The sequence below is a fragment of the Xiphias gladius genome, chromosome 22 (assembly GCF_016859285.1).
Source record: "Xiphias gladius isolate SHS-SW01 ecotype Sanya breed wild chromosome 22, ASM1685928v1, whole genome shotgun sequence".
NCBI classification, from domain to species: domain Eukaryota; kingdom Metazoa; phylum Chordata; class Actinopteri; order Istiophoriformes; family Xiphiidae; genus Xiphias; species Xiphias gladius.
The window spans coordinates 10,604,481-10,726,376 of NC_053421.1; the positions used below are offsets into that span (position 1 = coordinate 10,604,481).

The 121,896-nt window shown below is 39.3% G+C and overlaps 6 protein-coding genes across 14 annotated transcripts in view; 3 read left to right on the forward strand and 3 right to left on the reverse strand.

Moving 5' to 3' along the window:
* The window catches only part of LOC120784015 (CUB and sushi domain-containing protein 3-like), a 160,438-nt gene extending 152,360 nt beyond the window's left edge, over positions 1–8,078 (forward strand). For 2 of the 4 annotated variants that reach the window (XM_040117427.1, XM_040117423.1), the window contains 7 exons: positions 2,428–2,607; positions 3,140–3,205; positions 3,444–3,602; positions 4,360–4,472; positions 5,281–5,368; positions 6,914–7,055; positions 7,811–8,078. In XM_040117427.1, coding sequence (XP_039973361.1) covers positions 2,428–2,607; positions 3,140–3,205; positions 3,444–3,602; positions 4,360–4,472; positions 5,281–5,368; positions 6,914–7,055; positions 7,811–7,970 — 908 coding nt within the window. In that variant the 3' untranslated portion in view covers positions 7,971–8,078. Of the gene's footprint in view, positions 1–2,427; positions 2,608–3,139; positions 3,206–3,443; positions 3,603–4,359; positions 4,473–5,280; positions 6,119–6,554; positions 6,744–6,913; positions 7,056–7,810 lie in introns of those variants that run through there. The other 2 variants (XM_040117425.1, XM_040117424.1) reach the window with 2 other exon arrangements.
* A 15,244-nt stretch (positions 8,079–23,322) lies between these two features.
* On the forward strand, positions 23,323–32,702 carry zgc:110410 (uncharacterized protein LOC553618 homolog). 5 transcript variants are annotated; one of them, XM_040117119.1, is made up of 12 exons: positions 23,323–23,498; positions 23,616–23,726; positions 24,558–24,706; positions 25,001–25,169; positions 25,579–25,657; positions 26,128–26,181; positions 26,475–26,565; positions 26,702–26,739; positions 27,381–27,468; positions 30,136–30,225; positions 30,810–30,857; positions 31,442–32,702. In XM_040117119.1, the coding sequence occupies exons 3-12, from the start codon at positions 24,602–24,604 to the stop codon at positions 31,592–31,594; spliced, it is 915 nt and encodes a 304-aa protein (XP_039973053.1). In that variant the 5' UTR covers positions 23,323–23,498; positions 23,616–23,726; positions 24,558–24,601; the 3' UTR covers positions 31,595–32,702. The 5 variants fall into 5 exon arrangements, 4 of the variants coding, with proteins under 4 accessions (XP_039973053.1, XP_039973056.1, XP_039973055.1 ...); XR_005706386.1 differs by having other exon boundaries at positions 23,323–23,726; positions 30,136–30,719; positions 31,442–31,484; XM_040117122.1 differs by having other exon boundaries at positions 23,323–23,726; positions 31,574–32,702.
* Positions 32,675–69,910, reverse strand: LOC120783834 (ankyrin repeat and IBR domain-containing protein 1-like). Its single transcript, XM_040117118.1, has 20 exons — positions 69,721–69,910; positions 67,115–67,399; positions 65,665–65,965; positions 64,272–64,454; positions 63,211–63,328; positions 58,228–58,436; positions 54,635–54,723; positions 54,357–54,501; positions 52,186–52,352; positions 50,667–50,755; positions 49,718–49,848; positions 45,981–46,115; positions 44,391–44,477; positions 43,945–44,011; positions 42,054–42,199; positions 41,357–41,535; positions 41,120–41,171; positions 37,713–37,824; positions 36,883–36,926; positions 32,675–35,987 (listed from the first exon to the last, which is right to left on the reverse strand). The coding sequence occupies exons 2-20, from the start codon at positions 67,300–67,302 to the stop codon at positions 35,073–35,075; spliced, it is 3,357 nt and encodes a 1,118-aa protein (XP_039973052.1). The 5' UTR covers positions 67,303–67,399; positions 69,721–69,910; the 3' UTR covers positions 32,675–35,072.
* Positions 69,911–70,911: 1,001 nt separating this feature from the next.
* LOC120784407 (eomesodermin-like) lies at positions 70,912–75,099 on the reverse strand. Its single transcript, XM_040118200.1, has 6 exons — positions 74,366–75,099; positions 74,032–74,186; positions 73,586–73,707; positions 72,878–73,036; positions 72,495–72,556; positions 70,912–72,235 (listed from the first exon to the last, which is right to left on the reverse strand). The coding sequence occupies exons 1-6, from the start codon at positions 74,878–74,880 to the stop codon at positions 71,449–71,451; spliced, it is 1,800 nt and encodes a 599-aa protein (XP_039974134.1). The 5' UTR covers positions 74,881–75,099; the 3' UTR covers positions 70,912–71,448.
* Positions 75,100–91,835: 16,736 nt separating this feature from the next.
* On the forward strand, positions 91,836–98,860 carry cmc1 (C-x(9)-C motif containing 1). Its single transcript, XM_040118424.1, has 4 exons — positions 91,836–91,965; positions 92,519–92,611; positions 97,697–97,787; positions 98,024–98,860. The coding sequence occupies exons 1-4, from the start codon at positions 91,947–91,949 to the stop codon at positions 98,142–98,144; spliced, it is 324 nt and encodes a 107-aa protein (XP_039974358.1). The 5' UTR covers positions 91,836–91,946; the 3' UTR covers positions 98,145–98,860.
* A 2,471-nt stretch (positions 98,861–101,331) lies between these two features.
* On the reverse strand, positions 101,332–110,590 carry azi2 (5-azacytidine induced 2). Of its 2 annotated transcripts, none has more exons than XM_040117882.1 (7): positions 110,343–110,590; positions 109,536–109,652; positions 109,119–109,218; positions 107,951–108,084; positions 107,455–107,519; positions 104,664–104,788; positions 101,332–102,830 (listed from the first exon to the last, which is right to left on the reverse strand). In XM_040117882.1, exons 1-7 carry the CDS (start codon positions 110,559–110,561, stop codon positions 102,391–102,393), a joined length of 1,200 nt encoding a protein of 399 aa, XP_039973816.1. In that variant the 5' UTR covers positions 110,562–110,590; the 3' UTR covers positions 101,332–102,390. The 2 variants fall into 2 exon arrangements, with proteins under 2 accessions (XP_039973816.1, XP_039973815.1); XM_040117881.1 differs by having other exon boundaries at positions 109,113–109,218.
* Positions 110,591–121,896: the final 11,306 nt, after the last annotated feature.

Genomic DNA, 121,896 nt, shown 5'->3' on the forward strand with positions numbered 1-121,896 from the left:
ATCTCTTTCCAAAGTTCAGGTCAGAACTCTCACTACAGCATTCTGGATCAGCTGGAGAGTCTTTAGATACTTGTTGGGCCACCCTGAAAATAAGGAATTGCAATAATCCAGCCTAGAAGTAACAAAAGCATTGGACTGGTTTTTCTGCATCTTTTTAAGACAGGATGTGACTGATTTTTGAATTGTCATGTAGGTGAAAAAAGGCAGTACTTGAAGTTTGTTTGATGTGGGAGTTAAAGGACATATCCTGATCAAAGATAACTCAGAGATTCATAACGGTGGCGCTGTAGGCCAAGGAAAGTAACTATATCATTAGATAGTGTGCTTTTGAGGTGCTGGGGGCCAAGAACAATAACTTCAGTTTAGTCTGAGTTTAACAGCAGAAAGTTGCTGATCATCCAGGTCTCTGTGTCCTTAAGGCATGCTTGAAGTTTAGCTAGCTTATTGGTTTAATCAGGCTTCATTGACAAGTACAATTGTGTATCATCTCTTTAACAATGGAAGTTTATGGAGTGTTTCCTAATATTATTGTCTAAGGGAAGCATATATAAGGTGAATAGAACTGGTCCAAACACAGAACCCTGTGGAGCTCCGAGTCTAACTTTTGTGTACATGGAGGATTTATCATTAACGTGTACAAACTGAAATTGTTCTGATAAATAGGACTTACACCAGCTTACGCGGTTCCTTTAATGCCAATTAAATAGAACAAGATGAATAAGATGAGTATCCTGCTAAACTTTCACTATGATGCACTATTTTCTAAAGCACTGACAAATTTATGTATTCAGACATGCATATACACATACAATGTTACCAGCTCAAATACCAGCAGAAGTAATATCCAACAAGGGGAATTTCCTGCAGTCTCCTCGTCTTTGACTGGGTTTCATCCTTCCACAACCTATTGCCCGTATTATCATTAAAACGCCATGAAGGACTGATTTGGTGCTGTGTCTCACTTGCAGCTGTATCCCATTTGACAGCTGGCAATGTATTTTCACTCACAAGCTGCAAAATTATTTCACTATTTTCACATTATTGTTGATGCCTCAGAGCATGAAGTTCAACCCCTCAGTGTTTTGGTAGTACAAGGTGATTTGCATAATTTTTTCTTTTATAGAGAGTTTACGGATGTAAAAAATTAAACAAAGTATACTCAACCCACTCATGCGAAAATGAAAATATTTAATATGGTCTATAAGAGGCCAGTGTTTTTGCAAAACAGCATTACAGCCTTTGTCCCTAGTTTCTGATTCATCTAAAGCTTGTAAACTAAGCTTTTCAACACTTTCCTAAATCAGCACGTCACTCGATTCTTGTTTTTGAGATGGAATAATTGAATAAGCTAAGAAGGTCTAAGTCAAGAAAGTCAAAACTGAATCACAGTCATAAAAAAATTTGATCTTGAGACTGTAGCAGGGGAACTAACACTGAGGTGGTTTCGAGTACTTTGGCAGGTGTTTGAATGTCTCTCTGTCTGTTTGTGGACAGAGTTTGTCGCCATAATAGAGTCGCAACCATGCAAGATACAGTCACGAAACTTTACAGGTGTGTAGTTGAGATCAAAATGCAGGCCATGTTCGAAGTGTGGTTTGACCCATGAGTACTGAGTACTATCAGGTTGGAACAACAACATGTTGATGGGTGTCGCAGCTGGTGTGATCCCGTCCTAAGATGGTTTCTAGTTTCAGTCAGCATTCTGCTTCCTTCCAGTGTCCATGGGTGTCTGTTTCCTTGCAATATATATGTACATCCTCATGATTGAAAACTCACTTGCAAGATTTACACTAACATTGACTCCAGCACTGTTTTGCAAGGACACCGATGAGCTTGGTCTAGTTTGGTCCCACCCGAAATTATGATAAGTTCAAGAAATACAAAAACAACCCGATGTTTTTTCCAACTACAGGCTTAGCCAGACCTTTTAGTTGCAGTGGCACAGAATTATAACATGACATTCCTTATGGTTTGCAAACCGAGGCACATGACTAACGATTGACACAGTTATTGTTTTGACTACCTAAGGCCTCTTTATTTTGCAAGCTACTTCAGTCTTCAGTATCAGTATGCTCTCTAATAGCTCCCTTGATTCAATTAAATTGTAAAACATTTGTGCTTCCTTTCTATCCTCCTTTTTTCAGACCCTCTTCCATCTCTCCTTCTCTCTCCAATTGATTGCTTAATTATCTTAATTATCGTCTTAATTATCTTCCTGTCTGTCTGTTCATCTGTCTGTCTGTGTGTGTGTGTGTGTGTGTGTGTGTGTGTGTGTGTGTGTGTGTGTGTGTGTGTGTGTGTGTGTGTGTGTGTGTGTGTGTGTGTGTACACATTGGTCTGGTTGTGTGTATCTGGCTACATTTGTATGTGTGTGGGTGTAGATGTGAGTGTGTGTACTAATGTGTCTGCCCTCTGTTTGCTCTCCAGCTCATTCCTGCAAGCAACCGCGGAGCCCAGCCAACGCTGACGTTGTGGGTCTAGACCTGCCCTCTCATGGTTACACCCTGGTGTACACGTGTCAGCCAGGTTATTTCCTCTCCGGGGGTTCAGAGCACCGTGTCTGCCGCTCTGATGGCAGCTGGACTGGAAAGGTGCCTGTCTGCAGAGGTATGTGGTTGACAGAGGTCTGTGGGGGCAGATGATAGAGAAGATGGCAAAGAGGAGGGGGATGGAGTAAAAGTTAACATGTTCCAGAGAAAGGTTGTTAATGTGCATAAGGTTGGAGGGTAGGTGGGTTTAGAGGAGTGCATACTTGTGTATACACTATACACCTTCCTATGTGACATTGCACTACTCCCCACTGATAGGTCTGATAAACCGCTATTGAAATATAATGAGACACTGTGGTTTCTGGGATGTTTAGTGTAAACCCACGGTATCACTTTCCTATCAACTAATTGGTATGTGTCTGTCAAGATTTTTTTAATTTTTTTTTATTCTTGATTTTTCAGCAATGTGTTGATTTGTAATTGTTTATGTTAAAACTGAGCCACCAGAGATCTTATCAAAGTGAGGAAAACTTTAATGCAGACATCATGTTACATCTTAGCAGTGTTTACTTTGCCAACATCCTCCAGCTGTTAATCCTTGCTGTGTGTCACTACATCTTTGTAACATACATATTTATGTTCTTCTGCAGTTGGCTCCAAATCACATGAGAAAACTGTCAAACCCGTACCAGGGACACCAAGCCCAAAAATAAATGGTGAGCTTTGAATTGCACAAGCTCTTCAGCTGATAATCCCAGAGGTCTGCAGTCCTGCATCTCTCTGATCTTTAGCACTAGCATTAGCTATAGGAACATGTTTTTTGGATAGTACAAATTCTGTATGTCATTGCATGTACTCTGCTCCGAGTTGGAACTGCAGCTATTTACTTGTCCAATATTATATTATTATAATGGCATTATTTAATGAGTTTTCTTTTGTTTTCCTTTCCTGAAGTTCCTGATGACGTCTTTGCCCCTGATTTCGTCTGGAAGGGTTCCTATGATTACAAAGGCCAGAAACAGCCAATGACTTTGACAGTCACAAGCTTTAATGTCACGACAGGAAAAGTCAATGTAACTTTAAGTGACAGTAGCATGGAGTTTCTGCTCTCTGGTGAGTCATCTATAAATCATCTGTCTTCTACTTCCTCCCCGCCGCCTCCCCTCTCCTCCTCTCACTACCTCTGTGTGTCACTTCCATTTATTTTGAGGCTGCCTCATGTCAATCAGTCAATCACCAAATGATCTCATGCTTGAGAGTCAGAATTAACTACTGGCTCCAAAGACAGATGTATTAGTCTGTGAAGACTGACTGACTAACTGCCCACTCTAAAGTCACTCGTCTCCTCCCCTCCTCCCTCAGCTGTTTTTATGCCTCCATGCCGGCGACAGCCGAGGCCGGAGGCATTACGTTTTCGAGTTGTCTGTCCGTCCATCCCTTTCTCGTGAATACAATATCTCGGAGTGGTCTGAGGGAGTTTCTTTAAATTTGGTACAAACGTACACTTGGACTCAAAGATAAACTGACTACATTTTGCTGGTCATGATCAAGGTCACTGTGACCTCACAAAACATGATGTTGGCCATCAAGAATTCATACGGTAATTATGACGAAACGCACTCAATACCTTTTATTAAATTCCTTCAAAGTCTTCGCTTCATTTATTATATGAGGACAGACATGGATGTAAAGTGCAACCTCACTGGTTAGCGGAGGCATACAACTGCAAGGTGGTAATTTTAGTCTTCTCTTTTCTTCTCGTCGATATTCCTTTATTTTCTCCCCTTACTTCTCTCTGTTTCTGTCTCTTAATTGTTTCTCTCTTTATTCGTATTATTAATCTTCTTGCCTCTTGTCCTCTACCTTGTAGGAGTATACAAGCGCCAGGAGGCACGGTTAATGCTCCTGCTTTACCAGATGAGAGCGCTGGCCCACAGCTCCTTGAGCAGGATTACTGATGAGACCTGGGCGATGGACGGATTCGTGAGTATACATAGGAATTTGAAGCAGCTGGCCAGTGATCTTTTAGAAACAACCAAGAGCTGTGACTGTCTTTTAGTATAGAGTTATGTATTTATTTATTGTTCAGTCTGATGGTCAAGTAGAATATTACAGGCAATGGGACTGCAACTATTTGAGAGCCAACAATGAGCCTTCCTTGGACTAAATCAAGCCAATGTTTTCTCATTATTAGTTTTTTTTCTGATCCTACTTACCATGCACACAAATACAAAAATCACAGTACATGAGAAGAAACTGTGACAACAAGCAGAATAATAATTTCCTGGCTTATTCTCTGTTTTTATTTACATATATTTATTCTGGCTGTAGATAAGATGCACCAGACGCTCTGTCTGAACCATTTCAGCATTCCCATATTGATATTACCATTCCCACGTTGACTTGCTGAATAAGCTCAGATACACAACTGATATCTAAGGGAACTGGAACGACTGGGACATTTTTGTTGGTGGAATTGAAGTTCCTCTTCTAAAAAAAACTTCAAGATCCACTTAATAACAACGTGTGACAGGTGACTGCACATCGCTGAGCTATTCATAGCATACTGCACAGCTTCAAAAAACAAAGGGGTTATTTTTGAATGTAGCATGACAGAAAGTGTTGACTGTCGCATTAAATACAGTATATATTTACTGTTTGATGTGGTGTGGAACAGATGCAGCACTCTCTCAGGTGCCAAGAAAAATCACATTATATTCATGCAGTTGAAACAAAACGTACTGTTTCTTGAGTTCTTTATGTTTTTGTTTTGTTTTTTTTTCCCCACCAGGTTTCAGCTGAGCCTGAGGGTGGCAGCTATGTATTCCAAGGCTTTATGCAGGGTAAAGATTATGGACAGTTTGGACTACAGAGACTTGGTATGTGTCATTGCCATTGGTTACTTCTTCTCATCTTCCATTTTAAGATTTCCACAATAGAAGTAAAGAAAGATGATATTTATACAGCCCTCTAAAGTTTGACACTAGAAAGCTGTTTTCCCATTCATCTCCTGAGGGGAAAAAGTTTCTCTCTACTCCCCTAAAATCTGTGTTTACCATGTGTAGATATGAGCATGATTTTGTGACATCTCAACTAGCTTGAAAGTCCGTTCTGGTTCATTGTTCAAACTCACAAATTGTGATATTGATACTTGCAACCTTCAGCACGCATACTTTGAGAATGGTAGGAGAGTAGGAGACATCTTTGGTCCAGCAGTTTAAACTTTGGAATATTTGCATATTCAAAGATTCATAATTTTTCAATGAAGATGACAAAATAGATGTAGTTTTAAAAAATTTTAAAGGGGTAACTGAACTTTTTTTGTGAAATAACCATATCAGAAACTAATTACAAGTTAAAATAATTTTTACGTGTCCTAAAACATGTCTGGAGAACATCTTTCATTTTGCTGTCATGGCAAATCCAGATTGGGTACCAAATTTTGCAAACAGAAAAATATGATCACATTTTGTTGAGACCGATATGGATATATGTACAGTACACACAGTATTTTCTCCTTCAGCGTAAATAAATCATTCACTGTCATTGTAAGATACGTTATTCTCCTTTCACATGGAGAGTCAAGTCAGTTTTATTTATATAGCGTCAAATCATAACAGAAAGTTATCTCAGGGCACTTTTCATATAAAGCAGATCTAGACTGTACTCTATAATATTATTTACAGATACCCAACATTCCCCCACGAGCAAGCAGTCATGAGCAAGAGAACAGAAATGTTATGACTGGTTTTGTTTGAAGCATTGTTTCTTAAAATGCAAACTGAGGGGTATTAGGTTTCTTTCCAGTAACAAGTACTATTACTATGGCAATACTTTGTTTTAATAAGTCTGGGTTCAATGGCAACACTCAATTTGTTACCCACTTTAAAAAGAATTAAAAGAATTTTTCAAACAATAAAGCTACATAATTTTTGCTCCGTATTTTACAAGATAAATACATTTATAGTGTGCGTTGCCGCTCATACCTGCTGTCAACCACCTATTGCCACAGTCATACAGCAGAGTAGATTATCCCCTTACACACCATCGTCCTTCATTTGTTAGCGCTCAACATAACTGCCATCATCTCATGATTGTCTTCGACAAGATTATCACAATCACAGTGATCATTATCAGTATGATCATTGTGGTTGTCGTCTTTATCAACTGGCTGCTGCGTCTCTGACTTGTCATCATTGTGATAATCTTCCTCTTCATTATCACCATCATCATCATCATCATCATCGTGACCATCATTGTTATCATCACCAGCACATGATACGTATATTTCTATTATTCCACCTGGTTTCTCCAGTGTTCGTGTTTATGCCATTTTGTTAATCTGAATATTTTCTGCATACACACATACTGTATATTGACTATTTTCCATATTCTTTTGCTAAATAGAATGTTTTTTGTTCCAGGTTTGAGTGTGAGAGAGAATGTTACACTCACTGACCCCGAAACCAACGGCTCCACCAACAGCAGTTCTGTTGCTGTTGCTATTCTCGTGCCTTTCTTTGCCCTCATCTTTGCAGGCCTCGGTTTTTATCTCTACAAACAACGGTATGCAGTGTATCCTGGTGTCTTCCATACTAGCTCAAAGCCCAAATTTAGTTGCTACTGTGTATATCTATTTGGATCCCACATGAAAAAGAAAGCAGTACGTTTCCATCAGTCTGTGTCCCAGGTTGAGTTTTGAAGTTTTTTACCACAGATCTGATGTTGAAAAAGTTTTAGAAACACAGATTCATGTAGAAGTTTGTATAGTTGCAGCCAAAGGAGATGCACATCAAGATGAGGTAAATACAAGTATTTATGAGTACACCGTGGCCCTCTTCCACAGCCTGCTTTGCTGCACTAAGGTTCCTCACTGGATACAGTAGCTTACATGTGAGAGGCTTCAAAGCATGATGCAATATTAGCCAACATATTACCATCCAAGCCAAATTACAGAGCAGCATATGTCAGGCAATAAATGAGAACTACTTTGATATAATATGTGATGTGCTGTATTTCCACATACAAATGTACTGTACAGTATCAATGTGTGTATGGTGTATAGATGGATGGATTTTGTCTTAATTGATTATCTCTCAGAACAGTACATAGCCTATCATGTGCAAATTTTGCACTCATTATGTTAGTTACCAGTGAGCTTGCTCTGACTGCTCTTTTCAACAACAATTACCATTCAGCCTCATTTACCTACTGCAGCAGTCCACACAAAGATAATGGAAACATGTTTATTGAATTGGGAGGAGGGGAGATAATTGAGATACTGTCTCTGGACTAATATGCAATCTCCGTTTTTTCCTCAGGAAAACAGATAAAGCGCAGTACACAGGATGTTCTGTCCACGAGAACAACAATGGACAGGCTACTTTTGAGAATCCCATGTACAACACACAAACAAAAGCTGCTGAGGGGAAAGTTGTCCGCTTTGACCCCAATCTGAACACCATCTGCACCATGGTTTGATGTCTACTGAGTAAGAGAGAAAGACAGAAGGAGAAAGAGACAGATAGAAACACAGAGAGGCATAATACAACATCTCCTTGTTTGCTTAACATGATTATATACACACACACACACGCACAAACACACATATATATATATATATATATATATTATATATATATACACACACACACATACATATATAGACGTATTTATATTTTCCCTGTTTCTGATGACATACAAGGACACAGAATTTTCAGAAGCATAAAGCACACTTTCAGCAGCACTTACGGTTGCAACTGATCATATACAGAAGGTGAAAGATTAAAGGGAGAAGGAGAGGAGGTTTCCACACCTTTCCAGATCTTCCCATTGTTCGGTGAAGAAAAGTGTTCTTTACACTCTGTGAGTGTTGGCTTCATGAATAAAAAGAGCCTTTGGCATATAGATAAAATAGAGTATTTTATGCTCTGTAGTATAAATATAGAGGGGTTATTTCACAATGTCAAATGAAAAATTTAAACTTCTTTATTTTCCAAGTAAACACCCCAGATCTAGACCTTTTTTTTTCTGTCTTAGTCTCATATTCAACCTGATGAGAATTATTTTCTCTTGTAGAGGTGAGGAGCCTCGCACTTGTGAGTTGTTCAGTGTAATCTTCAGAGTTCGTTTTCCAAGCAGTGTGGGATATTTAAGGAGATGAAGGAATAAAAAAGAAATCGCCACTCTTTGAATAGCATCGGGGCAGTAGTCTGTCAAAGTTTTATGGTCAATTTTACCTCTTAATTGGATGGTACCTCCTACTGACTGTATGAGGTACAATTTTTCAAATACCATTGGGAATGCTAGAGCTTTCACAGGGCAGGTTCTCAGAAAACAATAGAGTACATTTTCTTCACAGGAGATGTCGTTAACCTTAAGGTTTCTTATCTAGTTGTGTGAAGTGGATTTGTGTTTGACAGAAATGTTCTTTAGGTATGAGAGTTTAAATTGCTGACTAATCTGAGAGTCTAGTCGAGGCAAACTGTACCTCTCAGCATACTGGTTATGGGGGACTGTACTCAAGTCCGCCATCTATTTAACCTGTGCTTAAGTTATTGAAGGAGTTGTGAAAACTGGTTTATTTTTAGTTGTTTTTTCCAATTATGATTTTCCAGCTCTGACTCTGTTTGGTTTCCAAATAAACCAAATTCTGAGTGAATTAACCCCAGCTCTGAGCCTGTATATATCAAGAATCTTAAAGTAGGAGTTCCTTGCTTAATTATTTATGGTTTTATTGAATGACAAGGTATATAATACCTTCAGCGCACAGTATGTACAACTGGCCAGATTTCCCAGAAGTTTATTTAAGCCTGGACGTTGGTTAATCAAACTTGAAAGATATGTCAGTTGGCAGTATGAGGTCAGATCCATTTTTTTCTTCTTGTTTTATGTTGATAAAAAATTTGACATACTTACTTTGCCTTACTTTAGAGTATTTCCTAGATCAAACAAATGCAACTTCCACATCATCTCTGGTTTTCATAAACTGAGCAGTGTTTCTTGTTCTATAATTCTTTTGGGAAACTGTGCCTTTGTCAAGAATCCAAACTCCTACTCCGAGACACTTGATGAATACAGACCTTGGCCTATTTTGTTGACGCCCACTGATTCAAAAGGTTATTTCAGTGTCTTACTGAAGCTTCTGCCAACAAATGTACAGTACACATGAAAAATTTGCACACTTACACATGAGCCACCTTCGGTATTGTACTATCATCCAATTCCATCCATGTTTTAAAAATGAAAAATAAATTTGACAGTCATCACATTTGTACATCATTACAGTGCCTTGAATACTGTATGGGCATATGTTTTTAAGGAAGACATAACATTTATTGCATTAGTAAAACAGTACGTCAGTGTAATTTGTCTGCACAGTTTGCAGTGATTTAGCTGACTGACGTCAGCTCTGATGGTTTACCTAAGAAGAGGTTTGTTTGAAAAGCAGCTCATAGTTTCATACCTGTGCATGTTGGCAAAAAGCGTTCCAGTATAGCAATTGCTGCTATAGTAATTTGTACCACTATGTTGATTCCTGTCATTGCTGTTACATTTTGTACATTTATACAGTTTTGATACTTGATGGCATTCTTTGGCAAGATGACTTGTGTTATGGATATGTAATATATTTTGCGAGTTCATATTTCTTATGGATGAGAAAAGAAATGCATCTGCTAAAAACAGTATACGGCAAGTCAGTCTAAAATCAGACTCCAGAGTAGAGTTGAGTGCTTTTAAATGTACCACACAATTGTTATCCCATTCAAGACCCTGTGTATATGAACATGTACATATTACGAAATTTTGTAAAGAGATATATTTTTTATGCAAATAAAGCATTTGTAAGTTATTAAATATGTTGTGTAAAATTCCACATGTAAATGTCATGTAAGATTGAAAAATGTTTTGTATTTTTTCTTTATGAGCAATGTATAAATCCTTAATTTATATATAAAATATAAAATAATTGACTTCGATGTTGCTATGCTCTTTTATTGATAGAGATGTCATTGCTTGGTTTTGCCTCCATTATGAAACTCTAAACTGCTACAGTATTTGCAATGTAAGGAAAGCTGCTGTAGCATACTAAGCAGAGATTTGCGTTGGCTTTTTTAATCATTCGGTCTCTTTCTACTGGCATTGCAGCTTTACAGTTTTTAAAGATTGTTTTGCACTTGATGACCACTGCTTGGTTTAGCCAAAATAAGCTTAGAACAGATATTATCTCTGCTTAAGGGACATTGTTGATGTTGAAAGACTGCCTATAGCAATGCATTACAGCCAATAATCTACACATGGTGTGAGCAGAAATTCAGTCTTAACTTTTTTTTAAAAACTTTAAAAGAAGTGAAATGGTAGTACGATGTGACTTTTCATCATGCACATCATCCATCCACACATGCAAGAGCAGTAAAACTGCTGCATTAGCTGCTCTGAGCTTTCCTTGTCTCCGCTGTTATCTGAATCCCATTTAGCCTGCCCCTCTCTCTCACTATCAGTGCTTACAAATAGATAAAATTTACTCTACAAAAGGAAGAGCTGTTCCACAGAATGAAATGACATTTGAATATACTTTACTTTGCATGTAAGACTAATAACAGGTGCAGTTTATTTTGCAAATATGGACAACTTCTATGATTGACCATTGATGGACCGCACTACAGAAAGTAAGACTTTTTATTTTTTTTTCTTCACTTTTTACATTTATGATGTGAAGATTGAAGCATTTGAGGGAAACGTGACCCTGTTTTTGCACAAAGAGCAGAATTTATCATGACCTATATGCCTGAAAAGAATTTGTTGATTTAAGCTTTTTTATTTTATCTAAAGTTGAATGTTTAAACAAATTAGAACAAAGCAGAGCATCAGTTATTATAGAGAGGGGCAAATCATTGATTTCTTAATATCACTTTGTGACCGACTGGTTTGAAAGAGGTGGATACCTGCCACAGACTTGGCAACGTGAGGAGGAGGCGTTTTGTCAGGACATTATGTAATGAAATAAGATGACGCTAAGTGCCGCAATCAAAGCTGAGATGAGCTGGAAGGGAGTGTGACAGGGATCACACAACACTCAATAAAGAAAGTATGAAGAAGCCCCATTAAAATCAAACAACATGCACTTGACTGGCAGGAAGTGGTTTGATATCAGAGTCAGGTTAAGCATATACTTTAAAATCTAATCCTGGGATTTGTGTATGGATTAGAAATACTTGCCAGAAGGATTTTCCATTGAAGTTTTTCCGAAGCTTCATCAAGCAGATTTTATCCATAGGGTGATGATGTAATATAAGATGGTGTTAGGCCGAGATGTTAAATAGACTGAGGGTGTTTGTTTTGTGTTTTATGGGTGTACGCTCACTGTAATAGTAACACTTTCTAAACACCGACTTGACCCCATGTTTGCTGTTAGAGTAGCATAGCTTCGTTAGAGCTCTGGTTTCTGTGTAGGAGAATCCCTTGAGGAACCTCTCTGGTGTTCAGCGGCAGGCTTCTGCAGCAGTTTGCACCATGTCATCCCTACAAATGCTCAGTTGAGATCTGGTGACTGAGCAGGTTAGTGCAGTAAGCTGATTTCACTGTCCTGTTCATGGAGGCATTTGTGGTCTTGTGGCGTGGGTATTTGCCTGCTGGAGAAAATCAATTCTGAGAGGTGCGTGCATGGGTACAATGAAGGGATGTTCCCGGCTGCCTCTGATGTTTAGATGCCCCGTGGGTTTCCTTCACTTTCATCCAAGGGCTGAATGTGTACCGTGAAATCACACCCCGCAACATCACCAGCCGGCAATATTGACTCATTGTATGATAGATGGAAGTACTTGTGGACTTGTACATAACACTAGCTTTCTCTCTAGCATAAAACAACAGGAACTGTTATTGATCTGAATGAGCATTGTTGCTAGAATCCTCGAATGGGCAGAGTTTTCAATTCCAATGCTGTATTGCATAAGTTGTTGTGTGTACCGAGAGAAGCATAAGTCAATGAAATTGTCGGTTTGCTTCCCCTGTGCGCGCATGAGTTGTGTTTGCTCTCGTGGATCTTTTGGCTCTAATGTGCTGGATTGTCAGTTGACTAACTAGCCTCTCTCTCACTGTGTATTTCAGTCTTTCACTAATGAACCATTATCAACCACTCTGCTCTCATTGGCCAGATGTCCTCAGGGTGGTAGACTGTTCTTGATATAGATGGGAAACCGTTTGAGAAAGGAAAACCCCAAGTTACAGACACACTTATATGCAGGTAAACCTATCTGGATTTTATGTCTTAATTGTATAAGGACTTTAAAAAAAAAAAATGATAAATTTTGCTCAATGTATTCATCTTCACATTATGACTAAAGAAATTAAACCTCAAACCACCTTAAGGTCCAGCAAAATTTTAAGAGCCCAAGTTCCTAAGGATTGTGTACTAAGTAGCAGCAATTTCACATCTCATATCAATAAAATTCATGCAAAGGTTATGTCTTGGAAAATAGACTGGGATTTAATATTCTGTGGAACAGTTTCAGATAGCACGGACTAGAAGAGTTATATAGTTTAATATACTCTTAATCTTAAAGTGGATGAATAATGTAAATTCCTCCATAACCATTTCAGCTAAATAAATTTTGAACCCACAGTTAAATCACGTGCTTTGGGAAATAGCCTACAATGGATGAAGAATGTTACACAGGTCAATGATCACTATCAACACTATCATGAGAGCAACTGAGTGAACAGAAGAGTGTGTGTCTGTGGCAGAGGGGTAGGATTTACTGTCATGGAGGCTGAACAGAGACAAGATATTGCAGATTCCAACAAAATGATTTATTATCAGGCAGTTGTCATCATGACCCATGAGCAGGATCCATAAGCAGGGACAGGGAGACTGGTCAGATTTCAAGGAAGGATGATTTTCAGCCAAATACAGAGAGGTCCTTGGAGAAAACCTGCTCCAGAGTGCACGTGATCTGAGACTGGGGCAACGGTTCACCTTTCAGAACGACAATGCCCTGCACCATACAGCCAAGAAAACCCCACAGAACATCAATAGAGAGACCTGAAGATAGAAGTTCACAGATGCTTCCCATCCAATCTGACAGAGCCTGAGAGGATCTGACAGGAAGAACGGGATAAACTTTGTAGAGACTTCCCCAAGAAGACTCAAAGCTGTACTTGCTGCCAAAGGGGCCTTCACAAAGTACTGAATTAAGGGTCTGAATACTTTTGTAAAGGGGGATTTCTTTTTTTGATTCTTAATAAATTTGCAAAACAATCTAAAACCATGTTTGACTGATGGGCAAAATGTTAAATTTGATCAATTTACAAGTACATCTTCAACACAATAAAGTGTGCAAAAATGGGGGAGATATCTGAATACTTTCTGAAGCCACTGTATGTTCAGTGACAAGAAATCAAAACTGTTAATGGCATTTTTGAAAGCATCCTCACTTCACTTTTTATGCCTAAAACTTTAGCACAGTAATTTATGTGTTGCTACATTTCTTTCTGAACATACAAAAAAGTTTCTCAAAAGAACCTTAGAGGAATACTGTGACATTTTGGGAAATATGCTTATTCTCTTTCTTGCTGAGAGTTAGATGAGTAGATGTCAGTCTCGAATCTGTTTCTTGTTGTCACTCTGAGGTTGCCAGGCAACTAGCAGAGACACCAGCAAGTTACTATAGCTAGCTGAGAAATAGTCAAAGCTTCTTAAAACACAAAAATCCAGGGAGCTTTACAGGTGCCGGTAGGCAAATTATGTTTGGACAGAGCCAGGCTTGCTGTTTCTAATCTTTATGCTAAGCTAAACTAACTGGCTACTGGCTGTAGCTTCAGATTTAGCGTACAGATATGAAAGTGGTATCGATTTTCTAATCTAACTCTCTGCAAGAAAGCAAATAAGCGTATTACTAAAAATGTCAAACTATTCATTTAATTTACTGATTCCAGTAGAATATCCCCTTAGCATCTTTGAACCACTTCTTTCCTGCTCAGTCAGCTCACTGACCTAAGCTAACAAGTTGTCTTTTTGGCTCGTTTCCTCTTTTCATTGTGACTTTTTCACTGTTAGTGTATAAATATTACATAAAACTAGATAATCGCGTATAATTCTTATGAATTAGACTCCCCATAAACGGACACCATTTCACAACCGCTGTACTGTCAGTGCAGATGACATTTTAATAGGTTGCCTACGTCAGTTGACGTCAGCCATGTGCACGTACAAATTGGACAACCACTGTGCGAGTTACTATGAATACACTTTGGAGGGGATTTCTGTTTACATACTGACGATACAAATTAAATGTTAATATAAGAGAGGTTGACAGCTCTAGACTAAATGATTGATCAGGTCATAACACGTGCTAACAATGTGGTTCAAACAACCATAGAACACTGAAAGTGCTGAAGGAAAATATGTAAATGCGACCTGCTTGTAGCTCTTTGTCCACTTTTTGTTAGACATGCAGATCAGAGAATACCTGGAAGGGGAATTAGAAAAGCCAGCCTCGAGCCAGATCCATATGACCTTGATATACTGTAGCAACCTAGTGTGAACACTAAATCTCTTCTTGGCACATGACAGCTTTGATCTAATCGCTCACAGGGTGTCCAACATAATAGCCCCAATGTCTCCAGCAATTCGTCGTGGAAACTTTCTAAATTAGCTTCTAATGCCTTGTGACACACTCCTGAAGGAAGCAGCTTCAGTCTGATGTGAAATAAGCAGCTGCACACAGCCGATTTTTCTTTTTCTTGTTCTTTAAAAAACATGCTTTTGACCAGCCAATCACATCTGTCACATACAGCATTCCTCACCACAGGAAAAACCCTTAAGACATCAAACTGAAGCTGTTAATGTGCTCTGCTGTATGGAGGACGAGCCTTACGAAGGACAAGAGTGCGGTTTTCAAAACACACAGCACATTATTATAATTTCATCAGCTCCTCAAAACCTCAGTCACAGCAGTCGTAAAAAACTCCTACGCTCCCCAAAAATCCCCTTCAGGAAAATCCAGAGAAACGAAACCTCATAACAGAACGCAGGAGCCTGCTTTTGATCACTCCAGTGTGTAAGTGAGTAATTGGGATTCATCACTGAAACAGCACATGTATTATTTTATTCACAGGGTTAGAACAACTGAACAGCATTTCTGCCCTCCCTTTGTTTTCTTGGACTTATATTTTGTTAATACAGAAACAAATACAAACCAAAAACATATCTAATTGGCTTTATGCACCACAGCAAGGAAGTCAGTTAAGGTCACACACCAAGAACTTCTGGAAAATACAATAGTTTTATTTTGCATCAAATGCTACAAGTAGCTTGGCTTTATTGTGATGTGAAGTGCTATGTTTGTACAGTATGTACAGTCTATATATAGAAACCAAGTACAGTATTGGAAGTGCAATCAATAAACCATTCAGATTTATTCAACACACTCTCCTTGTTCTGTCGGCCTTGTCTATCTTATGAATGAGCAGAACAGATGTTTCTCCTTCTGTGAGAATCCGATAATATGCTCTTTAGATTCCACCTGTGTGAAGTACCTGGCAGACGAGGACACACGCTGAGAGAGTTGATGCCTCTACGCACTGATAAGAATATGTATACTGCAACGTGTTGACAGACACATGGAGGGAGAAAAAAGCTGCAGTTATGAGCCATGAATTAATATGTGACATTTCATCTTGTCAGTGAAATGTTTGGGCAATGATATACAACCCGCCCAGTTAAAGACTATATTATAAATCATAGGATGCTGACATTTTGAATTTATCATCATGCATGCTCTGCAGGAAATGGAATTCATTTCAGCATAAAAACTGAAGGGGAGGGGAAAATGTGCCACATATGATGCTATCTAAGCATATGATTAAGCATATTTGTCCTGCTAAGGAATAATCACATGGTCTTCTGCTGGTTTTAATTTGCCACAGTGGTGCCTGCAGCGCCTTCTCAAAGAGGGCAGCTTAAGTTGTCCATTAAACAGCACACAGAGAAAACCCATGGCCGTGCATGCAAGGGATTTGTGTCAGCTAAGTGGCAGGTCTAAGCACAGGTTTATTTATGAATGTATTAAGTTGGTTTGTTTTTTCTTTTTCTTTCTGTAGCTCCTCTCAGTGTTTTGGCGACCTACTGTAAACTTGACTATACCTCAGTCGGAGGAAAGGCATCAGAAATGGTGTGTGAGTAGCTATTAAGGGCTGCAATTTTGGTGTCAAGGATCACTGGATGTGTGTGTTTTTTTGGACACCCTTTCTCGCAGACCAGGTTAAAAGCACAAAAACACCGGGATTCAAGAACACCTCAGCTAGCAATCTTTTTGTAGATAATCATGCGGTAAAACAGAGTCAGACTTCTTTCTAGCTGTTTTCTGTACATAATGGCTGTGTATTATGGTGCTGGTATGCAACATAATGCATAAAGCGGGGAGTGCGGAGGCGGCTACATTCTCCTCAGACGTCAGGGAATGTATGATGGATGACCCAAACTGCCCCTGCAGTTTGCTGCCATTCCTGTTTGGCTCTTAGCTAAATTTTGTTGAACCATCTCCTCGGACCAGAGCAACATTATAAGATCATGTATTATCTCCTTCCAATCTAATTTAAATGAGGGTGCCATGTATTGACTTATGGCAGTCCTTAAAGTCCTACACAGGGACACTGGATTCCTCTTGGCTTATACTTTTGTCTTCTTTAGCTCCAGATTCACTAAAATCACAAAATTATAATACCTCACTGGTTTATAAAGGAAAGAAAGATTTGGTTGGCTGTGACTAAAGCCATTCCTGTTTTTGTCCTTCCCCTGCTCCTTTGTGCCATTGTCCGAGTTTGCATCATTTACTAGTTATTTGCCCAATTGAAGCCGTTTAATGAAAGTCACTTGGAAATGATTTTAAAGTCAGAGTCTGTCAATCAGAATCCAAACAGTTCCTTAATGCTGCTAAATTCGAATGTACTACAGCTTTTAACGGCTGCTTCTAAATGCTTCTATCTACTGGATCAAAACATTGTACATACAGCATACAGAACCTCATTCTTCTAGTGAAATATTCCCAATTGTATTATGGTAGCGTGCTCAAAATAACTGCAAAGCATGTACTGAGAAAGAGCTGCATAATACGTTACGTTTAAAGAAGAAATGACATACCACAAGATAGGAAATATATAGTATAGAGTATATATATATATATATATATATATAAGTATAAAGAAAGAGACAAGTAGGTGCAAAGTTAGCCTTGTATTTTTCAGCAAGTGAGACAGTTGCTGTAAATCTGTACACTTTCTCAACACGCACTTTACATATGCAGACAAGAATGTGTTGATTTGAATATGTGAATTTGGTGGCTGTCCTCATACCATGACTAATATGAGGTGCCATATAGTGTACTGGGAAAATCAGTGTGTGAACACATGTTGTTCTATTCTCTGTATCTCCCTGGACATTGCTAATTGTGCATACAGGGGGGAAAAAAACATAATAGTCCCAGGAGCTGAAATTTAAAATACAGGCCAGTATTTTTCACTCAGACGCTGCAGGTGTCCTGCTTTTGTTCCCTCACAGCTGGCACATAGCTGTTGGTACAAAAGTATATCTAAAAGCTGAAGTTACTCTGTAGCTGCACTAACCTTCATCTTCTGCTCTGCTGCAGACCAGCATTGGTCTCGTCATTAGTTTATTTATCCTTCCTTTCTTCCCTGTCCTGATGCTCACCTCCAATCCAACCAGAGAAAAGCACATCTGCAATAACTGGTTTGTGACAAATGTAGTTTAGTCTGTTGCTTGCTTGTTAAATACCTGAGGCAGCTTAAAGCAGTTTTGAGGTTGCGTGGAAAACATATAATGCTTAATGTAAACAATAATTTTCCTCAGGGATTAAAAAATCATTATGTTAATTCTGAATCTGAAGGACGGCTTTGGTCCTGGTAGTGCTGGGGCTAAGGTAATTGGTCTGTTAGTCCCTACATCTGTCCACCTCTTCAAAAGTCTGTCAGTCTGTCCAATATTTACAAGCACAATCTGGGTGGAGTTTGTTACATTTGATTGACCCTGTCAATACTAGCAAAGAACCCCACACTCTCTTGTGAGTGAAGAAAAACTGATCAAACTTTAACGGACACTTTTGTATTTGAGTTTGACTCCATTGCTCATAATAAGGAGACTGAGACAATGGATTTTCATGGCCTTTAAATTTCAACTGCTACAAGGTTTGGCATCATCACTGTGTCCATAATCAAACAACAGCTCAAACAGAGCAAAGCGGTTGCCAGTTTACTGGTGATCCTGTGAAGAAGGTCTAAGTGTTGTTTGAATACAAGGCCTGATTGGTCTTGAGATCTTTCCCTGAATCCCTGCATGTGCATAATAAGGTAAAATATCATATTGAATTTATATACTCATAATTTGTTTTTGTATATGATGTATGTTTTCGATTTATACCATATCCTTTATACATAGACAGTAAATCTTACAGGGGTCCCAACAAATTGAGTAAATAACAAGTAATCTATATTGCAAGTTTTTTATACAGCGGTATAGCCAAAGAAATGCTCCAACGTACATATATGAGATCATTAACCAAGCAGTCTGTGTTGTAAAGCCGAGAGAGGAAAAGGCTGACGTGTGACCACGGGATGGTGGCAGCAGTGGTTCCTCTTGTCAGAGCCATAACAGCAGTGAAATGCCACTGTCAGTTATTGTTCTGTGGTTGTCATGGCGTATGTGAAATCCATTTTCTCTGTTCTCTGAATAAATTCTGTCATGGAAGAAAAGACCCAAAATCAAAATCTTCTCTGCCCAGTTTTTGACAGGGAGCATCTGACAGCAAATGGCTGCGTGGCCTCTTCACAGATGAGACATCCATTTGTCCTCGGACTGCCTGCTTACACTAGTTTCAAATTATTTTACTCATATTGCCTTGGTCACCTGCCAATTTGGACTGGAGACTGTCACAGTGTGATCTCAGGCATCCATACACTCCATACAGAAGAACGTCGTTTCTGCATCCTGTGTTACAAATAATTTAACAGTTAACAGTGAAAGAATTTCCAGTTTGCTATCTAGATTTTTTCTCATACAGACGTAAATAATTCTGTATCTGCCTTGCATGATGAGAGAGAAATTATGATGGTTTTATTTGTATATATATATGACGGCGCCATTTCTACCATTCACACGGTGATAAACATCACTAACTTGATCCCCATGTGGTGACGCATTTTCCATATTTAATCTCAGCATTATTAGGTGCAGTATGTCTGCAGCAGGAATACAGAAGGAGGTAGAGACTTTTCCATGATGTCGATTGCTCCTCGAGGGATTTCATAGAGCTCGAACCTATACTGGACCTGGCAGCATATCCCCAGCCTGTCATGGCTTTGAAGGAACTTTCCTGCCTCCCAAACTCAGCATCCTAACATCGTCAGAAAAATGAGCGGTCAGAATGTGTTCAGATCCGTGTGGGATGGTCAGTTCAGAAGCCTATAGACCCTAATTAACTGGCTGAGCTTTTGCAGTGAGAAAATAAAGACGCTTTTTTAATGTTTAGACAGTGACATATACAGAAAGTTGTAATAATATCAGATAGGATGTCTTATTTAAATTCAATTAATTCATTCAGCTATTTAACAAAAATCCATTTCATTTTTGGCATCAAAATCTCAGAGGACTTGCAGATCTATGCAAGTAACAGATCAAGTTTAAATCATTTGAAGGTAATTAGAGACTAGATGTCTGTGATTCCTTAACTGTCAGAGAGGTTTCGGTCTTTGTCCGCAGTATGTGTTTGGACTGAAAATTCAATTTGGTTCCTTGGCTGTCTGAGTATGGTTGAAACATGTGAAAACTAGACTGCTATTTTATAAGACTGCATTGTGGATGGATAATGCAATAATGGCTGTCATTATCTGCGCTGATGTTGTTATATATTGTTATATATATATTCCAGTTTTTGTTGGTAAAAGAACCGCAGTGGCGTGAAAACGTTATTTTGGTGGAGTCTTTTAAAAGTGAAAATGAGTCAGAGAGGAGTTAGAAAGACAAGATTGCCAAAGGCCAGCAGCATGTGTATGTGTAGGACCTATGTTTGCAATTGATTTTACAACAACTGGGTCGATATATAATGATTTACTATAGGACCCATTAGATTTCTTCCAAATGAAGTTATGTATTGCTATGATTGCTTTTAATGGAAAACACTGTGAAGTTTCCAGGTAATATGAGTCTCCACACTTTCAACCCGTGTAATTTTCTTTTCTTTACATACTGTATGCTGAATTAGGTTTCCCATTGCAATAGCATGATTTAAAACTGGATCTGTGACTTTATTTATTTCACAGATCCAAGCTGATGTCAGAGTAGATGTCTTAATTTCCCTTTAATATGGTTATTTTGAAGATAAATTGTGACAGAGCCACAGATGAAAATGACAAAATAATCATGGAGCATTTCAGTGACTGTAGTTTAGATATCGCATGTCTGCAGCACAGCCGATGATACTCAATCAATTAAGCTCCTTGTTGAATATATTTAGACCGACGTTTCTTGGAGATTATTTATAATTCAGTAATGTAGACACAGTTAATGTAAACTCTGACTCTAATAAGGATCAATTTATTTGCAGTTTTGTGCTCTCTGCTACATTAATGTAATATATTAAGTCAACTATGGATAACAGTCATTTATTCACTTAATTATGTCCACTGAGTTACTTTGTGTGCAGCTGTGCCTTCTGTGCCACACTCATTTACTAACCAAGACGATGCAAGTCATTCTGAAATCTACTGCAACACTGATTTGGCCCTCATAGTAAATCAAAATGATATGTGATGAAATAATATTCCTTACTTGACACAGCTGGACCAGCTGATTTTATTAAATGGAACACAGTGCAGGCTGTCTCCTTATTTACAGTATCACAAGCAGTCCCACTGTGTAGTACAAGCCATTGTAGAGCTCTCCCATCAGCCATACATCCTGCTGAAATTCTACATTAGCAGCTTCAGGGGGGTTGTAAATTAGAAATGAGGAGGCAGCTAGTGAAACAGACCTCCAGACCTGCACTGGGGCTCTCTCAGGCCACACAAACCACCATTTCAATTCTCCAAATAAATCCTTATGTGGCCAGAGCGGCCAGGAAGCAATATTTCACAACTGCAAGCAGTGGAGAGAGAGACTCACGCGATGACTCCATCTCTCTTTCTCCAGTGACACCACAACACTCCCCTCTGTGATCCTCAGTCCCAAAAGCCCCAAAGAGCATCATAGCAGTCTGACAAAACAGAGCTGTCACAGTCTGTCTGCTTCTATCCATCTATCTATCTCTCCGTCCCTCTGTCCCTCCATTCCTCCATCTTTCCGTTCTTCTGCCCCCCCGTCCATCCTGTGACTCTTACTATGGACACAGCTCTCTGCTCTGCACACATTCTGCACCATGTGGCTTCAGCCTCGTGTGTTGCTCCTGTTTGGACAACGCCAAGGCAATCAGATCTGTGTTAAATGCGGCCTCACACTGGGCTCCGCACTGATTGGTGTGTCAACACAGGCCGGATTTCAACTGCCTGCTCAAATGTGACTTTGTTTGTTGTGCCGCCCATTCAAATCCGACTCAGATCTCATGAATAGGTGAGAGCCAGCTCATCAGATTTGAGCAGGCGGTGTAAATCCAGCCCATGTTGACACGCCAGTCAGAAGAGGAACAGAGTGAGAATCTGGATTTGTGGCAGAAAAGTTGTCTCTGCCTTCAAATATGATGAGCATGCCACTATGTAACAAGTCTTAATTTTCTTTACTTTTTTAACATTATTCTCTACATATTGCCGGCTAAAGAGGAAAAATAGTGTTTCCTTTTGTTTTAGCAATACTTTGAAAAAAACAAAACCATCACATGTCACATGTAAGTGAGAGAAATGAAGGATTTGATCCAGCAGTTCAAATGAAGAGGCAGCTGATCTGGTGCTGCTGGTTGGGTGTGGAGGTGGCAGAATGAGAAGGGGGAGAGTCACAACGAAAATCACTGCAATTAGTAGAAGATGCACAGGAGACTAGTGCCCCCCAGTGTTTGCCTGATATATGAATAGTTTCCGTAAGATGTTGTGAAATGTTTGGATTGAGAGAAAACTCTCACCTAATAGAAATTCTCTTTTTTTGTGATGTGCTCTGATCCAGCGAATTTGGAATTTCTTTTTCTTTTTCTTTATTTTTTTGGTACCATTCTAACATTAAACCTCAACCTCAAATGCTGATACAGTCATATCATTTGTGTGTGTCCTTTGCAGATCCACTGTCTTTCAAATCCAACCCCAGAGTTGCTGGGTTTTTGTACACGAGGCAGGAGGTTCACCAGACTCTTTGCTTGTTCATCCATAACTTGAAAAGAGGCTGGAATGCCATCTAGAGGTTAAGTATCTAATTATTATGTATCGGAGGCATAGTCACTTTAAATATCACATAAAAACGATTCACGTGTAGTGTAATCAAATTTAATCGATGCTAAGACGTGGAAATTACAATTTACATGAGATCGCTTGAGCTTCATCCTGGTCTGATTCTCATTCATGGCTGAAGTCTTCTCTATTTCCCTTTCAGTGGCAATTCTCCATGGAGAAGAACTAAGACTGTGTTGACCTACATTAGTTCATGTATTTTCAGCATACAGTGTGTCCTCAGCTATTCTTCCTTGATGTGACTCAATGTCCATAATCCCTTTGTGTAGGTTGGATTGATCTTTAATTCGTCTCTCAGTCACTGGATGGTTTCCACGGGCCGGATGCTATCAATGTGTAACCTAGGTGAGCCAGGGAGCTCACGTGACTCTCAGGGTTTCACAGGGTGCCATTGTACTGCATTGGCCTTATTGTACAGTACAGGATGAAATGTTACAGACTCATTTTTCACAGCAGGCTAAGGATGTATCATTACAGGAAATTTATATTTAAAACACACCTTTGTTGAAGTGTTTGAAAGCAGCAGTATTTATTCTAAAGGCCTGTGTGGATCATCCTTGCTGGAAGAAAAAGGTAAAGACGTAATTTGCTCCGACAAGGTGCCAGCCTGGTTGGTTTAATGACATTTTAAGAGCTTCATCTGAATATCCCAGTGAGCCTAATGAGGGATATATATCTTTTCCCCTGGAGCTGAAGTCCTGTCTCTGTGGGAACCGAGTGATAGCAGGTAGACTTTGCCCTGAAGGTGAGCCAACACTACAGGAAGAGCGGCAGAGCAGATTCCTGGCTGTCGCAGCAGAGGTAAGACACACTATAATGGATGATAGAGCTATAATTAATTGATTAATGTGAGCATACCTAAAGTCAAACAGCAATTGATCACTTTTTGAAGACTTAAAAAACACAAAGGGTACTTTTGGAAGTGTTTCGTTCATCATGTCGGAAGCGAGGTTCAAGCCTTTCGGGCTTTGTAAGCAAACAGAAACAAAGTCCACTTCATGTCATTCAAATATTAGAAAATGTGTTTAATACATATAATTCAATTTATTTTCACTTTGTTCTGTCCAGTCTACATACATATATACATCTATGCAGTGCTGATGTTTCTCTGAAACTGTTTTGTGGGCTTCGTAACGATTTCTAATCTACAGCAAGTGTTGTCATTGCTTTACTGTAGTTTTATGTCATACAGAGTTGGTCAGTGTGTAGTTAATTATAACTTCATTTCTTTTAGGATTAATGCAAAACCAGGGACCTTAAACTCCCTCTTATGTCTTAAGTATATATGCTGTATAAACTAAATCCCAGAGTTTACTGTCTGTCTGCAACTCTTGATGACAACTAAATTTCCTCTGAGATCAATTAACCACAAGCTATTTGGCCATTCAGTATACATACAGCTCTATTAAATGGGGGCTTAAGGCCATAATTATGGATGTTAGTCATGAATGGCTCTTAGTGTTTGTGTGATGCATCATTTTGTAATTACTCCATTATTTGTTCCACACTGACATTGCCCCGTTTGCCAATTTAACATCACTGTTTAAAGTGCTGACGCAGTGCAAAAGGATGCTTTTGTGTCTCAGCCATGACCTTAACTTACCGGTTTGTCTAACGTTTCTTCTCTGTCAGTTTTGTGCCTCAGTCCATTAAAAGATCTGCTAGCTTTTGGTGGAATGGACCAAACTAATGGCAGCAGGAATGGTGGATATGGACTTCACCCCCCTCCGTACAACCTTCAGGACTATGGAGAGAGTTCTAATAGAGGCGTGAGCTATCAGGTTAGTAGCAATATTAGAACATTTTTATTACAGAAGAAAGGGGAACTAGGCAGTAAGCTGAAATCTGGTTTATATCCTGTTTATTTTATATTTGATGTCCAACTACTACCACAGCATCAGCCTAAATCATACACTACCAGGCTTTGATCGTAGGATCATTATAAAACCTTAAAACAACAGTAATTGTGGACATTTTTTGATTATGTTTTCTATGATTGTTGTTAAAATAACAAGTAGAATTTTCCAGAAGTGTAGTTTGAACTGCCTATCAAGTGGTTCGTCTGAATGATCCAGGTGGGGAAGGGGAATGTTGCTGTGGTCTCCCCTCCTGGCACCTATGATAACATGGTCAATCCAGAGCCTGCGGCAGCAGCTGAAGGCAGCCAGCAGTATGATCAAGCTCCGCCTGTCTACTCTTATGGCTTCGAGGATAGCGGCTTCAGTGATGCTGCCATACGAAGAGGTGAGGGCTAAAAGAAGGGAGGAGCGAACAGAGGGAGAAAGTGAGAGAAATTAAGGGTTTTGTTTCCATGGTCAGAGCTGAAAAAGGGATAAACAATATTTACTCCCTAATCTGCTTTGCAATCCTTCTTGAGATTGATTTGGAATTGAAAATGGTTCCCTGATCTGTGCTATACCCTGCCTCATCTCTCCACCTCTTGCACAACACAAATCATTGTAAATGAGAGGATAAAATGCAGGGTTGGTGAAAACAACCGTTTTGAATTGTGGTGCAGCATAAACAACCCCACCTGCCTGTCTGCCTCCCTCTGGCTGATTTTTTTTTGTCATTGTTTTCTAGCTTTCTCCCGCCTGTTTCCCTCTCTCTCTGTAATGTCTCACGATGTGTCTGTGTCTGTCTTTGTGAACAGGTTTCATAAGGAAAGTCTACTTGACCTTGATGATTCAGCTGCTGGTGACTGTGGGGATCATCTGTGCTTTTCTTTACTGGTGAGGTACCATCACACAGGGGAATTCCTTCCTAAAAGAGAGAAATCCATGACAGGCACCTTTCCATCTATCCACCTTTAGTGTAGTCTGTCAGCGTGTGAGAGCACCCAATATCACAGAGTAACAAAAGTACCATAGTTGTCCCCGCAAAAACCTTGAGCATGCAACACAGCACTGCTGAAATCATCATAAATATTTGAGCTGAGACACGTTGGTAGAGAATAAAAGAGCATTTCTACCACATAATATTTTTGCTGGCAGTAGTACGAAAGCTTTATATGTTCTGTATAATGGATGTGGTAGAATGCAGCCGCACTAATTTCTTTTCATAAATTGTATTCAGCTCCCATGTGCAAAATTCTCTGTCTGTTAATATTTAATAAAATCATTCTACTGCCTCTATCGACCAAAGGGCACCTCTATTAAACCCCCCCCTTTTGCTCCTAATCCTTTTTCTTGTCAAATAACAGGGACACTCTCAGGAAATGGGTATGGGCCAACCACTGGTTCTCCTACAGCATGATGTAAGCTTTCTAAAACATTCGGTTTGATTGTCTAGACGATGTAGACTTTAATCAGGTTTCAATCAGGTTGACCATCCACAAATCACATGTTTGGTGAGGTACCTGAGTGAAAATGTCGCTCATGGGAACCCATAGAACTCAGTCGCTCCAGTCTGAATCCCAGTCCGAGAAACTGCCAGCTACACTGTACATAAATAATGCATTCAGTGAATTCACAGATTGAACACAGTGGGTTTATTTTATAGCCTGTTTATTTGGTCTTTACGATACACTCTATATTCTCTCTGAAATAGGGCAGCGGTGATGGTGCTCATCGTGGCCTTGTCCTGCTGTGTCAACCTCCGTCGTCAGGTCCCCCTCAATTTCATCGCCCTGGGCCTGTTTGTGAGTAGAAGCAGTACCAGCCAAGCATCAAATTAAACCCCCACCACAGCAGCTCTATTTCAAAGTTTTTGTTTTTTTGGTGTTGTATTTACTTTTCACTTCTCTCTCTCTCTCTCTCTCTCTTTCCCCGTCTCAGACTATTGCAGAGGGCCTCATGCTTGGATCTGTGGCAGTGTGAGTTTGATTCCAAGGATTAATCCCCACCTGATGCTGGATCATTTACACAACAACTCCCCTATTTGATCCATATATGACAGGTTCCTTGGTGCCAGCAATGAGGTTATCAAACCTGATAAGATGTTATCATTGCTGGTTTACCAAATAAAAAAGCATAGGGAATCATATTTTCCAGGTCTTCGGCTGAAGTTAAATCACAAGCGTCACAAACGGTTCAGAACCAATTTTTCTGTACCAGCGTCTGTGTAAATACAAGTTACCTTTTCCATCTGAGAGACATTTCTTTTTCGCAGCATGTCACTGTCAGAAAAGGCATCAGCTGAGGCCTGACTATCAATAATACATTCAAATTATCATATTTATAGGACATTGCCTTAACTGAAGTTGTAACTGGTATGAAATGAAAATAGGCAATATATTATGAGATGCAAGTCCACTAAGGGTCCCTGGCATCATTCTATCTGAGACATATAATTGAGACTAATAAATGAAAAAATACCACATTTCCTACAGGAAAGAAATGTTTCCTTTTTAGGATTAAACAGAACCCCACTGTTCATATATCCACTCTGCCTGCTGACTAGTTAGACATGGGGTGCCTTTCCCACCGCATATCTGTTTGATATTTTTGTCTGCAGGTACTTTGATGCTGAAGCAGTTCTGTGGGCTGTGGGGGCAACAGCGATTGTGTCCTTTGCCTTGAGTCTGTTTGCTATGCAGTCAAAGGTAAGATCTGTCACACACACTGAGCTCAGGTGGCAGTGTAGTCCAAAGGGAAATTTAATCAACTGCGGCGACTTCGCTATGCAGTCAGTGGTAAATGTCTGTACGCTGAGTAGTGTTTCCTTCGCAGTCAACAAAAAAGTGTTATGCTGAGCTGGTGGCAGTGTTTTAGGTTCAGATCTCTGATGGGTTTGCTGTCCAGGCAAAACTTTGATTACTGCTGAAATCAGTGTATTTGCCGAACAAGTTATTTCCCTGTGTCCAGTGGCGGGACAGAGTTAAACCTCTGCCTGGGCTGTTCTTGTGCTGGCTGGGGCTCCTACCGCAAATCTTGAGTTCAGAAATGGCCTGCAGCCTTTTGTTATTTGCTAAGTCCCCACTCTTCCTTTTTTTGTCTGTCTCCTTTCACCATGAACTGTCTAGTAAAGCAAACACACCCTAGAATGAATCTTTCAAAAGACCCTTTTAGGGACACACTGGGAGACACGATGCTCCTCCAGCGAGATATAATTTACTATGGAAAAGGTCATTTCTGGTGCACTTTGTGCAGTGGCATGCACTTTAAAGGAAGGAACATAAAAAACATAAAACGAGAGGGTGAGCAACTCTGATATAATAGATTTTCCTTCAGAAAGACACTTCACATTTTATTTTTTATTTGAAGTACTTGAACAGCATTAATCTTGCACAATGATGTCACTTGGTTTATATAAAGTAACTTGTGTAAGTAACATTTAAAAGTTTCATTACAAGTTGCAAATGTAGTAAGAGTCAGTGTGTAAAAGTGAGGAGACCTCTACACTGACAGCATGGCTTGATAGTTAAGTTCAGAACAAAATACAGAACAAAAGTTATCATACCACAATCAGTGGGGTTAAAAAAAGAGACGAGTGAAAGAGATGTGACCAAATTCAAATTGCATTATAGGTCCCACTTAACTGCTACTTGTTGCCACTTGTTGCATCTGCAGACATTTATCCTTTCCTCTTAGATTTGATCAAATGAGCAAGCAGGTGTCTTATGGTTATAATGAGCATATATCGGGTTTTAAATGCTCTTTGCTCATTGTCATTATCCGTAGCAGGAAGGCAGATGCATCGTGTTGAAATAGCCCGCATATAGAAGATAATACTGCGATATAAACAGACCCTAAGCCATAACAGATAAAGTTAGGTCCATAAGTTTTTGGACAGTGACAGTTTTCGTAGTTTAACCTCTGTACACCACCACAATGGATCTGAAATGAATCCATCAAGATATAATTGAAGTGTAGACCTTCAGCTTTAATTCAAGGGGTTTAACAAAAATATCACATTAACCATTTAGGAATTACAGCCATTTTTATACATAGTTCCTCGTTTTCAGAGGATCGAAAGTAATTGTACAAACCAACATATTGATAAATATAAGGACTATGTTTAATACTTGGAGGAAAATCATTTGCGGTCAATGACTGCCTGAAGTCTGGATCCCATGGACATCACCAAATGCTTAGTTTCCTCCCTTGAGATGCTGTGCCAGGTCTTTGCTGCAGCCGCCTTCAGTTGCTGCTTCTTTGTGGGTCGTTCTGCCCCCAGTTTCGTCTTCAGTAAATGAAAAGCATGATCTGTTGAGTTGAGGTCAGGTGACTGACTTGACCATTGAAGAATATTCAATGTCTTTGCCTTGAGAAGCTCTTGTGTTGCATTCGCAGTATGTTTTGGGTCATTATCCATCTGTATTGTGAAGCACCGTCCTATCAGTTGTGCAGCATTTAGCTGAATCTGAGCAGATAGTATAACCCCTATACACCTCAGAATTCATCCTTCTACTTCGATCAGCAGTCACATCATCAATAAACACCAGTGACCCACTTCCACTGGCAGCCATACATGCCCATGCCATAACACTGCCTCCACCATGTCTGACAGATGATTTGGTGCTTTGGATCATGAGCTGTTCCTTTCCTTCTCCATTCTCTTCTCTTTCCATAATTCTGGTACAAGTTCCTCTTGGTTTTACCGTCCCCCTCGCATTAAAACTGAAAGTCTGCACTTTAATTACATCTTGATGGACTCATTTCAAATCCATTGTGGTGGTGTACAGAGTATTAAACTCCAAAAACTGTCACTGTCCAAATACTTATGTACCTAAGCACATAGTTGTATTGGTGCAGTGAGCAGTCACTTACTTTTAATTTCTTTTTTATAACTTTATATTAATCTTGCAATTTCCAGCATCTCTTCTTCTGCAGTTCATGTTGTGCACAGAGCTTTTTTTCATATAAATGCCACAAAGACTGCCTCATATCTTTAGCCATAGCTCCTCAGGTGACAAGTGTTAATGATTCTCCTGTAGTAGCTGCCATCTTTTTTCTGTCAGTCTGAGAAGTCCATGCAGGCCGAAAGACTACCTCCGCTCCTCTATGCCTGTGTTGCATCTTGTTGATTGTTTATCCAGGATCACTGTACCCAGACTCGTTAGGATTTTCTTGTGTGTTGGACTGCGGTATGTTTTCATCATTGAGTAATCTGCGGTGCCTCACAGCACAGCTGCGGTACAGACGACCTTGGGCACCCTGGCTTTTATGGAAATGATGAGTTTAACCGAGAGATGTTTTGCATACTGTTTTCTGTTTGAGAGGCTCGTCACATTCAGTGACGCTCTCTTCTCCCCCCTTTCTGGCACCAGTGGGACCTCACTGCAGCAAATGGGAGCCTGTGGGTGTTTGCCTGGACCCTCTTTTCGTTTGCATTGCTTTGTGCAATCCTCAGATCTCAGGTAAACCAAGGAGCCGGTGTGTTTACAGCTGTGTTTGCAGTGAAAACAGGTTTGAAATGCATTGCAGCAGCGTACAGTATGAGGGAGACAGTATCTACAGTCTCATAGCTTTTATTTCCAGGATGTACTGGCACTGACCTGTGTGGTGAGCAGACTATAAAGGAGAGAGCGTGCACTCTCAAACCTCTCAGGAGTTGCACTGATCTCAGACTGGTGCATTTCAGTGTACACTGCTGTTTACTGTGATGGCTGTTAGTGTTTTAGCTAAACCAGGGAATTTACAGAAATAAGCATTCCATCGATTTTAAACTGCTATTTAAGGAGACCGTGTTCACCCTTAATCAGGCTTTACCATCACATATACCATACAGAACAACTAGAAAGGAAAATGGATAAAAGTATGCTCACTTTTTTAGCTGTGGAGTTAATGGATAAGACTTATTGTATCTGCAGAAAACACCAAGTAGAAAATAAGAAACATTTCATTTTCAATGGTAAAAGAGAATCTTTTTTAACCACATAGTATTACTCTCATTTGTGTCGCTGAATGCCTCTGCTGATTTTATGTCTGATTCTTTCAACAGTATCTTTACATCGTATACGCCTGCCTGGGAACCTTGCTGTTTTCCTTAGTAAGTACACTCAAACCTTCGTGACAGAATCTGGTCTTCTGCAGCACCGGTTGAAATGAGAACAGACTAAGTGACCTTTTAAAATGAAAGAAACCATCACTAAAGAAGGCTTAATGTCAAGTGAGTGTATGTAAATGTAAGATTTGATGACAGCGCCAAGCAGCCTGCCACCAGTTAGTGTAAAAAGGGAGACTCTGATGTCCTCGTGCCCTTTAATTTCAATTATGCATCGCATAACAGCAGTGGGCTTCATTTTCACAGCCACCTCTCTGCTTGCCTTCGGCATTAACAGCAAATGTTGTGACCCATCCTGTCAGCTGGTGGAACAAACTGCGACTGCACACAGAGCTGAACGGGCTGTCAGCAGCAAGTCACAACTTATGTTCAGCTGCACAACTCTGACTACATGATTATTTATATGGCCCGTTTATCTGCAAGTCCCCTCTCTCGAAGATAAGAAATACTGCTCGTGTTTTCTTTGAGACCAATTCCTGTAAGCGCTGCTCTGTCTTTCATCACACAAGCACGCTGCCTTCGAACGTCATTGTTGGTGGTGTTGAAGAGTCTCATCTGTGTCTCTGCAGTACTTGGTGTTTGATACCCAGCTTATCCTGGGTGGGAAACACAGGAAGTATGAGTTGTCTCCTGAGGAGTATGTGTTTGCTGCTCTGAACCTCTATTTGGACATTGTCTCCCTGTTCCTGCTCCTGCTGCAGCTCATCGGCCTCTGCCGCTGACACCGAACCTCCGTGACAGACATCCCAAAAGCAACACTGAAACACAAGACTCTTACTTCCAGTTTCAATTTCAAACTGTACAACGAAAGTACATGTATCTAGAATTGTAAGATTAACAACCCACTTGAAGCTCAACACACGTGCTATCATATTTAAGTACGACAGATGTCTATGATGTATCCAAGTTACAGCTGTTTCTCTTAATGGACACATCAAGGTGAGAGTTAAAATTCACTAGAATATACTGTGTGCAACGTGCTTTTGATATTTGAGTTTTATACTGCAGTAAAATGTGTTTTTACCTAGATATCCAAATTCTTTGTGCTTAATATTCATTTCTATTAAATTTAACTTAACAGTTGTTTTCAGTGTTCTGTAACAAGAAACTGAAATTTAAGGCAAACAGAAAGTAACGAAACAGCCACTCAACAAGTAATTTACAGTGATATTACATCAAAGTAGTTTAGCAATCCTGTGACCTGTGCAGCATTTACGTTATAAGTCCTGCTAAACTAATGATCACTGTTGAGGATCAGTTTAAATAAAGTTTAAAGATGCTTATGGAAAACCAGATTCCAGAAACCAAACTAACTCCATTAAAGGACAGAATCAGCTTTAGCACTCCCATAAAACCAGCTGTTTGCTCTGTTCTTTTTTATCTCCAAAATATGATGGCTGTTCAGAATTGTAGGTATCTAAATGACCAATAAAATTCAAGAACACCTAACATCTGTAAGAACTACAATTACTTCCTCAGAGTTGTTTGCTTCTGCCAACCCTTCCAGTTGCAGTTTACATCCATGTCTGTCCTCATATAACATATGTAGTGAAGAATTTGAAGGAATTTAATAAAAGGTATTAAGTGTATTTTATCATAATTAGTGTATGAATTCTTGAATTATGGCCAACATCATGTTTTGTGAGGTCACCATGACCTTTGACCACCACATTCTAATCAGTTGTTCCAAATTTGAGGACATTCCTTCAAAGCATTCCTGGGATATCGTGTGAATGGACAACCCAAAAACATAATGCCTCCAACCTCAGCTGTCGCTGGCGCGAGGGCATAATAAACACAAATTAAAACTCAACACATGGTTTATTGGCATCACACATCAAACATTTTTCATATAAAGAGGGAATGTATCAAGTATAGACTATGAAAGTGCAAATAGCATTTCAAGGATTAGTTGCTTTACAATAGAAAATCTCAATGAGTTACAAAATGTTATATGCCATTTTAAAATAAATCACCCGGACATCAGAGGTGAAATTTGAAGGAAGTACAAATTACATTTAGACTTGTACCCATTTCATGCACGGCATACTGCTACACAAAAAGGACAACATGTGTTGTCTCCTCTGTTTAACCCACTTACATTAACCATGTCCAAAAAAGTTAGCCCCACTAACCACATGGCACTCACAGTTTCACAACTTCAAGACACTTTTCAAAGCAAATCACTACTTTTAGATTTAATATGGCTCTATACATCTGCTGGAAAAGAAATTTACTTAAGCCAGACATTAGTCTGTACAAAAACATTAAGTCTTAAATGTAAAACACTAATGTGTTCATTTCATATTGGTTATTTACAATCCATTTTTCTTTAATGGATCAGTTTAATTTCAAATAAATACCTCCGTTATATTGCAACTTTACTCCATTTTAGTGTCTTTGGGTAGGACACATCATACACATACAGTAGGTCAACTCATTCCAAAGTCAATACAGTGATTTTAGTTTCTAAACCACAGAAAAACCATCTGTTTAAAAATGTAGGGCAAGGAGCCCTACTGCAGAGAGATAAATCCTTATTTCAAAATATTTGGGGGTAAGATTTGAAAGTATGATATTAACCGTTACCCATTATACCAAATCATATAAAATCAGTTTTATCCATACACAATTATACTACTAGAACCAATGAAAAGCCTCATGCTACAAATATTTTTGAGGAAAAAGATCAAGAGCTCATGTCTGCACACTATAAACTTTGTGAGAGAAATAACTTTAAGGTAACAGGTGTTTGTTTTGTTTACACTGTAAATACTGTGTAATTAGCACTCAGGAAAAATGTGTGAAAAAGGATTAAATAACGGTGATTGACATGAAGGCACTGTATCTCTAACTGCGTAGAGAACCATTTCAAAAACATGGACTCCCCATGTGTTTGAGATGCAACACACATTCACATTTTCTCCATGCGTTACCCTGCAGTCCGGGACATCTGCAGAGCTCTAAGAAGGCTTTGCTTATGTTACACGTAAATAGGACCCAGAGGTTAACTATAGTGACTTGGGCTTGAGTGATTAATTCACCAAAATCTGAATGTGACTGCTTGATGATCTCTTTCACTGGCGTTTCCTGCTGTGTATAAACAAGACTACTTGCTGTCTACTTAGTTTGTCAGGATCCTCATTCAGCTGCAGTGCTCAAACATTAATTCAAGACAAGCTACAATGGAATCCAAAATACGCTGTACAAAGGTGTCATCTGAATGATGCTGAGTCGCATCTCGGCCTCACAGCGTTTGTTGCTTTTGAAGCTCAGAAGACATTTCCTACCTAAAGTGTTTCAAGATTGAGGCTTGGAGATGAATCACCATTGTAAAGTCCATTTTGAAATGTTTTTGAGCAGACCCCCTCCTGTTCATTTGAATAATTAATCAAAAATGTTTCTGAATGTGAATGTTTCACAGAATTAAGTACACAACCATTATGGTCTTAAACTGCAGATTTACACAGCACACTACAGCTTTTAGATACCGAGATTTGAAAATTTCACTCAGCCGCAATCTCAAATAAAAATATGGCTCGAGACTTTCACATTAAAGTTCAGCTGAGTCGTCAAGATTGTAATAAGCAGGCACAATTTGCTTTGAAGAATCCACTTGGTGACTGCAAACTGTGCTTTTGCTAGTCAGTGTTTGGCACCTATAAAGTAGGCAGATATAGACAGGAGTGAGAACTACTTCTCAGCCTGTCCCCTACAGATCAAATATTGGATATTAACCTGCTCCGTATGTACAGGTCAAAAAACTGCCTCAGACATACAGTAGGCTTTTACTCCAGTGGTAAAAAAAAATACCTGCACAAAGCTAAAGTCTCTAAAACTGATTTCACAAAAAGCAACTTATTCTTATTTCTATCAGCACAGAATCATTTCAGGAAACATATCACTGAAATTCATAATCAAATGTAGTCTCTCCTTCAGATAGTGCTTTCTTTTCAAGAGGGCTGGTTGATGAGGGACTGACAATACAGTCAAAACAGGAAACTGATCTGACTGAATGCTAGACTAAGCTAGGAGTCTAAATACTTCTTCCCCCATGTTCCAACCAAGTACAAACTGACACATTCTTCATTCTGTGTACATTCCACCTTAATAGCTACTATTCTTCAGCTCTATTTAATTTGCTATCCCTAGTGGTTTTTGGCCTTTCTGAAAAGCTCCTTCCCATCTCAGCCAATCAGATCATACCAGGTGCACTTGCTCCTCCCACTCAGAGGAGCTGGTGCTGGGCAGCTGGTCGGATACAGAGTGACATCGTGGAGTGTCGACATGGCAGACCTTTGAGCCTCCACGCTCAGCATGGTCTCCACTTGGGTCAAGGGTGGCCATGTAAGGTAGCGGCATGGTGTCCAGTCCCACCAGGTCTAACTGGGTCGGCCTCTCAGCGACTGCACACTCCTTATCCTCCATGTCACTCAGTTTCTGAGAGCAGAAACCCACATCTGCCACCACTTCCTGAGGCAGGACGACAACAGCGGCTTTCTCATCATCTTGCCGGCAGCCCCCTCCAACTGCACGGAGTGCACCCAGGTTTGTATTGGTGTCAGAGGTGGTTGACGGAACCAGGGTGATACCTTGAGGATTCATGTCGTGGAACCAAGCCATGATGTTGCCCAGCAGGTTACCATTTGCAGCTAAAGCAGAGGATGAGGATGGGTCGTGGCTGCCACATGTAGTTGAGTCTACCGTGTCACTAGAAGAGGAGAAGAGGCCTGTAGATGAGTTGCTGCCACCTGGAGCCGCTTGTATTGGCACAGAGGCCCCGTAGGTCCGGTGGCGACTGTCACAGTGCTGTACAGAGGCAGGAACACCAGTAGCAGCAGAATACTGGCTGCTGACGTTGATGTTGCCAAGTCTTGCCAAGTTATCTCCCAGCTCCAGCAGTCCTGAGCTGCTTAGAGAAGCTCTGGGGAGGACCTCTACGCCAGGAGCACTCTGTTCAAGCCTAGAAGGCAGGGAGGTGCCGATAGCGCCAAGTGAGGCTTCATTGGCAAGGACCTCATGGCTGGACCCACTCCCTGCCATCCCAGAGTCCTGGAGTGACAGCTGAATGGCCAGTAGAATGTTAGGGTCATCGTCATCCAAGGAACCAAGACCCTGCAATGAAATGAAGGACACACATTGTCAGTTATGCAAAGTACCTGAAACCAGGCCACAGCAATATCATCCAGTTACAGAGCCCCCGCAGTTTCAGGCCTGCAGTTCAACTCAAACCTGCACCACATTTTGAAAAGGAAAGTAGAAGTAGCAGCAGGTTAGAACTGCTGATATAGACATGCTGTGCACCATCTACAGACAAGGAAAATAGCAAAGTTTTGACCTACTGGCAATGGCAGTTTTTTCCACTGTTTTATAGCTGCTGTGTGTGTTTGTGAGGTTTTACATTTTACAACTCCAAAATGGTAAAGAACAAGGCTGGTGATATTGTATATTTTTGCCGTCAACAATTCCCATGAAATAACAGTGATTTAGTCTCTCTCCCAGTCAGTCTGTGGCTGCAGGTGCCCATGTTGATTGTGATGAATGAAGATGTCACCTGGAGTTAACAGTGTGATGTTTTTTTTTAAATAGTTTTTTGGACAACAATGGAGGTTTTCACATCTAAAACATAAGATAATTTTACCTGTTTTTGACATTATGTGATCTGTTTATTTAATCAATCAGGAATCACATGATATTTGGAAGACTGACACCAGAGACGTGACCATACTCATATTTGTCATCAAAATTTGTCCTGTGTGCATAGCTACAGTAGGAAGAGGTGCGTAAGACTTTTGATAAAAATGTTTTCTAAAGACTGCTGTTGCAAAAAACAACAGTAAAACAAAAGTCAAAAATGGTCAACATTATTGAGCCACAATGACTGTGAGGGAACAAAAGCCCCAGAAATCAATTCAACTACAATAATGCTGCACTTTTTCGGATATAATCTTAAAAAGTTTCACAGGCTGAAAGCCTTGGGTTGAGATGAAAATGGTAACTGTCGACTCACCATCAGAGGACCTTGTCTTCGTCCACTTCCGACATCCTGTGTATCTTTGGAGAAAAAGAAATGGACAAAGACATCCACAGTCAAACTACTGTCATTGAACTGAATCTGAATCAGCAGCACTTGGATAGCAATTTAACACACTGCTAATTACCTATTTAGGAAAATCATCATTTCATTCATTTTAGTGAACACTGCAAAATGATCAGTAATAGCAACCTGACAGAGCATGTGCCATCAGCAATTTCCCTGGAAATTCACTAATTCAGTATCTTTGTCTAAAATCAATTAATTCTTCTTGGCACAATATAACCTATTAGCTGGCTTCAAAACTGCAAACTCTAATCATTTTTCACTCCACAAAGCCAAAAACAAAGCAGCACTGTGATGGATAACACTGATGGATTAGAAATATTGGCTTGTTGAACTTGAGCAGTTGTGATTTTACAAAGTTTGGGCCAGTGCCCTAATTTGGCTTCAGTACATATCAGTATTAAAAACTGAGGGCAGAATACTGGATCAATGTAGTTTCATGTTATGTATATCTATTATTTGATCACAGATTAGACCCATGTTTGTTGCGTATGTCCTCACTCCCTTCATTTCCTAACACCTCTCTACAGTCACTATCACAAAAAGGCAAAAAATTTTTTTAAAAAAACAACAGGAAATTTAGGCTCACATCATCAGATTTCTTCCCTGAACTTGCATATTGTAGCTTTAATGAATAATTTAACTGTGCAAATAACCAACTGCAACAAATAACCAAGTCCACTCCCAAGAAAAAAAGTTAAAAACTCCTGAGGGAAAATGCTGTATGTCCACTGCAGTACCTGAAGTGCTGTCGCTGTGGTCATCAGGGTCGGGTGTGTTGCTACGCAGACTGGACATGTCGCCTCGCCTCCGCTGCCTATGTCTCCGTCTATACTGGAACTCTGCGTACTCCTTAAAACAGCAGCAAAAAAGGAGCATTTTAAAAACACGTCACCAAGTATCACTGATTGTACATTCCTTTCTACTGCTTCACTTCAACAAACACTCTAATCATGCAGTTTATCCAGTCACTGTGTCCCTAAACCATCATCAACATACCGCTTTCTGAGCAGAAAAAAGGGTTCCATGTATCAATGATCTGCAGCTACACTTGCACATTTTCCTTAATTCATATCCAGGTCTTTTGTTACAAACATTTAACAGATGAATATGTAAAGTGGTAACTTTCATTCAAGTAGCGAAGCACTTTGCTTCAAATCTTTTGTTCCAGGAAAAATCAACACCTAGAGACTGCTTCAAACCCCTTTCATCTCCAGACCAAGCCTTCAGTCATTAGGCTCCAGTCTAGACTTCATCCAAGCAGAACACATCCTCACTGGTAGGGAATTGGAAATTAAGCAATATGAGGACTTAGGTTCAGATATTTGAAAATACTATGTGTGGATGCCTGACTAATCTCAAACACAACCAGAATACCCTAATTGGATATTTCTGGAACATTGTGACACATGGTCAAATGTGAATGAAAATTTCAATGACAAGCTGGTGATAAATGCAAGGCTGCTCTCTGGTTGTAGACCAACATAAATTCTGAACTTGCACATCTGCATATCAGTACTTCGGGAAATAATCAGCTGCATTCTCCATTCAGTCATCTCATACATTTGTAAAAGTCATCGAGTCATATTTTTATCATCAAAGCCTACCACCAAAACTCAGTCTTTTATGTTTCCACTGCTCTAAAAATAGCTCACAATAAAGTGATATGCATGCATTTAAAGAACCATGGTTGTGGACTGTCTGCAGCAGTGCCTGTGAGGCAGTGTCATCAGGCTTTGATTATTACTATGGTGTTCCCATTAACTACTGCAGCCGAAAGACAGAGGCTCTTAATTAGGGGACAAAAATTTTACTTTTTTTTTTTTTTTTTTTAGAACGGCATAGTGTTCAGCATCTGGTGGCAGTATTTACTGTCATCTTCCTCATAGATACACGTGACCAAAATAATTTGTTGGCAATAGAATATCGACAGGCTTGTTTGTGATTTAAATCCTCTAGGAGAAATGAGGGTGGAGGTGAGATGAGCATCTCACCTTAATTTACATGGATAATTTGTTGTTTTGAAGATAAGCCAATTTTTTGTAGTGTGCACCTAGCTTAATTAAATCTGTTCATATGGCTTGTGTACGACATTTGTCAGTAATGAAGACTCCATAATGGTCTAGCACCATACAGTAAACAAATAGATATGCAATAAGAACTAACAGAGATTAGTCAGCAAAAGGAACAGATAGTATTACTAGTTAATTCCAATTAAGACCAATAGTGTGGCAAAACATGAACTTCCATTCAGTTCTTATATGGAATGGCAGCGAAAAGTGTTGTCAAAATCCGCCTCTTCACTTTTCCATTGTGTTCAGACTAGCAACCAGTCAGAAAGCAGATAACCTCATGTCATGCAGCTTAATATTTTATAATTCAAAAAACAGCAGATGATCTTACTGGATCAGGTAAGGACAGAGTTGAGTTACCTTGACAAAGAACGTCATAAAACATAAAAGGACATTTTATAATTAGCAGAATGCTCCATAAAAAAAAACAAAGGAAATCATTTCGGACATCTCTGCAGCATCTGTGTGAGTCCTGTCTTTTGCAGAAAAGCTACCAAGTCAGGTTTGCTATCTTGGTAGCCTGCTGATTTTTTTTCTGGAAATAGTAAAATCAGCCAAATTAACACAGTGGGTCCAGGTTTGAATAATAAAAATATTTGTCCCCACAGTGGCTGTTTATGCCGTAAACCTTAAGTGAACTAGAGCTTTACCTATTTTTTACCTTTGCCTAACTGCATGGTGCTGAGCAGGCAGAGGATAAGGCCTTCCAAAATTTATTTATTAAACTGGCAGACAAGCCTGATCTTGTCATCGGTTTTCCTGGCAATAGGGAAATGCCTGTGTTATGCTGTAAAATGATGTGTACAATACCCTGAGAGGCTTAGGTTTGATGTAAAATTTACATATTTGTGTTGCGTTTTTAACACCTCAGAAGGAAGCACCACTAAGCCTGGGGAGTGATGGAGCTGTTGAGCTGAGTGAATTCGTTCCAGATGAAAACCTTGTATGTTTGAAAGCTGCCGCAGCACAGTGAATGAAAAATAATAGAAATTTAAGCATAGTCCTGCATGACTGCAGGACTGACTTATGCACCACTATCGAGTGCATACAAAGGGCTGTGCAGGAAAATCAGGCGGGTCAATAATCATACCATTATATGGTCATTAGTTATATGAGTGGAAGTGTTAACTACGTGCAATGATCAGGAGCAGCCTGCTTACGGGTTCGCCAGAGCATCATACTTTTAATCATTCCAACTGTGTGCACAGGGGAACACTGAACCATCTGGCTTCTCCAGTGTGTTGAATAACATGGTGATCTTTGGGTCATCATGGCTGGCCGCTGCTGTTAACACAGCCACAGCCACAGACATACATATTGTAGGGTATGTAGGGTCGCATATAATAATGATTATTTAAGATTCTGCAATTAACTAAACCTGATTAGGTGTGATATTAACAGGGTACTTCCTTCATTACTGCGTCAAATCAAGCACTCGCTACCAATCACAGGTAACTGTTTCAAGCACACTAAGCAACCTCAAACATGGATGTGATTGCTGATGAGAGCTTCAAGTATAACGTGACTGCATTTTATTCTTTTTATTTGGCTGCATACTGTGGTGGTGATGTCATTACTGAATCCAGTTCTATTAAGACAACTCTCTGCAAAGAAATTAGTAGAAAGTCGTAATTTGATTTAAACTGCTTTGATTTTTACCATTGACATTTATTTTACAGTACACTATTAATGCTAGATTTTAACTGTAGGTCTATCATAGCGTGTAAAAATTAAGGCAGTTTTCTGTCACTAACATGCTGAAGTGCAATTCAACTTTTTGTTTCAACATGTTTCATCAAGAATAATGATGAGTGACTGTGATCTAAATATTTAGTAACACAATTATGATTATTTAGCAGTTACCAGGCACCTCTAACTTGTCCAAATAGGTTGTCATAAATTTAAGATCCCTAATTTGAAAACATGCACTGGGGGCAAAATCTGATCTGTCAGGTCATAATACACAGTTTAAAAAGACACTTGCATATTTTGTTTAAGTGTGGGATTCAAACAGCACAGTTGACATTTTAACTAACAAGCCTGCAATGGAACTTCATGAAGGCTTGGTCTGTTACCTCAGGTGATGCAAAGCCTAAATATTCCCAGTCCCACGTTCCGCCAGCAAAACTGCACATGAGCAAAAGACAGAAGTTTTTGTTAGAATACGAATGTGATTAATTGCTGAAATTTTATAACTAATTAGTTATTTTTGATCATTTCAACTTGATCAGTCCTGTTATACTGTAATACTGTTTCTCTCTTCCGTAAAAGTTAGTTTGACACATTTAGTGGGCTGCATGTCGATATGTTACCTGCGCCTGGGGGCCTCAGGAGAGTCATTGGGGGCAACTCCCCTGGCTACTGAGGCCAGGAACTCCTGCCTCTTCTGCTGTACCAGACACGCCGCACGGATGATCTTGTGACGCGGTGTCCGCAGGTAAGGCCGGTTAACTTTTTGTGCCAGGTCCTCAGTCACCATCTCCAAGTCCGTCTGAGGACAGAAAGAGAGCTGGCTGAGAGATTTTTTCAGGAAACTTAGTGGGTGAGTGGATTTTGTAGTTTTAGTGTATGAATACACAATTTAACTTTATGTCTTGTGAAATAATCTGTTCCCAAACTCGAATGTTCAAGGACAAAGTGACTTTAGAAGTAGCCCTTTAAGTGAACTACTTTTAGGGCTACTTTGTATCTATCTACTTTAAAAATTTATTAATTTTACAAGCCTTTAAGAAATTGTAATTGCTCCCTATGGGAGCCTTGTACATTCATTTTACAATATTTGAAACACCGCAACATAAAATATAGCTGGTAAGTACGTTTTGTTTCTATGCCAGTGATCACAGATTTTATAACACTAGATCTTTAACTAAAAGCTGAGATGCGCATGTATAACTGGGGCAGACTGGGAAGATCATGAGGTTGAAAGCTTTAGTCCCACATCTCTAATGGCACATATGAGACTGGCTGCGGTGAACAGTCATCTTTTTTCTCAGCAAGTAGAACTGAAACCTGCATAAGCTCGTAGATCTCTTTCTTTGTGCTTTTGGGCTCCAGAAAGAACCCGTAAGGATAAGAGCACTTGAGAATGCGGCGAGTCTTTAGTAGTTCTAGGACTGCATCTTCAATGAATGTAGTGTCAGGTGGGCCTCCCTCCCCTGGGAAAGAGAAGGAGAGAGAGAGTCAGATAAGAAAATTAATAATTGCTACTTTTGCAGAATACATCCCTTATTCCAGCCTAAATTACCTACACTTCTAAGCAGATCAGTATAAAATGATTAGAAATTCTCAAACAAAGCATCTGAAAGAAAAGCTCCAAAGTACTAAACCTTTTGTAGATACTTTTTTAAATTACATCTCTGAGGGTCTGGCTTGATGTGAAACAAAGGCCAGGAACCATGCTGGCCTTTGGTGAACTGTTAACTTGAAAACTCTCTTCTTCTGAAGAGAGATTCTCCTGAAGCTCTTAAGGGTAAAACAGCTTGTTTTAGATCCTTGGTGAGTATCATGCTCAAATTGGGATCTGCTCATTTGAATGCATCTTTTAAGCAAAACTGAAAACATAGTAATGAGTAATTGTACATTTAGAATAACCAAAAGAAAATAAAACAATGAGAGCATACTCTGGGAATTGAAAAAGTATGGATTTCAAGTAAACTTCTAAACCAGGATTTGCAGAGAAAACCTGGCATTATGTGTTGGCAAAACCAGAGTTAGGTTTGATTTGGAAGCCAACACAGCACAATCCTTTAAGTTTTTTTTCTGTTAAGATTCTCAGGAATCCAGGTCATGGTATTTCTAAGTGCTATATGAAGGCAACTCAAACTTTCAATTTTTTATTTTTTAATAGACTAGAATTACCACCTTGCAGTTGTATGTCTCTTGCAACCAGTCGAGTTGCAGTTTACATCCATTTCTGTCCAGACTCATATAAAATATGTAGTGAAGACTTTGAAGGAATTTTATAAAAGGCATTAAGTGTATTTTGTCATAATAAGAAACATAATAATAATTATTGAGTTATGGCCAAAAATGTGTAGTGTGAGGTCACTAACCTTTGACCACCAAAATCTAATCAGTTCAACCATGTGTCTAAATGAAAGTTTCTGCCAGATGTAATGAAATTCCCTCCAGGCATTCCCGATATTTCGCATTCACGAGAATGGGACGGACATCGGGTCGCAGTGGCCTTGACCTTTGTCCACCAAAATCCAATCAGTTCATCCTCGTCCAAGTGAACATTTGTGTTGAATTTGAAGAAATTCCCTCAAGGGGCTCCGAGATATTGCGTTCACGAGAATGGGATGGATGGACTGAAAACGAAATGCCTGGAGCCATTAGGTTTTCGTGCATTTATCTTTCAGATATTATCACGAGCTTGGCATTAAAAAGGTTTTTAATCTGCATCTACACTTGCATCCGAAAATAGTGGTGGTCAGTCATGTCCAATGGTGATTTTTAGAGAATAAAACCTGCAATCTGCAATTGTATTACGCAGAATGAGTAGAGCAAAGTTTCAACTGATCCAAACTCATCACCGCTGAGTATGGCCATTTCCATTTCTCTGGCAGCTGGCAGCCAGACTTACTAAGTAAGGAAGTACCACCACTGCAATCACAATTTACTGAAATTTAAACTGAGTGTTGTGTATCAGAACAAAACTTGACTATACTAAACAGGTGGAAATTGCCTGTACAGATGGGGGTGTAACGGACTCTAGACAAAGCTGATTCACAAAGCACAGCTTTTTTGTAACTTAGACATGCCTGCTGAATAACCCACTGTTGTTAATAAATAATTCAAAAACCTTTGTGTTTTTTTTCTCCCTCCAGCCTACTTCCCAAAGCTCAATATCCAGAGGACTAGATTAAGATGTGTCTATCATGGCAGACTGCTCACTCACTTCCTCTCAGGGCTCGACTGAGCTGCTCCATTTTCTCTTTGGCTGTTTTTAACAAGCGCTGCTCCAGCTGTTGTGAAGAAGACAGAAGCTGTTAGGTAAAACCATTTCGAGGAGACTGTCCGACCAAACAATGAAGAGAATGCCAGAACATGAGGCTAAATTAATTAAAAGGTGGGAGAAGTAGACTGTCTGATTATTACTGCCACAACAACCCCCAATCATCAAAAAAGTAGGACAGTCTCCAGTAATATGTACAGAGTACAGAAATACTGTTGTTCCACCGTTTACAGTATAATGCCTTGTTGAGTAAGCCCTCCTATGAGGCCATGTGCCAGTTTTACATTAGGTGAAAAGTTTCCACAGGCTATATCCACTGTGTCAACCACTGGATGACTGTACACTATGCAAAGCTGACATCCCTGGAAGGCAAATCCAGGCCTGTTTACCTGATAGCTGTGCTCATGGTTCTTGAAGCGTGTGTAGTAGTGCATAAAACGGTCGAGTTCTTGAAAGCCCTTGTGCTTCTTCTCTGCCTGCAAAACCATGATGAGACACCAGTCACAGTCAATAAACTCCTGAGCATGTTGCTCCCCCTCACAGAGGAGTGTGTAGGCACTCTAGTTGAGAGCAGTCAAAGTACGTGAGTGGTGCCAAAGGTCAAATCAGTACTTGTGATTGGGAGGAATGCTGATGGGACTGAGAATGAATTTGTTTCACCTTTGATGAAGGTGGAATTGAGTGAACATGGCTCCATGGTCAAGAGTCCACACATAGGTTTGTTGTGTGTGTACTGTACCGTACTCTTCTTGGCCATTTGCATATGTATGTGTGTGTGTGCTTGGCTCAAAACGCTTTTTCTCCACAAAAATTCCCTTGGACTAATGTTTCAATGAACTATGTATCTCGGTGGTTTGTTACACTATCATGTTTTTGCATCATTAAGTTAAGTATTAGGGCTGGGCTAATTGACAATCAAATTGACGATCAACAGCTGAGGAGACAATTGCCTATGCTGATGTTCCTGCCAATTTTAAAAAGGTTTAATTTATTAGGTGATGGGGCAAAACGTATTTATCAGTATTTATGAAAAAAATCCTAATCACTATGCTGGGGTAAATCCATTATTCCCAAATGAGTTTAAAGGGGAACTCCACCAATTTTACAGATCCAGCCTGTTTACAGGTCTTGACGAAGGCCACTTGACGAGTATTACTGCATATACTGAAAATAGTTGTATAAAGCATTTGTGGCTCCAGAGTAAGCTTGATAAACTGCCTTGAGTGATGTCAACAGCAGCACCATTGGGGCTCAAGATAACACATTTGAAAGAGTTGGAGTTGGAAAGAAGAGATCTTATCCGACCTCTGTTCCTCCTCATCTCTGCTAGAGGCTCAAGGCCTACTCAAGCCCTACTGGCATAACAAATCCAAATCGCCAGCCTAACTGTTAGGGGTCAAGTTTCATTGTGGTAATGTATGGTATGTATGGTATGTACTGGTATTGATAAGGAAGATGAATGTGTGGAATAAAAAAATACAATATATCTGGTTCTGCTACATTGATTTTGATCCTTTAAAAAAAGAAAAAAAAAAAAAAAAAAAAACCTGTTGTGAGACCGATAATAGAAGTATAATGCTAAATCGGTAAAGTACTCTTTTAACATTTATAACTAAACTAATATAAAACAACCCAACCTCTACTCCCTCCAGTATACTTCCTGTATGTCAGTACCTTTGCACAGCATAACAGGGGGTTCCCCAGTAACAGCTGCCACCACTCAACTCTTTCTTGGTCACTACTGTCACATACCACTGTGAAGTCACAAGTGATGTTAATCAACTAAAGCCACTCTGCTTCTTGATTTTGTTTACTTTAATTTGAGTGATAGGAGAGCTGTATTATTGCACTGTGACTATGGGCCAGTGCCCCCACCAATCGATCAAACTGGGTATCCACAATTGAACACACCATCAATAGGATGATCTGAAAATATACACAAGTGTCCAACTCTACTTTGTATATGTGCGTGTGCGTACCTCTTCAGTCATCTCCTTTGACTGCTCCTCCACCTGCTGGATGACCTCGTAGCGGGTGCAGCGATAGTAGCCTCCTGTTGATGAGCTGTGCTTTTTCCACTCCTCCAGACAGATCCAGCAGAAGTCATACTTGCACTACAGGGAGAGAATGGTAATATTAGACTTAAACCTGCTCTAGCAACCCTGTCACATCCAAAACTGGTAAGTCACTTACTAATTCTAGTCCAGCTACTGTATACTGAGGTGATTTAAATTTTATGACATCCTTAAAAAACTGACTGCCTTTTATAATTGCCAGAAAACCACTTACCATGTCATGGTATTCAAAAATAATAGCTATAATTATCTCCACACACACACACACACACACACACACACACACACACACACACACACACACACACACACACACACACACACACACACACACACACACACACACACACACACACACACACACACACACACACACACACACACACACAGTTTATGTTTACTTTCATTTTCACCCATTCCCAAAAGTAAAAAGACTTACAAAACTACACAACTCAGCTGATGTGGTGTAACAACTAATATCAAGTATGGACCAGGATATGAAAGCTGAAAAGATTTTTTTTTTTTATAATATCAGCAGGTGTTTATATATCCTTTTTACTGCTCTCAAAATTATAGAATTATAATTAAGGGTGAAGGATATTTTTAAGAGCCCATGACCTACTTGCCTGTCTAGGTCTCTTCTCTTGCTCAATCTTTTTCCCATCTATTTTTTTTCTTCTACAAATAGCAGAGCAGTTTGAACCTAGCGGTGAATCCTTATCCACTAGAAGGCACTCAGACTACGTTTGAGATTAGCAAGTCCCATTGGGTACTGAAGAACAACAAAACACTACAACCACTCCAATCTGCAGCCTATTTGGTTGTAAGTAGTTTCTCTCCAAATGCCACAACTATTTCTGTGAGTGACAAGTTACCAGAGCAACACAAAACCCTAAAGGCTGAGACTTTTGTTGTCCTGGAAATACTCTACTTACATGACACTTCAGAAAAACCCATACAAAATGAAAGGACAGAGCAACACAAAAACACAACGCTTGAGAAGGGAGAGCCTTAAGATAAAAACGTGTGAGGCAACACTGGGGGGATGAAAATGGCAGCGAAAAGACAAAGAAATGGTTTTTCGCAACAGTAAGTCTTGTGTTTCTAAGCAACAGGGGTAAAGCCATCTCTTACCAGGTAATAACAGGTGAAGACGCTGAGCCCTCTATAAGCCTCTCAGCTTGTGAAAGCTGCTCCATTCCTCCCAAACTAATCTCCATCTCTAGTCTGCCTCTTTACCCAGGGTGGAGACAGTGACAGTGCTGTCACAAAGACGAAGGGAGCCTGGTTGTACGACTGCAGCGAACTCTTTTCATGGCCTGCCCTCCAGCAACAGTAGTAGTAACAGAGATGCAGTCCAGAAACATGACTGTGAGATTATCAGTCTCTCACTCTCTGCTTCCACTACTGACTTGAGTGTCACTGACTTTTTTTTTTTTTTCTTTTTCCTCTCCACCACCTCTGTATTAACTCTCTGTTTTCTGTCTCAGTAAGACACTAGCTGTTGAGTAACTACAGAGTTTGCTGGCTTCCCAGCTGTTTGATGGATTGTTAGTGACCATGACAGTATCATAAGCCACCACTTGTAGAGGACACTTTTAGAACAATCACAAAACATAAAACTGGACTAATAGAAGCTTAAACGTGATTAGGCACATTTTCACCTTCACAGTTACATTACAACATCATTACTACAGTTACCTTCACCAGAACAAGGGAACATCTTACTTGCTCATGTCTGTAGAATAATGTTATCAGTAATTTAACACAAGAATTGTTTCCTACTCAATCATCTAATCATTAAATCAGATGAGTCCAATGTGTAAATTCGAATCTGACAAACTGATGTAAAAATAACACAAAGCCACTGGAAAATTTTGTGTAATAAGCAAAGAAGAATTCATCAAGAGTGTTGTCAGATATTAGTGTTAAATAAGGCATGTCTTTACAATCAAATGTCCGCGTTATATGAAAATATTTAATTAGCCACTACATTAGACCTTTGTTTCCATAAGGCTGCCGGCGTTTGAAGGTAGCAGCTATTCACTAAGTTTCTGACAAAGTCACAACAACCATCTGTGCTGCTAAAAAAATGTATGGTAGTGGAAACCATAAAGGCAAGGCAATTGACATAAAACCAACACACTGAAATTAAGTCCCACTTAGGAGCTATAACATGCAGCTTCTTATCCTGTAATAGGAGGTATGTTGTCAGTCCTACCCCCCTGCTGCAAAGAGTGATTTTCCCACACAGAGAGAAACTTTGTGCAACACCTAGCCTGTGGCTACGGAAACAGACCTCCATAAAGCCCAGAACTGTGCCAATCACAGGAAATCAACCAAATATGAATAAATAAATACATACATACCTATGACCTAAATAAGACTAAGTCTAAAGTTCTGTGGCAACAACACCTCCTTCACAACACCTCAAAATATGAAAGTGTTAGATTGACCACCAACATATTGAAGATTAATGCTATTTTAACAGTCTGACATGAGTGTGCTCAGAACTTTTATAGCAATCTTCCAGATGGATAATGAAATATCTTGTCTGTAAACTTGAAGTTTTGGCCTGAGCATGGTGTAAGAGGAAGGCTCGTGGAATGTCCAGGATAAAACGGGTTCATTTTCCCATTTTGAGAGCATGCCCTTGCTCAGGAAGATTGTCAATATGGACATTAGATGACATTTCTTGTGTACTTATGAAAATTACAGCCTGACGGCGATCCCAGGAAAATTCAGGCGTTCATCAGAACCCATTTAGACGATGATTATCTTGACAAGGACCAAAGTACTGCTTTTGACACACACTTTTATGCTATGCTTTATGCTATATAATATCACTTTGACTTAAGGGCGTTTACAGTGTGTCTGAATACACAAACTAAATTTTCCACTTAACTGTTTGTTTACACTGAGGACAGCATGTACAAATACTTGGCTATCCTATAATTGCACAATGTCAATTATGTAAACTATTTATAGAAGCTCACACACACATCAGAAGTTTCCATGCTCTCTCTAACAAGTGAGTGAAATATTAAAACAATACATAAAAATGGGGACAAAATTGGTGCCTGCATAAAACTGAGTCACATCATTTATAAAAATGTGGCAAAACAGAACTAAATAGTAGGACTTCCCACCTATGCCCTATCTGCAACCACAGAAAATGACAAAGCCTTCAAAATATTCTAATATTTATGAAAATACAATGTCTGGCAAATTAGGTTATTACTCATAATGCACCCTATTTATTTTTATGTGATGTCAAAAACTACATTTTGCACTTCTGATAAAACAACCAATTTTTCTAAAGCTGCTTACATTTAGCTGATCAAAATCCCCGGCTCCAAGCAAACCACAAACCAATCTGCAAGGGCAAAGGCTGAAATGTGTAATTTTTAAACTTTGCAATGTTTTCTATCATGAACTTTGATTCTTATGGCTATTTTCTTAGTTTAAATGTCAACAGCAGTAGACTGTGTCAAACTTGTAACACTTATGAATTGTTCATTCAAGTAGTTTTCCCAATTAAAAAACAATCTACTCATAACCAATTGAAAACACTAAATCAACTAAATAAATACTGCATTAGGCATATAATTAGGTATGTGAAACTTCCTAGCCTAACTTACCTTAGCACACTGCATGTGGTTGCAGCCCTCATTTTTCTGTATCGGGGACTTGCAATTGGCGCACGGTTTGGAGTTAGTGAGCAACCATAAGCAGTTGGCTGCATCCTCGTAAGCTTCGCTCACACCAGCCACTTCAAGAGGAGGATGGGGAGGTAAACAGAACAAATAAAGGCATAATGAGACAGAATGAGAATGGCTATTACCACAGCATCTTAACAGACCACTGCACTGACTGGGAAATTGTCCTGCCTGACTAATGTGTATTATTTATATATTTTGCTAACATCTCTTGAGATGCTCATGCACCCACCCACACACACCAACAGAATAATTGGCTATTATAAAAGCACCTCTGATGTGCCATTTGAAATGCTGAGATAAAACAGAATCAGGGGAAATCGAAGGGGAAGATAGTTCCAAAACAAAGTAATTGCTTTTATCTTTCGACCGTTGCGTCAACAAAGTGGCACTTTGGAGAGACTTGGCCCATCTTAAATCATCTATTAGATTGCCCACAGTCCAATTACTGCTTCTAAACATTGCATACTTTCAATGAATGGATTGTTCATTGTAATTAATTATTTATCATCAGAACGATGGATTTTAATTGGTTTAGTACTAAACCTTTATTACTGTGGTTGAGTTCCAGGCAATTTAACTCCAAATCAATCACTTGACTACAACCCAAAAAATTCAGGCAAGTAAGGGGGGTGGCTAATGAAATAAACTTCTTTGTTTTCACAATTTACCATCAGGTAGCTTAATATAATGGATGATGTAAGAATAGATAAAAATAAATAGTATAGACTCTGCAAAAACATTTAACATTATGTCTGTAAAAACAGCAAAAACCCAGAAGTTTAAATTAGAACACTACATTTTGTAAATTTAGGTGTAACGTAATGTCCGAAACACCCAAACACTAAAGTGAATTACTGTCAGTACTCACATTCCTCAGGTCTCATCTCAGTGACTTTCTGTAGCCACAACTTCCAGGTCTCACAGTCACAGGGCTCATGGGCCTCACCTTGACACTCCCTGGAATACACACAGACCGGCAGAGATGAAGATTGGAATGAACCATTAGATGCAAACGTCTGGCTTTTGACTATACATGAAGTTAAGACAAATCAAGAACACACCAATCACACAGTGCTGTCAGAATGCTGTCAAAACGGTCAACTACCATCAATTGGCCATTCCTGCCTTTCAACTGCCTTCTGCCTTCCTCTTGTCAAGGGAACTATAGAAATTGGACCTGTGTTACATCCAGTTCTATTACCAAACGTCATGTCAACTGAACTCTTAAGTGAACCTGACGAGTGAACCAAATAGCCTCTTTGAGGAACCATATAGTGAGGTGAGGTGCGGTGAAGTACGCGGTATTAAACGGTGTGGTTTTGAAGTCATGATATGACAGTATGGGAGCTGTGGGGACATTCTGCAGGGCTCTGGAAAGGACTGCACTGACTGGGAAAGCACTCACAGAGAGCTAGCACACGCAGAGAGGTAACATGAGTAGTTATAAATGTGTGTACACAAAAATAAAAGGATACCCATGCAAAGAAACACATACAAACAGCATAGATGCTGGAATTTGGCGTTCAAGAGCACAGACCATGCATGTTCACACCACACATACAGTATGAGCATATACAGTATTAAAAATGATTAATTCTCATTTTCCACATCTTGTTTTGAAAAACTTCTTTACACACATATCTTATGATGGCAAATTTGTTTAATGCCCAAACAAAAGGGCATGTTCTGATTTCCTACAGTCTTATCAGATTAGGAAATCTTTTTCCTCATAATCTCAGATTTCTTAAACTGCTCTCTGGCAAACTCCACGCAGGCTGTCATACGCCTTTTACTCAGGAATGGCTTCCATCTAGCCACTCTATCATTTAGAAATGATCGATGGAGTGCTGTTTGTTGGAGAGATGGTTACCAACAGAGCTTTAGAGCTCTTTGTTGGAGAGGCCATTGAATTCTTGGGTGGCTCCCTGAAAATGGCCATTCTTTCCTAGTTACTGGGTTTGACTTAACACCCAACTCTCAGATGAGTCTGGGTGATTTTTAACCTTTTCAATTTCCCAGTTATAGAGCACTAAGGACCATGAATGATTTTAAAATAAAATAAAAAAAAATGTAAATATGTTTACAGTTTATTATTTTGAATGACAAATAAATCTGAATGCATCCGCTCATACATAAACTTACAGATACAGACAGACACTTCTGATGTGTCTAGTGCTTTTCTATCGTAAGTAAGAGCTTATCTGACTTCTACTCAAATTAATAAAAACATCTTTTTGGTTTTGTTTAGATTTCCGTTATCTCCATTAGTACTGTTACATTAGAAAGTTGAAAGTTTTGAAAAACAAAAGCCCATAATTAAACTATAACACACACAATTACAGAAGTGTTTACAAATTCAAATATACAGTGTGGTACTGAGTACTGACCAGCAGAAGAGGTGGCCTTTGCCACAATCTACTGCAGGGGCCCGAAGGAGGGGAAAGCTAAGAGGGTCTGAGGTGGAGGTCCCAGGACCCTGGGTGTTTAGTCGCACAGCCCTTTCACACCCTGCCACAGGACACCAGCGGATTGCTGGATTGTTCTCCACAAATGCCTGTAACAGAAGAAGAAAAGAAGTTTAAAATCGATTGGCAATTCAACAATATAATGTTGAATTGTAGATATTTTAGTTAGGTTGACTGTATTACAATTAAATCTACCACAACATTATCTCTTACAAGTACGAATGTTTCCACCTTAAAAGATCACTGAAACAATCCTCTTCCACTTGGTGTGAATTTACTTTTTAAAGGCTTGTCATGTTGCACATCCAAGCGACTTAAAAATATGAAAGATAATGAATTAAGCTGATAAAAACAATCTTCACTTCTGTTACAATAATCCCTTACACTGTGCATGTTAGTGATGCGTGGGTCGACCCAAAACCTGCGGATTCCCTGGGTTGACCCACGGGTCAGGTGGGTTCAGGTAAGCTTAGTAGAAAATAGTGACAAAGCAGCATTCCGACTAAGTTATAAGTAAGGTACACAAACATTGCGTGCATTAGGCTACACTGTGATTACTTCTCCAACTTCTCTTCCCCTCTCTAAGAGGGTGCAGGCCCTCTTATGCCCTGGCTCTCAATAATCTGCATTACCGAACAATAAAGTGTATCATACTGTGATGTTTGCTTTAGGGCCTTTGTGGAGGTTTGATGTGGTCAATGTCTGATTATTGTACATCAGATGTGGTGACATAACCCTAAATGCTTGCAGCTATGAATGTTTCTTTGCAACATGAATCACAGTCAGTCCTCTCTTTGAGGCACATACAAGCGACTTGGTTTTCCCTCTCAACTTTGTAAAATAGAAAATGAAACAGTTAAGTAATGTATGAACCACAGGAACATGAAGGTGTACTTATTCCACACAGGAGGTTGGATTAGTAGGACGGTCTGTCTGTCTCTATCAGATATAAAAGCACTACTGTTATTACTGAAATAAACAGCATCTATCTCTCCCCTCGCCACTCTCCATACCTCCGTGGTATTGAAAGACATACAGCAGACAGCAGCAGCTACTTTACATCTGTTTTCTTATTCTGATTATTCATATTCTTATTGATATGAATAATAACAAATAAAAGCTATATAAAGTGCTTTATCAATGTTGTAACTACCATTTCTGACCGCGAAAATGTGAAAGAGAGAGAGAGAGTGTGAGAGAGGTAAAAGTTGGCAGTTTGTGGGTTGGGTTTGGGTGGCTGATTAATGCATATTACTGTGGGTCAGGCAGAACGGGTTGGCTCTAATGACGGGTTGGGTGGGTGCAGGTATTAAAAAACCCTGACCCGCATGTTCTCCTTTTTGAGTCCAGACCATCGGTCCGGCAACTATAACAGGTCATAAGTGCTGCCCTAATTTGTGAGTAATTCAATCTTGACCCTTAAAGGAAAATAAAATGAATATGATGACTATGCCCGTTCAGCTTAGGTGAGAAAAAGTTCATGTTTCTATGACAATTCAAAGAGGCTGGTCATTTATTTGAGATGTTTAGCTCTTAGACTCTTCAATTGAGAACAGTTACATGTGGAAAACAGATACTCATGTTGAAATCAAACTACAGTGAATGTCATTCTTGGTTGGTTGGTAGTTTCATCTGGCAATCTGATGAAGGCAAGACAGCCAAAAACATTTGGTGAAAAAAGCATGGTGTACTGGAAAAAAAGCTGTGCAACTTGTTTCGGTGGACTTGCACTGAAGTTGACACTGGTCTGTACCTTACTGTGTGTCTGCTCTAAAGAGATGAAATCTGGCAATCTGGTAGCACAGAAATTCCTGTTTCCAAATAAAGACTTGATTTCTAATTTATTCACTTCAATTGTACTCTATGGCTTACCTTTCAGTTTCAAGATTAACTCTCTACTTTCATCAGTGTTTGCCCCTTTGTGCCCTTCAGTCAACTGGCATTTGGCATATTCATTGTAATTTTTATTCTACATTGAAACTGAACTGTAGGAGTCGTGTTTATCCCTCAAGATGACAATATAATTTCAATGTTCTCTGTAGAAGGTTTACAGTTTTTTCTGTGTGCATATCTCTATTTTTCATCTTGTTTACCTTGATGTCAAACTGCAGGTAGCGTCTGTCCATCTCTCTAGACACCACACTCTCTATAACTTCCACAGGCACAAGCTGGTAGCAGTCAAAGGCCGGGCAGAAGATGTTATGGGCTTCACCTTCTTGGATCTTTAGATTTAGAAACCTGAGAAAGCATACATGCATTGCAGTCAGCCATTATCTAAACAGAGAAGCACTGAAGAAGATCAGTGGAAGGAAGTGGAGGACATCCCAAGCCAATCCACAGACTCTACAGGCCAAACCAAAATACAACATACCCTTCCCAGCATGCTCTGCAGAACTCGTGGCCACAGGACATGTCAACAGGTTCCTCAAAGATGGAGATGGAAGACATACAGATACCGCACTGTAAGACAAAAGAAAAAACGTACAATCTGTTGTAAGGCCACGATGCAAACTGTTTCAAGTTATTCTAGATAAATAAAGCCTGCCATAAAATTTTTTTTTTTTTTTTGAGTAAATCTTAAAACTCTGGTGCAATTTTAAAAGGTCCTCCATTACAATCCTTGCATTATTTTAGATTACATGTGAAATAACAATCCAGGCAGCCTATGAAGAAGTCCCTGGTTTTTGCCCTCTTCTCAAAATGTGGTGATGGGTTGCCTAATTTTAATATTCAGTGGAATTACGAGGTGGTGAAAATTGTGCCTTAATACAATGATATATGCCAGTGTGCATAAGTACACACAATGGCAGTCTTTGATGTATGAAAAAACACTGTGCCAAAGGCCATCCCAGGCGAGGCTGATGACCTGCAATTTCATGTGGCTAACTGATTACTGTTCTGTCATCAGATGTATTTTCTCACACCCACAGAAACTTGACACACAGATAAAAATAAGAAAAAGCACACACATACACACACACACACAGGCCTTGTTACAGTGAAAGACTGACCCTCACAAAAGACATAAAGGATGCAGTGTACTTCAACAATGTTAGTATTGATTTGTGAAAGAGCAGAATGTGATATAATCAACTATAACCTTTAAACAGGCCCTTGAGTAGACTTGGTCGATTGGCAAAGTGCAGTTCAAGGCACGCCTTCTCAGAGCCACAACAAAAGATACTGTCAGACAAATGCATCCTATAAGTTCTCGTAAAGCAACTGATGAATCAGGTCTGTCAGCTTCAGCCCTTATGAATCAGCAGCCTAGGTCACATACTGAAATGCTGGATTGAAACATCCACCGAAGGACAAATCATCATCCAAAAAGATTATGTCTTATGACAACCTCTGATACATCTGATTTTACCAAACAGGTGGCAATGTCATCTGAAAAACTTAAAAAGATCCTGGGCAACAATATTAGATGTCAAAAACATTCAAAAATTGCAAATTCATACATTTTGTAAACTTTTATAGGGTTAAATATAAGGATCTGCTTGTCATAATTGTTGTATAGATAAATTCTAAAATAAATATAATGGCTGAGGAAATGACCCCTTAATGACTGGTATATTAAGGGGCCCAAAATGTGCCAAGAAAACATTCCCCAGACCAATGTTGACGAAAGATAGGTTGGGTTCATGGATTCATGCTGCTGATGCCAAATTCCTATCCTACCATCTGTGTGCCTCAGCAGAAATCCAGTTTCATCAGACCAGGCTGCGTTTTTCCAGCCTTTAACTGTCCAGTTTTGGTGAGCCTGTTCCCACAGCAGCCTCAGATTTCTGTTCTTTGATAACAGGACTGGAACCTGGCGTGGTCTTCTGCTGTTTTACCCCAGTCACCTCAAGGTTCAAAATGTTGTTGATTCTTATATGCTTTTATAGTCATGATATTTGTAAAGGGTGGCTTTCTGAGTTACTGAAGCTTTTCTGTCAGCTGGAACCACTCTGGCCGTTCTCCTCTGACCTCTCTCATCAACAAGTTGTTTCTCTCCATGGACGAGCCACTAACTGGATGTTGTTTGTTTTTCACACCATTCTGAGTTAACTCTAGAGACTGTTGTGTGTGAAAATCCCAGGAGAACAACAGTTTCAGAAACACTCAAACCAGCTTGTCTGACACCATCAATAATGCCACAGTCGAAGTCACTGAGATCACATTTTTCCCCATTCTGATGTGAAAATTAATTGGAGCTACTGACCTGTAGCTGCATGGTTTTATGTATTGCACTGCTGCCATATGATTAGCTGATTGAATAATTGCATGAATAAGCAGGTGTACAGGTGTTCCTAAGAAAATGCTTGGCGAGTGTAAGTATAATTACAATACAATCCACAGCATTCATTGCAAACACTGCACTTTGTACAAGAGTAACAAGTATTATCCACAAGTGTAGATAATTTTTTTCCCCCTAACATTTAGCATGTTAAGAAGCTTGTAATATAGTTTTCCATACTGATACCTAAATTTGCCCGATTTTGCTCAATGTTACACAGTAAAGTTACTGTAAATAAACTGAAATTGAAAATAAGGCAAAGCATATCTTTAGGCCAAGCACTAATTAGATGACAGCAAAGCCAGCTTTGCTCTTCTATGCTGCTGACCACCTCTTTGATACTGATTGTTATCCAACATACACTTGCTACCTTCATTGGCAGTCCTTAGTAGTGAGTGGTTGAACTAAACAAATTGCCAAACGCGTTAGATTAGCTAAAGGCCATGTGCCCACTAGACGTTTTTGCTGTTCAAACCATCTCAAATTAAAATTGTCCGGGAATTCCCAGACAAGTTCAGGATAACGGTATTGCAATTAAACAGGGGGTGTGCTGACCCTCTCGAAGCTGGTGGTCAATAAGGCCCCTTGATGACCTTGCAGACATGAAGATTTACAGACACAGATGTGGTAACTACACCTTGCATGAGGTTTTGACAGCAAACTTACACTTCTATGATTCATAGGAGCTGTAGAGTGAAAACAATTAGCGGACAGCCACAGCGACAATTATGCATCCTTGAATATACGTAACTCAGCCAAATTCAGTATCTCCCTATGCAGTGTAAATTCATTTGATTACTTGTTCTTTCATGTTTGACGCAGAAGGTTGCAACAGAATGTCCTTTCTACCTTTTTATGGTCTTCCAGATTGGCCTTTGGAGAGTTTAATCTTGAACACTAATAACATTTTTTAGAAAGTATTTTAATACTTTCTTACGTTCAGAACTTGCCACACCATAATAAACAAACCACTGGTTCTCCTAGGAGTAGAGGAAGTCCTGCGTGTGTTTATGTTTTTGGAGAAGACCACTGGCATGAATACTAATGCCTGCTAGCAATATAAGGCTGGGAATAATGGAACATTATGCAGAAAGACAGGTGTGGCAGTGAAAATTTAAAGAATTCAGCTGAAACGCTTCAGGAAATCTGTTGTACCGTAGGGACTTGATTTAAATAAACAATGGTGTACAGTTTTTATGGGTACACTGCAAGTCACTTTTAGTGCAGTTCCATGCTAGCTTCATCTTTTGCTGCTATAGCAGCTTCGTGGCCAGGAAAACATCCTGCTCCCTTAGGCTATTCGTCCTGTGGTTTAATGTCATCTGATGGCTCTTTGCTGATGAATACAGTTACATTACAGAGTTAACTAATTAGATATTGTCATCTACCACATCTGCTGTTGTCGTTTAAAGTTTTCTCTAAACTTTTAACTTAAAATTTCTGAAAAAATAAGTAATAACTGTGTAACAACTCTTAGGAATTGGAATTGGAAGTGGCACATATGAACCGTGCCCCTACAGAAGAACTAAACACTCCTTTTTCATTTGCATGAGCATCTAACTAATGGGGCTCAACATTGATTTGGCTGATAAAAAAAAGGACCCATTTCAGTTTCTCTCTTGCTCTCTTATTCAATTAATATGGCGAACAGCGGTGACAGGGAACCTGAAGAAATATCTCACCAGGGAAAGCTCATCATCAGCAGGCATGAGGCTGATTTGGTCTGGGGAAGTGATGGAGGAGCGGGTGGTGCGCGGTGTCCGAGGTGAAGGTATGGTGTCCCAGGCATTGCAGCCACTTGGAGGGGGGTTGGGCATCTGTACCCCCGAGCGTTGGCAGCATTCTTCTGCATTGGTCATCCAGGCCTCTAAGAGCTTCTCTCTGTCCCAATCTGATGCAAAAAAGTAAAGGCATAAGTAAAAACAAAGAAATGTTAAAACATTTAAAAAAAAAAAAAACAAAAAAAAAACAGGGAAGCATAATCAAAGTAAATTAGAAACCTTAAGAATAAAGTGGTGAAATTGATTAACCAATTTTGTCCTGAAGCTCTGCGTCTGTGCTACCTTTTTACCTTTGCGTATTCGACGTTAGAATTAAATTAGTAGTTTTGCTATGAGCACATGACAATGAGGTACGAAGAATGAGTTTGGAAAACAGTCAAGAGAAAAAATAAGCTGGGAGAGGGTAAATGGGAAAATATTACTGTAAGAGAAGTGTTAGTAAAGGCCAGTGCTTAGTGTCTTAAACAAAGACCAGGTCAAAACTAGTATATGGTTGAACCACATATGGTAAATGTGAAAAATTGAGGACGTAGTTGAAAACTGTTTTTTTTATTACAGCGGTTCCACAAAAGTACTTTCAATGGAAAGTAGCTAAAGCCTGCTCCAAAAGTCGTTATATGTCACTAGATGACATAATACGCTTATTGGCATATTAATGACATCATCGCGTTGTATTTGGATTCTGCCTATGGTCAGCCGGTTTCAGCCCTTTATCTGTTTTCTTCTCTCTTACTCTCTTTGCTCGCATATGCAGTAATTTAATACAGTAAAATGGCTGTCCTTGATTTTGGTTATATTTACTTGTAAAATGATCACTCAGAGATAAAATAAGAAGTTCATTCACGTCTCTGTCAGCAGCTGTGCGGTCACTGACACACAGCAGCTGACAGAGGGAGCTGTGCCTGCAGAGGGAAAGCTACCCATGAGCACGCGGGGCAATACTGTCGACTCTTATCTACAGAAAGTAGCTAAAGTTTGTCAAAAAGTCGATAGATTTGTCACTACGTTCTTTTTAAAAAAAAAAAAAAAAAGTCTAGCGACAAAGGCACTCTAGCGACAAAGGCACTAAGTTGGCAACAATGCCTGTAAACATCCCCCTGATTATGTAACAGAAACTGTTTGTGCCAGATCATTTTGAAAGAGCAACGGCCAATGGGGAAACCCCAACACTCAGCCAGCCGTCCTATGGTGTAACTTCATCACTCAGTCACACAGCATTTGGCTGACCAATGGCGTAACTTAATGCGGTCCAGCCAAAAAGTTGTGCAGAAAGTTAGAATGGCCAGTCTTTTAAAAGGAAACAAAAGCTCTTAGCAACATTTTTTTCTTCCCCTAAGTCTGACTTTTTTTAACCCATGTGATATGAAAACAGACCAGAACTGGATATACTTCCTGAAGAACTCCGATAGAAACCAGAGGCCTGTACTACAAGGCGGGATTTAGGATTAGCGATATAACTTCAGGTTTAATCCTTGGTTGTCAGGTTGAGACGGTTGTTCACTTCTTACCAGGGTACATTACCATGATAAATTATGCTGCAAACCTAACCTGCTCAGGAGCAGGTTAACTTCAGAGGATAAGATCAAAACCTGCCAACATCCAAAATACTGACCAAGCAGATTACTGAAAAACCAAAGTCTTCATTCCTGTAGTTTACAATAAAGTGACAAAGTAACAAAAGGAATAGATATTTTTAGTAATCAGTCGAATTGCTTTGAGGTTTGAGGCTTTCTGTATGTCACTCTGGTTTTAAAACCGAGCTTCTTACAAAAGGAAGGAGAGTTTAATCACACTAAATAACTACATAATGGCTATCATAGCTTCATTTTAATTGCACAATGATTCTTTCATTCCCAGCAGTATTCCTTTCAGTGTCGATGATTTTACACTCTTATTATATCATGAAAAGATATCCTGTGTGTTGAACATGCTTTGTAGTACAGGCCCTCGAATACTGTGTCATGTAAACACCTTATCCATGTTTCTAAACCATCTCATAGTGACTGAGATGGTGAGAAATCAAGACACACCTGCAGGCACACGATAAGAAACCAAGATACTGTCAGGATCAGGGATATGAATATCCAGGTTTTTCATGTTCCATTTAAGCGCCATCTCCCGAATATAATTAAAAACAGGATTAGGCTCAAAATCAGAATACAATGCATATGTAGACACACTCATTGTGTATTTTCTGATAATTTTTTACAAAGCTTCACGAATGTAGGCTTTAAACAGACATGGATAAACGTCAAAGACAACATTTTAGAATTTCCATTCAACAATGACTTCTTGTTCTCAGCTAAACTCATTTCATCCACACAAAATGTAGTCACATAAAAACAGTTTGTTTCAATCCATCCTGTCCAAAGCCCACACAAATCACACTCCAGTGGCAACACTACCACCTAAGCCTTTCAAGCAGCGAAAAACACAGACCTGCTGCCATCTGGTTTTCTGTTTTAGAATAGCTCTTCGATCTCACAGTAGAACAAGAACAGGTTTGAGAGCTTTTCAATATAAATATTGAATGACTTGTGGACTGTGCCGGAGTCCAAATATTCTGACGAAAAAGTCCCCTCCTAAAATAAAGAACATGACCTGGGCAACTGTGCAATTAGGCCATTATCAGCCTCAAACCACGTTTTACCACCAATCACATGCCTCAGACTCTACAAGGCCTCACTTAGATAATGAATATTGCAAAAATTTCCCCCATCTCCATTCAATTAAAACTCATCAATTTATATGACCCTATCTTCATGCTTTTGGCCATTAAAAGGAGTTTTAAATTAAAAGTCTTCACATTTAGTGTTAAATATCTAAATTAGCAGGGAAATACAAATTGTCAGAAGTACAGAAAGATTGACAGGCTTGCAGCTTGGCAGGAAAGAACCACCATTGTGATAAGAAATGTCTAATACGGAAATATAGAAGTTAGGAAGTGTAGTAATTTGTTAAGGTTTTTACAAGAAATTAATGATACATAAGTCCAAAAACCCTTATCCTAGAGATTAACATAAATCCTAAAATTTTCCATCCCTATTAAACAGACAGGCAGCATTCCCATGATAGAGGTGAATAAATATAGCACCATTCTAGGGTCACCTTCTCCCCTCCAAGCTCCCAAAAGTATGTGCACACATAGTAGCACACACGGCTCTACCATCCAGCCACTCAACCCACTGAATTAGAGAATAGGGTATTTAAAAACTGAAAATCAATCCCAAACTGTGACACATTTTTGGAAATTTACTCTACTAACACAATCTGAGTTAAGTTAAATTAATTAAGGTGAAGGTTTTCAAATGCTTAAAATCAAATAGCAAAACTTTCTGAACATCTGAAGTTCTTCACACACATTATGTTAGCTAGGTGAAGTGAAGCTAATTTGAGAATTAGTGGCTTAAGTTTGCAAATCAAATCAAAACTGTGACACATTTAGTCAGTACGAGCCTAAGTTACTTGAACACCAGTGGAATAATTAAAGGCAAGAGACCGATGCTTGTGGGCATGAAGAATGTGGCCAAATAAAATACCCTCAATTTATTTATGATAAAATGCTTTCAGTGATTTGGCCAATTGGTATTGGTCTCTAGGGGTGTAAGATCAAACTGATGAATTGAAACTGACTGGACGAAATCATATGTACTGTACTTCATATGAGCCGAACTGTGTGGATCTGGACATAATGTTTGTTTGTGAATGTGTTAAACTCAAACCCTTAACTAGGCATCTAACTTAGATTTTAATTCATAGCTTCCATTACTTTGCACCAACAGATTTAATAAGGCAGTTAAAATTTTGCAACCTGTGTCACTCTAGAATCTAACCTCAAACTTTATATTTGTTCTGGCATTAAATATACACTGCCTAATATTGCCTAATCTCTATTTAGAAATATCAGCTAAAAAGTAATACTAACAAGTAATGTATACTTTTTGCAATGATGTATGATGTAGCTGAAGTGGGCAACTTTCCACTTTCTATCTTTTTAGTAAGAATAGAATGGAAGAGAACAAAGTCTTGAAAGAAACAAAAAGCCCAAATATGGAGGATACAACTCCTCAACCCTGGTAAACAAAACTAAATTAGCTATAGCAATATAGGCAAAAAAAGCTCAAAATTAAAAAAAATGCGTGTTTCAGTTGTTTGCAGATGTACCAGTGTTTTTCTTCACATATTTGGTAAAGAGGACAAGCCCACTAAAACAACATTTAGAGCATGTGAAACTCTCCACTGAGCACAATACAAGTGAAATTCTTTTAGATAACAAACACTGTTCACATCATGCTTCTTTGACTGCAAAGAAATCACTGGAGTATAGCATAGAATATATAGCATATAGAGGTTCATATGAAACATGGCCTCGCTAATCCCCATACAAATAAAATATTAGACAAATTTAACAATAAATTCTTGCCCTACAAGTAAACAGCAAAACAAGGGGTAGCAGTATTTGTGCATAGCCCTGGATTTTTTATATATTATATTATATTATATTATATTATATAATATATATATATAATATATATATATATATATATATATATATATATATATATATATATATATATATATATATATATATATATATATATATATATATATAGATATATATAGAGGTATAATTTTCTTTTCTTTCTTTTTTTTGCCCTCAGATAGTGACAGTGTAACTATGCACAGGAAACATGGACACACAAAGAAAGAAATATAACACACACACAAGGTCCCTGGCTGGAATCGAAGCAGGAACGCTGCAGTTACATGGTATTTGTTATAACCACTATGCCACAAGGACATTCCCTGTGCCAATAATTTTAAGGACCAGCAAATACCACCATCTGAGTGACTGGGTGTGTATCTGTGTGTGTTTAATAGTACCATGGGCACGTAGCAGTGCCTCTGCAGTGAAGAGCGGGGCCTGCAGCATGTCAGCTGTCTCCACTATTAGCATGTCCTTCAGCCTCCGTAGATCCTGAGGCCGTAGGCCCTCATATAGCTAGAGAAGAGGGCAGGGGAGAGGAAAGGACAAAGTAAGCACAGGAGGCAGGCAGGATGATGACAAGGAGAATAGGAGAGGAGGGAATGAAAGTAAGGTGGCAAAAAACAGGAAGGAACAGGCCAGGTTGGCAGAGAAAAGTAATGAAAGAGCAGAGGGAGACAGAGATCAGGAGAAGACAAGGAGAACGAATGAGGGTGGGAGTAGAAAGAAAGATGGGGCAAAGGGGAGAAGAGAAGAGTATTACGAGCAAATCAAATATAGACAATTACTGAAGCATTACTAAGTCAGACCCAATGAGCTAACAGACTGATGATGATGATGATGATGATGATGATGATGATGATGATGATGATGATCATAGTCACATGCCTTATGGCAAACTATTTTGTGTAACTAATTTTTTAAGTGTGTGCACGTGTCCGTGTGTTTGTGACTAACCAAGGCATCTGCAATGTGAAGTGGTGCCCTGGCCAGCAGAATCCCAGCAAAATGTTAAACACTCTTAAACACTTAACTATAGTCAAATAGTGCCTGGCTCCAAGAGGAAACTACATACCGACAAATTCTTTGACTGAAACAGTTTCAGTTCTTACAAAATATTTCTCGTCTGATCATTACGTATGTATCATACAGCTTAAGTTTTATTAGGTAAAAGCGCTCTCAAGGGAAAAAAAAATTAAGAGTTTTTAATTGTGGGTCTGTAGGTCACTACCAATACTGCACAACTGACAAAGAAGTGTTGCAATACACCCCTATGTGGATTTGGGTAGGTTAGGGTGTCTAGGACGCTTATTCAAAAGAGTTTTATCTGAAACAGCAATAACATTGACATAAACTGTTAAGGCCTTTGGTTAGGTATACATATGTTGTAAGTGACAGCAGTCGAGCGGGACAAACTGAAAGCTGTATAAGCACTGCCTCTTGGTATGTTATTAACTACCTCTCTTCGGTCAAGTGCTGCATACTCTGCCTCTATACCCTCTGCCTCAGGGTCAATCGAAAAGACCATCTGCGACTCCAGGCACAGGGCCAACTCCTTGTGGTGCTGCTTCTCTGCACAGTCACATGGAGTCTCGCGGTTTTCGTTCTCTGCAAACAGGTCCGCTTCTCTCTGCACCAGGGACTGAGCAAGTGAAAACAAAATAAAATTCTGTCTTTGAATCTTGGGACACACACTATATACAATTACATGTACTAATGCTCACTGGCTATATACGTACATTGTAACACCTTAAATTACAAAAACAGTGGAGTACTACTAACTCTGTGATAGTAGTCGATGGAAAGGCTACAGAACTATAGCATGATAATCACAATCATTTTGATATAAACTGTGATCATGATTATTACTTAAAATTCTATCATAAATGTTCACTTTTAGAAGTGCAGCCTTTCTTAGAAGAGACAAGGAGACAAGGTTTCCTTTTGATTGCTTTGATAGTGCTTCTGAACAAAATGTATTTTCATAATGGCAAAGTCTGAGCCACTTTAAGAAAATCAAATAAAATTGTTCTCTCAAGTATGAATATGTCATTTCAGCTTCCCAAAAATTTCTCCAATTCATTCTTTTCCACAAAGTTCTATTCAGGGTTTCTGTCTTTATATCGGAACAGATCTGGCTACATCCAAATTTAGACATTTTGTTCTGCACATGGTGCAAATCGCATTGCCACCATACATCTTTCATGGAAAATTAAAAAATTAAAAACAAAATTAAAAAATAATATAAAAGAGCAGAAAGTTATCTCATTATGAATCATGGAAATGAATTATATAATGCATTGCAATTTGATTATCTACAATTAGTTGTGTAGCCATATTTGAATCCAGCTGATAATTATGGTTGTTCACAGACTCCAGTTCGAGATTAAACTCTGGGTCTTAATAAAGGCAGATACTGAGAGAAACACATTGATAGCTTCATTTATCTGTGTGACTTCTTTATTTGATGCATCCTGCCCCAGGGATTAATAAAGATGTTCTGTGTTAAACAGCATCTCCCCAAAACTCACCCAGGAAGGCTTTGATCAAACTTAATAGAATGGATGTGAGCATGAAAATTATTGTCCCTTTCCCAGGATCGCAACTGGCCACACACAGGCCACAATTCTCCAAATATTCACAGTAGAAAAGGGCAGATATTGAATAATTTGTGTTACTGTCAGGGTTACTCTGGCCTCTTTTATCTTCCTTCAACTCAAATTGCTCCCTGTCTTAGTGACACTCTTCAATTTCCATCAATGGAGCTTTTGATCTACACCTAAAATGTCATACTGGTCAATAATTTACAGTAGCCCACACTGAAAAGTATCCACAAGATTTTTTAATCTCACCTCAACACAAGTCTTCATGCCTGAGGCAGCAGCATAGTGTAGGCAGGTGTTTTTCTTGTTGTCAGTGGCATTGATATCAGCACTCTCATATTCCCCATGGTCCAGCTTTGCTCCGGTCCATGCCAGGATGATTTGCAAACATTCAGCCCGACGCTGTTCGTCTTCATATGGCCGTGAGATCCGAGGTTGGAGCGCCCCCTCTGCGATCAAGATCTGGGGCCCCATGCAGAGAAGGTGCAGAGATGTCTCATTGTGCACATTACGCTTGTTTGGATTTCCGTCTTTGCTTAGGAGAAATGACCTAAAAGAATAAGACAAGGACAGGAATAACAGTTGATTTCAAACCTTTGCTTATTCGTCCAGAAATGGCTTGGCATGGCCAAGCCAACACATTTTAGTTAATGTTTTACTCGAGTTTTGGTCTAAAAAGTAACCAATTAGAGTATAACATTTTTACCCTACATTGTTTTTTTTTCTTCATATTTTGTAAGCCTATTTGGGGCCCATAACATTTTTTTTTACAACATACTAAAAACTCAAACACCATTTCATCATCTGACAAACCAAAAAAGGGTGAAAATTTTCAGAAAATTACATTTCTGTAATGCACATTTGTTGTTGAGCTTTAGTCCAACTGTAAATATTAAAGCATTTTAAGTAGTATACTTCATAAAATTTGAAATGAGATCTACAGAATTACACAGTAGAGACCCATGTTGAAATGCACACTGTATTTCAGATAAAATTTCATCCGAATTACTTAATCAGTCTTGAGTCTCTGAATGTTGGTGCTTTCTGTGGAAACTAGAATTATCAGAATCATATCTATCCTTCAATCTATCTTCAATCTTCAATCAATCTTGACTTTGACTTTACCTGCTGCCATTTTACAATCCCCCTAGTATTTTTTAAAGTCATAAATGAATGCAAACGTGAGCAAGCATCACATTAGCGAAGAAATGATAGGACCTAAGAAAAGACAAAGACAAACACATGCAACGTTGTTAGCTAGTTGGATGGGAAGCTCTTGGAGTCCCATCCTATTCCATCCCAGCATGTTGCATTCCTGAGAGCTGCTAACAGATGGCTATGGGGAGAGACAGATGGGACAGGGATATGTAGAGATGAAACATGAAAAATCTTCTCTTACGACGGAGCAATACAGTAGTAGATGGCGCCAGTTGATCATCAACACAGTGCTAAAAAGTAAGAGAAGTGCTCAAAGGACACCTGATATCCCAACAGAAATACATTACAATTGATAATTTGATTGATCAAAAGAACAATAACGTAAAGCATAGCAAATTAGTCTTTCATCTATTAACCCTTAGATATGAATTTTTCCCTCACTGACAGGAGCCAGTCTAGAAATATGTGACTCTGAATGTGATCATTATGTCTGCTTGCTTGCTTGCTTGTTTGTTTGATTTTGTCCGGGCCACATCCTGACCTGAGTAGGCGTGTCATGGCATGCCGGGCAGCATAGTGTAGTGGAGTGTTGTGCTGGTAGGACTCTCCGTATGTAGAGTTGGGGTCCAAAGCCTCCTTGAACTGTGGGTTGCTCTCATAGAGATGGCAGGCCAGCACCTCATCCCCATTGATAAGAGCCTTACGGAACTTGGTCGCTGTGTTCCCCATTTCTTCTCCTACCGTGGGTTCAAGCTCTGACTGACACAGCAGCCTCGTAAGTCGTCTTCAACCTGTTCAAGTCCAACTGATCAGCATAATGAAAGTCCTAAAGAAAAGAAGAAAAAACTGGTTAATTCCTTTATGGCTTTTTCTGAGTCAAACAAAGCCTTGCTAGCAGAAGATAGTCACTGAGCACGTCTGTCATTAAAAAAACTCCAATATAGCAACCCAGTATTTTTATCACTGTTTCAAGAAAGGCAGCCCTGCGTCTTAGAGTATTAATTACTTCCACTCCCTCTGAATCACAAGAATGAGAGATACATCTCCAAGGTTGCTCAGGCTGCTCTGTCACAAGCCCCTGTGTCAGCATCATCACTGCACTACACACTACACCCCTGTGTTTCTCTCTGTATGTTTTTGTTTTGAATAACCAAACTAGGTGCCAACAAAGCTCAAACAGAGAGAAGGGCAAGACTTCCTCCGACATCACCAGGTGCTTCCGCCTCTCTGTGCCAATGCTGCCCATCCTACTGAGGCCCGGAGCCATTGTGAAGCAAGAGATCCTCAACTCAAGAACAACATGCAGCAAGTCAGCATTTCGCTTCCACCAGAGCACCATATGGTCATGACTGTTCGGCCAGTGTGATCCTTTTATGGATTTTTGGTGAGTTACAGCATAAATCCACAAAACACAACATGGACTCCTACAGCACAGTATGCACTACCTCATGATACTAATATTCATTCATACTGGATTATCACCACCATGCTAATCCTTCTGCATAATAATGCCTTGATGTAGGCAAGTTGTGTACAAGTGTACACAAGTATAGAAGAAATTGCTCCCTTAATATCTCTCAAGTATACACATCTAATTTCTAAAGCATGTATGACAAAAGAAATGGTAAGCAAATTTTGACATTTCACTTGCAGGACAAATATTTTCCACAGTGTATGTACACAGTCAAATTTGGATAGACTTGATTCATGCTCATCTTCTCAGCTAGTCTTTACACAATAACAGCAATCTAAAACTACATAAGACACTGTGAACGCATTTCACAGATAAGAACGGAATAGGAGTTAATTCCAGATATTTTTCATAACCCTTGTACATTTTCCAGGAAAAGGTATTACTCACTGTAGTTTGCGGAATTTTCAGTGTCATACTCAAATAACATGATTAACAGGATGAACAAAACATTGAAGAAAATATAAACAAATATTTGGACGATTAATACTCCTGCAGTAACTTTAGTTATGAAATCTTACCAAAGCAGGTTTATATGTTTAGAAAAGTCATGAGGTGCTCACATGGTTCAATCACGTACAGAGGCAGATACCTCTTTAGCTTTAAATATGACCATTATTTCCCACTGTCATGTTTCAGCTTTTTAGAGACCCCCTATGAAAAAATGCATTGTGGAATGTAGGTAAGTAGTAAAGGGCCTGGACCAGAACGGGGCAGGGCTCCTCCTCGCCCTCTGTAACAGACTTATAAGTCATTTCATGCGCATTATTTATTATTTTATCTTTATTCGGTGAACCTAAATAACCAAATACTGTATGCTTACTTAAATGTGTTAATATATTGCAAATATTAGGATAAAACATACATTAATGTGCAGCCATCCTTGCAATAGAACCCATACATTTAAATAACATATCACTTACACGTTAAAAAAAAAAAAAAGGCCGATGGCACAAGTTAACTTACCTTGCATCAGTAAATCTGCGTCGAGCTTGTGCCGTGAGGACGGACACCCTCATAACCACACACAGTCAGAGGGCAGGACAAACAATGTCCCACCTTGGTGAAGACCTGATCTTTGATCAGAGTTTTATTACGTGGTGACACATGCTGCTCGATAAGGTTACTCTCCAAAAGCATGACTGATGAACCTATCTGGCAAATAGTTAACGACACTCCCCCATAACGGCGCCATCTAACACCAAGAGCTAGCGTTAAAAATTGAAAAATGTAACCGTTTGTCAGCTTAGCTTGCCAATTGTCACTAAACTCCTTCATACGGGCCTTTCCCCATGTTATGTTGTGTTTATCATTTTTGATAGTTAGCTCAGACCGATAGCGTTGTGTTGTTGTCTTACTGAACAGTCTGCGATAACATTTTTTGTTACATTTCTGGTTAGTGAAAACATTCACCTACCATCTGACCTTAAATAACGTTATCAGCAACCCAGTCCGTTTGTTGAAAGGCCTAGTGTTAATCATAAAACACAATCTTGCTTGCCATTTCTGTGTTATTCAAAACAAAAAAAAAACACCATGACGCTAGCATCTGCGTTGGCTAACGTCAGCGTATACGCTAGCGGGTCAGTTAGCAAGCTAACCCTGCTTCTAGCCAATTTAGCTAACACAGTTGATAAACTCGCGGTAAACAATGAGTAACAAGTATTTCTACTTACAAAAATGGTACATCCTGCTGCTGGACACCTGATCTTGTGAATTAGCTGTCAGTTGCCAGGGCAAGAAAACAGAGGCTCTTCTGGTTAAGTGAGGCAATGCTTTCCTATAAATAATGTGCGCTCAGAGCAGTGATGTTGTTCCTGTCAACTCTCGGTTGACTCTCTGTTGGCTGCAGGTCGGGTTGCCAGGTTTCACCACAACCCCCAAAACAGGCGGATAAAGATGGCTCAAATACTAATGGCGACACACTGCTAAAGCATGCGCTAACTCTACAGATAGCGACATCAATTAAGTTCAAATTAAACGATACAATTAAGTTTTATTTTGCATCCTAACGTGACAACCAACGTTGCAATATTTTGGACTGGACAGACAATGCCCGACCAGGTGCAGTATTTATGTTTTATTTTTTTTTGAAGGTCCATCGTATTCTTGTCTTTTTATTTATTCTAAAGGCCCATCATCAGAATTGTGCACATTTGTGGTGCCATATGGCAATAAGAATTACATAGTATATAAGCCTGCCCTAATCAATGTGTATCAGGTTCTCATGGACAGAGTAGGATCTGTATTCTTTCAAAATAAGAAGTTGAAAGTCTCCACTTATGTGCTGTCTGCTTTTAGGAGGAAGGTGGACTCTGTGTTATGTTTGAGGCACTCAGTCTCCAGCACGGCTCAACAGGCTGCTGTAGCGATTGGTTTGTACTGGCTGTAAGTACCATAAAAAGACCACTAGAGTGTGACAGAGTCCACAGAAACAAATAATGCTTTTGGAAGGACATGATGTAGTACTTTTGTGGCGTATCCCTTGAATATTCGAGTCTTAATATGACTTGAACTGTTTTTTTGTGACTTGGCATTTGTTGTTCATCAGAGAAAAAAAAAAAAAATAAATTAAGTTTAAAAATGTTGGTCAGGTCAATTTAAGTGGCTTTATCCTCCTTCACACTCCTATGCTTTGGTTCTTCTGTGCAAGGAACCAATCAACATTTATATAAGGATGAAACATAATATTGTGAGTAAATACAGACAATCTTTAAGTGGTACACTGATATACTTAAAAAATGCTTAATCTTAAATCTACACATCCACCCATCATATTTAAAGTATGCTGCATTTAAACGGGCATAGGTATCTTAACTTGAAATAACCATAATCCATAGAACGCATATGCCTTTTATTATCAAATACCTGAACATTGCAATGAAAGTATATACAGCAAAGCATTCTCACATTTAAGAGTGCACAAATTTCATTTTAACAGGCCTTCAATAAATAATTTGTAAACACATAATCTCAGTGGAAAGCCAGATACAGGAATGTTATGCAACAATAAAACATACATAATACTGTTATAAAAATGGGGTAACTTAAACAAATGCTTTGGCACTTTCAAGTTTGCAGATACAGAACTACAGAAATGGGGTGTTCAAAAAATATAAAATCCAGGAAAACGGAGAGACTTTAGAAAGACGAAATAAGCTTACATCTCAAAGTGGCAATGCTTGCCATGGCACATACATGTCTCGTGACTTTTAATGTCAATATTTTAATGTGTCCTTGATATTTCCTGTGTCACCACAGGAGCAAAAAAACATTTTTCACCACCAAGACAAATTATGGGTGCACACATACCAAAAAAAGCTAAATAATCTTTCTTATTCACGGTGGAAGATGAAGGACAACCAAATAACAACACAAGGCCATACTTTTCAGAGACAAATCATTCAAGGGTTTGTGTAAAAGGAATAGTAAGCTGACATGCCTTTGGATGCGGGGGTCTCTTTGCTATAGGAGCTACTGTTGGCGGCAGCTGCGGCTAAGTCCTCACACTTGATGTCAGCGGCTGAGTCCTCTGTGCTTGGACCATTAAGAGACAAGCGCCTTCTTTTGCAGGCCGTGGAATAAGAATCAGCCTTGTCAAGGGAAAGAGCCGATGGCTGTGTCTCTGTCCACGAGGAGATCAGGCCTCCACTGCCATTCACCTCGTCCTCTATCTGTGGTTTAACTTTGTCTGAGTCTTCTGGGAAACCAGCAGTGGGACTGGGTCTGGGAGACCAAGGCAGACCCGGAGTGACCTTCCTCTGGTATGCTGCTCTGGACCCCCACCCTGCGGACATGCTGGTGAAAGGAGAGTCTGGGTAGTAGCTGAGAGCGTGGGATGTTTGCATGGACAGGGATTTGATACCATAAGGAAGCAGGGAGCTTGAGTATTCACCCTCATAGGGGGTCAGATCTAGCTTGTTGCTGGTGCTAGGGTTGTTTCCCCCTTGCTGCATGGAGGTGACAAACCACCTCTGCGAAGCTCCGTCTTCAGTCTGAGGAGAGAGGAGGCTGTTGGTCTGCGGTACTGCTCTCTCGCTGTTGTAGAAGCGATTCTGGGGGGGGTTGTTGACAAATTGGTCCTGGAAGAGGGGCTGCATGGCGTAGCGGGCGCCGGGGACAATCTGGTGGGCACGTGGCGAGTCAGTTGGAGATGGGGTGAGGCGGTCATTCTCTGGAGCTGTGTACATCCTAAAAAAATACATGTTATTATGAACTTGAGGTCAAGCAAGATCAATCTTCCGGTGGGAAAAAAAAAAAGAAAAACTGGTGTGAAAATTTATTTCAAAATGAGTGGGCGCAATCAAATGAGGAAATTGATTTGAAGTTGTTAAGTTTAAGATAAAACATATAACACATAATTTGATTTATTTCTGTATTGTGAAAATGTTAGATTGATACTCAATTGATAACTAATGAGCAACACATGACAATGAAGTAAAACACTCACGAATCATAATTATCTCTGAATCCCTTGGCAAAAGGGTTGTGATCAATTTTCAGCTGTGTGATCTAAAAGAAAGCAAAATGGAAGAATAAGCACCATATTGTTGTGTAAAGATACAGAGGGAACAAATCTAAAGCAGCACCACATCTATTAACCACATGCACGTCAACCTATACAAGGAAACAGCGGATAGCTGATTAACATTAGAAATTGTTGTTTATGTCAACGTAGTTAATTTTAAACGAACAGAATTTACAAATGGGTCAAAATGTCAAAAGCAATTTATGCTGCACGGATTTTGGTCTGAGTAAAATCGCAACCCGAGAAAAAGAAACATCGAAATTCATGCGGTAGAAGAAGAGCAGAGGGGGATCTTTCCCGCTTACATCAGTGTTCTGGTAGGCAGTGACGGCAATAAACTGGGTCTCTGGAAAAGTGAAGCTCTGGGTCTTAGCGTCACTGTTAACGTCCTCCACCCTGTCCTCCGTCACCTCCACGATGTGCAGCCTCGGCTGGTACTTATGCAGCGACTGCAGGACAATCATCTACATACAGGGTAAAAAATAAAATAAAATGAAATCAATAAATATATATATATATTTTTTTTTTAATCATGGGTTAATTATTAAAATTAAGTGCGTGACTTGTGCAAACAGGTTGTTGGTCCACGGGCGGTGTGGCCTACTGGCGCCAAACGTGTACTTGTTCTCCTCGACTTTTCGGACAGTGCATTTTCATCTGATCGGATTCAACTATTCCTTTGCTCAACATCTGCTGCGAGCTGCAGCATCATATCCTCCGCGCGAGCGCTGCCCGTGAAAGCCCGCGAGCGGATTTCCAAGCATGAACATAAAAACTGAAAGTGACTCTCAACTGTAGTAGTGATTTGCGTAAAAAGCCATTACTACTTACTACTACTGTGGATCGGCTGGTTGACCGATAAGCGAAAATCCAATTTATCTTGCTGTATGTTGGCGATAGTAAAAACAACCAATTAATCACAGTCCAACGGAAATGATTTTGACATTTCCACACAGTTTGTTCAAATTTTTTGCTGAGGGGTTTCGGTGAATTTATGTCTTAGTTTGACGTACCTGTGAAGCACTGTGACTGGTTCCTTTATTGTTGGTGAGTTTCAGTTTGCTGAAGGAGATTTCTTGTCTCATCCAGTGGGCCCCTGTGTTTGGAGACTCTGGATGGATATACACTTTGTTCCCTGAAATAAAGAAATACATTTTTTTTAAAAACATCAAACTCCAGTAGCCAAAGCAAAGTAAACGGTTTAATATGCTATTCGTTGAAAACAAAAAGGGGGGATTTGGCTCAGGTTGCACACCTAGGCTATATTTGTAGGCTTCTTGTGAAAATAAGCCTTATTTTTTTTCGAAATATTATTTTTGCAAACAGAAACTCTACTAATTAGATCATCTTACATTTTCCTCAATTGTAATTTTAACTGGGGGGCAAATGATCCAATCGAAAAATTCAACATGGAAGTAAATGAAACGTCAAAACGCCAAACCTCGACCTGCGTCCTTACCTTGGCTGCTGTTGTCCGCCTTCCCACAGGTGACCCACTTGCCACCTTGAAATCTCCAGTGGTTTGGATCCGCCAGCACCACCTCCACAAAGACGTTGTAGTGCGCTGCCAGGTTGAGACCGGCCATGTTAAAGCTGAGAAACGGGAACATCCGTCTGCAAAAACGACACGCAATGAAACGAACAGGCAGCACTGGGACCAGTTTCGTGTTGTCTACGATTTGTAATAAATGAACGAAATCTGACAGCGAACTTTAAAAAGTCGTTGACGTTTCCCTTGAAATTTCAAAAGGAAGTTTCATCTCCATTGCTGCAGCCGACTCGTGCCATCTCACCTGCCCTGCTTGGTAATGATCATCTCGGTCTGGTGCCGGTGGAACTTGAGCCACAGCGGCCGGTTGCAGAGGTAGACCTGGGCCCTCATCCCTGGGCCGGCGGTGGGTAGGGTCATGCTGCTGAGAGCCGAACCCGAGCCGGTGTAGGGTGGGTAGATGCAGCCGGCGCTATGCCCGAGCTGGTAAGCCGAGCTGAAGTGACCGCGGCCGGCCGTGGAGGACGAAAACCCCGCGGGAGGCAACACGGAGCCCAGGTGGAGAGATGAGGGGTACCTGCCAGCGCCGGACGGGGTGTAAACCGTCCCACCGGGGGTGTATGGGATGAAAGCGCAGGGACTGGACGTCTCTGGGCTTTGTTTGGAAACTATTGGAGGGATGTAGTACCGGTCAGCACCCATCCCGTTTTCCGTGTACCTGATGCGATCGTCGCCATCCGCAGCTGGAGACTTGCGCCTCTCATCCGCTGCTTCCTTCGGAGAAGAAAAAGTGCTGCTCTCCCCTTCGCCGCCGAGCATGGCTGCTCCTCTTGACTGGTCTCGGGGGTTGATTGTTTCCGTCGATCCCAGTGGACGCCGACCTCCTCCGGGGCTTGTCTCCCCCAGGAGTCGCGCAGACTATTTGATCTCAGGTGTCCTCTGCTGAAAGCTCCTGCCGCCTGCATCCACTGCAGTCTGAGTCCCGAGGCGGAGAGAGATTAGGGTTAAGGACAGCCTCGGCTACATGTCTTAAAATATTCATTTTACCTGACTCACTCGACAGGTCTAAGACAAGTGCCGAGCTGGCGACGGAGACGGTTGTGGAAAGTGACCGTCATATGAAAGTCGAAAGTTGTAGGCGAGTCAGGCTGTGGCTGCGAAGCCTGATACCAAACTTGAAAAGTTGAATTGTCTTCTTTTGAAAAAAACAAAACTGTGTCTTTACCGTAACTTAAAACAAGTCGTCTTTGGCATAGGGGTTCCTCTCCCTTTCTTTTTTATTTTATTGTCATTTTGTCTATTTTAGGATTACTGGGTTTACTCCTCTATTAAGTTTAATGTAAAGCACCACATGCCTTGTTTTTTTTTGTTTTTTTTGTTTTTGTTTTTTTTTTACATTTCAAATACACCAGGAGAAGAAAAACCCGAATTTGATTCAGATCAATAGTTCAGACATATCCAATAGGGCTTTTCATCTAATGCGACTGAATAGGTCAGCATTCAAAAATATATGAGGTGAACTGGTGATCTTTGTTTTTTTTAGATGATATCGGAGAGGAATCGCCCCGAGGTAAGAGCCAATTTCCTGTAAATCAGATGACAAACGTTAAATAAAGCACCTTTTTTGGGGGGGCAGCTTTGCTGTGTGAAACCAAAGTGAAAGCTCGCCCACGATTCTTGAAATCAGTGGCATGTTTTGAGAGAATCTAATTCTTCGGTAAAAGCAAATACGCCCAGAGCCATTTTTGTTGAATTTACACAAATACCACAATGTTCTGAGGTTGGGAGGCCATTTATCGCTGTAAAAATTTCTTTTTGAAAAAACAAATGGTGAACAAATCTACTTTCTTAGTAATAGATGCGGTGCCGTTAATCCTGTATTATTATTCAGAGTTAATGAATATGCGTTCGTTCAATTCTGATGCGGTTCTGCGTCCCAACGGGATAGCCCACGTGAAGAAGGGGAAATAGCCAATTATCTTTCCGTTTGAAGAAACCTGTGATGTTTCTTGGATCAGACAGTCAGATGTGAAAAATGACAACAAACAAATCGAAAAAAGAAACAAAGAAATACAAGTAGTTCTCTATAGACAAATAGAATCGTTGAACGTGGTTTAATTCCCTGTAAATAACTCCAAGGATTAAATTAATTGTTAGCTGTATTATGGGGTAAATAATGTTTAATTTCTCATTTATTACACTGAAAATCATATTTCATTGGAGAGTGCAATAAAAAACGCAAGTATCCAAATTAATACATCCCATATAGAAATATATTAAAAGATATAAACTTACCAAGATTTTTCCTCCTGGTTCCGTTTGCAAAATCAAGTCCCAGACGTAACAAATATACATATATACATACATACATACATATATATATATATATATATATATATATATATATATATATGTGTGTGTGTGTGTGTGTGTGTGTGTGTGTGTGTGTGTATGTATATATATATGTGTGTGTGTGTGTGTGTGTGTGTGTGTGTGTGTGTGTGTGTGTGTGTGTCTATATATATATATATTTTTTTTTTAACTAAATAAAAAGTATCTCAGGCAAAGTCAACGTGCGAAGCGACCTGAGAAGCTGAGCCCATACCAACACATGACATCATGTTGTGTTGGGGGTCGAGGTGAGAGCAGAAGATAAAACCTGTGCCATGGAGGCGGACTCAGCGGAGTGCAGAGAGGCGCACTCCCGCTTTCACCGCCGCTCTCTCCTTGTGGCTATGACGCACAGACAGCAGCCTATTATCAGATTTTCCTCTGATCTCCACGGGAGGGGCAAGGGGATTCTCAGCATCATCGCCAAGGTGTATAAGAGCGAGGCTGCTTCCCAATTCATCAATTCGAGTTCTTCCCGTCTACTTATCCCCACAAAGTCCTCACTAGAGTAACATTTCCATCATGGCTCAGAGAGGGTCTGTGGGGGAGTTACTGGGACCTTATTTTTCCTTATATTGTTATATAACCTGGATAATTTTCTTTCCTGTGTAAAGATTTTTTAGAACACCCTACATTGTCTGTGAACCCATGAAACCCATTTCAACAAAAAGAAAAAAAAAAAAAAAACCTTCGAATTTTCTGAAAGGTGGTGCTGATCTGATTTAAAATTTTACTACATTGATGAAATTAGCTCCCAAAATGCATACAATCAACAATATAAAAATTGCTGTTCATTTTAACTTCAAGTAGAGCCCTGGCAATTTCATGCTTCAGCCATTGTAATATTTTACCTACAATAACATGTTTTTAAAAATGTGGCAGACTGTGAAATGAGAACTGGGAAAGTAAATGTGCATCACTGTCAATAATAAAAACATCAAATACTATAAAAATAATCAATACAATTCTTCAATTTTCATGTCAGTGCTGGTGCAATAGCTGCACAGATGGGACTTGTCATGACTGAAACTCAGCTGCATCTCAGTCTGTAGCTGTGGTTAAAGACTATATCCAATCAGTATGCTCCCCCGTATCAGTGCCAATGGGGCCGAAGAGTCAGGAGTCCCTACAAGAAGAGCAGCCAAGGCATGAAAAGGAATTGTCATAAGAGGGTTACATGTGATTTTGCCTCAACCGGGCTGAAAAAAGGAAACACTCTATGAAGAAAAAGATGCGTGGTCCTTTGTTTATCTTCAGTGACAATGAAATAGAGAAACAAAAAAGGCATTTTATTTTAAATATCGGTATGAAAAGGCCAACCAGCTAACACCGGAGCTCACACACAAACTGCCCACTTCTGATGATAAATGCTGCCCTCTTGTTGCCCCAACATCCAGTAAGGTTTGTGCAAAGAATTCACATATAATTTTAGCTCTTAAAGGGGCCCATATTCGACTGTTCCCTCCTCGATACCTTCTACTTCTTCAGTTCAAAGGAAACCAGTTTCAGACTTTAAATCTTTCTGCATTACTGTGTTAATGGGGCACCTTTTAACAGCTTAAAGACCCGCTCTCCTCTCAAGACCAGACGATGCTCAGCTGCAGCTGCTGCTTGCTTGGAGAACAGTTTACATGACAAAGACAGTGAGAGGATTAGTGAGGCAGGTCGCCACCTCTGAAATAAACACACTGCACATCAGACACGACAAATGAACTACTTGGTTAAACTATTTGACCAGCAAACAGTCTAAAGCTAATATACTTCTGCTGATTGCACTGATAAACTGATTGAGTTGTTTGACTGTTTCAGGAAGTCATGAATATAGAGTAAGAATTCACAGACGTCAGTGAGCAAAGCAGTTTAATTTGTCCTAAATTCACTTTGAACTATTTTCTAGTATTTTCCCCTGTTTCCCCTTTGCTGACTGTAGGACAGACTTGTTTCCTCTGTTCTTACCCTATTAACCTATAAATTGGCTCTTAGCCTATAGTATCTGTTACATATAGACCTATTTATATTGTGAATATTATAAACTCTCAAGTAATGGTTTGTATTGGTGTGAAATTCAAGCACATTAAACCCTCTTTCGCTAGCTTTCTCTTTCTTTATTCAGCAAACTACCCATCTGTCCACCAAACACATACGGTGACGTGATTTGATGGTAAAACCAATGAGTCAGTCGTCTGTTGAGTCTTGAAAAGTTTCTGTTGCACTTTCTATATAAGCTTCTATTTGCCCCAGCAGCACAAGGACAGATTCTGTCCCAACAGTGCACACTCACAGACACAATATGTACTGTACAAATTCACTGCATTCATCCTCCTCCGGAAATCTCTTAAAGTCCCCCTCCACTCAAAAAATATATTTTGCTTATTGCTCCTTCGATTGGATATTTGACCTAAACTGAGCAGAATGATGTATATGCAGATTTTGACACTAGAATTTGTGTTTTTACATTAATCTGTTGAAGGGGGAAATTTTTCTCTGTGCCTATCTTAAATCTCAGTTTAACAAGTGTATGCACGAGTATAATTTTGTAACATCACAAGTGTGGAGCCAGTCACAGCCCAATATGGAACTTACACAAGTGTGATGTGGGAACTTTCAGCTTCCAGTGCACAGCCACTGAGAAAGACTTTTTAATGAGGTAACTGAACTTCTTGTGGAAAAAACACATCAGACACAAATTACTGGTATTTTTATTTTTAGAATTTTTAAAATGTTTAAAATGTACTTTTCAGCATTTGCCTTGTTTCACTTCAAAAAAATACGGGCATGGGCCCATTGGTTGTTGACTATGGCTCTCCCTAATGACAAAAACATACAGTTTCTAGCTAAAATCAGTTTATGTCATTACTGAAAACTTACCTTCTTTACATCACATAATGCTGTTTGGATGTTATGTGTTTATTGGGCAGCCTCTCTGACTGGCCTCACCCCCTCGCTCTGAGCAGCTTCCCCTAGCTGTGCCTGCTTTTTGACACATCTAAAGGGCTGTTTCTGACTTCTTGCCATCCTGCCGGTCACCTCTCCCGTGGTGCTCATGCCAGGCAGGAAAAAGCTGGTGACCTGGCCATCGCTGCCCTGCCCTAGGCCACTGCCACCCTGCCGGTAGCAGAAGGTCTGTTGGTCTGAAGCCATGCCAGGAACTCTGCCCGCCACAGCTTGTGATGTCACGACAGACACGCTCTCAGAGGAGAGTTCTGATTGGCTCTGAAGGTTTGCCTTTCTCAATTCCTGGGAAATACCCTCTCAATAACTTACAGACATACAAACCTAATTAATTATCACTTTAACTGAATGTGACCTCAGCTTTCTGCTCTCGTATCTGATCAGCTGCCTTCACAGATCATACAGCAAACCAGAAATATGCTATCCCCTTATGTAATGTAATTTGCATATGAACAGTTTTGTAAAAAAAAAAAAAAAAACTTACAGCAAATACATGAATATTTGTAATTAAAATGTATACAATTCATCGTTGTAATTAGTTACCACTGCATAAAGAACAGGCTTCATTTGTCACAAGTTTTTCTTGCCAGATCAGAACTAAACTTTCATTCTCAGATTCACTTGAAGAGTTTGGCATATGTATAGTTTAAAAGTGGCTATTACAAATACATATATGTGTATACACATATATGTATTTGTAATAGCCACTTATATATATATATATATATATATATATATATATATATATATTTAGAGAGAGAGAGAGAGAGAGAAGAAAATATACAGCAGATGATGCAGAAACTTGTTTGTAACAAATTAAATGATGTACGATGTTATATAAATTTTTATTGAAGCAAAAATGGAAACAGTAACGCATATATCATTAGCAACACCTTGATAAATAACTGATATAATAGTTATACTGGCGGAAATTTGTACAGCGCTTTGGATAAAAGCTTTATATAAATGCAGCCATAACAAATACTCTGATACTTATCTCACCAAATAATCCCCAATGAGTGTTTTTAGACTAGGGCTTCAAATGGCAAAAGGTGAAGGCCTCTAGTGACCTCTTCCTCAATATCCCCCCCATGCTTACATTTATGGTTTGGTCCTACATCCTGTTAAGAGTAGCAGCAGGAGCAGACCATCACATTTGGTGCTCAGCGTGGGGGCGGTTGGTGAGCCGTCATGTTCCAGCTATCCCATGGAGATACACTTCTGCCTCTCTGCGAAGATTTGGTGTTTTCTCATTTGCATTTGCTAATGAGATCCTGTTTGCATGACTTTATACTGGAAGGCTATCTCTCTGAATATCTGTTTACAAATACAGGAGGCAGATGAAGTCCTATTTACTTAACCTTTATTAACCAGTTAGTCCCATTAAGATTAAGGATGTCTTTTGCAGGAAAGATCTGGCTGAGAAAGTAGCATTAGGTTAATGTAATGTTACAGACAAATAAAATGACGCATTCAAAAAACCTCTTGTTAGTTACAATAAAATTGAAGGTATTTGTAAGTGGTCATCAGGTTCTTTTAGTTTTGGATTCTCAAATTTATGTAAATCACATACCACATCTGTATTGTGAGGTATCACCTACATTTTGAGTCACTGGTGGAGCAACAGTTCCGACAACTTCACAGTGATACTGTAAGAGCTCTTATGCTGACATTCAGCAAAGGCAAAGGACAGCTTTATGTGCCCGAGTGGTCCTAACCTAGTTGAGTTTTTGAAAATTGTCCAAACCAAAAGAAAAATACCTCTTATCTCTCGTTTCTTACTGTCTGTATTTGGTACAAGAGAGCATACCATTTCACTGATCAACTGTCTGAGCCTGCCCGTGTCAGCTCACCCTGGTCACAACTTCACACAAGAGATTCATCTTCCCAGAAGCTTCCCTCAGCCAACAGCCATGACTCCCAAAATCACTTATCTGACGGGAAGTTGTACAAGTCTACGGCCATAGCCAATTAAGGCCTGTTTAGAGCACTTCCTCGTCCTCACCCAATCTGTACTGTTAAGAATTCCTGTCCACCAATCTGCCATTGCCAGCAGCCTCCCAAAAAGCAGTCACAATTTGATCTCAGGTCTCAGTCATGAGCTGTTGCCTTGATAACACCAAGGTGATCCTCAAAGACAGTGATGCCTTTAAGATCAATCAACAAATGACAATTTATATAAATGTACACTTAAAAGACTTTTAATAGGTGCAAGTGTAAAGCCTAAAAAAAATAGTTGGAGAATCTAGACTCTAATGCACCCTCTTCTTCCTTTGCATGGGTTAGTGTTTAGGATGACCAACTTATATCCAGAAAACTCAAAGTGCCAAATATCGTTTCTCCCAAAGAGCTTTTTACCTCACTGACCTCTGACCTCGCTGTGGAAGAGGGCAGTCACTCGGAGCAATCCCTCCAGGCTACAACTGAGCATCACATTATATAATTAAGACAATACTGTATATAGTAGGTCAACTTTCCCCCCTCTATGATATTTTAACAGAGTAAATGTACTTCAATAAATAAATTCCAAGTATATCAATCATTATAATGTACCAATTCTCTCAAAGAGCAAATACATTCTTTGTACTGTTTCGAAGAATATCCCTTTGTCCAGTGGGGTGGAAAGAATATTTTCTGCATTATGTCCCCTCTCTGAGCAGATAGGACCCTGAGCCTTTTTTTTTCACATCGGGAATCTGCTGACTGTGGTATCACATTATGATTAACAATTACGATCCCCTTCTTTCCCATTGTTATTCCACAGATGACAACGAATAAGAGCGAAATGCCAGCGACGGCATGCAGGCTTCATTAGATTCATTGATTGATTTATTGTTTTCCATGGTTGTAATCACTTCCCCCAAGGTAATTTGTAAGCTCTTTATGGTTCAGAGGTATAAGCCTGAGAGTTAATTAATCGGCTTTGTTTAGAAGTTTGGAAGTAGAAATGCCCCTCTGAATTGGTAACCGCTTGGAAGGCAACAGTCTCTGTGACAGAATCCCTTCTTTCCACGACAGAACATCAAATCTAAGCAGATAAACAGACATAATTATATCTGGATAATTTCTTGATGTTTTGCATTTTCTTTGATTCATGCATACCCTCTTAATTTTCTACTTGTCAAATCCAAATTTAGGATTTTGTCATGTTTGAGAAGACTAACTCTTCGGCATCTTGTTAAAAAACTACAAAACAGTCATTAAAAAGTTATCATTCAATCCAAAATCCAATCAGCGCTCACCAAACAACTATCAATCTGACACTACACACAAACACTTTAATACCGAATAGACTAAATTGCTAACAACATTGATATACATCAATTGATTTTGATAACTTCTGTAATATTTTCTAAGAAGTATAACCAAAAGCCAGTGTACTTTACAGTGTATTCTGACTCCAAGACCAATATTGTGCTTTTATTCTTTTGGTTGCCAGTTAAATCAGCCCTCTTCACCCCAAAACAGCAAATGCATTGTTAATCTCAACTGAAGTAAAGTATTATCACGCCAGAGTCAGATAATACTACTTTTATGTTCTGACCCAAATTTCTGCTCTTGGCAGAAGCTAAAGTGACACACTGCTCCCCCCCCCACAAAACCCTGTATGTTGTCTGGCCTTTGTCAGGCTTAACTGAAGTCCCGGCTTGCTTTTATTGGCTTTTTGATGGTATGTGAATGGGAACTGCTGTTTATGGGTTAAGTGCATCTTGATCAGAGCTTTAATCCAGTCATTAACAGAGAAACATGAGGTGTTGAGAGCAGTGAGGAGAGGTTGATAATTGAGAGGCTGCTTCCTTGCTCCCTGTGCTATGTGTTTACGTGTATGTGTAGGCCATGTGTATGTGCATGTCTATGTGTGTGCACACACTTTAGGAGTGCAAGGAGTTATGCAGGAGAACCTGGCAAGAAATATGAAGAAGGAAAATCTTCCAAGTAGTTGGCAATGTGAGTGACATATTATACGCTAAGTAATGACAGAAACAGTTGCTTTTCATACTCTACTAATCACTCACATTTCCCTTATGATTATACAGTAGATTACTGTGGGTCTACACTTGGTAGAACAAAATGCAAAGGATACAGAGATCAAAAATATGCCCTCCACGTTGCTCTCAGAGGAAAATAAAAATTGCAACAGAAAACATTAAAAAATCTGTTTTCTGTATTTCAGACCATATATGTGTTTGCTGATGAAAATATATACCACCACTATAGTAAAAATAGATTGATGTTTTCTGAAAAACACAACTCCTCCATACCCTCCCCATTCCTCCCCATTGCTCAGATGTCAAATTCTCACTGAGTTTTTCTCTCTGTATATTTTAGCACCTATCACGGTTTAAGGCATGTGTTCTTCCGTACCCCCACTCTTGTACTTGTACTCGTCTCGCACGCACACACACACACACACACACACACACACACACACACACACACACACACACACACACACAGTGTTGAATCAAAGACTCTATATCAAGGGTCCTGATTTGCATCATCCTTTGCAAAGTGTATTTTTCACCATTTTTAGTGTAATTTATTACAGACACACACACCTACTGATCCTATAACAGCACTGTCAATTGCTCACAAACCGTCAGTGCTAGTCACCTTCTCAGGGAGGATCATTGACAAATAAAAACCCCAAAAGTAGCCCATTCATATTTTGCCGTTGGCATAGAAGCTGAGCAAATTAGGCTACGAGAGAGGAGGTGCATTTAATATGTATGTCCACTATGATTCAGGTTAGATATTATTGTATCTAATGTGAGTCTAGCATTGAATTTGCTTAAAGAATCCTTACCCTTACTGAATTAATTTAGGTTTTGCTTTTGACAATTTTAAATAACAAAAGTTATAAATACTTTGAGGGAATTCAAAGAAAAGAAATTGCAAGTTTGCCAGATAGTTTTACGCATTTTGCAGATGTTTGTACATTCATCTTTGCTAATCAAAAAGGAGCCTAGATTTAAAAAAAAACAATTAGATTAGAGATTCATTTGATTTGGGTCTTAATAAATATCAACTAATAACCCAACCCTTGTGTCCACCTGTGCCAACATGTGTACATTGAAATTTAAACATATTTCTGGTTTGTGCAACAACTTGCACACTGTTTGTGTGTGTGTGTGTGGTGCATGTATTTGTGTATTATTTTAATGTGTGAAAGGTCTGATGACAAAGTGAATACTGTGGGGCCAAGCTTGACGTCTCCCGAAGCTTCACCACACACGACTCTCTCTGTGAAAGTGTGAAAACATTTACAGGCCATTTACAGCATGAGCTGACACTTCCTCCCGGGTCAGCGGGGCACGTACACACACACCCGCACAAACACACACACACACACACACACACACACACACAGAGATCGCTGTCAGCAAGAAACATCTCTCTCTAATGCTGACTTAGAGGAAAGAGGAAACGGCCCTCTTGTTTTGGGGATTAATTTCATTAGATAAAATGAAAAGGAAAAAAGAAAGATGGTTGAGAAGAATGTGCCTGCATGTTGTGAAAGCATTTGAATAATTTCACTGAGCATAAATGCAGAAAGCACAGATTAAGACAGATGTATCTTTAGCATGACTGTACTGAGGCACACTGACTGTAGGACTGATGAAGGGAAGACATAATGCTGTACTTTATGGAGTCTGGACTGTGCATTTGTACATTTAAAAGTCACAAATGTGATTTTACTTGAGCACACACATAAGCACACTCTCACACACATACACTCGCTGATGCACATACATTGCTACTCCTGAGATGTTATAAAAACTTCTCTTTTATCCATTAAAAAACTATTGATCTTGTGCTTTGCCTTCTCTACTTGATAGATTTTTTTCTGTCATAATGGAAAGTCTCCCCAGCCATTTCTTTAGCCTATTCTTCATTTGGAGTAATTATAGATGGAGAGGTAAAAGATTTTTTTCCCCCTTCCTTTTCTTTTCTCCATCCTACCTATCTTCCTCTCCCCTGTGTGCATTCAGAGGAGCTCTCATCACTGCATTCTTATTAGGGACATGTCTGAAAGGCTCTCCGCAGCATGTGGTGTCCTCTGACCATCCGCTATGGCTGCTTTTTGTTGCATTAACAAGCCAGGCAACCAGGGATAGCTTTTCAACAGGTACAAACTTTTCCTTTTAGATAATTAACCGCATTCAGACACTCAGTACAGGGTAGGCAATGTGGGTACAGAAACCTAGAGAGGTTCATATTCTAGAAAAAAGAACAGAGAAAGGGAAGAAAGATGGAGAAAAAACTTGATCAAAAGACAAGATGTTCTCTTTTGGTGTTGTTTAGTGCAAGTGGATTCTATACCAAACTTCTATTCAAATGGTGTGGTCTTCATTTCTGTTCTCTTCGTCATCCTCATCTCTGTCCTCTTCATCTTTTCATCAAGATGGACCATGTAATGAGGGAAAACTCTGGTCATTGTTGAACGGTCAAAGGTTTGCTGTCTTAATGAATGGAAGAAACACAAGAAGGGCAGAATGCTCCCCCTCGTTCCTGTTTGCCTCACTGCAGAAGCCCCAGGATGCCTCCTGAAGAAGGCCTCCTCCATCCATTGCCGTCTCATCTCTTGTTAAAGGGGGCATAAAAAGGCAGAGGGGAAAAGTAATTTTCTGCTCCTGTCTATCCATTCTTTTGGTGGGCTTCTTCCAGTTTTTGCTGTGTACTTTCATAAAGCTTATAATTATCTTGGTGAGAGCCCCTCAAGTGAGAACGAATGGAGTCTTTGTACCCTTCTCTCTTCAGTCCTCTCCTGTTTCTAGGAAGAAGGAAGTCATATTAACATTTGGTCCTTCCCTTTTACACATGCAGTGAGAAAGCCAGATGTGTCTCTAAAAAAACCCTTTCAACAACTTAATTTTACAAACATATTTTCGGAGTCTCTGCTTAGCATGTCAGAACAGGACAGGAGGATAATGGAGTAACTGGAGGAAGCTATCAAACTTTTATCTCACATTTACTTTTTTACCCTACGCTAATTAGCAGAATGGCCAGCTTAACTGTTTAATTATATTTGTATGTGAGATGTGTAGCACTGTTGTGAAAAACTTGCTGTACTGTTACTCATTTAAAAAAAAAATCTATAATTGTCTAAGAGATTCCACAAAAATTATCACCTGTTCAGTGACCACCAAAGGCTGACCAGGCATCGCAATAGCGACATCTTTACTGACCTGGCAATAGAGATCACTGGTTTAGGGTCACACTCTCTCTCTTCACCATCTATCCAAAACCTTCCTCCGCTCACCCAACCCTCCCTCCATCCCTCTGACCTCCACCCCCAACTCTTCTGGCTGATTACTCCTAATGTAATTTTAATTAAAAACTGTGGTGTCAAAGGGTTTAGCCTGCCTGAGAAGTGGGTGCAGATTGTGGCACAGTGGCAGACCCCTTCACTTGCTTGAGAGGAAATGCATCCTGACAATACTCGGTTGGTGCCAACACGACCAGAGCCAGGCTGAGCAAAAAGGCTTTCTGGTCCATTTAGATTTCATTGTCTAACTTTTTTTCTAAGGAGGTGAGTGATCTGTCGAGAGAAAATGGGATTTCAAATATATGTTTTCTTTCAATTATTGTAAAATTTGAGTTGTATGATTTTTACTGTTATGTCTGTTGATTCCATTATATACTGTAAACCATGCTAAATACTACAGTTTGATGCACACTAGTGCCATTAATCATTTTTACAGCTTTTTATACCTGTACCAGTTAAGCTGTAAAAAAAAGCTGTAAAAATGATTGATTTTGGAGGAAAACACAAGTTCCTATTTTCTTTACCATCAGTCATTCTAACAAACTCCGTCACAGATCATCATCACTATTTCAGTAGAATACACTTAGCGGACACTGACAATAATTGCTACTTCGAAATTTCACAGGGGGTGACCTGAGGAAGGTGCCCCACAGCAGGACTCAGCAGCGGAGGTCTGCCTGTAGGTTTGTAATCCCCTCACCCGAGCTGTTGGATTATCTGCTCTCCGTCGACCCTGAAGAGGTTACCTGTGGCTCGGGTTTAAACACTCTCTACAATCTCATCCTTACACCCCATCTGTCTGCCAAGCAACGTCTTGGAAGTCAAAGACACGGAGGAGCGGGGACTGAGGCAGAAGAGCAGATGAGGAAATCAGAACACACCTCCTCCTTCGTGCTGTGGCTCTGTTCAACAGATAGAAGGGGCATTTAAGAAAACAGACAGCCTGGCTTTTGCATTATGCTCATCAAAATCCCTTTAAAATGTTTATACTTTTCGGTGTGGTTTTCTCGATTCTCATAAGTACAAGAGGTATCAGTGTCAATGATCCTTTAACATTCTCTGACAGGGGCCTTGTTTTGTGGCCTATGGTGGACAGTTAGAAAAGCTGGTGGTTGGCCCTAAGCAGTGAGGCATGTAGTAAGAGGGTTTAACTTTGCTAACCTCCTTCTGCCAGGTTCAAGGGGCCCTGCTGCTCGAGTAATATTGGATCAGTGCTGGGAGCCTGTGCCGCTGCCATATCAGCCAGCATGCTACTTGGGGTAGTGAACACTTCCCACTACAGAGCCAACTGGACCTGGTCACGGCTTAGTTACTGTATTATCTTCCATGTTCTTGAATATCCAGAAATATAGAATTTATGTAATTTTTTCCCATCTTGAAGAGTACTTTATAGTGTATGATATTGTTTCAAAGGCACACTAAATACGTTTTTTAGTCCTACATGACACAAAAGGACAATAACACGGCTGCTAATTAACAACAAATACTTCCCATGGTGCTAAGATTTCTATCTTTAAAAGCTGACTTTCCAGATTGTACCCTGTACAATACAATATGCATTTTTCCTCAGTAATTGATTTTGACAATGCAAAACAGTGGGGAAGCAACAAAAAAAACATTTTGAACAGTTTAGAGTTGCCACTACCACTGGCTGCAGTCGAAATGGGAAGCAGGGACGGTCTTGCAGAGAAAACTCAGTGAGTACGGTTGACCCAATTATTTTCACCCTTTTGATGAATTTAAATTAGTTCCTCAAACAAAATAAAAAACAAATAAGACCACCTGTGCTTAATTTTCAGTTTTCACATGACCTGAATGAACCAATGAATGATGGTTTTACTGCATAAAAAGGATCTGATTGTTTCCAGTTTCTTTTCCACAACTGTGAAGACAAGAGAGCTGTTTGAGAGCAGCAGAAATGCTATTATCAAAAAACATAACAAAAGGCTACATAGGCAATCACCAAATATCATGAAATCCCTGTTTCAACAGTCTGTAATGTTATCAAGATGTTTCACAGTCATAAAACTGTTAAGATGCTTCCAAGACGTGGAGATAAGAAGAAACTCAATAAGAGAAGTTGATGCAGATTGTGGAAAAAACATTGCACAAGATATCTAGCTTCATACGCCGCACACTAAACCAAGTAGGGCTCCATGGGCGAAGGCAAAGAAAGAAATCACTATTGAAAGAAAGGCACAAAAAGACAAGACTAATGTTTGCAAAAACCTTTCATAGATAATCCACAGTCTTTCTGGGATAATGTTCTTTGGACAGATGAAACCAAAGCAGAGCTGTTTGGGAATGCAGCGCATCAGTTTGTTTATAGGCGACTAAATGAAGCCCAAAAGGAGAAGACCACCCTACCTACAGTAAAACATGGTGGAGGTTGTATCATACTGTGGGGCTGCTTTGCTGCCTCTGGTACTTGAGGCACTGAATGTATCAAAAGAATGATGAAATCCGAAGATTACTGAGGCATTTTAGAGCAAAATGTGTTACCCAGTGTCAGAAAACTAGGTTTGAGGTGAAGGTCTATCAGAGAAACCAGCAACATTAAAACCAGCAACTGCTTTTAATGTTGTTGCTGCTATCTCTGCTCATGCACAACAGAAGGTGTTTGGCCCTGCAAACTATGCATGAAAATTGGTGGTTTGTTACAAGCATTTGGCTAAAATCTAATGGCTTTATTTTGTCTATAAACTTTTTTTCAAATTACTGCCTTTATAATTGTGTGCCCACTTGCATTTGTGAAGCCCCCTACATCATCAAAGCATCAGATTTTGTTTGGAAGCATCATTTTTATTTCTTTTGTAACATTTCCTCCTCACTAAAGATTACCATTGTTCCTTTGCTCTTAATTGCTTAGTTTATCATGAAAATATGACTCATATATTTTTACCACAAGTTACCTTTTACTTTGCCAGAGACCTGTTGAGAATGTAAATTTCAAATATTCGCAGTAGTGCAGAGTACAGACTTACACTGGATTTTTTTTTATTTGCAGGATGAAAAATATCAAATCAAGCCCATGCCTTGTCAAGTATTCAAGAAAAATTTAAATATTGTATTTCTTATATTTGGTTCAGTGCTTGTGCTATCATTCTTATGAGCTCCACTTGGCCCTGTTGTGAATATTTGGCTGATATTAAAATCTGCAGATGCCCCACCTGGCATCAGGGGGGGATGGAAACAGAAGAGTGTACTGTCTAGGAGGTGTTTGGTTGGGCTTGGAGATGTGTTTGTCCATCTATCTATGTGTCTGAGTCTAGGGCAAACAAAAAAACCCCCAAAAAATAAAGCAAGTACATTGCATACAGGTGATGGCTTGCGTTCTCACCTCTCATCATTGTTTTTTTCTTTATGGCCTTTGATTTGTAAATGAAAAGAGCATGCTCCTCCACAGAGGAGCGTTTAGTGTAAGTAAGGTCAGAGAGTTGTGAGAACTTCAGGGCAGACAGACTACAGAGTCACGTGTCATGTGTATGCCCTCTGCTGTGTGAGAGTGAGTGTGAGTTGTAAAGGTGCACTGGGTTTGTGTGTGGTTTGGATGTGGAGATGAGTAGCTTATGCCTCACTATAGTATATAGTCTAACCGCATGTGTGGAGATTGTCCTTTGCTTCAAGGTGTGTGTGGGTCTGTGAATGTGTACCTGTCGCTTTGATTGAACAGGTGGGGCCTCTTTGCATGGCATCTAGACAGACAGTTCGCAACACAGCTGACTGTGGTTAGGCTCACTGTGCTCAATATGCCGTCCGGGGAGCAGGTTCAAAGACATTGTGGTTGGATGTTGATGTACTTTCAGCATTTGGCCACCATTTTACTACCATTTTATTTCACCGTTGCCAGTTAATCCAAACAACAGACTTTTTTGTGAGACAATGACATTAAGTGTCCGAAAAAAGACAAAAATTCCATGAAAGCATTCCGTAATTAAATCTTGCAAATCTCAAGCTACAAAATGTCAGCTATTAATTGAAATATTGTTTAATTTGTCCCTGATGCTGATGATAAATAGCCAACAGTTTTACTTCTTTGACCTGCAGCCTACATCACATGGGAGTCTTACATCAAATAACAAGGACATTTTGCTAATGGAATTCCCACAATTATTTCATAATAATCAATTAAACCTTACACCCATTTTTCAAAGTAGAAATTTTGACCTGTAATGGTAGGAAAAGAACAGGTGTTACAGTTGTTACTAATAGCAGTAATGATGGCACTGTACGACAGGGAGGCAGCCGGAACGATACTGGGACCTTGAAAAAAAAAAAAATAAATGGAAATCAGCCACCATTATATTTATCATTTACAATAGTGCTTGTCGTACTTTGACATGTCAGGACAATTAAAAGTCATTATTGAATTACTTTTAATAGCTTTTATAATGGTAATAGATGAACATAGTACATTTCCCTACAATTAGACAAAAAAAATCCGCAAAACCAAAACAAACAAACGAATAAAACAAAAAAGAAAGTAATTACCTGGAGAGTAGACAAGCAAGAACACCTTACCATATAATGCAGTCCTTTCCAAAAACATCACAAAATGCAGCCTAAAATATTTCTGAAGGGTTGAATCTACAGCTCTTTCACACAGTTTCAACAAAATTGCAGATTGTAAGTTTTACAAGGGCAACATTTCTTGCAGGACTATTGTACTATCTTGCATTCAGCTATAACTGTTATTATATCCAATACCTGTACCGTAAAGCATTGTCTAACTGTGAGGAAATAGCAGTAAAGGTTACGTGCTTTTGCCAAAAAATGTAATTTTAACTTAGCTGACTGATTTGAGGTGCACACCATACTGGCTCCAAACTTTAGTGTGCAAAGAATTAACCTCTCTTGTACATATGTTTGTTCATTGAAAGGAAATTATTATTGAGAAAATGATTTAGCAATAATAATTATTGTTATTATTATTATTATGATTATTGCAACAACAGTTGCCAAGAGATGTGTCTAACATTATGGCTCTCTTTATGTAAATGAAGTGGACAAAAATCAGAAACATTCAACAGTGCAATACAGAGATGACCATTGAGCTCTATCACCATTTCTCTGACACTACATGCTTCTTACAGGCAGGTGTTCGGAACCTGGTGACTCGGATACAATTTGTATTCACGGTTGACTTCGCGTGTGACTCTGGGATTTGTAGTTTTTTTTTAGGCCGCCTACTACGTCAACGGAAGTGTTCTGAACTGACATGAGATAGGTCACATTGGTTCAGTTTTGTAACGTTTTGAGAAACATCGCTGTTATGGAGACTGCCAACGCAGGTACTAAACATTACAACTGTCTTAAATGCCTGACCTGCCTTTCAGCACACAATGTAGCCTAGTACATGTTAAACCGCTCTTTAAACAGCTTAGTTCAGCTCCCCGCATTCAGGGAAGGCTACTCAATGTTACGTGGGGTCGTGTTGCTAACGTTAGCTATGTAGCTTAAATTATGTAGTTAACGTTAGCTATGTAGTTTAAACTAAATTGGCTTTCTCTAGGTGAAGGTAAATAAATCATTATTCGCGTGTCCATTAGGATATAAAGTATATAACCACCTTCCTGAATGGTCTAAATTGACTTTATATGCCTCGAACGCTGTTCGAAATAAATGTAATGTAATGTAATGAACGTAATGACTGTAATAAATAACAGTGATGATTTAGCACCAGACTGTGTCTCTCATGTGTGAGTGCTCGGGCAGACGTTTCTCATAATGAACATATACTGTACACTTCATACGGAGGAATCGTAATAGGGCTAATGATTATGCTGGCCATGGCTCTGACTGCTTAGCTGAGTGTTTGTCTTTCTTTTTGCCCTTCTTCCTCAGAGGAGATCCAACTGAGGCATGTGGAAAAAGATGTCCTGATCCCCAAGCTGATGAGGGAGAAAGCCAAGGAGCGCTGTGCTGAGAAAGTTGAAGGTGTGTCTGTGAGATAGAAGCTGACAGAGCACCTCTTTTCCTACCCACGAGTTCAACTCAACTCAAGTAACATTCCATTTAAGAGAAGCTGGGCCACATCCAGTCTCGTCCTGAATTTGCTTATGATTTTGCTGGTAAAATTGGCACCAGAAATTAAAATGTATTTCCATTACATATGTTTTAGTTAGATTTAAACTTGTTTGCTTTAACAAGCTCACAAATATGATGCTATTGGCTCTGCTATTGGATCTGTTATAAAACTACAAAAAAGTTTTGAAGCTATCAGTTTTGAAGCTAAATAAATCTTAGGACTTTTAGTCAGCTAAGAAACTAACATGAGGGCAGCCCGAGACATTTAAAGCCTAACTCACCTATCATTCACACTTTTCTGTTAATATGACCTTTAATGGACATTATGAAGATATATTGAGTGGTGTTTCTAATCAAATCTCCATCAAATATGCCCTTTTCAAGGAAGAAATTATGTCATAGTAGGAAAATCACCGGTGTAAATAATAAACTATTGATGGCTGAATTTCATTTAGCTGCTTCAGTTTCAGGGTTCTGGTATTGTACATGTTGACTCACCGTCACGTTGTCAACCGAGCCATTGTTAATGTCATTAGTAACATCTGTGCTTTTCCTTCTATGACAAGTCAAAATGTGACAAAGGCTTACTATATCAATGAGGGTAGACTAAATATTAAAAACAAAACCTCCCACTATAATGCAGTACAAGTCAGCAGCACTACAAACTACAGCTTCCAACGTGACTGTAAAGTTGAATCAACACCTGTCTGAAACAAATTTCAGCCAAAAGGCAATATTATACATATCTTGAAGGCAGGATTTGTTTCAGGACTGTTATATTAGACTGCATTAGTTTTAGTTAGGTCTACTTAATAAACTGGCAATATTGTATCAATGTAGTCCATTTTATTTGTCAGTATTACAAATACAATAGAAAGAGAACTCTACATAAACCAAAATACTAGCACAGTGACACACTGTCTACACTAATGGAGTTTATAAAGCACTATCCTTCTTTTTCATGTTGGTATGCAGTGCCCTTTTTAAACCATATGTAGTGCTGTGTGTTCTTCCCAGACAATTCAACTGTAGTTTCATCAGTCTACAAAACACGTTTTCAGTAGTGTTTGGAGTGTTAAGCTGCTCTTTGGCAAAATTCAGTTTTTGTTCAAATTTTGTTTTTGCATAGTAGCTTCCTCTGTGTTGTCCTGCCATGGACACCATACTCCATGCAACCACGTGCCATGATTTGCGTATGATGGACTCATGAACAGAGATTTTTACCAGCTTCAGAGTTTCCTCTAAGCCTTTAGTTTTTACTCTGGGGTTCTTTTTTTGCTCACTGAGCATTCTGCATTGTGCCTTTGGAGTCATCTTATCTGGGCACCTGCCTCTGGGGAGAGTAGACACAGCACTAAATTGTCTCCATTTATAGACATTTTGTCTCACTGTGGACTGATGAATTTCTAAAATCTTTGACATAACTTTGTAACCCTCTCCAGTTCATGCAAATCAACATTTCTTGATCATAAGTCTTTTGAGATCTCTTGCGTAAGACATGGTTCACATCAGCAGATGCTTCTTGTGAGTAGCAAGCTCAAAATGAATGTCATATATATAAATCAAAGTAGCTCTAACGCAGATCTCCAATCTTGTGTCATTTACTAGACTCCATATTTGCCAACCCGTGACTCTAATTAGCTTTTGTTGATGTTGATTAGCCAAGGGCTTCACATACTTTTTCCAACGTATGGTGTAAATGTTTGAATGATGTAGTCAGTATCATGAAGAACAGTACAATGATTTGTATGTTACTAGTAAAAATAGATTCTTTGTTCATAATTATAACTTAGATGAACAGTTGACCATATTTAAAGACAAATTTATACATACACACAGATAATTCCAACGAGTTTACTTACTTTTTCTTGCCAATAAAATAAAACCCTGTACCAACCCAAATTCAGTCCTTCTATTTTCCAGAAGAGGAAAGTTTTTAAGAAAAAAAGTCAAAAATTAACCTTCATAAAATACTACTGGTTCATTTAAGGTTAGGAGTGTGTACTTCCAAAGGCTTATTTATCCTCAGAATGAGTGAGAAGTGGGTTTGCACATCATTTAAATACGAGAGGATTTGTGATTTAGTCCCCAATGCAGAAATGTTTTAGATATTTTAACTAATAAATTCAGTTTTGATTACAGATTCACACTAGAATACTGCCGCACATCAGTTTTGTTCAGTTTTACGGTCTGCATTTTACCTCCAGGGAAATAATAGTAGAAATTAGAAGGCTGTAAAACAATGAAATGCCTAGAAATTCCAACAGTGTGGTAAAACCCACATTTTCAGATAATATAAAGATAAGGTTTATTAATGTTTCTTTATTTATGGTTTAACTTCCCCTTCAGACAGGAATTCAAAAAATTTGTTTTAAAGTTCACCACACTTTTTGTCTGAGTGTGTGCAACTGCACAGCTACATTAAATACATTGTCAAGGAAGACAAATGAGGCGAAGCCATGATGTAGGTTGCGATTTTAATCACAAACTTAACACTCTGTCCATAGACATAAAAATCTTACCTCTCTGAGAACATTGAAGATGGGGTATTGAGGCATTTGATGTCATTATATTTTAATCATTTTTACATAGTTTTAACATAATTTTCTGTTGATCATACTCAATATGCAATCTATTTCTATGAAAATGTATTTGATCTGTCCTGATGAAGGAGTTTCCCTTGACCTTTCAACTCTTTCTGGGTAACCTGTTTCCAGCTACTGTGAACACCTGCTTCTCGAGTCTACTTATTTTCTCTGAATTGAAGGGCAGGCCAATTGGCATGACCCCAGTGGCCACTTCTTCTGCATGGAAGTTGCGGCTGCAGCTTTGCTCACCTTTGCTCTGCCTGCTACAGCAACACATTAGCCAGATAGTGACTAGGTTATGTGGTTTGTAGAAATCAGATGACAGCCAGTGTTTACTGTTCATATAGGGAGACAATGCACAAGCAGCCTGAGGTGGTGGGACATACCGTGGCTGTGTGGGTAGTGGAAACTCCCCTCACTTTACTAGCTTCTCGTCCCGCTCATTTTCACACCTCCATCCTCTGCTCTCTTTCATCTCATTGTGAATGTTTGTTTGCATGTGTGTCGATGATTGTGTTTCACAAAGAAAACTAAAAAACCACAATCTATATGTATGTTTTTTCTGTGTTATATGCCTTTACACACCCCACCATTGTATATTATAGGCTTTGTTGTTGACCTGTACACAACATCTTTGTAGTTTTATTTTACCTGATGTGATTTTTTTTTTCTTTTTTTTTTTCTTTCTCTTTTCTCTACTGTGTTGATGATTCATGTCAGTACTCTCACATGTCTTCAAGAACCAAACCATTTGAAGAGCCCGCTCACTCAATAAGCAACTTCTTTCACAGTGACATTGACTGCTGTTATGTTTTAGAGAGACTTTGATTTGCAAAATCTGGTTGTGAATTCGGTTCACTAGGTCTGAGTCTGTATCTCCAAATTCAAAATATGAAAGAAAAAAACTGAATTGAAACAGTCATTTTCTCCTTGACTATGATATGTTCTTAAGTTACTGTTTCGTTATTAATTAATTTCATCTTTCAGAAATACACAAATATTGCTCAAAATTCTGACATTTACTTTGTTATATCTAATTATGTATTAGAGGTTCACACCTTACATCTTCCTCTAAAGGTCCCAATCTGACTAAACGTTCAAGACCTCAGCTTCTGCTTTCTTCTAACTGCCAAACTGCACTACTGCGTCCTTAAAAATGGCACACAAAACAGCCTTAAGTAAGGGTGGCATCACACTTTTCTTTAGAGGGGCCTCTTCTGGTATAAAGCTTGTCCCATAGATTTGTCTTTTACTGTAGCTGCCATCAGAAAGGCAACCCTGTGCAGCCTCTATTAGTACCATGGGAGAGGGATGAGGCGTTTGTTGATTAGATTAGTCGCACTGTTTTGCTTCTCTAAATTGGTTTTGCAGTTGGTTTTTTTTTTTCCCACATCTGCATCCTGATGAAAGTGTCTGTGTGATAACCATACTGATGCAACTGATACAGGTAATTATGATGTCAGTACTTGTAAAGGGGACATGGGAGGGCAGTGATTTTAATTAAAGCCTTGAGCAATAGCTTTCTAACAAGGTGAAGACTCAGAGTCTTCAGCACCTTGTTTGCAATGAGGAATACACCACTAGCCAGGGCACAATGTCACTGATGCAGCCTTGTGGAGGGGCTTTTGATTTGTATATCACCATATTTAGTGCCCAGCTAATTTTCCACTTGTACAGACTTAGAAGTTGGATTTGAAGTCACTGTCTCAGGTGAATTCTATATGCATTATTTTTAACTAAACCACTTTGTGCCTTTTCAAACATGATTTTCTCATGCAGTCATTTGGCTGTCGCCTTGCCTTATCCGTTAAAGACACAGCCTCAGCGTCACATATTTCATACTCCTGATAATGTAGGGCCTGTGATTTCTGGAAGCATTCCTTTTTTGGGCGTAGTTATCGTTAATAACCCCAGGTCCCAGTGAGCCCCAGGCCTCCTTGGGCACTGTGATCAGTGAAGCATAACCTATATTTAATTCTTGGGGGGGAAAAGATGTTTTTGTATTTGCGGGTGGTGAGTTGACTGTTACAGAGCCAGTGTGGGAACAGAATGACCACAGATACAACCACTTTGTGGCCAGTACAGTTAAGCCCTTGTGTGAACAAGGAAACATGGGTTTCAGTTTGATAAGAGGCTTGGCAGGGTGACCTATGACCAGGTTCCTTCTTGTGGTAGAGTGCTAAGATGAAGCCCAACTTGGTTTGCTTGTCGATACTTGTTTTCTTTTCTGCGCTTGTACTATAGGATCAAATCATATAAGCTGAAAGGTAGGCTGTTAATATATTTGAAGCAGGTTCTATTAATACAGTGATGTGTGAGGTTATTGTACATGTTGAGCCTGCCCCCTCCCTTTTTATTTTCTAATTTCTCCCTCTCTCTACCAATGTCCTACTCCACCTCCCTCCAGCCTTCGGCCACTGCTGTAAAGAATCTGGTTTCTTCATGGTGTTTAAGTGTCGAGAGGAGAATTCAGCGCTGAAGGAATGTATGACTTTACAGTGAGTATTTTGAAGTTTCTTCTGCAACACTCAGCACTCAAACACTAAGGTGGTTCCCTGTGTGTAACTGCATCGCCTGTTATCCCACCAACACCTTGTACATGGGTTTACCCACTCTCTGACACACTATACTGTTGGCCTGTAAGTCTCCAAACCATATAATCACCATCAAAGAGAGAGTCCAATCAGGCTACATTCACTCTGTAAAAGAAACACTGTCTTCTGTCTTCCACCAGCTACAAGGACCCTGCGTTCTTTGAGGAGTGTAAGCAGGAGTACGTCCGGGAGAAACTGGAATTTGAGAGGACGGGGATCCCATCAAAAAATCGGAAACAAAAACTACCAACTAGCATGTAATGAACAATATGAGACCCAATTAACTTCCTTTTGAAGGTGAAGGTACGGAGCATGGGGCTCCTACCAGAACCAGCACCAAGGTCTGCACACCGAGGATATGCGGTCATCTGGCAGGATTTATTACTGATAAAGCCACAAGCCTTTGCTTTATTTAGATCTGTGGTATTTGTGACTGACACTACTTTGGTGTGCGAAAGTGATATATAATCAAAATGATGCCTATTTTTTATGTTCTGTATATTTGCAAAATATTCTCCATCAGATGGCCACAATTGTAGCATTAGAATTATCTTTCTAACTTGATTGAATCAGCATTCTGTACATTACATTTGCCAATTGTTGGTTGATAAGAGTGGAGCTCTTTGGCTATGGAGGCGTGTACACGTAAATTGAGGGATGCTCAATATCTGCTGAACACCTTGTAGTATGTTTATATTCTACATGCAATGACAACACAAGTGGTAATGAAGAGTCTGGCTTGTTGCCTTTGCCTGGCCCCACAGTGTGGTTAAACGTCCTCAGAAGGTATATATTAACATAAAAAAAAAACACTTGTAAGTTTAGACTTCAGAGTGAAGTGTTTGTTAGAGGTCTCTGACAAGTAACCAAACAATGACACCCAGTTACAAAATCATGTGATTTTGATTAGGTGACATATGCAATGAAATGTGACATTGTAAATATTCCGTGGCAGTAAAGTGTGTATTGGTGGCAAACTAGGTGAAGTATGATTTGTTCATGCATGCATTTTGTTTCAGATAAACCTGTGACCATTTTCTTTTTTATCAAGTCAAAAATGCTACAAATGTGAAGGATGTGTATTCCAAAGGGGTTTGGACACTCTTTACACTGTTGAAAAGTTTCAGCCATAGCAGCTCACCTTCAGGCATCTTTCACTTAAAATTTGCCTCTCTGCAGTACACTGTGTTCAATTTAGTGCATTCAAAAGTAGGCGGAAATTTCGAAACATTTTCTGATTAAATTGGACACTCCTATTGGCTATCATTAGTACACTGTAACAGCATTGATTAAAAAGTTACTGTTTTAATTTTATTTGTATTTTGAGATTGACAGGGAGCCAGACCACACTGACAGAACAGTCTGAAGCTAAAATAACTTCTTTATTTGATAAATAAGTATTTTAAATGCTCAGATCACTTTATTTAATGAGTTGTTTATTTTTTCAAAAAATGAAAAACAAAGAAGTAATCAAATTTGGTTCATTATCTGTTACCATCATAACCATTTTGCCTTATCATGTCATATTGTGCTCCATATGAGGCAGACTGTCCAGGCAATATCACATCTGCTTTATTGTATATCTGTTATTACAAAGAACCAAAAATGGCACATTACGAGGAAAAGTGTCGTCAGTGTAATACACAACATCAGCTGTAGTCCTGGTTCTTCAATGTTTTTCTCTTACTCTTTTCAGTGACAGCAGTTGTAATCCATGGATGAGACGAGGTAGATTACTGACGTTGGTTGCCTTACAGTAAATATTGTTGAAATAATTTCAGTCTGCAGCTCCTGTTAATTGAAAACAAGACTTAATGTTTAGACTTAACTTTACTTAATGTACAGTGTAAAATTATAGGTGGAAATTTTTCTTTAAGTGTTTTTTTTTTTTTTTTTTTTAAACATGAGTTTCGAAGCGTAAAAATGATGTTTTCAAATTGCTTGTCTGCATTTCAAAACCTTAATGGTAATAATTTTTTAACAGAATGACTTGGGGAAATGTAGCAAATCCTCACATGACAAGCTGGGACCTGGAGAAGTTTGGCATTTTAGATGGATATATGACTCAAACCATTAGATGATTGTTAAAATTGTCTTAAATTCAGAGTCAGCTACTGAATTAAAGGATTGTTTCAGCAGCAGTAGTATGGAGTCCTTGGGATGGACAGTAGGAATTGTTGTTCTGCTGCTGAGATATTAGGTGTAAAATGTGTCAAAATGTCTATGTGGACAGGAAGCCAAAACATTTTTTTAACAGTTTCAACTGTGAAGTAGCTTGATGTGCCAAAGCCTACAGTTTATTGAATTGAACCACAGAACCTCATTGCTAAAAATATGAGACGGGACACAGAAAGCTCACGCGGTCACTTCCTTTCATTCGTTTAATCGATCATATTTACAAACAGTCTGGAGTGCAGTAAATCTAAAATATAATTCATATCTACTGTACATTGCATTTTGGTTTGCAAATCGTTTACAGAAGTATGAAACTACTGCTGTAAAATAAAATTTCTTAAAAATTAAGAACAAAAAGACCACAGTTATCATGAAACAGAATGAAGAAAATGGAAAAATAAAAACTTTTCGAAGACCACAGGCCTATGTGCTTTGTGCACCTATTTGTCAAGTCACAGCTCACATTTCTTCAGGTTTATACACTTATTGTCTTGCCACCATGGTAGACAGCTCTTATGCAGATTAGGAGTCTTGGTGGTGGGGGAGAATAAAAACCAAAACCTATGGTTTGGAGTGCAAAACTGCGTTTGGCAGAGTACTGAAGCCCACCATTTACATTTATACAAATATGCACATCCTTCTTTCTGTATATCTTGTAGTCTATGTGTTTTCTTTTGTACATCCTTCAGTTTCTACTCATCTGACTCTTAAAAAAAAAAAAAGAAATCAAAGAGAAACTTTCCTCTTCACACAACTTACCCCATACTGCAAAACAAATGTATCATAGTTTAACATCAGCACAGTACAGAGTTTAGATACATTTCCTATTATTCAAAATCTCCAAAAACCTGATCAGGTTTCGGACATAATCAAGTTTGCAAAATACAGGGGAGTGTATGGATTCTCTCCCATAAGTCCCTCAAAGTAAAAGTCCTACAGAAAAACATCCAACAATGCAGAGCCTTACATATACATGTTCCTTTACAATTGAGAAATGAAAACATGACATATTGTTTGATAGTAGTTCTGTGAAAATTGAATATGTGATAACAGGCAGGTTTACAGAGGCTTGCTTGCTTACAGAGGCTTGTCGAGTTGTGAAATTTCTGTGAAATCATAAACAGTTGAACCTTTTCTTGTACCAGTGTGGGCGGAGTGTTTTATTTCAGAAAGCAATACATTTTTAGATAATATCATTTGCTACTCGTTATGCTATCTCCTCAAATATCCAAATACTGCAACTTCATTCCTCAAAAATGATTTGGTAAGCATGGGTAGATTGACAGCCTACTTTGATAATGATACATAAGGACTGATGAAAATAACAATTTTGAAAGAAAGATTTTTTTTGGTAGCTGTTAAAAGTTGTATAAAAAAATCTGTGGTTATCCTACAGTTACTGTATGTCTGTCTCCATCACAGTACAGAAACAAACAAATCAAGTCCTCATACTGAGACATCTCCTGCACGTGATCATGAGACATACACGGGACTACATACCTTGTATACTTTACAGCGATCAAATGTAAAAAGACCTGCATTGGAGGGAGTACAGTTTTTAGAAATTCCAGTAACTGTGTTCAGCTGTGGCCCCTGTGATCACTGGCCCCAGTGAATGGAGAAAGAGGCCCTTTGAGCCCTATTGGGTTTATTATGATGAGATACAGATTCAGGCAGGCGAGAAATGCCCATGCACTGATCTGGAGACACAGGCACACTCTGATGTGTGTTTATGCACACACAGAAATTAATTTGCTTTTATGCATGCTTGCACACACTTACGCGTGTGCATACAAGGACACATACACACGGAAAAACTACTGATTCTACTGAGGGTCTGTCCTCAACTTTTCCTCTGCAAGGTCAGATATGTTCACCGATGCAGTGTGCAGAGACATTAATAAGTTTACAGTGTCTTGACCTCGAAAAGGCTTCCTCTGGCTTCAGTTTCTCTAAGTGCTATACAAAGGCAACTCGACTTGCTTGAGGTTCTTGAAGACTTTTCACCTCGTTTCGCCTCTCATCCTGAAGAGGCCTTTTGGATGAAGGGTGAAATGTCTTCAAGAACCTTTTGCAAGTCCAGTTGCCTTCGTATAGCACTTTGAAATACCATGACCTGGATGACTGAGAATCTTCACAGACACTCTGGCTTAACTTAGTACCCATAACCAGTAGGGCCAGTCCAGTCCAGCCAAGAGGACTGGTCTTATCAACTTAAGGCAGGTTAGGTGGTAGCTATGTGGCAGGGTTGGAGAGTCCATTCATTCATCCATTCATCTATTTTCCATCCAATTGCACACTCTAATCATCTATTCTCCCATCAAAGTTCCTTTCAATAGGGCTTGGCCCACTCAGTACTGGGATGGCTCCTGGGACTGCAGTTTTCCATTAAGGATGAGGAGTTGGATGCAGCGGAGTATCCCTCCCAGAACACAGCGTCACTGGGTTTCGGGGGACTGGGGAAGGACCTCGAGCTCTCATCCAGGGAAGCTTGGTTCAGGGGAGGTGGGGGCAGGACAACAGAGCAGGCATTGCTCCCAACCAGAGCCTCTCCTGAACAGCTCTGGGAGGGCCAGGGCCCATTGTACCAGCAGTCCTCCTTCAGACTGTCCGGCAGCAGGGTGCCAGACGAGCCGCCGACAGGGGGGCAGGGGCGTCCGGAGCACGAGGGGAGTGGGGGGGCACTAGGGGGACGTGGCACTGACCCCCGAGGAACTAGGTTGTTGTTCTTTTCCACGTCATCCAGACACTGGATTGGAACTGTTGAGGCAGCTAGAGAGAGAGAAAGTGATGGGAGGCATAGATGGGCAGGAACAGAGTAATGAATAGAGGGAGGAAAGATGGCAGTGAAAGGCAATTAAAAGTTGCAAGTAGTTATATTAATTATTTTATTAATTGCTTCTTATTTTGTAAATTAAAAAAAGCTTTTCAATATAATTCTCAGTAAGAGAAAGATTGTGTAAGGTGTATAAGGTGGTGAAAAATGTGTATGAAATTGTTTTGTTGTTTTAGCTACATGTCTGTCTGTAAAATCCAGTTGGCAGTATAAATGAAGTCATCTACTCTTTCCTACCTTAGCTAAAACAGATCTGCTTTTGTATTTGGCGCTATGATCGCACCTCTGTACTTATTTCTGTGCTTATTTACATGTGGATTAAGCTTAGGTTTCTAACGACATAAAAATCTGAAGTGCGTTCAACGAAGGCTTCTGATCCGTGACTGGATAATAGGCTTCACAGTTAGAGAGTAGTGAGGTAAAATCTCACACCATACATATTGTACACCGAAACCTCTGCACCATGTAAATATCCAAAATAATCATACAAAACTCCCCAGAAAAAAACCTAATCAAACAAAGCTCTATGCATAAACTAAGCCACACAAATCAAATGTCCTAATCTCTCTCTCACACACACACACACACACACACACACACACACACACACACACACACACACACACACACACACACACACACACACACACACACACACACACACACACACACACACACACTCAATCATTGCTTTGCTATCAACTCATCATCTTGCGTGAATAATAAAGTTTAAATGAGAGTATCTCCTCTTGCTTTTCCCCCCTACGTCTCTCCATTCACACACATCTATCCATCCATCCATCCTCGTTACTCTTCCATGAGAGGGTCTCCTGAGTCTAGGATTTGAATAAAAGTGACTCCAAAGGAGCAACATTAGAAGAATACAGATGCACAATATGACTGAATAAATACATCGCTTCCCCTCCTCTTTCTCTCTCCCTTTCTTTGCCACTCCTTCTTCCTTTTTTCTTTCCATCTGCCTCATCTAAGTTACAGGATTACCCTCTTATTCAGTGGAATAAATAGGCCAAGATTTATTTTCTTGCCATATTTCGTTCTAATTTTCACCTCCTGGTCTCCTCTCCTGACACTCCGAGGGAATTGACAACAGAGGTAATCTCTTGTAGGGTAGAATACATGATCACAAAGGGAGGGGAGAGGAAGCATAGACCGTTTCATGATGTCCTTTTTCAAAGAGTTTGAGCACTAAGATAATATCTGCAGTCTTATCGCACCCTTATAAAAATTGTAACAAGGAGCAGCTGAAGAAATCTTCTGAATAAGTAGTACTTTTTAAAAAAGCCTTCCCTTAACTGAAGAGAAGCAGTAGTAACAATCATATTAATGCATAAAATGGTTATTTAAAAGCAAAGTTTATATGTGTAAATATGTTTTTCAACAGAAATATATAAAATTGAAGATAAAATATGATAAAATGGGACAAATATTTAAAGTGAAATGATTAAAACAAAAAAAGAGTGTAACCTGGTCTCTGAAGGTTAAAGCATAATTTGTTTTCATATTAGTCTGGAAGACACAAGAAACAGATTTCAAGGCCGCACTCACTGCATCTGAGCAGAGAAATTACTATAGGGAGATATAGGGGCTAAAGGATGCTCCCCATGCTGTACATATTTTTGAACTGAGGAGGTGTGAAAATGCAGTAGGGGAACAGTGCTGGTGGGCTATCACATATACGGACACAAACAGAAAATTAACGTTGCAAAGATTAATATTCATGAAACAACAGTTGCTGTATTATGCCTTACCTTGTCTTGTCTCATTGATCAGTGGCCTGAGTTTTCTGATCAGGCCTGTTTGGTGCTTCAGCTCTGAACGGAGACGAGTGACCTCACAGTGCAAAGCCTGGCACATCTGCTGCATGCTCCTCTCACTACAGATCAACAGAATATTTTCTGTAAAAATTATGTTTAAAGGCATTTTTACTTTTCTACACAGCCTGTGTTGCTAGAAACATTCCAACTGTCAGACAGGATATAACGTGGTAAAGGATGATAAGCTGGTGGCATACTGTAGCTCATAGTTTTACTAGAGTACCATTCAAATATCCTTCATATAGATGTATATAGTCAGATAAGGAAAACATTTTGTGCAATTATCCTGTCCTTAAACTCGAGTAATTTTCAATTTCCCCTGTTTGTTTAAATTCCAAGATGTAAAACTGTCACATAAGTCATGAATTTGGTCAAAATTAGTAGGAGAAATACAGTTAGGTCCATACATATTTGGACATTGACACAATTTTTGTAATTTAGCCTCTATACACCACCACAATGGATCTGAAATGAATCCATCAAGATGTGATTGAAGTGTAGACTTTCAGCTTTAATTCAAGGGGTTTAACAAAAATATCACATTAACCATTTAGGAATTACAGACATTTTTTATACAGTCCTTCATTTTCAGAGGCTCAAAAGTAATTTGACAAACCAAAATAATTATAAATAGAAGGATTATTTTTAATACTTGGATGAAAATACCTTGCAGTCAATAACTGCCTGAAGCCTGGAATCCATGGACATCACCAAATGCTGAGCTTCCTCTGACTGACTGGGCCATTGAAGAATATTCTATGTCTTTGCCTTGAGTAGCTCTTTGTTACTTTCGAAGTATGTTTTGGGTCATTATCCATCTGTACTGTGAAGCAACGTCCTATCAGTTTTGCAGCATTTGGCTGAATCTGAGCAGATAGTATAACCCCTATACACCTCAGAATTCATCCTTCTACTTCGATCAGCAGTCACATCATCAATAAACACCAGTGACCCAGTGCCATTGGGAGCCATACATGCCCATGCCACAACACTGCCTCCACCATGTCTGACAGATGATGTGGTGCTTAGGATCATGAGCTGTTCCTTTCCTTCTCCATTCTCTTCTCTTCCCATCATTCTGGTACAAGTTCCTCTTGGTTTCATTCGTGCAAAGAATCTTGTTCCAGAACTGGGCAGGCTTTTTTATGTTTTCTGGCAAAGAAAACATAAAAAAGTTTCTGCTTTCTATCTGATAGGTTTGTTTTTTCAGCCTAATGATGGCCTCCTTCATTTGAGTCAACACCTCTTTGAAACGCATGTTTAGAATTCCCATGAACAGCTGCCAAATGCAAATTCAAAACTTGGAATCAACTTCAGACCTTTTTTCTGCTTAATTTGTCATGAAATAACAAGGGAACAGGCCACACCCGGGCATGAAACTGATCAATTGTAAATTTTCCAATTACTTTTGAGCCTCTGAAAATTAGGGACTATGTATAAAAATGTCTGTAATTCCTAAACAGTTAATGCAATATTTTTGTTAAACCCCTTGAATTAAAGCTGAAGGTCTACACTTCGATCGCATCTTGATGGATTTGTTTCAGATCCATTGCGGTGGTGTACAGAGGCAAAATTATGAACATTGCGTCACTGTTCAAAAACTTATGAACCTCACTGTAGTTATGGAACCATGATCTATTTACCAAATTGCAAGAAATCCTTGAGGGGCCTGTTAATAGAGTGATTTCTCTATGATACTTTAATTCTGCGATGTGCTATTTTTTTCTGCTGACACATTTAACGCAGACACTAACTGTTTTGACGTCAAGCCACATTCGAGTTTCACAGGTTTTGAGCATATTCACCTAACAGCAACAGTCCACATTCCTATGGTACATTCAGGCCATATTCAGAAACTTGCAAAGGAAAAACACATTACGCGCTACATTAACAATGATGCCATTTTTGACGGAAAGGGCAGCCTATATTGATGCTAAACCTCACAGTACCATCAGCTTTATTAAAATGGTGGTAGGTGGCAGTTTGCAGGTGTTGCTGAGGCCAGCAGCACCTACAAAGCGTTCTATCCACACCTTAGATAAAGATTCTAAATCTCATCAACACTTTGTGTCTTAACTTCAAACACCTGCCTGAAACAATAAATATAAATAATAAAATAGTGTGGAAATACTAAAGATTTTTGTACTGCTAAAAAGTAACACCTGAAAACTGCTGACATGAGAAACAATTATGATGCACCACAAACAGAATTTTCTTCATGAAGTGTAAGTCAGTGCTAATTTACAGACGATTATCTCACTGAAAAGGTAGGTGGAGGGGGATTCCATATGCCATAGAACTTGTAGACACTGGAGTGCAAATTTAAACTATTTGTAATGGACACAAGTGTCAAGGGTTTAGCTGGTCTTCATCACGTCAAAGGTTCACTTGCTTCTGCTTATCATAAGCTGTTATGCGGACAGTTAAAATGTATAAAGCTGCAACCTCCTCTAGTGGCCAAAGAGGGCAACTACATTCCATGGGGAACACACTAGGAGAGAGCATACTGTGAAATCATATCTTGTGTGCTGCAGCCCACCCGTCTGACCTGTCAAGTCTCCCACATGCCATTTGTCCCAAACTTGCTCCTCATGTTATTTCTTGTACTTTTATTGTTAATGTTTTAAAGGACAATTCTGGTGTTCTATTTTAGCCAGAGCAGATTGATGAGGGTTGGGCATTGAACTGGCAGCCACTCTTCAATGATATTCATAAAACACTCTACCTTGCATTATACTTTGGGTCACAGGTCAGGTCCAAGTCTGGTCCGTTAAGGCCATGGGGTTCCTCCTAAAACAGAGTTAAGGTATGCAAAACAGAGAGTGGAGGTGTCTGATGTTGTTTTTAGGTATTTTTATTATTATAACATAACTCAGGACTCCTCTGCTCACCTTCAAGCCATACTCCTTTTTCTCTTTTCTTTAATTCTTCAGCAATTAATTTTTCTACTGTTTAGGTTGGAGCCTATCCACTCCTGTCCTCCTTCCTTCTACCATCTAATTCTTCACGTGTCTGTTTCCCAGTGTCACACTGTCTCTCTCTGCCCTAACACCTCTTCTCCACTGTTTTCATCTCTTCTCGTTACACCACATCTCTCCTAGAGTCAACTGTTTTTCAGCACTGTTCTCTCCGGCTCCTCTTCTCTCACCCCTTCTTTTATCTGTCCTTTCTTCCATTAGCCTCTTCTCTCTATCCAGCTTTTTCTTCCCACCGTTACTTACCCCACTTCTCTCCACCAGTCTGCTGTTTTCCAGTGTCACTCTCTCCAGCTCCTCCTGTAGTTTGTGGATCTTTAGCTCAGTGCTGACCCTATCCACCTGCCAGTAGTCCTGAGGGCTGTTCAGGCTCTTCATCACTGAACACACATGATAAAAAAAGAAGTTAAATAGTCACGGTCGATGAGTGAATAAATGTTAAATTTAAATATTTTTTGTAGAAGTTTGAACCTGAAAATGTTAAGTGCTGATGTTTTCAATTTGGTACAAAAGACATACCATTATAGTTATCACTTCAATGATAGTGACTTGTACTCTATATTAACAACATCAATTATTTGGTAAGTTAAGGTAAGACTGTTAAATATAAAGCGTTATAATAATAATACGTGGTTTTGCACAGTTGTGGAAGAAGTATTTAGATGCTTTATGTAATTAAAAAGAGTAAAACCACAGATTAAAATACTTCATTACCAGTAAAATTCTTGCATTCAAATTTTACTTGAGTATAAATACAGAAATAATATCAGCAAAATGTACTTAAGATATCACAAATAATTTTATGCAATGGCCCTTTTAAAAGTGTTATAATATATAATATATTATTTTATTTATTTATTTTGATTGATAATGTAATAAATGTGAAAACAGTATGGTGGAGTTGGGTAGAGTTAATAAAAAATTAATATATACATTTTTGGGTAGTTCTCAAAAAAAAATCATCATTATATTTTATTTGTGCATTTATTTTTTTGTAGATAGGTTTTCTCTATAAAATTTCTGTTTGAAAAGCTACTAGTAACAAGTATAGCTGCCAGATAAATGTAGCGGAATAATATACAATATTTCCCTCTGAAATAAAATGGAAATACTCAAGTACAAATACCTCAATACTGCACTTAGGTATATACATGGTTAGTTGCTTTGGCATCTAGTTACTGGTTTTACATTCCATACTTCAAATTTTACACACACACACACACACACACACACACACACACACACACACACACACACACACACACACGCACACACACACACACACGCAGCAAATGTATACTACTGTATGTTATTTGTCAGACCATAGAATAAATGCCATTATTTATACTAAGTGCTGCTCAGCTCAGAATAGAAAAGCTCAGAATAGAAAGCAGGCCGTGTGCTCTACCTGTACCTTGGCTGGTCTCCATCTCTGTCCTCAGCTGAAGCAGCTCCAACTCTTTGGCCTGGAGCTGCTCCGTCAGCAACCTCTCACTCTCACTCTTCTCCTTTTTCTGACAGAAAAAGAGCGGAGACAGTGATTGAGAGGGATAGAAGGATGAAGGGTGATTCAGCAGTCATACCAATGCAGGAAACTCCCAGGTAAGATCAGTGCAACTGTGCTGTTTCTGTGCAACGGTGTCATGAGCTTGGTGCTTCTACATAAGTTCTGAATTAAAACTGCAGCAGAGGAAGCATTAGTAAAACATATCCATACATAACACATTTAGACTTAAAAATGTGCATTGTTTTCAGCTTTGCAACATACACGATTTATTTGCGAAATTCTCGTGTCAGTTTGAGGAAGGTTCAAATTGATCAGTTAACGCACCAGTTTGTTAAGCTCCATCTGCAGGTCCTCCTTCTCTATATAGATATCTCGGTAAGCACTGAAGGCCTTGTTTACGTACTGGGGACCCTCTGAAGGAGGCGCATCTGGCCTGAAGAGCTATAGTGTTGAAAGACAAAACACACAGAGAAGAGAAGAGTTGAGATCAATTTAATTTAATTTGAATATCTGTGGTAGGAAGTTACTTTCCTCCCACCACATCCTATCTTGATGGCCCGAATGCTGCAGCAGATAAAACCAAAACTGACAGAGATTAAACACTTGGAGAGAAGCTTTTCTGCCCACATGTTGTGCAGCATATTCACTTTAGCCCGCCATCTGTACTAGAACCCTTTTTGTTTAAATAGCTCTTCTCCTCCAACGTGTAGGGCTCCAACACATTGTTCAGCAATGCAATGCTTTTCCAGACCTCCTCTCTGTTTTTAGACAGAGCAAATTTATTTCTCATTGTTCTCATAGCTTTATATATACGCCAACAATATTAATGATGCTGGCATGCAGACTCTTCCAGAGGCAAGTATTTTGCAGTGTGGTGTTGAATTTGCTGACTTTTTCAATGATCTCCAAGCATTTTGTGTTTGTCCATAATTCCGATGTCCTGAAAAATGCAAATGAAAATTCATCTCTGTCTTTAGTTCAAATGTTCTAAACCTTGTGCTCTGACTGTGTAGCCATCTGCATAAGCAGTATGTTCTTTTACTTCACTCTCTTTGAGCTACTATCTCTTTGTTCTATCTTCTCCTTGCCTTGCTCCCGCCAGCACTACTTCCTGCCCATTTACATCAATACCTTATCTTCAAGCTGCTTAACCCTCTTCCTCAGCAAGGTATTCTCTCGCTCTGTGTCTCTCAGCCTCTTCTTGATGTCCTCATAGGCTGTGACCAGGGCGAAGTGGGAAGCAACAGATTCGTCGCCGGCACACACCGATACAGGGCTCTCGCCGGCAGCGGTGAAGGCTGTCTCATGTTTAAGAATACAGATGTCATCATCCACTGCCAGGGCCTCCATGCCTGCACAGGCCTACTCTGTAGCAGATAGAAGACCTGGGGATTACATTAAGAGTTTATTTATAAATTGATAAATCTTGTTGGTTTAAAAGCTAAAGACAAAACAATGACTGCTGACTGCAATGAAATAACATTTGTTCATTGAACTTAAGTTAGAACCTTATTTCCTAAAGCAATAGGCAAAAAGCTTTGTAATTACACACCATCTGCACATTTATTTGGACATCTTTGGGGATAGGTGGTCGTTGCTACTTATGTTCTGCATTTTCTACAGCTCACTCTACAATCAAACAGTGTCCCATTGCTGTAACATTGTATGGTTGATGACACTTTGAATTTCCAAATGTCGTGCACCCTCCATGCACATTCTTACTAAGGGATGGCCCTCTATTTCTTTCACACAAACCACTACTGCTAGAAATGTACTTTGAATCACTTCCTGTGTGCAGGAGACATTTTGACAAGAACTGCCAGAGGTGATATATTTAGAACAACAAATGCAACAGCACTTCATATGTGTAGTTAATTCTGGATTTGAGAGGAGACAGGCTATGAGGCCAAGTTTCAGATTAAATTTGATGGGGTTTACAAATTGTAAAGCCTTTTTAACATTGTCCCCTAATCTTAAAGGAGCAAATGCTATTGTATTATAGGCTGCTCAGATATTTGTTTGACTGGTGTGTTTTGTTGGACCATTACTTTGTGCAGGGGTTTAGCGAAATGTCTAGCATCAGGCCATGTGGATGAGCTCAGTACCGCCATCATCAGACAGACTTTACGATAACAGATATCGCTCTTGTGCAAAGCGTAATCATGTGAACAATCTATTTCAGAGAACTTTAAAAATTTGACCATTTGGCAAAAATACCAATGAAGGAGAGAGTAAAGGTCTGCAAACGTCCACATTTTATTGTAGAAGCATTGAAACACTGGAGGAGGGGAGTTATAAACTGTCAGATCTGTAACAGTCTGTATTAGATCTATATGGCTGCTTTGCAAATAGACAGGTAAACTTTGACTGTGCGCAGGTACAGGGGAGAAAAGGGTCTTACATTGACCTGCGTGCTGGCCTGTCGTTATAGGTCCATAGACCAATTGACTCTCAGCAAGAATTTCAGCAGTCCAGCCAAGCTGTCTGACACAGATATAACCTGCACCCCACAGCCTCCCGGATTCTTTCTGTTTGGCGTAGCTCGTCGGCAGAGACAGCGCAGCTAACGGCACCGATGATGTCAGCATGCAATGATGCAGCAAACACTAAGAGAGCCAAGTTCTTAACAATGAAGGCCGAAGCTCTTAGAGACATAAGTTTCAGCAGAAGACCTGGACAGGCTGTCAGATCCGTGCCACGGATATAAACCGAGAAAAAAAAAAAAAACCCAAAACATAGCTGACTTTCATGGATGACTTCAGAGAGTGGCATGCAACTGAAACAGACCTCAGCAAGTACACAAACGAAAGTCAACGTGAGTCCAAAACAAGACGCGAAGGGCAATGTCACTTCGTTAGACCTCACTAGATCACATCGGAGAGCTAGCGGCTAACAGGGCAATGACTTCAATCAAGAGACCTCACTTCGTACAAAATTGCAATGGAAAACAGCCATAATCGGGATGTAAACACTCAGTGAATCTCGTTTGTATACGATGCTAACGTTATGGTGTTAGCTTCCGTGAGCTCTGTTGACAGCCGACAAAACATACTGATAGGCAATTTTGAAATAGGTTACAGAATGAAAAACACAATCAGTAGACAATGACCTAGACAAACATAAAATCAATATCAATAGCTAACGTTACGGTCATCAAAACGACCGACCTGTTATGATGATAAGTTAGCTAGCGCTTAGCTAACGTCTTCTGGCTATTTGTGGCTAGGTGAAGCAAAAGCAGTCGATTATCTTTCACTCTCGACTTTCACTAACCGTGTTAGATGCTGTCCTCAGTTAGGTGTCAGCTGACCACACAGTTTTATCATTTATTCTTGACAAAAGAGGACCTGTTTCTCGGAGACAAACAAAGAGACGAGGCTGAACATTCGTACCGTGTCAGAACTGACAGGTGAGGAGACAAAACTTCCGGGAGTCACTTGACTGCTGAAGTCCTTTCAGAATAAAAGCACGCCCGAAGTGGCCCGAAGTGTATTACTTAACTGGTGGCGAACTACTGTAGATCTGAGACGGCGAGACAGAAGATAATTGAATTAATGGAGTGTACGCGATATAGTTTGGGTATGCAACATCAGACACCTCCACTCTCTGTTTTGCATACCAACATGCAAAGGGGGAAGCTCTGCTGGATTAAAACAAAGACTCTGACTGAGAAACCTGAAAACCCCCCCTGCCCCCCCCCCCCCAAAACAAGACAGTTCGAAGTCTTTAGTGAAGACCTTCAGTTTTCTTACAGAAGTTAGGAGTAAAGTATCATTAGGCCATCTCACATTAATTGGTGAGGTACCAATCTCACCAAAGCCGGGACCAAAGGGGACGGACGGAAGAACAGTATCACACATTTCTTCCACAGCTAGGGGCGCAAAAGAACAAGAAGGACAAAAAATAAATAAATAAATAAAATAAATAAGATGAAGAAGAAATAAAACGAACGCACCATAATTTAATTACGGTTACTAGAATTCTTCATACATAGCCAATGTTTGCTAACTTTTTAAGGGAAATTTATGTTCCACAGACACTGCCAAAATACAGTGTATCTGTTAATTTTTTTTCTCATTGACAGAAAAGTAAACAGAAATAATATTTTATTAATGATTGAACACAGGTTTTGGCGTATTTTCTGTGACCTGGGAGATGTATGGAAGTATTGTTATGATAGCTAGCTAGCTAACATTTGCTAATCAAGAGAGCTAGTATTAATCACCACAACCGATAAGCTAAGTTGATTAAATGTCATTGTTTTTGGTTAACCTTTATCTTAATAACTTGTTTAAATTTTTGTCTGAATGGTCTTAATACTGGATTAAGGAGTAAGGTTTTGAATCCAGTATAATATGACGTGAATATTGTTAGTGAATACTTATTTATGATCTATAGCCCTACACTGTGATGTCTTCTTTTGTCTACACAGCTAAAGACAAAGAAGCAGTAAAGCTGTTACAAAAGACGGATTCCTTAACGCCAAGCAGCCTGTGCTGACTTCTGCTGCTGGACTTGGATAGTCAAAACCCCTGTGTCACTGGGAATCCGACAAACCACGCACCAAAGTGTGTTCCTGATGGCATCTTATCCACTCAGGACTTTCTCTCAGATTGAATCTAAACAATTTTGAGGGAATCCAAAAGAACTGGTGAAAGATTTGACACAATATGGAATCCTCAACAAGTTGGACCATTCACTAACTCTAATGAAACATTCACATTGCTTTCCCATAAAGGCTTTAAAGCAACAGGTTTTTAAAAAAAAATCTGCTTACTAAAAGAGAACGCTATCTAGATACCAAATGGCCATATCCAGGCATTGCTGTAATATTTGATATTAATATTTTAATATGAGAGAATCATAGGAAATTTGCATTGGGGAAGTGAGAGAGAACCATTGGTTTGCTGCTCATGAGTATGGTATTTAACAGCAGACAGTGTCCCTTCTGGGCAGTACATTAAATTCTGTGTACAGTGTATGTGTATGTAAAAATCTCACTCTTAGCCAATATCTCTCATTAATGGTTAAAAATTAAATGATTTAATTGTTTAAATGGTATAATCTGAACAATTCTCAATATCTAAGAGAAACTGGAAAACAGTATTTAGTATATTAACAATAAGGATAATATTGCTATATTTAAAGTATCACCAAATAATTCCTGAATGTCCTATATCAATCACTTTAAAGGACATAGAAGTCAAAAGTGTGAAATACAAACCCTGGGTTTTGGCTGTGGAAGAAGCAAAGATCAGTGACATGACATGTAAAGAGAAACCCGAGATCTGCATCTTGAAGACTTGTGAATGTAAGTCCAACACTTGCATATACAGTATCAACACAACAGAAAATGTTTTTTTTAGAAAAGTCCTTGTGACTTGCATACAGTAGTTGTTTTAGTTTTGTTCTTTCAGAGATAAAACAACAAAACTTTTCTATTACAGTATAAAGCTTCTCTTTTGTTCCTTTCCAAACGTCTATAAAATATTAATAGTCATATATTTTTGAATGTACCTTATTTTGTGCAGGCCAAAGTTAATATGTAATGTTTTTTTGGGTGTAACATCATTCTTGATTTAAGGCTATAATGGACATGAATTTGAACAACAATATATATTCCTTTTCTGAAGTTCAGGTTATTGTGGTAGTGTCTTCAGGCTGTACTTAAAACATTTCAGCCAAGAGTTTATGAGTCCACTATACTTTTCCCATCTCGTAAAACTGTTTTTCTTTCCCATAGAGATAAATATAAATTGATACCTTTTGCCACTTTTGATTGACATGCGGTGTATAATCAATCCAATCTTTCCAGTATGAGGCAAAATGCGATACATTTGGCATTTCATTACAACTTGAACTGTTTTATGTTCATATTTTTTGTTATATTTATAATGGTTTTTAAAAACTTTGATTTGTCAGTGTTGTCTTTGTTCCCTGTAGCTGAGAGGTTTACATACCTGCAGGGCTGCTGCAATAATTAAAAAAAGGAATTGTTTGAAAAATGCCAAATGTATTGTGGATGGTAGAGATGGGGAATATTCCAGGATTTTTGTGTCAATTTCATTGCAGTATTGTCAAAGGCCCAGCTGCTGATGAGAGACATAGAGGAGCTGCTGGACTGTTGCACATTAACAGGCCCCTCCGACTTGAGACGGCGCAGAATGGTATGTATACTGGCATGGGATCGAATACTCGGACAAACCCCAATGGGGCCATGTGACTGTGATGCTGACCACAATTGTCTCCTAACAATAAACAAGTAGTTTTATTGGTCTAATCTTAACCATACTACCTTCAAGGAACTTAGTGGATCCGGTGCTTCCATGAGGTTTGTCTTCTTTCTTCTCCTTGTCTTCCTTATTTGTTCTTTCCCCCAACTAATGCTCTCATGTTACAGGTACAAGAGGGATATATTTGTTTATTTCATCCTGTCTATGAAGCACATAATGAAGCAGATAGAACTATTACATTTACTCAATACTGAGGTCAGAAGCAGTCAGGTTACACAGTTGCGTAGCAACACAGTTAATTTGCCTTCTCAGCTGCAAATACTCACTATGTGTATGTAAACTGAATTGCCATCATCATAAATTTTAGTTGACACAGAAGCTGCTTAACTATTTTACCACTTAATTGTTGCCGTGCACTCTAAGCTGAGCCTCTGCATCTTTTACATGGTCTTCAATCAAAGTGATCAAGGGACCAACAGCTTAAGCATTAATCATCCTGACCTATTTCCTCAAGTAAAAGAAAGGACCTACAAATAAATAAAACTTTTTACAGAAAACTTTCGGTAGACTATTTGCTTTATAGAAATGCCTTCAGTATATGGTGACCTGATTTAGGAGCTGTTGTGTCAGACATTTGATTTACAGCGGCCTTGATAGCTGTGTCGATTTCATCCATGCTTGTTGTCATATTTCTTTGGATTCTGGCTGTGGCCCAGTTAGATGACATTCTCAACGTCAGTCCCACCTACAAAGGCAATGATTGGTGCAGTTGTTTTTTGCATTCATGAAACGGCTTTGAATCTCTCAACAACATTTGAGATGTAGGCGCATATTCAGAAGTCTGGAACCGGGCTAGCAAAATACTGCTGTGAGTTAGCATGTTAGTGAGGACTGTTTATAAAGTCTCTTTCCATAAGGAAGCATGCAAGCACATGTGTACTCACACACACACACACACACACACACACACACACACTACAGTTTCATCATCGCATCATCACCTTCAGCACATCATTCTTTCTACTGCACATACTATACAGGGTAGTGTTTAACAAAGATGGAAGTACAAATGACCTTGTTATTATATGTGCTTGGGCATACCGTGCGCAACGTGGTCTGGAGTGCATGTTGTTGTTGTGACAGATTCAGCAGGAGTGTGAAGCCAGCATAGAGGAGGACGGAGAGACCTTGGTCATAGAGGGCTTCAGGTTTGAGAGCGTGGCCAGCAGGAAGGAGCTGAGGAAGCTGAGTTCAAAGGCTGGGACAGTAGGACGGCAGGGTGACACATGACTGATGGCTACCTCAGTGGTTTCATCACACAAGGTCCACAGGTCAAACGACTGGCAGAGGTAACAATGGCAGACAAAGAGCCAACAAACAACATGATTTCAAATGATGGGAGAACGGCTAACAATTGACATTTGTAGCTCCTCACAAAAGAGAGACAAAGCAGCATGATTCCATATTATATGGGGGATAAAGGCCAATTTTAGATAAATGTTCTAATTGTTTTTAAATGTTTATGAGTATGAATATTTAATGGCATGAGACATTATGAGTTACTAGTTCTTTCTTACTTTATTTTATCACTGAGAACATAGTTCTCTAAAACAGAGTCTTGAAATGCCATATTTGGCACAATGTTTGAGTTTATTATTTCAGAATATGAATATTTCAGACATGCAGTTGAGTGTTGCATTTTTGATAGTGCTGTATTCCAGGAGGGAATATTATAAGTTAGAGTTCCATTGTTTAGACTAATGGTGTTGTTTTTGCATTATTTAGTTTAGTTCTGTTATTCCCTGCCAACCCAGCATTGTATATCTTGCAGTTGCAGTAGAGCGATGTGTATGGACTGGTGGCTCACTGACATTTCATATAAGTAATGCCTGTTTTATTACATTGAACTGTTGCCTTTAACTAGAGTGTTGTACAACAACAGTCTGTGTAGGTTAGATGGGGAAATGGCTTTCTCTCTGATTACAGAGCTGTTAGACTAGTCACTATCCCACCGTAGATCATATTGCTCCATAAAAGCACTTCAAGTGCTCTGGTTATAGTAAAGTTTCATAGTCCACCATGCTTTTTAGTGCAGTTGGCTTGAGGAAAAACAGTATAATAAATAAAAATGACACTGCTATACTTGTATATCTACAGGTCCATAAAAAATCTTAAAATCTTGTAATTGAATAACCTGAAGACAAGACCTTTTATAGTTCATAAATACAGTTTACTGCATTGGAGGATGATTATGGCAGCACACTCTCTTAGTCTTAAATATGTTGCTGCTCCTCAGTGCACTATGTAGGAATTTTTCCAGGTAGGTCACATACATTATTTACTGTGACTTTACTCCTCTGCTAATTTCAGTGGTGAGACTGGTATTAAAACATTTTTACATACATTTAAAATTAATTTTTAAACTTGAGGCACCACTTTCAGTATATATAATGTCATATTTTAAATATTGTGGTACTGTTGTATAAGCTCTAAAGGGGAATAACTAATTACCAACAATAACAAATGTGTGTATTTAATTGATTACTCACAGGATGCTTTCTACATTTTTACTATAAATCTATCTCAATCTATCTATCTCATCTTTAAAATTTTAAGTCTATGCTTTTGACAGAAAATATGAAATTACTGCTAGTGGTCATTATATACAGTCCTGGTTGAAAAATAATTGCCAGCCCTGAATTTAAAGTACAGAATTCAGAGAATCTCTAGAAATCTATGAAATTGAACACATTTTATATAATCCAAATATTTAATAAAATGTAATGTAAATTTTATAGATGTAGTGAAATAAAAAATACAGACATAAAATGTATGCTTGACCCAAGTATTCATTAATTTTGATGAATTTAAATTAGTTCCTCAAACAAAACAAAAATTCAATAAAACTCACTTTGTCTTAATTTTCAGTGTTCAGATGACCTGAATTAACCAATGAATGATAGTTTTACTGCATAAAAAGGGGCTGATTGTTTCCAATTTTATTTTTCACAATGGCAAAGACAAGAGAGCTGTTTGAGAGCAGCGGAAATGCTATTATCAAAAAACATAACGATTCCTAAGGCTGCAAGGCAATCGCCAAAATCCCTGTTTCAACAGTCTGTAATGCTGTTAAGAAGTTTCACAGTCATAAAACTGTTAAGATGCTTCCAGGATGTGGAGATAAGAAGAAACTCAATAAGAGAAATTTGCAAAAGTTGATGCAGATTTTGGAAAAAACATTGCGTAAGACATCTAAAGAGCTTCAGGCTGACCTGGAGCAATCTGGACTGCTGGTTTCAGCTTGTACCATACGCCGCACATTAAACCAAATAGGGCTCCATGGGCGAAGGCCAAGGATGATGCCACTATTGAAAGAAAGGCACGAAAAGACAAGACTAATGTTTGCAAAAACTTTCATAGGTAAGCCACAGTCTTTCTGGGATAATGTTCTATGCACAGATGAAACCAAAGTGGAGCTCTTTGGGAATGCAGCGCATCAGTTTGTTTATAGGCGACTAAATGAAGCCCAAAAGGAGAAGACCACCCTACCTACAGTAAAACATGGTGGAGGTTGTATCATACTGTGGGGCTGCTTTGCTGCCTCTGGTACTTGAGGCTTTGAATGTATCAAAGGAATGATGAAATCAGAAGATTACTGAGGCATTTTAGAGCAAAATGTGTTACCCAGTGTCAGAAAATTAGGTTTGAGGTGAAGGTCTTGGGTCTTTTAGCAGGACAACGATCCACAGCACACATCCAGCAGCACGAAAGAATGGTTGAAAAAGGAAAATATGGACTGTTTAAACTGGCCAGCATTGAGTCCTGACCTAAATCCCATTGAAAACCTTTGAAAAGAGCTGAAATCTTCCAATTGTAACTCCCGCAAACTTAAAAGAGCTTGAATGCACAGCAATGGAAGAGTGGCAGAAACTACCAGCAGACAGGTGCAAGAAGCTTCTAGATGGCTACAAGAAAAGTTTAGAAGCTCTAATTGTTGCCAAAGGTTCTGCAACCAAATATTAGTGAATGTGCCAATAATTGTGTCGGGGGTACATTTTGTGTTTGTATTATTTCACTATTATGCAAGTTTTGTATATTTAAATTTTCTTTTGTTCAGTAACCTTGGACATTTTATTAAAAAATTGATTACATGAAATGGGTTCATTTGCATTTATTTCTGAAGATATTCTAAATTCTGTACTTTAAATTCAGGGGTGCCAATAATTTCCAGCAGGACTGTATGCTTTGAACTTATTGTGTCAAGGAAGGCCAAATCGAGTATCAGTGAGAACAATATGTTTCAACCACTTATTACTTTGTAAAATCACCTTACATGCTGAGGGGTATTTCTGTGCTCCTGTAGCCTGTTATACAGTATACAGTACCATTGCAATCACCAGTTTGTTAACTTCATGCATAAATAGCACTGTTAGTTTGTTGACATAAAATTAAATGTATAAATCTCTTTTGTAAATACAGTAAATTGTAAAATAATTACCGTAGATGGTTAAACGGAGACATAGAAATCATTCAGTCCTGCCGCGCTGTGTTACACCATGTGTAAAGTGGGAAAGTACTGTAAGGTGTTTGGTTCTGAAATGAACAAATATTCTGCCAGTAGATGAACAAGTGTCAGAGCATCAATATAACCAATTAACAAACTCCTAATTAGAATGTGTGCTGAACAATTAAACCCAGAAGTTTACCAAACGTTAACATGCTAAACAGACTGACATAATATATGCAAATAAGGTCATTATTATGCATGTGCTAGTTCAGTGCCCAAATTAAGTGCTTGTCGGAGCACTGAGGATGTGTTTGTAACCGTGAGCTCTATGACAACATATTACAGAAATAATGGTCACTTGAAAAAACTAATTAGTTTTACATTTGGCTGTAAGCTATAGTAGTCGTTGGAACGCAAAGACAGCTTGAATTCAATTTAGTAACCATTTGAAGCTATACTAAGAATACCCTTTATGTTTATAGGAGTCGAGGAATGGGTATAATAATAATAAACGGTTTGGATTTATAATATGCAGAGACACGCTCACACTGCGTACACAAACACATGCATCCTTTAATCAGGCCAAGTGGTAGAACAAGAGGTAGAAAAGCATTCAGCAGATGCTGAATTAGTAATGGCAGAAGTTGCAGATTGACTGTGTTGATTGTCATGTTTTTGTCCTAAAGTGCTACATGAATTATTTATTTTACAGCCCACGTAATTAGATGTTGATGGGAAAAGACTGGACTAGGGAAACTCGAGTTCTTGTTTTTCTTTGGAAATGATTAATCAGTCGCTCGGTTCTTAATCATTTTCGACAAATTTAGGACTTTGAACCCTTCAAACTGAGATGGCTGCAGCGGCCACCTTTTCACAACAGCTTACAGCAGATTGACATTGCTGTATTGCATGGTATTTTCTGAATTATGATTGCAGTTTGGTTTGTTTGGGTGATCCTCTCATGCCTGTTTTTGATATAAACATCTGCTGCTATAAATGTGGACTGATGGAGCCGAGACTTGAAACAACAGCAGTTCCATGCCATGATCATTTTCTACCAGAGGAGGATGCTGTTTCTTTTTTATTCTATTTAGTCCTTGCACAGGGTGCTTGTGCAATGGGCACTCAAGTGATTACAATGGATGACAATGAGACATTCAAAGGCAAATGAAACTCATTCAAGAGAAATAGTGTGGCTGAAGGTTGGACTCTTACCCAGTTGTAGTTTATAGCGTTGTAAAACCTTGAGTTAGTACAATATGAAATTAGTGGAGAACATGGACATGCAGAATATACACTCCTTTGTCTCCTGGCAAAGTAGAAATTATTCACTTATTATTTATCACCGGTAAGACATGTGTGGATGGTGGGGTCACCGTATACCCTCAGCGATCCCTCTCTCTGCAAAACAACACCCCATCAACTACCACTGCACTATTGCAGTTAAAGTTAAGATCAGTGATGCCAGTGGTATGGTCATATATCAAACTGCTGTCTCTCATATTGTTTCACACTGCTGAAGTAAACTGCACCAACACAAATCACACCTACAGTCGACGTGACCTCAGTATTTCTCTCTCTCTATTGTAAAAACACCGGGGAAGTTTTGACAGCTGTGGATTGGGTGTGGTGAAGACTAATCGCCTATCAATTGTGTGTCAAGCTGCAGTGGGAATGGTGTCGTAAACTTTTGTTGGACTTAGGAGTGGGGTGCTTTTGTAGCCTGGATTTTGACAAACACACTTGATGAGAAAATGGCTTTACTAAACATTGTATCGTGCTTTGTGCCTTGTGCGAGATGCTTAGCCTCAGAGCACTTTTTGGATGTAGAGTTCACAAGCGTTCTTGGCAACCCCAGGGTGTTTTCATATTGTGCTTTAAAACTCTGCTGAAGTAAAGTGCACTCCCCAGCTTACTGATTCATTATAGGCCCTGAAACTGTGCC

Coding starts and splice junctions, on each gene's coding strand:
- LOC120784407 (XM_040118200.1), bottom strand. CDS start 74,880: ATGCTCGGCGGCGAAGGGGAGAGCAGCACTTTTTCTTCTCCGAAGGAA. Junction 74,187..74,365: donor ATCATTACCAAGCAGGGCAG/GTGAGATGGCAC, acceptor TCGTTTTTGCAG/ACGGATGTTCCCGTTTCTCA. Junction 72,557..72,877: donor CTGCCTACCAGAACACTGAT/GTAAGCGGGAAA, acceptor GCTTTCTTTTAG/ATCACACAGCTGAAAATTGA.
- LOC120783834 (XM_040117118.1), bottom strand. CDS start 67,302: ATGGGGAACACAGCGACCAAGTTCCGTAAGGCTCTTATCAATGGGGAT. Junction 52,353..54,356: donor ACCTGCAGTTTGACATCAAG/GTAAACAAGATG, acceptor CTTCTGTTACAG/GCATTTGTGGAGAACAATCC. Junction 44,012..44,390: donor ACCATGAGCACAGCTATCAG/GTAAACAGGCCT, acceptor TCTTCACAACAG/CTGGAGCAGCGCTTGTTAAA.
- cmc1 (XM_040118424.1), top strand. Junction 92,612..97,696: donor CTGTGCTGAGAAAGTTGAAG/GTGTGTCTGTGA, acceptor ACCTCCCTCCAG/CCTTCGGCCACTGCTGTAAA. Junction 97,788..98,023: donor AAGGAATGTATGACTTTACA/GTGAGTATTTTG, acceptor GTCTTCCACCAG/CTACAAGGACCCTGCGTTCT.
- zgc:110410 (XM_040117119.1), top strand. CDS start 24,602: ATGGACCAAACTAATGGCAGCAGGAATGGTGGATATGGACTTCACCCC. Junction 26,182..26,474: donor TGGTTCTCCTACAGCATGAT/GTAAGCTTTCTA, acceptor TCTCTGAAATAG/GGCAGCGGTGATGGTGCTCA. Junction 26,566..26,701: donor TCATCGCCCTGGGCCTGTTT/GTGAGTAGAAGC, acceptor TCCCCGTCTCAG/ACTATTGCAGAGGGCCTCAT.
- azi2 (XM_040117881.1), bottom strand. CDS start 110,561: ATGGAGGCCCTGGCAGTGGATGATGACATCTGTATTCTTAAACATGAG. Junction 108,085..109,112: donor GGAGACCAGCCAAGGTACAG/GTAGAGCACACG, acceptor ATGTGTGTTCAG/TGATGAAGAGCCTGAACAGC. Junction 102,831..104,663: donor GATCAATGAGACAAGACAAG/GTAAGGCATAAT, acceptor CTCTCTCTCTAG/CTGCCTCAACAGTTCCAATC.